The 144,179-nt window shown below is 44.0% G+C and overlaps 1 protein-coding gene across 1 annotated transcript; it reads left to right on the plus strand.

Annotated features, from left to right (window-relative positions):
• Positions 1–1,935: 1,935 nt before the first annotated feature.
• Positions 1,936–7,853, plus strand: pim1 (Pim-1 proto-oncogene, serine/threonine kinase). The gene is made up of 6 exons (XM_078546603.1): positions 1,936–2,170; positions 2,337–2,437; positions 2,604–2,654; positions 2,884–3,250; positions 6,774–6,950; positions 7,311–7,853. Exons 1-6 carry the CDS (start codon positions 2,086–2,088, stop codon positions 7,496–7,498), a joined length of 969 nt encoding a protein of 322 aa, XP_078402729.1. The 5' UTR covers positions 1,936–2,085; the 3' UTR covers positions 7,499–7,853.
• Positions 7,854–144,179: the final 136,326 nt, after the last annotated feature.

Here is a 144,179-nt window from a genome sequence, read left to right on the forward strand (position 1 = left end):
AAGTTGTAGTCATTTCAGCACACCCATCCGCCCACCCTGCGGAGAGAGAGAAAAAAAAACACTGAAAGGAAATTCCTGAGCTGTGATGCGTTGCAAAAAGGCTTTCATGTTTTGAGCAGCGACCTCCATCGACTAACACCGGATCTGTTACAGTTTCTCTTGCTCTAACTTGTACCTGATCGCGGGAAAAAAAAAAGGCAGCTTTTTGTGATTCATTCCCACATGCCGAAAGGCGGCGGCCACCCAATTCGAAAATATGTCAGGAATGCAGCATCTTCTCGCTGGCACCATTCACAGCAGATTTGTATCGCCCTGCGGTTTTCCCAGAAATTATTCATCTCATCGCGAAACTCATTAACTAACTCTCCCCAAGATCTACAATTAAGCCTCCAAATCGCAGGGGAATCTCAAAGGATTAAAAAAACAATTATTAATTTGGCTTCGTATTTCAGGTCATATTTGTATCAATGTTTGCTGTTTAAGATCGGGCGGGAAATAACAGACATCTGAACTATTTTGTGCACGCCCAACAATGATCACTTTAAGAATCTTTTCTTTTATCCTAAATAGCTTTCAGACATAAATGCATGAAAAATACATTGAGGTAACTTTTAGAAAGCATTGTTGCTAACATGCACCTTGCATAGATGGCAGATGCATGTTTTATAACGGGTGGCCACGCTGTGTTTGTAAAAATTGAACTATCGATCGTTTTGTGGTGCAAATTTAAAATATATATATATATTTATGTAAACCGTATCTTTTTGCAGTGCAAGGATGTTGCACACAGTTAACCTTAAAATTCTCCTAATATTCTGATTTATATATTTTATGTGCAATTTAATGCACTTCTAGATTAGTGTTGATTTTTATTGTCGCTAATTGTGTACGCCCCCTCTAGGTGGCAATTAACCGTAACTTGTGTGTGGCACAACGTATTGAAAATAAACCTACAAGTCAATCACGTTTTTAAAAATACAAGTATAGCGTTGAGCCATGAGAAACCCCTAATGACTCTGCCTTCCCTGTAATCATCAGTTGTGAGGTCAAATTAAATATTTGACTCCTTCAACTGTAGCCGTGTTGGACATTCACAATGGGATTAACATCGCAAAATATTTAACAGAAACACTTCTATATATTTAACTATATATACATACCATTATTGGTGATCGTGATATACATATGTAACGTTGGCCTTATCAATCTGAAAAGTTAAAATGGGAAAAGCATTGTTTTATTAAAGGTTTTCATGTATTTCATTATAAGACAATCTATTGTCAAATCGCCCACTCCGCTAGAGCAATGCTTCAGCATTTTTGTTTTTACTTCAGCATTTATGTTGAAGATCTGCATGCTTCAACTCAAAACATGCCTCTGCATTTTTAAACTACTCCGTTCGCTCCCACTACTGAAACGCTAGCAAACTGGGAAAAAAAAACTGCAGAGGCTGCTCCCAAGGAAAAAAAAGAGACATTGTCGATCCCCCTTTAAAAATATTTGTCTACAGACGGCCAGTGGATCAAAGCCATTTGTAAGCAGACATTGCAAAAGGCATTTTTTGGCGCGTAGTCATTCCCGCCACGTCGAGTCTAGTCAGTTTCATTCTTTTATTTTTTTTCGCTCTGTGATTGGCAGATGGACTCTACCCTCCAATTGGACGCGCTGACGTAAATTGAAATGGGTTGTGCCTCAGGGGGTTACTGATTGTGTACGACTCGCCCTTTTTTTTACTATCTGTATATAGTCGTTGCTACTAGCAGAACGCACTCCAAGTAAGGCAGGGAACCAGCGTGATACAAAGACGCAGCTCTGCTCATTTTCTCCTTTATTTTTCTTCCTCATTCAAACTGATTTTCTGCTCAAAGGAACTTGATAATCTGGTGTATTTCCATCACTGGGGACACTGCAAGGAGCAAACGCTTTGGAATAAGGGAAACATTTACGATCGCAGTTGTGTTGTGTTGCAACGTGGTGTGGGTGAAATTACCGGCTTTTTTTTTTCGCTCGCTCCTTTGGTGAAATCCCATCCGGAACCTTGGAAGCGATAGCCGAGTCTTCCAATCGAGGTTTTTACAGAAAGGGATGCTGCTTTCAAAGATCGGATCCTTTACTCATATGTACTCGACATCAAGCGTGGATATGCCGACGAAAATTCAGTTGCAACAAGGTATCTGTTTAGCATTTCTTCCACGTTTGCGGAGTCTCCCCTCCTGCTTCAGCAAGAAGGGGGTTTTGTGTTGTGACGGTGTTGTCGTTAACCATGTGGAGGTCGGAGACAACAAAAGAGTTTGTGATAATGGAGATCGGCTAATCTTTTCTCATTTTTCTTTCAGTGAAAGAACCTTTTGAAAAGATTTATCAAGTTGGACCTGTCCTCGGTAGTGGTGGATTTGGGACTGTTTATTCTGGAGTTCGGCTCGCTGACGGCGTGCAGGTGATTACATATGTGTATATATAGATAGATATTTAAAATCTGCATTTCTCTTTCTGTTTTATCACTCCTAACTTTCTCCGGGTCACTCTGCCCGAGAATATCCTTTAAGATCACCTACTGCTCGCAAGATTTGGTGACTGAATGGACCTTTCTGTTTATATTGTAGGTTGCTATCAAGCATGTTGCTAGAGATCGAGTGTCAGAATGGGCTGAACTGGTAAGTAAAATGCGAAACTCGTGTCTTTTGTATGCGTTTGTAATCATAGTGTCAGGAATTTTTTTTAAAATAAAGAACGTGTTTTCCTTCTGTTTTTGACAGATGGATTTCACTATTTATATTCGGTAGGAAGTATGTAGTATGCGAAGTTGCAGGTTAGGGTCCAGTGTGTGTGTGATCACTCGGTGTCTAATGCAGCTTATTTATTTTTTCTCTGTTGCCCCTATAGTCTAATGGAGCAAGGGTTCCCATGGAGATCGCGCTTCTGAAGAGGGTGGGCACGGGCTGCCGGGGTGTGATCAAAATGCTGGACTGGTTCGACAGACCGGACAGCTTCATCATCGTTATGGAGAGACCCGAGCACGTCAAGGACTTGTTTGATTTTATCACCGAGAAGGGAGCCCTGCCGGAGGACTTGGCTAAAAACTTTTTCCGCCAGATTCTGGAGGCGGTGAGGCACTGTCATAACTGCGGGGTGGTTCACCGAGACATCAAGGACGAGAATATCCTGATCGATATGAGGACCGGCGAGCTGAAACTCATCGATTTCGGATCGGGGGCTCTGTTAAAGGATACAGTCTACACTGACTTTGATGGTGAGCTTTTACTACAATGCGCATAGTCCAGTTAGTTAAGTCTGTTGTGTGGCAGCATTCCCGGGCTAGTGTCAAATTCGGGGAGGGGGGGTGTGGTGGTCAGTAGACTAAGGTTGCACCTATGGCAGGGATGATATATTTTAGCCTTTCTTTTTTTTGATTCCAGTGGTGACTGGATTTAAAATTCATGGACTGACGGGGGGGATTTTTTTTTTTTGGTCACGATAGTACCGAGCCGTTTTGTTATTGTTTTGATGGTCTTGTTTCCTTATTTGGATGGTGATGTGGCTGCGAGGGGGCGCTTTCTGCTTGTCGGAGGCGTTGCGCTGGTAGGAACAGCGCTGAGAACAGCAGGAGGCGGTCAAAAGCCTGGGGGTGGGGGGGGGGGGGGGCTCTTAGGGTAACATCAAATCACGAGGGATGGATGCGTAACAAATGGGGGAAAAAATGCCGAGTTTCAAAAAAAAAACCCACAATGAAACTGCGACCGATGCAATGATGAATCATAAGGACCACAACAAACCACTCGGCTCCCCGGGCAGCTGAACAATCGCATCGTGATATCTGGATGTCTGCGGGCAGTGTTTCTAATAGGGATCTGAAAGGAGCCGGTGCTTGGGGAAAGTGTAGGAGGCCAGGAGGAGAAGGGGCGGGGGTTGTTTGCCCTGTTATTTATTTTCCTGCAGGGCACAAGTTGACAAGAGAGATAGGAAATGATGGGATTTTTTAAAAAAAATTTTTTGTTGGGGAGGGGGCGGAATTGAGCCTCTTATCGCTGAATGATAAGAGGGAGTAGGAGCTGTGGGCTGCTGATGGAGGGATAGCTGAGGGGGAGGTGAGCTGAGGGGAGGGGGAACTGAGGGAGGGCGAGGGGAGGGGGAGTTGATGGAGGGTGAGGGGAGGTGGGAGCTGATGGAGGGGGGAGCTGATGGAAGTTGAGGGGAGGGGGAGCTGATTGAGGGGAGGGGGGAGCTGATGGAGGGTATGGGGAGGGGGGAGCTGATGGAGGGTGAGGGAAGGGGGGAGCTGATGGAGGGTGAGGGGAGGGAGGTGCTGATGGAGGGGAGGGGGAGCTGATGGAGGGTGAGAGGAGGGAGGAGCTGATGGAGGGTGAGAGGAGGGAGGAGCTGATGGAGGGTGAGGGGAGGGAGGAGCTGATCTGGAGGGGGGAGCTGATGGAGGGTGAGGGGAGGGAGGAGCTGATGGAGGGTGAGGGGAGGGGGGAGCTGATGGAGGGGGAGGGGGGAGCTGATGGAGGGTGAGGGGAGGGGGGAGCTGATGGGGGGTGAGGGGAGGGGGAGCTGATGGGGGGTGAGAGAAGGGAAGGAGCTGATGGAGGGTGAGGGGAGCTGATGGAGGGAGGGGGAGCTGATGGAGGGTGTGGGGAGGGGGGAGCTGATGGGGGGTGAGAGAAGGGAAGGTGCTGATGGAGGGTGAGGGGAGGGGGGAGCTGATGGAGGGTGAGGGGAGGGGGGAGCTGATGGAGGGTGAGGGGAGGGGGGAGCTGATGGAGGATGGTGTGGGGCTGGGCGGACAGACAGGACGGGAGTCTCCCTCGGGGCTGGGCGGCCGGATGGGGAGGTGATGTCCGCCTGGGTTGCAGCCACTAGACGGCGCGTCTGCCGCTGCCCCAGCGCCGCCGGCCGACTCTGGCACCGCGCCACGCTTTTGTTTGGGAGATTGGTTTTCTCCTGCGTTAACACTGTTTTCTGCAAACAAACCGCGGCCGCTGTAACGGAGCCGATAGAGCCCAGATAGAGCGGCAACTTCCATATAATATAAAAAAATAAAACCCTGAAGCCCGGCCACCCTTATCTCTCCTTTCGATTGTTGCGCACATTTTCTGTTCTTCGTCATGGAAATGTTTTGAAACCTGATAGTCATGTTACCCGGGGCTATGGTGACGAGAAATAGGTTCGTGTCCCCCCCCCTCCTCCTCTCTCTGGATATCAAGTGGCCGATTGATAAATTATTGAGTTAAGATTTGTGTCGGGGTCGGGGGGGCTTTACCCTCTGAAAAGTGGCGAGGAATCCAGCCCTTGTACAAAACCCTGGGATCACCAACAATCCCTAAATTAAAAAGAAAAGCCAGTGACATGGCAGAAGCGCATATAGTGTTTTTTTTAAATTTTAGTGCGCGGTAAGTGATTGTGTGTGTGTGTCAGAGACCCTTTAAAGCCCAGTTTTCAAATTTGACAACATTTTTTTAAAAAAAATATATCATATTTAATTTAAAAAAATAATTTTAATGGCATCGTGTTTTTTTTTCCTAAATAAAATAAAATCTCGTACCCCGGGTTTGATAGGTGTGAGTCGGTGAGAGGTTCGCCGCCGCTCTAGCCCGGGGGACGGTTATTCCCTGGAGGCTGCGCTGCGACCGTTTGCTGGAGGGGTCGAGAGGGGGGGGGGGGGGGGGGGCGGCGGAGAAAGGGGGGAGGGGTTTGGGGGAGTGGGGGAAGGGGTGGGGGTTTGGGGGGGTGGGGGGGAAGAGGTTTGAGAGGGGGAGGGGTTGGGGGGGCGGTGGGGGATGAGGTTCTGGGGGGAGGGGTGGGGGAAGGGGTTTGAGGGGGTGGGGTTTGGTTCCCATTTGTGGGGGGGGGGTGGGGAGAGGGTTTGGGAGGGGGAGGGGTTTGGGGGGCGGTGGGGGGAGAGGTTTTGGGGGGTGGGAGGAGGGGCGGGGGAAGGGGTTTGAGGGGGGGTGGGGTTTGGTTCCCAGTTTCAAAACATCAACTTGAGGAACAACAACAGAAGCACGAAAATAATTTTAAAAAAACCAAGTGGGGGTTGGGGGGGGGGTGGGGGGGGAAGGAGAAACCGTTAGCGAACATTCTGGGCGTTTGGCGCCACCGCCAGGCGGGAACGCGTGCTTTTTACAACCGAAAGTTTGTAAACAAAAAAATCACATGGCAACCAGTCAATAACTGCCAGTTCACGGCAGGACAGGCCGGAAACTTTAGGTTAACCACATTTCCTGCTAGCTAAGGGCGGAACGAGATAGTGCAGATAATTTGAATTTCAAGGGCAGAGCGCATTCTTTGTTTACAAGAAATATAGCAAACGTTTTTTTTTTCTTTCCCCCCCCCCCTCCCCTCTCTCTCTCTCTCTCTCTCTCTGCCATAGCAGTTTTCTTAAACCAATTGAGGATTATTTAGTTAAAAGCAAAAAAAAAAATACTGCTGGAAATCCAAAACAAAAACAAAAATACCTGGAAAAACTCAGCAGGTCTGACAGTATCTGCGGAGAGGAACACAGTTAACGTTTCGAGTCCCTATGACTCTTCAACAGAACAGAATGTTTAGTCCTGGTGTTCAGTTTAGCTACAGGTTTCCCCCCCCCAACAAATTGCAAAATGCTGATGCATTTCACTGTTCGAAACCTCCAGTAATTTTTATTAAAAATTTTTGTATTTTCTTGTTACTGTTTCCCCTTCAGTGCATTAGGGAACATTGAACGTAGCATTTTAACAGCACCGAAGTATACAGGCAGTGTTTTAATGAATGTGAATCTTTTGTGTGATCTGTAGGTACCAGGGTATACAGCCCTCCAGAATGGATCCGCTATCACAGATATCACGGCAGGTCTGCAACGGTTTGGTCCCTTGGGGTACTGCTGTATGACATGGTGTGTGGGGACATCCCGTTTGAGCAGGACGAGGAGATAATTCGAGGGCAGGTCCTATTCAGGCGGAGAATCTCGTCTGGTAAGCTGCTGTTCCTGCTTTCCGTCTGGGTGTAGGGAAGATAAGATATTTCCAGAGCTTTGTGTAAGCGTTCTCAAATAATTGGATATAATTTGTCAGGCATGCAAAAGAGTCAAATGCATGTTGACCTTTAATGACCCCTGGTCATACAATTAATATTATTTTAAGGGTATGTCATTATCACAGAAATATTTATTTGTTTAAATTACACTGCCACTAAAACCCCCTGTTGGGGTTACACTGTATAGTTACTATTTCTATTATTTCTATGTAAACAGAATTAGCTTTCCACTAAATATATGGAAAGCACAATTAGAAACTCACACCATTTGTAACCCAGTATTTCCTCTTTGCTTTCAGAATGTCAAAATCTCATCAAGTTCTGCCTATCCCTGAGGCCTTCAGATCGACCATCATTTGAAGACATTATTAATCATCCCTGGATGCAGAATTGCATTGTTTCACAAGATGCCATTGGACTAAGATTGCACAGTCTGAGCCAAGAGTCAACCAGCATTAGCTCAAGCAAATTAGAACTTGTGAAATAATATGAACCGATGCTCACAAAACTAAACTGTCTCTGCCTTCCTTTGGAAGAACCAAATAACTTGCCTGGTCTCATTTACCAGATTCCATGGCCTTTTAAATCTACTGATTAGTGGGAGGGGTGATGAAGAACCAGAACCCACTCCTCTGCTAGTTCCAGTTGTCATTAACTTGAATCATGCATTACGACAAGCCTGGCTCTTCCTCTTCGAGTGCCTTTTATGAACGCTGGATCCACTGACTTAAAAGTACTTGAACTTCTGCTGCTTCTGAATAACTTAACTTTCCTTCGCACGATCTTCATAAGTACACACAGGGACTGGTCTAGTCTAGCTACTATTTTGTTTACATCCTTTCAACAAAATAAATGAAGAAAAACCTTGTCACCTGGATGATCACCACTAATCAGAAAATAATTGACCTCAACTCTTCTTCATGCAGTCCACTAGTCCAATACACTCAGTATGAAGCCAAGGCATGTCAGAGCATCGTCATCAATGCACAACCAATGCAATGAATGAACTCTAACCCTTTGTATATGTGCGTGTACATATAGGTATGTGTATTATATGTATATATATATATATATATAAAAATGTAATTTTCTTGAAATACTGATTATTACAGCCTATGTCAGTGCTGTCCTGTTTACCTGTTTATTTATTTGAGTGAAGTTGAGGATTTTTTTTAACAGATTTATTATATAAAAAGGTTTGACTTGTGGGTTAATTTATATTTATTTATTTATGGACAACTACCTTCCAACAAACTTGTTCATTCCACAACAATTAATTATTTGGTCAGATGAAGACCCACAGTAGATCACGTCAGACTTTAGTTCAGTTCACTCTGTTTACAGCCCAAAAGAAAACAGTGATGTCACTGAAAAGAATTCCAGACTTTGTAAATATAACATGGAGCACTGCTGTTAAATGCATGTTGTACCGAATATGTATTTAATGTCTAGACCTCTTTTTTTTGCGGGGGGTGGTTTTTGTGATTTTTTTTTTAATGTGCTCTGTGGACTGGTATGGGTTGAATAAAATACCAGTGCAAAAATGTTTTTTTTTTGTATATACAACATCCTTACACTAGTTTGGTTGCATGTATGCAGCTTGGAGTTTGAACTGTTATTTGATTAGACCTGTAAATTAAACTAGAAAGGAAAAAACTTATTTTTATACAGCATTTCAAATAAAATAAAATTTGCCTTAATTTATTCTGTGTTGTATTTGAGTGTGTATATATATATATATTATATATATGATTCGACATTCACATCTTTGGTACTTTATCAAATGATTACTCTGCATTTTTGTGAAGCTCAACAGTGAGCGTTAACAAGAAATGACAGGGTGTGACGGTATTTTATTAATAGAACCAGATATCAAAAGAAAGAAAATGTTGGAAACACTCAGTAGGTCAGACAGCATCTATGAAGGTGGGGATAGGAATAATATTTAAGGTCGATGATCCTTTCATCAGAACCACTGGAAAAAAAAACCGAAATTGCCCAAAGCGCTTATGAGATCAGACAGCATCCATACAGAGAACAAGGGTTAATGTTTCAGCCCTATCATCAGAAGCCCAACCAGCATTTTCTGTTGTTAGATTTGCAGCATTTTTCCCTACAACAGTTGCGTGCCCTTAAATTGCTGTGTGGGAGATTTTTCAGAGGTGCCGGCTCCTCCAGATTGGCCCTCCAGTATTAAGTGCTTCTCAGGCACTTAAGTGGCCAGTAGCGGGTCTTCTCCAGGGTCAAGGACACTGAATATGGAAACCCACCCACCAAGAGCTGCCGGCCAATCAGAGGCTAGCAGCTCTTTGGCTCAGAGCAGTGCCACCGGGTGGGTTGTTACTGCTGCAGAACAACAAGCCACTGGAGCCCCAGGATCGAGAAGTGAACTGGCCACAGGTAAGTAATGATGGGAGGGGTTGATGGGGGAGGAGGTGTAGGGATGACAGTGGTGTGGAGGTAGGGGGATGGCTTTCATTGCCCTCTCTCCTCAGTGCCTTTGAACAAGGGACCCCTCCGGGAAGACCACAAGCAGCCTGCATTTGTTTGCTTGTCATGCTACCCACGTGGCAAAAGCACTGCCCACAGCTGGGTTAATACTAGCAGCAGTGGGATGAGGCCCTTAAGTGGTCATTAGTTGCCCACTTCAGGGCTTCAATTGGCAGCAGGGGGATGCTGGACGTCCAACCATGGGCCTTCCCGACCCAGACTTAATTTTAGTGGGTAGGCCGCGGGGTGCTTGATTAAATGCCTTTGCCTCCTCCAAACACACCTCAAGAGAGGGCATAAGATTCCACTCTGTGTCAGTTGCAGTTAGGGCCTTAAAGCCAAAAGCCAGGACCATAATGACATGTAGACTTTATTGGACTTGACTTTACTTTGAGGGAGAGGTACTGCTGGGGAGATGGATTCACAAGGGTTATAATCAGATGGATTGAAAATGTGAAACTGATGGAATATAGTCACACAATGGACCCAATTGTTCTGGTTCCTGCTCATGAGAAAATTTTACAGCAGAAGCATTTTAACTGAGGAGGGAGCAATGTCTGAAAGAGGTGGGAATTTGCTGACTGCATGGGTTTCATATTGAATACGTTTTTAAGTGTGAGACACAAACGTGCAAGTTGAAACAGCAACACTAAGGGTTAGGGAACTATTTATTACAAGTGATTATAAATTGATTGGATTCAAAAATGAACTCAGTGGAAATTCCCTCTGCAATTTGCCTGATTTTATGTACTGATTTCATGTTGTGACCATGCTCATCTATTAAAGTAAATGTTTACTCCACGTTAATAATTGTTTACCTTAGAAGTAAATAAAATTCTAAAAGGAGCCCTAGTACACCAATTTTAATGTAAAAGTGAAAAATGTTCCTGAGGAACATGCCCCCAGACCACCTGTGACTTGTGCTAAAATGAAAAAGAAAAGAAAGACTTGCATTTATATAGCACTTTGACCACCCAGACATCTCAAAGCACTTTACAGCCAATTTTTGGCTGTACTTTTGAAGCGTATTCATAGCTTTAATGTAGGAAACATGGCAACTGATTTGCTCACAACAAACTCCCACAAACAGCAATGTAATAATGACCAGATAATCTGTTCTTGTGATGTTGCTTGAGGGATAAATATAGGCCAGGTTACCGGAGATAATTCCCATGTTGTTCTTCTATATAGTGCCATGGGATCTTTTACATCCGCTTGAACAGGTATTTGGGGGCTCGGTTAACGTCTCATCCAAAAGACAGCGCCCCTGACAGTGCATTACTCCCTCAGTACTGCACTGGAGTGTCAGCAGTGATTTTTGTACTCAAGCCCTGGAATGGGACTTGAACCTGGAACCTTGTAACTCAAAGGCGAGAGTGCTACCAAATTGGTAGAGTGGTGCTATAGGGAAGAAATGAATACATCTCCACCCTTCACATCATTAGCTCAACCGGAACCCTCTTCTCCCCCAAAACCCAAACTCCCGTATTTTCCAGCAACCGGCAAGTGACTTAAGAAGAAAAGTCTTGGCTATTGATTTGTTCTCTCTCAAATCTTAGGGCATCAAAGGCAATTGTTGTGCCCCTGGTTGACATCAGTCCACTCAACACACACAAGTGACCAAACTCTCAAGTCTATGGCATGGTACCACAAGAGGTAGCACAGAAGATGTATTATTGAAAACAATACACTTATTAATATTAAGGGCTCAAAATTCATAAAGGACTGTTTACGCACACGGGTCATGATTCACAATCTGCTGGCACCCATTCCTGTTGAGGCAGGCAGCATAAAAACTTTGTGCTACCTCCCTGTCCATGATTTCCATGTGCCCCCCAGCATGACCTATGCCTCTGGTTGGTTACACTCATAACAAGGGGTCTAATAGCATGCAAGGCGAGCATGTGTTGCAGCAAGCCTCTAGCTCTTAAAGACACTCTGTCCCTCTCAAAGGGAAGCTGCATCGAATCAAAGGAGGCTGTTGCTAACTGCTACTGCTGCAAATGGAGAGCTTGCAGTGGAGGACTAGGGCAGAGAGAGGCTCTACAGTTCACACGTGCAGTGCTGGAGGCCTTAGTCATGGGAGTGGACAGTAGGAGAGAGACCATGGGCAGGATGTTCATCCCCATATGGGGGCAAATATAGAGGTGGGTAGGTGCGAAAGTTCAGACCACTGGCCGACATGCCTGGTTGCCAGCATCTTCCCACCATTGGGCCATTTTTTCAGAGGTTGGATTGGTGGCTGAGGGACTACCCACTTGAAAGCACCTAGTAGACAATTAAGGGGAATTAATGTACAATTAAGGCCTATTTTCGGAGGCCAACACTTTTATTTTCAATTCAATCAGGATTGAATCAATTTTTCCAATTAGAAATGAGGCTGGGAGGTCCCTCCCAGCAGCAGATCAGGGGGTCAGCATTCCAGTCAGGCTTTGAGGCTCTCCCAACCTGCTTGGCTACAGCTGTGGCCCTGCCTGCGGAGGGGGCCCTTTCCACAATGGTGGCCCAGCTGCTGAGGCCATTTTTTAATCTTAAAACTTTTAAAAGTTGCAGAGAGGGCACCTCAAGATGGACCTAAGCTGCAGACTGCAACTCCTTCCATCCTTGTGGGCCACCTATTCGCTCTCTAACATCAAGAGCTTTCCCACCATCCTTGGTTGGGCAATGAGCCCACCCTCTGGCCACTAATTACCAATTTGGGGGAAATCACTGCCAGGTGTCTGTTTGCCACACAGTGTGGGGCCGTGACCCCCATTTGACCCTGACTTCAGGGTCCGGCCCAAAATCCTGCCCTGTATTTCCATGGGGGCCAGGAAGCCTCCAGGATTGCCCTCTGAAGAGAGAGGGAGCGGGTGGCCAAGGACGTCTAGCTGGGAGCTTGGCAACAGGGCCAGAGGAAGGTTAATGACATTATGCCAGGGGTGGGGCAGGATCGAGGGTCGAAGTCAGTGAATGCACCTTCACATGACATCTCATACCCACCACACCACCAAGCACACATGCTGCTCGAAACACCTCATTGCTGTCATTCGCCCAGGCACAGTCTTCAGGATCCATGCCTAACATTCAGATACTCTAACTCTCTGTCTCACTGCTTTCAATGCTGCCAGCTTCATACCCATCTCATGTTGCCCCCACCTACCTCCAGCTGTTCAGCAATGGCAGGCACATCACTCAAACACAGTGCTGCATAAATGCGGACATTCTGCCCTCTCTCGCAGGACAAGGTGTCATAAAATAAAAGGGAGTAGCAGAGAACAGGCGGGACCTAGGCACACATTCCTCCATTAAGCCCCACGGAGGAGATGGGGCATCGTGGGTCTGGCTGTGATGGAGCCTATGGCATATGTCATTCCTGAAAGTATCCAGGATGATGGTATGTTATTGCTGTTCGCCCCTTCTCAACTCCCAGCTCATCCTCATCCCCCTGTATTCCATGAAGCACAAGCTGTAGATGCTATGATCATGGACCACTTATTTTACACTACCTCCTCCCACCCACTCAAACCTGCCCTCTCCTTCTGATTTTTGTTTTCAGAAAGCCAAGAACTGCCACCTGACCAGCCAGGAGAGCCCGAGGAGGAAGAAAGAGAACTAAACCAGACCTCTGAGGAATAAACACCTTCACTTGATGTGACACTCACAATCATCAGCCCAATGCATGAAATTTAGAGGCTGGTATGCACATGCTGCACATGCTGAGTCAGCGGGTATAAGTGGGCTGCAGCTTGACCAGATAGGCAAGGTTAGTTAGTCTGCCAGCTTCCTGTAGGGCGAGGTCACACATGAGCTCTGCTGGACTCTGAAGAATTCAAGAGGATGGCAAACAGGACAACATTGATCGACATGCACACCAAGACACTTGGTGCATTGGAAGGCCTGCCAGATAGCCTCCTTCTACTGTTAATGAGCATGAATAAATCCAGTTCCATGTGGCATAGGGCATTGCGCAAAGCACACTCGCCCATGATGCAGCATCTGGTGGCCTCTAGCAACACAGGGAAAGCTGCCCAATGTCTCAGTGGTGCAGTGGAAGCTCAGATGGAGGCTTTGAGGTCAGACTGCTGCCAGCTGTGGACCTGAGTGCTCAAAGGGCATGCATGCTCTTGCAACTGTCCAGCAATCCAGCAGATTATTAGGATTGCTAAAGGGGAGTGGCAGTGGCAAAGTGGAGCATGGTGACAGCATTTGCGCTCCCATCACTCGCACTCCACCAGTATTCTTGCTGTTGCCTCCCAGCCAGGTAGCTCAGTCTGTTACTGCCCATGCCAAGGTGGTGTCATGCTGCAGCCACTAGGGTAGCACTGCATAGGAATACTAGGACAGGAATAGGCACCCACAAGACAGGAATTAAGTTCACTTTTGTTTCTATCACTGGATGTGTGTCGGATTAAGATGTTAATGGGAAAATTTTTGTAGGTGGCTTTTATTGTAGGATGGAGGCCAAGGAGATGATGTGATGGGGCATCTCAAATGGATGCAGAGGTGGGGAATGGTGGTAAAGGGAAGTAGTTTTATGGAAATCCGAATCTGAATAGACGTTCTTGGACAGCCCATGTGGAGCAAAAGATGGATGCATCTCCCTGCATTCTCCTCTTTCTCTTGCTTGTCTTCCTCCTCCTCTTCCTGAGTTGGCCTCTGGATTCCTGTGGCAATGGCTGCATCCTCATGAGGCAATGTTATGGAAGATGTGATCGACCACCTTGAAATTGTATACCCATTCCAGCCTGTAAGGGAGGGCTCCCCCAACCTCCACCAAACCCCAGGCAGTACTAGCACTGAAAACTTTGCTTCAGTACACAGAGGGTCTGCCCATCAATATTCCTTATGGTAGTATGTCTTTCATTAAATTCACGTTGTCCTCATATGGTTAGGTGGTGGAGAGACATGACCCAGATATACAGGGGGCCTATGTCCCCAAGAAACCAACCTCTATTTTTGCATGGAGGCACAAGGATGACAGGAATGGTAGACGGCCTCAAAATGAAGGCTTCATTGCTACTGCCAGTATAGCGGGCATTCACCCTGACATGATGTACTGACGTGGCTGTACGCCAACTGCATGTTGATAGAAACCTAGCTCTTGCAATTCCTGTCTCTTGTTGACATGAGTGTTGGATGTGGGGCTGGCGGTGTGCCCGCTGAGCCAGGTGCTGCAGTCTATTGCGCCCTGGACTGTCAGGAATGCCTCTATCCTGGCAAAGCCACATGCCCTCCCTTCCTGCTTCTTCCTGCAGAGGAGGGAAACAATGTATTCCACTCTCCTGGAAGGAATAACCTCCCTCAGCTCTCAGGTGCATATTGGGATATGTTGTCAATTTCACCTGTTCCCACCTAAAAACATCCAGACACCTAAAAGTTCAATACCACTGACATCTTTATAACCATTGACAGTGCCATCCTTGCTCTGGTGTGAGGTTCCAGGTCAGGTTGAAGGAGGTGGCACAGCTTAGTGACCACCTCCTTTGGGAACCTGAGCCACCTCAAGTATTGTACCTGGCTGATTTGGCGTTAGAGAAGTGCTCTTCAAAAACCTGTGGCAGAGAGGGCCTTCTGTGCCAAGTCCTCCTATTCCTCCCTCTTAACAGAGCTTCCCACCTTTACAGCCTTTGCTTCATTTGCTGGTCACGTTGCAAACCCAGAGGCACTACACCCATAGCCCCCATATCTTACTGAGTTGGGTCACCAGGTCCTGTTGTGTACAGCAGCTCTCCAAAGCTCAAACACAACCTACAGCACTTCCACAAACGTTGCCTGAGGAGAAGCAAGTCAATGGCACTTCACCTGCAAGTTGGTGGCTGGCCCTTTAAATCACACTCGTGGGGGCCTTTTCTGATGTTGAATGCCTGTTCAGCTGTGAGTGATTAGCAGATACATTGAGTGCACATGCACAGACCAAGTTAGGGAAACAAATGTTAAGTCAGCACATATAGCACACCCCTGCTAGTGCCCCTCAATGCATGGGTCATTGCAAAGGCTGTGCCAGAAGGAACGCTATTTTAGGCCTTTGAGGCCTGTACCAGCAATGCTACTGAGGCCAATTTCACAGCCCAAATGCTTTAATCTATGGCAAGGTTAGTTGATAATTATAAACTGCTTTTAATTTGCCCTTTTAATTTAGATTCTGGGAGCACAGCTTGAGCAGGTGAGCAGGCCCCAGGACGCTGAGTTCTTAGGATTTGCATTAGAAAAATTTGGAAGCAGCTATAAACTTCTCGAGCTATGCTCTCCTGGTTTGTGATGTGATCTGAACCCTTTGATTCAATTGCTGCTTTGCATTAACTTCCAAGTATCCATCATTATACCATATGTGATTATGTGATGTCCACTAAAATATTTTCTGCCATTCATGGTAATGCTATCGCATCACATTTTAATTAGTGGAGCTAATTGCCCTTTGAAAGTTCATCAAGAATGTCTAAAACAAATATTCTGCATGCACATCCAGAGTTGCCAAGACATTCATTCCACAGGCCATTCCGTCAAGCAGCCTTTTCTCCCCCATCTCCAAGAATTTTTATAACTAATGAGAAAAACTGTTCAAAGAAAATGAAAAAAAAAACACGTTTTTTAATGCTCCTATCAATTTTCTCTGGCTGGCACTGGTGTCCAGCAGTTGAATATTTAATTTCTAAGAATTTCAATGTAATCGTGGAAAATTGGCAACATTGTACAGCAGCATAATCACCAGTTGAGCTACTTCCAGCATCATTAGTATATAAACAAAAGGATATGGAAGATAAATTCTTTTAAAAAGTAGACATGAGTGTGGTGTGTTCCACTACTTAATGCTATCATCTACTTTTTGGAATTTCACCTAATGGTGCACTATTAAATTCTCTTTTTAACCTATTGTCTCTCCTCCTCTGACACTGCTAACTTTTACTGAGCTACACTTTCATTGCTTTAAAAAGTGCACTTGTGTGCATATTAGACATGGACATTAACATAATTCAGCTATGATACTCTGTCTCCTGCCATGGTTAATTAGCCTGTCAACAGGCACTGTCTAGAGTTGCATATTTGGCAAAGTATTAGACGTGCCAAACAACCTATGGAACAGGACCCCTGATCTGAGTCAGTGCCTTCAGGAAAAAAAATTGTGAAGAAGATATTTTTCAAAGTTATTCCTTGAATGAATTAGAGTTGAGTAATAGCCTTTCACGGACAGGAACTGATGTCAGGTAATGATACCTAAAACTGCCACATAAAATCATTTTAATCATTTTTTGATAACAAATTAAGTATTTATTCATAAGAACAATAGAAATGGTATCTTTGGAATGTGGTGGTGATAAATGTGAATTGTCAGTAAGTGACAACAAAGGATATAATTCTGTTTTAAGGAGGAGGAGCAGTGCCAATAGCCTGACTAAAGACCAATATAAAGGCAGCTAATGAAGAAGATGGAGTATTGTTACCAAACATGTGATAAAGGATTAAAGGATTAAGGTTCTTCATATGCTAATACACTAATGAGATGAACTGCTGGCTACATGTATGCCGAAGATACAATCCCTCAGGTGTGTCTGCATGCTATGTCTGTTTATGTAAAGATTTCACATCTTAATCCAGGTTTACTTTTAAATTTAAGCGAGAAAGGTAAAATGAAGGTGTCCCATTTGTATTGTAGACAATTTAAGAACATATTTAAGTTTGTGTGCAAATACTATTCATATGTGAGCAGATCTTATTAAATGCTTCCTTTTAAAATTTTTTTCTCAATGTTCTGCATGATCCCCTTCTCAAGTCCCAAAAGCAATGATTTCTGATGTGTTATAAAACGATGGGTGCTGTGTACCCTTGCTGAAGGAGCCAGTCTTCATGTATGGTGTGGCCATTTTTGTGTGCAGCTGCATCAGTAGACCCTCGGTACGCAAACACCAAGTGTCGCTACGTGCTGAGGTTCTACCTGCCCCCGGTGTTGCGAAGGATGGGTCTGGCCACGCTGCCGCGAAATGGTCCAAGTAATCCAAGTAGTATCACCTGTCCCTCATGGAAAAATTTATGCAGAGAAACACCTTTGACCACAAGTCCATCAGGCAGTGGTCTGCACGTAACGTCTTAGAGGCCCTGAGGGAAAGGAAGAGGGTGGATCCTGTCGGATGGTTCCCCGAGCAGACTGTCAAAGTGATTTGGCAGAATGCCTCATCGCCAGAACTTTCCAACAAGCACCAAGATGTAGCTTGGCTGGTGGCGAGAAAGGCCCTCCCCATCAGGCCCTTCCTACACGTCAGGAGTCTCACCCCCTCTGCACGTTGCCCTCGAGGTGGCTGAGGTGGGGAAGAGACTGTTGTTCACCTCCTTGTAGAATGTGCCTTTGCAAAGAAGGTTTGGAGAGAGATGCAGTGGTTTTTGTCGAGGTTCATCCCAAACAGTTCTGTGACACAGGACTCTGCTCTACGGGCTGTTCTCAGGGACACACACCGAGACAAATATCAAATGCAGCTGGAGGATCATCAACTCGGTGAAAGATGCTTTTTGTTCTGCCTGAAACTTGTTGGTCTTTCAGTGCAAAGAATTGTCCCCGACCAAGTGTTGCTGGGTGGCACATTCCAAGGTCCAGGTCTACGTACTGAGGGACGCACTAAAGCTTGGGGCAGCTGCTGCAAAGGCGCAATGGGGAAAGGTTGCTTTCTAAGACCTTTCTGCCATAGTGCACCATGGGGCTGGGAATTGTATAGACCTCTCGGGCTGTATGACTCACAATGAATGTATGCAGTCAATACTAAATGTATCATAATTGTATTGAAGCACCTCAGAGTGCAACATGATCTATGTCGATAACGTGGATACCATTGCACTGTCTGCTTGTCTGTAATGACCATGTTGAGATGTCTGTAATGTTCATTGATTGTATTAGACATGGTCTATGTGGAAAAGTTGAATATGATTGCACTTTTTGTGCCGGCCATTTTGAAATGTTTTGTAATGTTCTTTCAGATATTTTATGAATAATGTATATTTTTCCCAAAAAAAAATGATAATAGACAATGAATGTTGTGGGCTATATTGCTGTGGGAAGGGGACCTCTCAGCCAAATTCTACAGGTATGCACTTTTCAGAAGGTGTTATAAGAGAGTGATCAGGGCATGAACATTGGTTGATTTCCTCGTCATTAACCCTGAGATTAATTATAGCATGGCTTGATTTATATGATTACACAATTTTTTGTGCTTATCTCTTGTTAACAAGATGGCATGAAAAATAATTAGTTAGACTAGTGTTAACATTTCAAAAAAATCAGAGTATTTTATTTATGCTATTTTTGCAGGTATTTTTAAAATTTACAGTTCAAACCCCCAGGGTTCAATGGTTAAACGAATTGTGTGCTATGGTATTGAGCCGTGCATGTCAGCCACGGGTTGGATCCTTGCTTACTGAGTTTCCCTGATCACAGCCAGTGTGATAGTAGTGATGCTGATTGTTCACAGTACCCTGAGTTACAGGAGATCTTGTGGCCCTTTAGATAGCAACCTTATCTCTAAGTTAGAAGCTATGGGTTTGAGTCTCACCCCAGGACTTGATGGCCAAGGAAGGTGCATTCATAATGTGGCCAAAAAGGTTGATTATCGACTTGCAAATCTTTCCAACACACCAATGGTAGGTGATAAGAGTGGGAGAGATTCTTGGTTAGCCATGTGATGGACAGAAAGTTGTAGCCTCTATATATCAATGTCCAAAGCTTAAAAGTGCATGTTGGCACAGCAACTCAGGCTCCCAGAGTGATCTACAACACAACACCATCACTCTGAGTTACAGAAAGGAAGATCAGAATATCTATTCCTGATCGCTATCCAGTGACCATTTCTGGAGTGTGTGTATGTGTAGATTGGGCTTGGCTGTGATACTGACCATGACTACAAAAAAAAAGATGCTAATATAAAGTCATGACTAGCCCATCAGCTTTCAGGTTCATGTAAAGGTGACCACTTACATGAGGTGCTCAATGGATGCATATGGCAAACTACTGGAATGAAGAAAATTGCAGGAAGAAATAAGTAAAGTTTGTAATTTGTATTACCCTTTGGCTGCTGCAGGCATGGCTGGTTTCACATTGTTCCATTGCCTTGCCCCTCCCTATTCTGTAACCACCTGTAGCCCAACAGCCCTCTGAGATCTTTGTGCTCCTTCAATTCTGGGCACTTGTGCATCCTTACTCCTCATCACTGCATCAGCGATCGGCATACCTTCAGCCACCTCAACCCTAAGTTCTGGAATTCCCTCCCTAAACCCTAAGCAACTTTGCCCCTCTCTCCTCCTATATGAAGCTTCCTAAAATTTACCTATTTGACTAAGCTTTTTGTCACCTGTCCTATTATCTCCTTATGTGTCAAATTTTGTTTATAATGCTTCTGTGAAATACCCTGTGAAGCTTTACCATGTAAAGGTGCTATAAAAATGTACGCAACTGTTGTTGTTGCTGACTTCTCTGCAATACTAGGCTGGATTTTCCAGCCCTCTAGAGATGGGTTGGGATGTGGGAGGCCTCAGAAAATGAAGTTGGAAGATGAGAGAAGGGGAGCCTGATGTCTTGCTGCCACCACAGGATATTACCTACAGGAAGCTCAGTGGTGTGGCTGCTTGTTGAACAGGGGCAGGTGACCAATTATACCAATTAAGTGCCGCTTCCTGCCCCCACTGGCATTTTATTGATGTGGGGAAGAGGCGTTGACACGTGAGGTTCCACTGCTGGTAATACCCTGTGTTGACAGGAAGACATCGGGTTCCCCTCCCGGTGCCTTTCATTGCCATTTTCTGGTGCCTCCTGTACCCCAGCCCATCTCCAGAGGACTGGTAAATGCTGGCAGCCTTGCAGTGCGTTCCTGGGGGCAGTGAGGGTATCAATTATGGCAGGCCTATGGTGCTGTCACTGGACTGTACATCCCACCGATTGCAGGGGCCTGCCTGCCCAGCACAGTTAGTTAAAACCTTACCGTGCCTTGAAGGGCACCTCAACATAGAGATGGCCTCTTCTTCCTCAGTAGCAGTGTCAAGGTTGACAAGCTGTCGACCTCTTATTGGGCCAGCAGCTCTTGGGAACAGGCCTCTGTCTTTAATTTGATGCCAGTCCCAGCAGCAGCCTCTAAATTGGCTGCTGTGAGTAAAATGCCACCCAGGGTCCCATCGCCCACCCATATGGGGTCAGGTCCTGCTTTCAACCCCGGCAGCAGGACTACTTACCTTTTGGGAAATTTCCAGCCACTTGTACTGAGTTTCATGTCCGATTGCAACACTAGCCTAGAATATTTTTAATGATTTGTATTTGTATTGCAGTTGTTTTTAGGGAAGTACTCAGAGGGAAATAGATACATGAAAACATGTAAGGAAGAGAGAAACACAGAATGGAAAAGAATAGGAGTAGTAGGGGGAGTCAAGTGAATATATTGGCAATAAAAGTGAGACAACCACATATACTCAGAGATGCAGACTGGTAAACAAGCATAAAAAGCGAAACCGGTGCAGAAAGAATGAGAGATTAAGATAACAAAAACAGACAAGCACAGAGATGAAAAAGGAAGGCAGATGGATGAGATTCACTACTTATTACTAGTTTATTAACATTATGCGGAAACGTTAATGGTCCCAGTTTGCAGTCACATTCGGGTTTCTTGGATAAACTAGCAGCCGACCCTGTGATTTTTGCAGAAGAATATAAAAGGTTGCTTTATTACTGCTTGTTTACTGACAAATAATTTGACAGTGATTATGAGAAATTACTTTTCCAATATAGTGCATAGAAAATTATAGGAGAAGGATTGAGGCTTTGGAATAGCGTGAAGTTAGATGAAACTAAATGGACCATGACAACGAGTGGATTTCATGGTAACACATTTATTAAAATGTTCAATAGGAAGGCAAATACAAAAACCTCATGAACACAGATTACTTTCTGGGGAAGTAGGGAGATCCTATTGGGCTGATAATAAATTATGGAGAATATTCCAATGTCTGATAGTCCCATCATATCAGAAGTGCACAGAATTGTGTATCAAAGTAACTTGAGTGCAGTGCTAATGCCAATATATGTCAATAATATATAAATGGAGTTTGTTGACAAACTAACAGGTGAATCTCTGGTTTGCTGATAGAAGACAAGCCCAATCTTGATGCACAAACACAGTCACACATCCCAGGTTGAATGGCAGATAGTTGAGTTGCCCTGCGTGTCTGGCACTTGGCAGCCAGGTCTCACAACCTTGAAGCCCCATATTCTTTCAGACTGACTCTGTAGATCTGATGCCATTGTGGTCTGTCGGTGGCTTTGCCTTCTCAGACCTAGGGGTTAATACAACAAGTTTTCAACTGTTTCACCTGACCACCTCTTAAGCAATATCTGAAATGTGGCTTGCTGTAGAACACAATTTCGAGAATCCTATAACAGTAAAACTGCAGGTGTGGTGTTGGAACACACTGACCTATATCTCAATTTCTCTAACAGCATAATTTAGAATGCATTGTAACAGGCTTTCATTATTGAATTGCTACATATAATGAAATCTGAGGTCATCTTATCAATTGGGATAAACTTGTTCCTAATCTTCGTCTGTAGTGGTTTGCATAAGGACAAGATAGATTCAAAAGAAAATAATACCACCCCACCCTCTCGTCCTACCAGTGGAAAACTAAGATGTACAGGTTGTAGATTAGCAGATAATGCAGTGGGATTGGCCACATTAAGAGGAGTATACTAACAATAGCTCGCAGACAAAATTGCAAATATTTAGACATATACCCAAATGCTTATAAACTTATTTTACCAGAGGCAATAGAGGAGCTAGTGGACTGTAGTGCCATCCCTGTTGTACTGATCAGAAAAACAAACATTTTAATGCTGTCTCAGCAGCGATGAAGAAATCAATTCGACGGATTCTCTGGAAACTATGGCAATGGTGCCTCAGGCTGAGCTGACATACAAACTTCAAATTGCTAGCTGCGCCCTGGAACAGTAAACCAATGCTTCAATTATGTCAGAGTGAAGAGATGTGGGTTCTGAAGTGCAATTTGGCTACACTAGAGTTCTAAGTCTTAGCTGTAATATTGTGAGGAAACACCAAGTGTGGCCTGGGTTTATCTACATTAGAAGGGCAGAGAAAAATCAGAAGTCACTGTCAGTAACTTGATCTCGGGAAAATTCTGAGTTACATGGGAAAAATTGCCTGCAAACAGACTGTCTGAGAAATCATGCAACCTCATGTAACAATATTGCTGAACACAATTTGACATTCTTAATGATAATTCTGCTGCCGCACTACAATTCAGTAACAAAATACCAATTCCCATGTTTGAAATCTCCTTCAATAGGATTCTGTAGGGTGGTAATTGCTCCAAAATGGCTTAGTGCCCCATTTATGCTAAAGCATCAGCCATCATCATCCCCAAAGAAGCCTTTGGGTGGCTGGAGCACCCACCAGTTTCAGGCAGTGGGCCTTTATTATATTCAAATCAGAATCCAATGATAAATGTATATAGGTCTACAAATGCAATTTTGATTGACAACTGGCTGGAGCAGCAAGAGAAATATAATAATTTCTATCACTTAATATGTTTAATAAAAACACAGACTACCACCTTTTTCTCAAACTCTATGTCTAAATGGTAACTTCATAATGGAGCTGAATTTCTACCTACAAACTTAGATGCCAATAAGTCCAATTTGGAAAAGAAGAACAGGATAATTATGATAACTCCCTTCCTTATTTGGAATGGAGATTAAGGAAAAATCTCCCTATGCATTCATACATCTCGTTGCTTCACTGATCATTGTTTTTAACTATAGCTACTTTAGATTTCATCTGCTAAATACACCTTTCGAGCCAATTTTTTCCTAATAATAAAAACTCAATTTTTTGATATCTGCAGGTTTCTTGTTTTTTGTATGCTTGCACAGAATCAGGTAATCTTTTTAGCTCATGACCATTTAGAAAAAAAGACTCTGCAGCACTCAATATGACACTGAGATATATTATAACTTTATCAGGTTATTGTTGTGGAGGTCTGCAGTCTTTAGACCAATTACAGCTGATATATGTCTGCCAGTGGGCTCTTAAATCAGTTCATGGGGGAAGAGCCTCCTCGATGTCAATGCACTGTGCTGGCAAGGGAGAAACATTAGACGTTAACATTACCAATACATAAAAGTCAAACTCAGATGCCTGATTCTTACTTTAAGCCCATGGGCAAAAGTTAATTGGCTCTTGGGAAATATAGTTGATTTCTACAAAGACACGCATTAACGCTTTCTTGAACCACAAGGTATTTTCCTTGCTTTTATGAGCTACATAAAACTTACGTGTATGAGTGGAAAAACTTAAAATGGTTCCATTTATGAGTTTGTGTTCTTGTGTTTGCCTTTCATCTTGCCTGAAATACGTGTTTAATTTGGAGAGAAAACACTTTAAGTGGAAAGCCAAAAACCACAATTTTCTTTTTTACGATTGTTTCCTACCAATACATTTAATAAGGTGCTCCCCCTCATAACCTGTTTGGCAAACTTACGCATTAAACTTCCATGAGCTGCATTTATTCATTTTTCACCTCTTTTGCTTTTGATATCGATTCAATTCAATTAATTGGTAGGCTTTCGCCCACAACTTTCTCCATTAAGACCTGCTATACCTATGTGGCCTCTTACCATGAGTGATGCTCAGACAGACCAGAAATTCAGCCAGTATTACTCTTATTGGCTGCTCTTGTACGAAGGGTGACAAAAGTGGTATCAGATTTTCCTTCCCTTGAGGTGGAAACTGCTTAATTTGAGATTATTAATGTCGCATTATGGATATTTAACGCTTGCACTTTTAAGAGAATGGCAGTGGGGAGAGCATGAGGCTTTGGTTAGCCTAAGACTTTAATTTAAAAATTTTAAAATGAGTTCAGTTACAGTCAGTCACTGTTAGGGTCCCTGCCACCCCCCTACACCCCATTATTTCTAACAATGTAGATTTTAGCATTTTATTTTAATTTTCTTTCCTTTCTTTGGAAGATTGAAAGCTCTTGACACCTTGCCCCAGTGATTACTCTCCGTGTCTGAGTCTAGATGGGTGAATATTGACAGTCTACCTCTCTCTATCTGTTGTCTCCATATTCTTTTATTTGTTCTTAGAATAATGATGATGGTGGAAAGACAGGGGGGTGAATTCCACGACGTATTGTCTGCACCCCTCCTGGTAGAAAAGTTGGTCGGCAGCTCCTGACTTTGAAAAGGGCTGCCCTGCAGCAATACTATGCTGGGGACTGCCTTAACAAGGTGAGAGTGGGACTTTGGTCCCTCAGGGACAGGAAGTCCCACCTTGAGAGATGCTGGCCAATCTGATTGGCCAGTAAATGAGTTGTCCCAGCAGCTCCAGAGCACAGTAGCGGCTATTGCTGGGGTTACAAAGGAGTCCTGAGAAGATTCTAGGCTTGAAGAGAAGTCCAGAGTTTTTGGTCATGGCGGGATCAGGGGCTCTGGGAGGGTGGGGGCGGAGGGGGGTGCGGTCGTGTTCAAGAGGCCAGAAGGGAGGCACAAAGGGAGAGTACCGTCTCGGGGGTGTTACCCCTGATGGGCACAGGGGATCCAGGTGTTCACCCAGCAATGGCCACTGCTAGCAGTGGCGCTGCTGAGGCCGCTAGCTGCTAGCCCTCTGATTGGGGCGGGCTGCCCTTCTTAATGGGATGGCAGCCATGGTGGCAACCACTTAATTGGCTGTCACCAGTAAAATATGGACCCCAGGCCCGTCACCCACTGAAGCAGTTTTACCCACGCCCGACAGCCCCCACCCCCAACTTTCTGCCTGATTTCCGCCTCCAAAAAATCCGGGCTTTGGAGAAGAAGTTCATGGTAATATTGTTTCTATGACAACTTAATTCTTGCGCTTTGCAGTAATGGTCACAAGGGAAGGAGGTGCTGTTGAAATATCCTTGCTGAGCTGCTGCAGTGCATCCTGCAGATCAGACATAGTGCAGCCACAGTGTAACTGTTGTGTGTCCGCGATGGAGAAGCTGGATGTTAAGTTCAGTGTCAGGGCGCTGTTTAGGTGAACTTAGGCTTCAATCTTCTGGTTGCTGTGAGGGAATGGGCCCTGCTTACCCACGCGTAAAATGACGCCCGGTGACGTCGGGCGTGTGTCCCGACGTTACCGTGCGTCATTCCGATCTTCAGTTTGGCGGGTGAGCACCGGAGTCAGCTGTGCACCCGCTGAACTGTCAAAGGCCTGTTAAGGCCATTTAAATAGCAATTGAAATAATTAACAGGGCTGCCCGTCCAACCTTAAGGTTGGCGGCAGGCAGCCTTTGCATTTTTCATGGAAACTCATCCACAGGAAGGATGAGGTTTCATGAAAGGCTTATAAATGTAATAAAAATTTTGATTAAAATTCATTGACATGTCCCAGCTAATGTGACACTGTCACATGAGGGGCTATGCCTGAATAATTTTTTTTTTCTTTATTTCAATTTTTTATAAGCAAAGTAATCTCCCTGAGGCAGCTCAGTGCTCAGGGAGATTTCTGCACTCTTTTGCAAAAGAGCGCAGGCCCCGACTCTCCCTCCTACCCCCACCCGCACAGGGAGCGCTCAGCACTTCCGGGCATGCTTAATTGGCCCACCCATGTAAAATGGCGGCTTGCAGCCGATTGCAGGCAGCGATCGGATGCGCTCCCTCCCGCACCCGCTTCCGCCCAGCCCGCCCAATGGGGAGAAAATCCTCCCTTTAGGCTCTGCCCTGTATGATGTCAAACTTCTTAAGTGCTGTTGCAGCAGCATCCATCCAAGCGAATGGTGAGCTTTCCATCACACTTTTGACTTAAGCCTTTGAGAGCTCAGGAGGCTCCTATCTCATCACAACACATTTCGTTGTATAAGTCACAGGGCAGAGGTTAGGAGCAAGAATTCCAGCTGATTTTTCCCCACTCCCAAGTTGAGGTAAATTGTAAAAGAACTCCTGTCTGAAGTGGCCTAACTTAGCACAGTCCAGGGATTGCACTCAGATCTTCCTCAATATCAAAGCACCTGGAATATGCTCATATTAAGCTATTTCAGGAACCTGGACCCGTTGTATCTTCAAGATGGTTTGAGTCCTATTTCCTACACAATCACTGAGGTCAAGGAGGATCAGATTGTTATACCCTGCAAAAAGACCTCCACAGCAAATTGGACAGAACACAAATCTAAGGTTGGATTTAGACAGGGATTTGGGAATTCCAAATCTGTAGCTTAGATTATTTCACTAATGACTTCACTGTCCTCTTGAGTCCAAGTGTTCTGAAGTCAATTGTGTCACCTCGGTTCCTGATTTGGCTTAGATGACCTAACCTTGGAACTTTTCGTCAGTATGGAATATTAACAAAAAACCATTGAGAGAGTTGAACATTAGTCTTCAATGGCATACACAGTAGGTGCAAACATATATAACTAAAACATATATAATATAACAATTAATTTGCTGTGAGCTGTTCACCAATAATGTTTTTTTTTTCTTTATTCTTTCATGGGATGTGAACTTCGCTGGCAAGGCCAGCATTTGTTGTCCATCCCTAACTGCTCTTGAACTGACTGGCTTGCTTGGCCATTTCAGAGGACAGTTAAGAGTCAACCACATTGCTGTGGGTCTGGAGTCACATGTAGGCCAGACTATAGATAAGGACGGCAGATTTCCTTTCCTAAAGGATATTAGGGAACCAGATGGGTTTTTAACAACAATCAATGATGGTTTCACAGTCACCATTACTGAGACGCTTTATATTCCAGATCCTGGCTGAGACTTATCTTGTCCTAACTTCTGATTAGATGCAGAGGCAAGGGGGGACTGGGCAAATCACTAAGTCTTCATCGGTATCCATTTTATAAGTGCATTCTTTCCCCTTCTTGTATCTTTCTTGGATTTGCCAATAATCAAATCACATTTTACATCTCAGCAAGTCTTTATTCTCTTGCAAACCATTTTTCCTTCTACTACTGACACCTTGTTTCATGGGTATTCCGGAAGTTCATCATATAAGACATTATTCTTGTGTCAAGTCCATCAATGAGAGAACAATCACATATGGCCTGATTCCTGTGTTCGTCTAGTGTCCACACACTTGAACTTTCAGCAGGGGACAGAAAGCAATCAGAAATCTATGCCAATTTAACTCCCTTAATACAGGGGCACTGATCCCTAATTTCGATTATAGGATCCCTTCTGCCTCAACCTCCCCACCCCCACCTGCTCCCCAGCTGAGCTTAGCTAACTCATTGTAAGCCAAGTTTGAACCTAACACCTACCTGGTCTGTATGCTCAATTTCATAAACTTGATGATCTAGTGCTTTTATTTGCTCACACCCGAGGACAAGAGGCCACCATGTTCCACTTATGAATTTGTACTGTATTTTAAACACAAACTAAGCAGTATAGTTCATTTGCAATGTGGAGTTGTTAGCACTTCTCTGTAATTGGTTGATTAATAGATTGGATCCTGTTGTTTATTCATTCACTCAGATTCTTTTATTGCTCTAAATGTAGCTCCAACAGTTATTAACACACATTCTCTATTAGAATGGGAGAATGGTTTTATGAAAGCTATATACATTAGAATTCAACAAATCATTAACCCCATCTTCAGCCCTCAGGGGACAAACATATACAGTGTGAAAGGTAAGTATATAACCTGGTGCCATCTGGAGTTGCATTCTTTAACATAAATTAATCACACAGAGGAAGACCAGAGTTCTACATTTGCATTTTTAATCAGATTATGGATGACTTTTTCCACAAGATTTATAAATTTCTGCTTTGAGAGAGAAACAAATCATTGTTGCCGTGAAAAATCATAATGTAAATAGAACCAAGAACAAAGCTGAACAGATAGAGATTTAAATTAGTTCACCCACTCAACCACCCAAAAAATGAATTATGTTCAAGTATAGTTTTACAGACATCAGATGCCCTTCAGTATCCTGTCCAAGTGATCATTCTTCATGAGCATAGACAGACTATTTGTCCATCAAAATCAAATCTAACCTTATTCTTATCCACATCCTTACATGCACACTTTCCAACAGTTGTCCCTGGAGTCTGATTTGCAGCAAAAATCTTGAATCGTTTCACTACTCTTAAGCCAAAGAGAACAGTGACCAATTGTAGCCTCTCTATTATTGCCCTTAAGATCAGTTAACTTAAAACAGGTGAGGAAATGAAACCTGGCACCTTCTGACCTGAATGGTTTACCTCTGCATTAGGATGTGAGGGCCAGTGGAGGAGCTCCTAAAATTGAGGCTACTTAAATAATTTATGTGCCATAATTCTTCGGTTACCCAGCATGAGTACAGCTATCAAGTTTCCAAGTTTCTGATTTCAGAGCTCACCTATTTGTTGCTTTTACATAACAGCATTGCAAATAACAGTAAATAAGCTGGTAGTTTTGGAGCATATCAAGTGATGGTATTTTCCCATTTAAGAGGCAGAGCACCATTAGCAGTAAACATATGTAGCTGCTGTGAAGATGGAGGCAAGGGACATTTCTTTCTAGGCACACTGATCAGCATGTTTTTTTTTGGCAATGCTATCCTCTCAACTATCACAGCCATAGAGTCACAGAGTTACACAGCACAGAAACAGGGCCTTCGGCCCATCGTATTCAGGCCTGCCATCAAGCACCTATCTGTTCTAATAGTTGGTGATCAGAAAATAAAGTCACACAGCAGGTTTTACATTGCTGCTGGTATAATGTTGCTTTGGATTTTCCTGGAGGCTTCAGGAATTGATAATTGTTCTCCAGGACACTGATTCACTTTTGCTGATCACTTTCATTTATTAGTTGTTAAAATATTTAAAATATGGAAAAAAGACAGTTCGACTGACAGTCAAGAATCATTCAATTGGATAATAAACACTTTCCAATTGTCATAGGAAGGCTTTGCAACCCTGACAATGGACTTGTTGAAAAACCAATTTTGGGAGTGTGGAGTGGGTGTGCAGACCAGTTGAAGGCAGGAAATGATGTGATGAAACCTCTAGGAATAGGTCCAGCCAGAGTTGGCAGCACCATGCTGGTGCCATGGATTCTGTCCAACAATGCAAATGGGTTGAATATCACAGCGAGGGTAACAATTTCTACTTGAAGCTGCCATTTATCATAGCCAATTTTTATTTATTCTTTCATGGGATGTGGGTGTCGCTGGCTAGGCTAATATTTGTTGCCCATCCCTAATTGCCCTTGAGAAGATGATGATGAGCCGCCATCTTGAACCGCTGCAGTCCATGTGGTGTAGGTACACCCACAGTGCAGTTAGGAAGGGAGTTCCAGGATTTTGACCCAGCGACAGTGAAGGAACGGAGATATATTTCCGAGTTAGGATGGTGTGTGCCTGGAGGGGAGCTTGCAGGCGGTGGTGTTCCCATGCATCTGCTGCCCTTGTGCTTCTAGGTTGCAGCTTTGGAAGGTGCTGTCGAAGGCAGTTTGATGAGCTGCTGCTGTGCATCTTGTATAGGGTACACAGGCAATTGTCAGGACAGTAATTTATTTCTAAGCTTTCAAAAATAACTTGGTGATACACTGCCTGTATAATATAAATCGGAATGTATCATACCTGCAACGTTTGGCAATGAGGAGCGTTTTTTGTTTAATGTGCATATGGGCATTGATGGCAGTTGTTTATGCTCCAATGATGTGTTTTCATGTGAGAAGATCCTGGCATATTTGGGAGAAGTTTCCAAATCAAAGTAAGAGCTTTCCTTATTGGCTGGCTGGCTAGCAAAATAAATTGTTTACCTGTGTCTCAGATGCAAGCGTAAGAGAAATGAGACGGTTCGAGAGTCACATGAACTCCTTCCAGTTTGCAGTTCATACAAAACTCCAGACATTTTTGAAATCTTATTATGCAGGTAAAGAGCAGGGACATAAACATGGTTCAGTCAAATCACCAAAATTATCACCTAATGCTTCTTTGAAACATATGATATTATAGGCTTTGAAAAGCCCAAACACCTATTTAAACTGTCATGACTGAGCTGTAATATAAATGAAGAGCGTTGTTGCAGATGTGGAGGAACGCCTTGTGACTTGGTATTCAAGAAGCAGCATTGCCATCCACAGTTATTGCAAATCCTTGCTGCAGGTGGCACTGGCTCCAGGTGAGCGGAGCACTCAGCCCACCTTTACAGGCTGTTCTAACAGGTTTTACCATGGGCTCTATCTGTTCAAAGTTGTTGTTAGTGCCTGATTATGGCTCATGGAGAATGCACATGTCTTGGCTATTCTCTCGTTTTTTTGGACTTTTCGTATCCCAGTCATTCCAACATGTTGTACTCTATTTTTTAAAAATCAGTCAGGATTCCCCTCCGGATCAGTTTCCTGTGACACCTGATGGAAGGTACACATGTCCTAATGACAGGTAAGGACAATATTGGGGTCAGTTGCGATGTCTATCCTGATGGAATAGCTGACCAACATTGACTCCCTAGGCTCACACCTGAAAAAAATATCCACTAGGGTGAAATAGTGGAGGGCTTTTGGTGCCTGTAAAGTGGACACCAACAGGAATCACTGCCTTAAGGAAAGGAGTGGAGCAGATTCGGGTAATCCCATGGTAATGGTCAGAGTAGAAATTGTTGGTGGTCCCTTGTGCTGCTTGGATACGGTCAATGAGCTCTTGCTGCAAGTTATCAGGTGTGAATACAGTGCTCAACAACAGGAAGTGCTTTTGTGAATTTGCAAAATTGCCTTACTCTAGTATAAGTCAGTGGCTTTAGGAGAGTAAAAGAAAAATGCAGGGGTTAAATTATTGTAAGATTGTAAAAAGTATAAGACAGTGTGCATAATGATAATAGCACAATAAACTCTTGCATAACTCTTATCACACAAAATAAGGGAAAGCTGAGCATTTCCATCTTCTTCACAAGTTCCTCATTCTAATTCCGGTTGCTATTCCTGCGGTCGATGCTCCCACTGAGTTTAGTGACCATGACAGAGCCATTTTACATGAAGCCTGGAAGATGCTAATTCCCTGGCCTTATCTGCATGGCTCCCGCCTAAGCTTAGCAGGTAGCATGGGCTGGCCGACATGTGGGAACAAATGGCAAGAGGTCACCACTGGATTTTTACGGCAGTCAGACGATTTGCGGAGGGGAGTTGGAAGAACCTTGCAGGAGAGTTAATGTTCTTGCCACAGAGCTTGCTAGATTTCTCAGTGAGGGCTTTCTTCAAGGTCAGCAGCATACATCCTTGTTTTACTGCTGACAGCAAGATCCAGGCCACAATGAAAGCAGGTTCTATGATATTGTGCCGTTAGCAAAGAAAATGAGGGGCAGAATTTTCCATTTGTCGGGTGGATGGGCCTGACCCAATCGTCGGCGGGGGCGGAGCCAATCGCCGCTGGCAAAGCGGGCCGCTCCGCCATTTTGCGTGGGCGGGCCAATTAAGGCCCGCCCAGCGCATTTCATACTCCCTTGGGGAGCGGGATTTTCAAATTTGCAGTGGGCGTGTACAGACCGCCGGTTCCAATGGGGAATCAACAGTCTGTATAAAGAAAGGCCAGACAGCCTCCTTTAGGCTGATCACCATGGCCAGCGACAGATGCAGGGGGTCTGCACAGCGGTACCCAGAGGAGGGAAGGACAGAGGAGGAGGGCAGGCTGCAGGGGGGCCAATGTGCCCCTTGCTTCTCTGATGACTGCCTTGCTGCCCTTGTTGAGGAGGTGACAGCACGGCGAGAGGTCCTGTTTCCCCAGGAGGGGAGGAGAAGGGTCCCCCACGTTACGAAGCAGACCCGGCAGGAGGTGGTGGAGGTGGTCAGCTCCCTGGATGCTGTGCGGTGATCATGGACCCAGTGCCACAAGCGCTTCAATGATTTGTTGCGCTCTGGAAGGGTGAGGACCATGTTGGCCTTGGCCATTTAACCCAGCAGGCAGCCTTAGTCTTTGAGGCCCCCCCACCACCCCCGTCTTAGTGTCGTTACTGCATTGGGCATTTGGTGCACGCTGGGTGGGCAAACAGATAGTGACCATGCTTACATCAGCCTTAGTGGTTGAGGAGAAGATGGGTTCTACCCACAGCATGTGTTGGTGTTTGTCGCATTTGAGTAGTCTGGGGGCAACCTGCAGGAGAGGCAGCTAGACACATACTCAGAACTCCAACATATGTCTTATTGATGGTCATGAGATGGTGGAAGGGGAACCTCAAGGTGTCGTGGCCAAGTGCCTCCTGCTGGCCTCGGTGCCGCACCTAGTTGCGCCTCCTTGCCATGGGCGCTAAGACCCGTGTGAAATTCAAAGTGATGGATGCCGAATGTGTCCAAGGTGTCCGTTGGGGGAGGGGGTTGGGAGCAGCCGTACTATCTTCTGGTGACTGATCACCAGTAGTGTGGACAGGAGCCGCTGGAGGCCTCAGATGGGCCACTGTGGTTGGGGTGCGGCGTGCACGTGCAGAGTACATGAGTGATCAGCCTCAATAAATGGTGTTCTCTGTTCTGCAGGCAAAAACAGAACACAACAGCCATGAGCGTTTGTGCACTGGTGGTGGCCAGGCCATGCTGCACACCATCACCCACTTCAAAGAACAGGCCATAGAGTTGGGGAGAAGCCAAGCGGCCAGGTCGGCAGGTGCCGGCGAGGCTGGGTGCAGCGGCCAGGTATTTGAGGCCCACAGTCCCATCCACTCTGTCTCCCCACCATCCAAAGCACTGATGATTGCTGCAATCGTTAATGCTGCAACACTCACATTCACAGACTGATACAGTCAGACACGTGGGTCATACACAAAGGTCCTTCGGCCCCTAGAGGATACGCATCTCTAGCACCTTCCAAAGTCGCCTTATCCCATTTCTGACCACTATCCCCATGGCCTAACATGCCATGGCATCGCTGCTGCACATCCAAATACTTATCGCATCTTAGGAGGGTTTGTACCTCCACCACCCTTTCAGCCAGTGCGTCCCACATTACTCTGTCCAAAAGGTCCTCAGCACCTCACCTGTCAACCTCATGGCACTCAACTTAAATAAATGCCACCACTTTAGTCATCCCTCCGCCAAAGAGAAATGTTGCCTTCTGTCCACCCGTTCTATGCCCCTCATAACGGTATCAAGGTCAATAATGTGACCCGTCAATCTCCTGTGCTCCACGGCAAATGTCACAAGTGTTTGCAATGTTTCCTCATAACTCCAACTCACCAGGCCAACATGCATCCTGGTCAGGAACCTCTGCACTCTCTCCACTCCAATGCCATCCCTCCCATGAAGCGCAGGTCACAACTGAACGCAGAAGTATAGCTGTGGCCTCGACAGTGTTTTCTGCACCTGCAACATGACCTCCATTTTCCTATGTTCTGCTCCTCGGCTAATAAAGGCAAGTCTGGCTTTTACCTTGTTAAACGCCTTATGTTCCTGTTCTGCTACCTTAACGGGTCTGCCCAGCAAGGTCCCTATAATCGTCTTTACTTTCCATGGTCCTACAATTTCTCCTGTTTTCCGGTACCTTGTTTGTCTTGCCCAAGTGCTTAACCTCACACTTATCCACATAACATTCCATGTGGCATTCCTTAGGCCATCTGACCCGCCTGTCTGTATGCGCGTGTAATGTTTGGGCCTCCTCTTGACTATTTACCACCCCACCAATGTTCGTCTCCTTAGGTTCTTGAAGGTTGAGCGCATTATGAGCCTGGGGGGGAAAGGGATGAATAGTGTTACTGACTGAACGCTAACTGATGCGCTGTCCTTGTTGTTAATTTCAGCATGGCCGCCAGGAGGACGTCCTGAGTCCCCCTTCCACACGTGAGGGGGGTCAGAGCGTCACATCATTTCAGTGAGCCAGGCACCAGCGACTACCACATCGGTAGAGGATATAATGTCAGCTTGTGTCCCGGGGCACAGTGGAGAGGGCACTTCACAATCGCTGCATCTGTGGAGAGAGAAACAGAGTTAACGTTTCGAGTCCGTATGACCCTTCTTCTGAAGAAGGGTCATACGGACTCGAAACGTTAGGCAGGATTTTGCCTTTGGCATGGGTGCTCGGCGGAGGTGGGCGGGTGTGGTCGGGAAGTCGACCGCTACTGGGAATTGGCTACACATCGTGATTTCATGCGGGTGGGGGGAGCCAATTGAGAGCAATTTGTTCGGGCAAGTGGCAGCCCTGAGCGCTGCCTGTGTGGGCCAGGGGGAGGAGGGAGAGCCTGGCCTAGCGCACAGTTGACACATGCGCGAGAAAGAGCGCTTCAATCTCCCTGAGGCACGGAGCCGCCTGAGGGATACTGAAGCATTGTGTAAAGAAAAAATGATGAAGAGAATAAAAATTTAGAACACATGTCCCATCATGTGATTCTGCCACATGAACTGGGACATGTTTTTAATTCAAAAATAAAGTTTGTATTTAATTTGCTTTAGGAAACCACACATCGCTCGTGGATGAAGTTTCCTAAAAAAGGTAAATGTCACTTAGCCATTTCGCCTGCCCGCCAATCATAAGGTTGGACGGGCAGCATAAACTTGAATTTAGGTAGACTGTTAATGGCCTTAATAGGCCTATTAATTATCAGCGGGCGCGCAGCCAACTCCGGCGTGTGCCCGCTGAACGAAATATCGCGAGACTACACGATGACGTCGGGGCGCACACCAGACGTCATCGTGCATCATTTTACACTCGGGCGTGTCGGGCGCAGGCCTGCACGCCAAGCATAATATTCTGCCCGTTAACTGTGTTTCTCTCTCCACAACTGCTGCTAGACCTGCTGAATTTATCGAGCATTTTCTGTTTGTGTTTCAGATTTCCAGCATCCGCAGTATTTTGCTTTTGACATTTAACTCATTGCTCTTTGTGGGACCTTTCTAGAATCATAGAGGTCTACAGTACAGAAAAAGGCCCTTCGGCCCATCGAGTCTGCGCCGGTCAAATAAGTACCTAACTATTCTAATCCCATTTTTCAGCACTAGGCCCATAGCCTTGTATGCCATGGCATCACAAGTGCACATCCAAATACATCCTAAATGTTATGAGGGTTTCTGCCTCTACCACCCTTTCAGGCAGTGAGTTCCAGATTCCCACCACCCTCTGGGTGAAAAAATTCTTCCTCACATCCCCTCTAAACCTCCTGCCCCTTAACTTAAATCTATGTTCCCTGGTTATTGATCCCTCCACCAAGGGGAAAAGTTCCTTCCTGTCTATCCTATCTATGCCCCTCATAATTTTATACACCTCAATCATGTGCCCCCTCAATCTCCTCTGCTCCAAGGAAAATAACCCCAGTCTATCCAATCTCTCCTCATAACTAAAATTCTCCGGCCCAGGCAACATCCTGGTAAATCTCTTCTGCACTCTCTCTAGTGCAATCACATCCTTCCTATAATGTGGATTCCAGAACTGCCTCCAGAATGCAATACTCTAGCTGTGGCCTAACCAGCATTTTATACAGTTCCAGCATAACCTCCCTGCTCTTATATTCTATGCCTTGGCTAATAAAGGCAAGTATCCCTTCTTAACCACCTTATCTACCTGTCCCACTACCTTAAAGTACTTTCTGTGCACAAATTGGCTACCATGTTTGCCTACAAAAAATTACTATGCTTCAAAAGTAATCCATTGACTGTCAAGTGCACTAGGATGCACTGAGTTTGTATAAGGTGCTGGATAAATGTCAATCTTTTGTTATTCGTGTTCAAGGGATCTTCCTTCTTTAGGGGGACAGTATAACTAAAAGGAATTTAGTTCTGAATAAAACCTTCAGTTTATTTAAAAGACTTTAAGTATAATTGTTAGACCTGACATTTTTATTTCAGTTTTATCATCATATCTCTTGAAGGTGCTAAAACTTGCTGGGTAATGGTTTCTCTACTACATTACCTAAGTTAATTGTGTGAGCATTGGCAGATTATTTAACCGTGAAGCATCACAAAAAGCCTTCAGTCTATCTCACCAAGTATTTTCCAATGGCGCAATAGGTATGCCAAGTTCAAACGTAGTGCACCAAATGTGCCTTCATCCATATTAGCTAACTCAGCATGGTGCAGGAATTGCATTTGGGAGTCTCTTGATTTATATCACTTAGTACTAATTCAGATAGTTAATTTTCCCACTAAGCTATTGGAGAAATGCTCTTCTAGTCAGGAAGGGAAAATGTCTGGGTCACATTCTTATCCCTAGCTACCATCGTTGAAGCTATGTGATTAACTGACAGTATGTAATGCATAAGATGGAATGAATCCTGCCATCTTTTTGACAGAAGCACTCCGTGTCTGTGATTTACTCAGTCCACTTATGAATGTCAGCTGAACCTACAATTCAAAATCATAACACATCTGGGAAATGTGTGATCCACAATTTTGGCTGAGTTCCTTTATATGCTTAAAATAAATATTTTTCAATCTAAATTTTTTGTTTACTTTTGTGTCTCATACCTTATCTCTTCCTTTTTGGAATAACCGTGTATGTTCTAAGTAGCATATCAGCTTAACAGGTTGGGTATCCTTAAAATTTGAGGGGCGCTATAGTGAACCTAACAGGCCAACAAAATTCATCAGCAACCTGTAATTTTCATAATATTGTAATTTTTTTAAACCTCTAGAGAAACTTCTCAGCTGGTGATAGCTAGTTCTAATATTGACTTACGGTTGCTTCTATCTCTATAATTAAATCTTTTAGCTGTGATTTTAACAGTCAGTGAGAGTCGTGTGGGGAGGGACTGAGGTGGACAGAGCCCTTAGCAGCATAAGGCCTGGGAGAAGCCGACCGCTGCCCACGATCGAGGCCGGAAGGTGATTTCACGCTGGTGGGTCAATTAAGGCCCGCCCAGTGTGAAACGCGAGCGGCAGTGCTCAGCACTGCCTATGTGGGTGGGGGGAGAGGAAGGGCGAGTGGGGCGAGTATGACCTCTTCATATGCTGTGAGTGCGTGCTTCATAATCTCCCTGAGACACAGATCTGCCTCAGGGAGATGAAGCGTTTAAAAGAAAAAGAAATTAAAAATGTTATAATGCATGTCCCCACATGAGCCATGGTCATGTTATTAATTAAATTCTTAAAAAATTATTTTATTTTTGTTTGCTTTAGGAAACCTCATCTCGCCCATGGTGGGGTTTCCTAAAAAGTGCAAAGACTGCTTGGCCTTTTTGCCTGCCCAACCATAAGGTTGGACGGGCAGTGAAAAATTCTATTTAATTGATCCTTTAATGGTCTTAACAGGCCTTTTAATTGTCAGCGGGCGCACGCTGGAGAAGTGACATGACAGTTGTAAGAAGAGAGACAATTTTAGTTTTTTCTCTGAGCAATGCAGTGGCAAGATTAACCGGTTTATATAAAATTATAACCATATAACATTTCAACTGGCCGCCCTTGCTTCATCAATCCCTCCCCTTCCTCCTTCCAACCTTAACATCCCTCATATATTCTTCCCCAAGCTTCCATCTTGCTACTTGCCTTTTAAAGCCTTCTCAAAACCCCTCAACTTTCCAGTGGCTAGCACTGAATCAAGGGTTGTGGGTTCAAAGCCCACACCAGTGACCCTATTACAAAGTCCAGGCCAACACTCTGGTGTAATACTGCTGGGGGTATGGGGGAGGCGGGTGGGTGGATGTGTATTGGATGGGATGTTAAAAGAAGACCTTATCTACCCTCTCAAGTGAGCATAAAAGATCCTATGGCACTATTTTGAACAAAAGCATGGGATTTCCCTCGAGTGTCCTGTTTAATATTTATCCATCAGCCAACAGGCCATTATCATGTTGCTTTGTGTGGCCTCCCTGTGTACAAATTGCTGGTGCATTTCCTACATTACAACAGTGTCTGCACTTCAAATGTACTTCACTGGCTGTGAAGCAGTCTGAGAATTCCTGAGGGAATGAAAGGCACCATAGAAATGCAAATTTCCATTTCCTTAATCCTTTCCGAATGCACAGATTATTCACCCGTACAAGGAGCTGCTTGGGGACAATTATTACATTAAAGTTCAACAGCTATTGTTGAACTTTCTTTTAAATTACAGGTTGCAAATGTCCAGTCAAATTATCAGAAACCCTATCATTTAAAAATAACCAATATCCTAGCAGAAACTCGTTTGCTCTTGGTTTGTAACCTGTCCCAGGTGTACCTGCTGACTTGAATTTGAGGTTTTTGCCCCAGATTTGAGCTCCCCCAACTCCATCTAATAAAACCTGTTCTCCAGTCTGCCTGATTAATTAGCTTCCTTGCAATTGGCAAGTTTCTAATTTCATGAAATGGGCGTCCTGTGTCACCTGAATTATGTGTTTTCTGTTAATAAAGTTACACCTAATGTTTAAATGTATAAACTAGAAATACAGAAATTAATTCTGCACCCAGTTAAGGGAATCACTTAAATACAACTAAAATGGTAATTTGTGTTGGCTGCAAGGCAATTGTCACCTAGATATAACCGTTAAGTACACCTAGATAACATTTTGGCCGAGTCACTGGAGAACTTGCACTAAATGAAAAGGCTTTTAAAATGTGGAGTAAGATTTATGCTCAGCTGTGACTTATTGCTGAACAAATGCAGGAGCTCCTGTGAATATGATCCAAATTGTGGAGCAGACGCTAGCAATGTTATTAATTATACTTGGCATGGTGAACTCAGAGTGTCTAGAGGTGCACAGTGCATTATGAAGTACTATTTGAATTCACTAAAAATATAAATATAAAGGTGGGTTCAGATGATCAGGTGAGATTTGTGAAACTCTAGGGATGGAATTGTCCCAGATTTGCACAAAGTGTGGTAGCAGGCGGGAAATAAGTTGTTATCCGCCGGCCGCAATGGCGGGATTTTGTGCTGTATCCTCCCATTCCCGCCTCATTAATTATGCTGCCACAGGAAACACATCGTCTCGCTGGCGGGCAGCCTCCGATTTGCCCACCGCACCGTTACCTCACCGCTTCCCCACGCAGGGTACTATATTTAAACTGTAGCTGCGTGCATACTTCTCAACGCTTGCAGCCCAGGACTGCTCCGGCAAAGACATGGCCCCAAAAGCCAAGAAGCGTTCAGCCCCCGATTCAGTGACGCATCCCCGGGATGCCTTCTGGACACCATGGAGGCCCACCACAATGTCCCTTACCCCTGCTCAGGCCGCAGGAGGCCCATTAGTCTCACCACTCAGGCTTGGGAGGCTATGGTGGAGGTGGCCAATACCAGTGCCGCACACAAGATGTCGGCCATCCAGTGCAAAAAACAGTCGAATGATCTCATCTGTGCCGCCAGGGTAAGGCAACCATCTTATCACTCTAAACACTCACACTCATAAGGCCATCACACATTCACTGGCATCTTACATGCTGCCAGCTCAAGGGACATTGCCACTCACTCTCTCACACACACCCTCACAACTCCATCTGGCCTCATTTCATCTGGAGACTGCCTCCTCAGCCTTCACCATTTTGATGCCGCTTGCACCGATCAACATGTGCCCCCACACACACCCTGGGACACCCTCCTTCCCCAGTACAGCCTTGCCCTGCAGCCTCTTCCCTTGCCTGAGGCCACTTCTCCCCCTTCTCCAAGCAAGCCCAAGCCCTGCAGCTGTTGAAAAGCCACCCCCACCTTATGGCTGGATTGATAAGTAGAGACCTGCCTGTGAGCCCCCATAAAGTGATGTGGTCCTGCCTGTGAAGCCTGACATTGATGGCCAAGAGTGCTGCCCGAAGCAAGGTAGGCAAACAAACCTCAAAGTCCTGAGTGAGTGCAGCTCGCCAGGTGCATGTCACTTATGTATAGTTGTGGAACACGCCGACGTGCCCAGATGCTCCTGTGTGGGGAGGTGATTCCAGCTAGCAGGGTTTATAATGAGATGCTAAAATATTGAAATTAGATTCCTGACTTGTGGTCGCGGGAAATACGGCCGCCATCGATGGGTGGAGCGGACAATCGCAAACTGGTTTCATGATGGCATGAAACCAATATTTTGGCATTCTCGCCGTATTGTCCACTCGCCCCCGCCCGCCACAACGTCTGACGCCGATGGCACTGGGAAATTCCGGCCTAGGTCTTTTTGTTCATTAGGAGAATTGTAGAGAAGCACAGACCTTTTGGAAATGGTATTGCAATTTCATAGCAAAAGCCAACAGCATCGGAACACATATCCTTTCCTTTTTTTTTGTACTTTAACTTTTTCATTTTATTGCTTTCCAGCTCCTCTGAAGACACTGGTTCCTTCTAAGGATGACTCAGTTGAGGTTGGCAACCCCGAGGTGTCTAACCCAAGTGGTTTCTTCATCACATTGTGTAACAGGAGTGTATGTATGGTGACTCAGCATGGGCACGGGGTACTACAATTTTCATGCACAAGATTGCTCTGGAACTGGCTATTGTTCCTATACACCAACTACCCTACCCACTGCCCAGCTTTCTTAAAATTTCCACAAGGCTGCGTACTTGTAAGAGTAGATGAATGCTTTTGGAGCTATTTGCGTAAGAGATTGCAACAGACCCTGTATCCAGTCAGAATCAGGTATCTTCGCTGAAATTTTTTTCCCCCCCTCCCCTTTATCTCACTAGCTTGCTATCCTGAGGTCCATTGTAGTTCCCCTTAGCACCACCACCTCCAGCTGACATCAGCTACCTTAGCATTTGTCAGGAACCAGTTCTGAATTTCCTTTGGCTGAATGGTTTAGTGTTTCAGCATAAAGGAAGAAATTGCAGTCATATCAGGCCTTTCACAACCTATGGATTTTCCAAAGTATTCAATGAAGTCCTTATTTCTTTTCAAATATAGTTAACATTGTAATGTACCCAGGTCATTTACTCACTGAGGTACTGGGAGCACCTTTAAAAGTATTTTAATCCAACAGCAATGAATTTATGAGGCATTGCAATTTTAATGTGACTTCAAGGTATTTTTAAAAGGATAGTTTTATTCATTTTTCTCAGAATCGCTTCAGGAGGAGGATATTATCATTCAAAGCATTGGAAAACAGAAATTAATAAAAGATGAAGTCAATAAAAAAATATATATCCCAAGAGGTGTTTGTATTAACTGGAGAAAACTGTCACCAGATTTCTCACTTATACCGTGCAGATAGCTAAAGGTGATAAGCTATTTAATAATTGCATAGCCTTGTAAAAAATTTAAAGCAGCTATAAAGGACATTCAGGATCAAGAATGAGTTCAGAAATCATCATTTATGTTCTGGAAGGGCTCCTTACTTCAAGGTTTGGTAGCAGTGTTGGCAATTTTAATGAACGTGTTAAACATATGTTTTATGTGTTAGTATCACATTTCCTTATCCCTCTGGCATTTATTTTAACCTGAATATTGTTGACATTAATCTCAAACCTATACGGGGTAAAATTTTAGCTAAGTTGCTGGCAGGAAATCCACAGAGTCAGGTGGAATTCTGCTTTTACAGTCTACCCCAGTGCCTTTAATCGCACGTAATATCAAACCAGTATTCCCCCCGACATCCTCAGTTTCCCGATGGGCAGGTTAGGTTAAAGTTGCCTGCTCTAGTTTTTTTGAGCTGTTGTATTTGAGGGAGGAGGGGAGTGTTATTTAGTACTGTTGCTGAAATACTTTCCTATTTCCTCTAACAATAAACATCATGAGTTCGTACTTTTTTTACTTGCACCTGTTGCCTTGCTAGTACAAAAACAAAAAAAGCTGGAAAAACTCAGCAGGTCTGACAGCATCTGTGGAGAGGAAGACAGAGTTAGCGTTTTGAGTCTTCATCAGAACTAAAGAGAAATAGAAATGAGGTGAAATATAAGCTGTTTAAGGGGGATGGGACAGGTGGAGCTGGATACAGGGAGCCAGTGACAGGTGGAGGCAAAGGAGAGATTGCCAAAGATGTCATAGGTAAAAGGACAAAGGGGTGTAGACGGTGGTGATGTTAGCTAAAGGCTTTTGCCTTGCTAGCATATCATTTATGTTGCTGTCTACAAACAAAAACATCTTTTGTAATGATACCACTGTTTTCCTTTCTGTAACTGACAGTGTTTTGGAATTTATGGCAAAAGGTTCTTGGGAGTATGCAAAATTTGTAAGTGATCTACAGCATTTTGTGAATTCTTGGAGTTCCCCTAGACTGAAAAATTGGAGAACTGTGGTCAAACATCATCAGTGCGTCAACTTCCATCTCTTACAGCAGCCAACCTTGCAACCTCTGGCTGAGAAGGTGTTGGATCCAGTGCCCTTGGTTTGTTGGGGCTAAAAGATCCGGGTTGCATGTTTGTTTTGGGGTGGCCAAGTTGGTACAGAGACAGAGGACATCAGGAGATCAATGTTAGAATAAACACATGCTGTTTATTTATAAACTAAACTGAACAGCTACACTTGTGTGCATACAAATTAAAACTCTGTCTTCACTCTTCAGTGCCTAACTCAAGACTCTCCCACACAGAGGTAGCCCGCACTACTCTACTCTTGGGTATTAAGGTCATGTGATCTTACATTACAATACTTGTCTTATAGGTATATTACATATCAGATTACTACATCCCTCCCCCTTTACTGAAAAATACATTTTGTTTTTTCAATATATCAAGATACAGGGCAATTATTTACAAAGTCAGTCTCTGTGGGGGTTTCCTTATGCATGTAGAACGTATCAGCTATACAGCTCCTGAAGTTTGATTAAGAACCTCCCTTACTGTAGTCATCTGAGCATCTGGTTCTTCAGTAGATACCTGTAAATCTGTTTCTTTGACTCGTTCAGGCACAGTCAGCCCTTCAAACACACTTGTACTGGGCTGAGTTCTTTCAACAGGAGATGTTGATTCAGTCTCGAATACCAGTGGAACCAATTCTGGGCATTTGGTTTCTCCTCTTCTTATATGATCCACATGTTTCCTTACTACTCGATCTTCAACTTTCACGCAGTAGGAAAGAGGTCCCATTACAGTACTTATTTCACCGAACAATCATGCTGGTCCTCCTCTAAAATTTTTCACAAATACCTTCTCTCCTACATTAAATGTTCTGTCCTGACTATGACAGTCAAGTCCAAATTTCTGACTTTTCTGCCTTCTTTCTACCTCCCCCCCACAAGTTTGGCATAATTAGGCTCAGTTTCGACCAGAGATGGCGCTTCATCAACAATTCTGCTGGTGTGACACCTGTTATCAAATGATGGATGGTTCTATAATGGAAAAGAAAACGTACTAATTTATTTGCTATAGAATCTCCAGACAATTTCGTCATACCAGATTTGAATGCCTGAAACGGTCTTTCAGAGAAGAAGGGCGGTGTGGAGACGTTTCCACATGAACAATACCATTGAGGCTTGTAAATCGGTTAAATTCAGCACTTGTGAAGATTGTTCCATTGTCTGATACTAGCACTTTAGGTAGTCCATTTATAGCGAAACTTTGTCGTAGCTTGTCTATTGTCGCTGAAGATGTGGGCGACCTCACTTCCATCCATGCATGTCCATCCATTTTGAATGAGCGTCTACGATAAGTAGAAACATTGTTCCCACATAGTCGATGTGTACTCATACCCATTGTCTTCCTGGCCATTCCCAGGGGTGTAATGGGCTGTTGCAGGTAATTTTTGTACTTGTTGACACTGCATACAACTTCTCACTAAGTTTTCTATTTTTCCGTCCATTCTCGGTCACCAAATATAGCTGTGTGCTATTGCCTTCATTTTGGAAATTCCGGGATGTGCAATGTGAAGTTCAGATAACATTAGCTTTCATCCTTTTGGAGGAACAATCGAGCTCCCCACAATAAAATACCTCCTTGGCTGGTTATCTCATCTCTTCTCTGGAAATACAGTTTCATTTCATCAGATTCTTGTGTTTGTGACCAACCTTGAAGAACTTGATTTCTCACTTTGCACAAGACTAGGTCACGATTTGTCCAATCTTTAATTTGTTTAGCACTTATCGGTGATGAGTCAAGGAAGTTCAATAACAAAATGAATTCCTGAGGAATTGGAACATCCTCATCCTTTACTTGCAAGGGTAAACGACTAAGTGCATCTGCATTTTCAATTTGACTTCCGGGTCTGTGAATAAAAGTATACTCATACGCTGCCAAGATCAATGCCCATCTTTGTACTCTTGCTGAAGCTATAGGGGGTATAGCCTCGTCTTCACCAAATAGTCCTTATAATGGCTTGTGGTCCGTTATGATAGTAAAACGACGACCATGTACGTATTGATGAAATTTCTTAACAACGAAAATGATTGCCAGGCCTTCTTTTTCAATTTGTGAATACTTTTTCACCGCAGTACTGATTGTTCTGGTCTGGACACATATTATATAGGCCGTTCTGATCCATCATCCATTCGATGGGAAAGCACTGCTCCCACTCCATAGGGCGATGCGCCACATGTTAATGCCAACTCTTTTTTTGGGCCAAAATGTACTAGAAGCATAGAAGATTGTAACAAATGTTTCACTTTTGTGAAAGCTTCTTCTTGTGGTGTTTACTATGACCATCTCTGGTTTCTCTTGAGCAAGTAATACAGTGGTGCCCAGTTCTGTCAACAAATTAGGCAAGAAACGTCCATAATAATTGATCACCCCTAAGAATGATTTCAGTTTGGATGTATTCCTTGGTGCTGGGGCTTCTTTGATGGCTTTCACTTCTTCTTCATCTGGATGTAGGCCTTGTGAATCTACCTTGTGATCTAGGTAAGTTATCTCTTTCATCCGGAATGTGCACTTTTCCTTTTTCAGTCTCACTCCAAACTGTGAAAAACTTTTCAGAACTTCTTCCAAATTCATCAAATGTTCCTTTTCAGTGAATCCAGTCACGAGAACATCGTCCAAATAAACTGCAATATTGGGTTATTCCTGCAGTAAACTTTCCATGCTTCTTTGGAATATGGTGCAAGCAGAAGATACACCAAAAGGTAAACAGGTGTATTGGTACAATCCCTTATGTGTATTTATGATGACAAACTTCCGGGATGCCTTCTCTAATTCCAATTTTTGGTAGGCATGACTCATATCCAACTTTGTGTAGGCCTTTCCACCTGCCAGTGTAGTGTATAACTTCTCAATTTTATGTACAATTTTAAGCCTATCCAATTTTGCCACTTTATTAACTGTTAATTTGTAGTCCTCACACATTCGCATCCTTCGGTCAGGTTTGTGAACAGATACAATTGGTGCTGCCCACTCAGAAAATTGTACTGGTTGTATCACTCCCGGCTTTTCTAATCTGTCCAGTTCAACAACTACCTTATCCTGAATTGCATAAGGTACTGGTCTTCTCTTCATGAATCTTGGTGTTGCCTCTGGCCCTACATGAATTTTTGCTTGTAGCCCTTCAATTTTTCCAAGTTCTTCTTTGAAAGCAAAGGCATATTTTTGTAGTAGCTGTGGTGGCCCATTAGATCTCAGTTGGAAGATTTCAGTCCATTCCAATTTAATTTCTTTTAGTCAGTTTCATTCGAGGAGACCAGGTCCTTCACCTGCTACTATCATCAAGGGTGATATCACTGTTTGACCTCGGTAGTGTACTGTGACTTTACATACGCACTTGACTTGTATGCCTTCTCCTGTGTAAATTTTTAATTTGTCATCAGTTTCTTCTAAATTCAGCTTACGTTCTCCATGATTCAAGTATTGAAAAGTATGCTCACTAATCACTGTAGTGGCTGCACCAGTATCCACCTCCATTCTGCTAGGCTTCTCATTCACTCTCATGGTTACATAGATAGGCTCTGCTCTCCCTATCTTTAAATTATATAATGAATAGATATTAGCATCTATTACTTCAGGCTTTTCAATGCTGTTTATCTCAATGGGTTTTTGCTTTAGTCTGAATGTCTGCCTGATTCTATCTTTACGATGTCTCATGGGGTATCCATTTCAATGGCAGAAGAAACATTCGATCTTTTTAAACTGTGATTCATTACAAGGTTGTCTGCTTCCACCTCTATTACTATAATGCCATGTTCATGCTGCTAAGTTATCCCTTTTAATTTGGTGGCGGTTTCCCACTTCGGAGTGAAGCTCTGCACTTTTGCGCTCTTTTTGGTTGAGGCTTCCCGCCCAACGTGAAAGACAGCGTCATTTTGCCCTCCTTGCATGGCTTCTGAGTCTCACACTGCACCTTCCATTGCCAAAGTGATTTCCAATGCATTCTGAAAATCTAACTTTGATTCAACCAGTAATCTCTTCTGAATTGCATATTCATTTATACCGCACATTTATACCGTGCAGTACAAACGATCTCTAAGCATATCATTGATAGATGTACCAAACTCGCAATATTCAGTTAATTGCTTCAGTCTTGCCACAGAACAAGCAACTGTCTCCCCCGCAGCTCTATTTCTTGAGCTAAGTTTAAACCATTGCATCATCACCGACGACTGGGGCTGGTAATGATTCTTTACGTGGTTCACTAAATCATCAAAACTTTTTGAGTCTGGGGCGCTGGGCGGCAGCAGATTCTGAATTAATTCGTATGGCTTATTCCCACACGTGGACAGAAGGATCGCGCGCCTCTTCTCCTCCCCCACAATGTCATTCACCTGGAAGAAGAATGCAAGGTGCTCAAAATAGTGAGACCAGTCGTCCAAGATTGGATCGAAAGGCTCCACTCTTCCAAATTGCAGCATGGTCTGAGGGGATTACTTGGACGATCAGAAGGAAATTTTCTTTTACTTATGACAACTGTGCGAGGCATGGCCTTATTTCAGTTCTTCAGATTTCCTTCATTCTTCTCGCTTTTTACCTAATTTTTCCTGTGGTTTTTTTGAGCTAAGTGCCAAGTAGTGGAAAATATGGACAGCTTTATCACTCTTTAGGAATGAAAATGTTCAAACCTTTTCTGCCCCCTGTCTTTTTCCCTAACTTGGGGACATCCTTTTTGGGACCTCTCACTGTCCCCCCTCCCCCACTCCCTGGTTTTGGACCAGCCATGCAGGGCCAGTCCTTATCCTGAGGAATGTAAAACAACCAAACTGCACATGTGCAGCCATTTTGTAGCCAGAGCATGTGCGGAAGGCCTGAGGCTCATCAGGAATTGGAGTTCCCGACTGTTTCATGCTCAATGAGTAGAGTGTTTCTTGTACTCTGCCTTTATGAGAACTGAATATAACATGGCTGCTTCAATCAGTGCGTCATAGCAGAGGTCACATGACTATGGCAAGCCAGGTAGGACCTTCAGTACCTTATTGCATTTCAATCCAAACATCCCCCTTTTCATGACAAAGAAAATACAAATTTGCAAGCAATATCATGTGTAACAGCGAGTTACCCAAGTTACCCATTATACAATAACTGTTCACATGCATTAACAAACCTCAATGTCCTGAGTGAAGTGTAGCTCGCCAGGTGCATGTCGCTTATGTGGAGTTGTGAAACATGTTGGCATGCAATCACACCTACTTGCCTGGATGATCCAGTATGGTGGTTCCAGCAAGCAGGACTTATAATTAGATGCATATGCATTAAAATTACATTTCCGATGTGTGGCAGTGGGAATTGCGGCCCGTCATTGATGGGCGGAATGGATGATCACAAACTGGTTTCACAATGGCATAAAGCCTATTTTTATCCTTTCTGCCATATTGTCCGCTCAGGCCTGCCGTGGCGCCTGATGCCAACGGGAGCAGAAAATTTTGGCCAATAAGGAACTTATGTATTAATGAGCCAGGCATTGAAGATCATCAGGTGCAATAGTCAATTTGATTTCTCATTTTGGATATCGTCCAAAATCCACATCAGACAGAGTGGTAAGTGGGTGACTGGCCAGCCTGCAGTCCAGTTAGGAAGCCCTATCAATTTTCAGGACCGGGCCTCATTTGACAAAGGATGGTGGGTTGCAACCTGAAACAAGGGGCAGAATTTTCCATGTGCCTGACATGCCAGAACGTTAAATGACGCGTGATGACGTCGGGTGTGTGTCCTGACATCATCACGAATTTGTGAGACATTTCATTCGGCTCCGCTGCACGCCTGCCAATAATTGATAGGTCTATTAAGGCTATTAACCAGGTAATTAACCTGAATTTCATGCTGCCCGTCCAATCTTCTGGTTGGCAGGCAGACGGAAAGCGAAGTGGTCTTTACATTTTTTAGGAAACCTCATCCACGAGCGGGATGAGGTTTCCGAAGGCCTTTATAAATTAAATAAAAACTTTTTTTGAAAAATAAAAACATGCCCCATCTCATGTGACACAGTCACATGAGGGGACACGTTTCATTAAAATTTTATTGTATTTATTATTTTTTTTAAGAAGCGCTTCAATCTCCCTAAGGCACGGAGCTGCCTCAGGGAGATTGAAACGCTCTTTAGCGCGCATGCTGCATGTTCCATGCTGCACGAAATCGCGGGCGGTGGTCGGCTCCATGACCGACCCCGCCCGCTCCCGCCGAGCTCGCCTGACGAATGGAAAATCCTAGCCAAAATGTGTCGGCACAGCCTACCAACTTGGGTCCACTGTATTATCAGCTGATCTGTTTGTCTTCTTGAGATGGGGTGGAAAGCCAGAGCAACAGCAGGCCACCCTCGGTTTGTGGTGCACACCTGCTCCTCATGGTTGCTTAAAAATCTTCTGCATCCCCCTTTTTAAATTGCTCCATCAACAGTTGTGCCTTCAGCTGCCATGGCTCCAAGGTCTGGGATTCCCTCCTTAAACCTACTGCTCACTACCTCTTCCTCCCCCTTTTAGGATGCTCTTTAAATCCTCTCTCTTTGATCAAGCTTTCTGTCATCTGTACTGATATCCCACTTTTTGGCTCTGTGTTAAAAATTTTAGATAATACACTTGGGACATTTTGCTACATTAAAGGTGCTTTTTAAATGCAAGTTGTTATTTTGCTGGCATAGAAGGAGTAAATGGAGAGAAGGGAATGGAATTCCTAAAGCATATACAGAACTTGTTCCTCAAGTAGCTTGTTAGTAGGCCTCTGACGGTGGAGACATTGTTAGATCTTATGAGGAGTAATGAACTAGATCAGGCAGATGAGCTAAATGTGAGTGAGCACATTGGGAATCATGGCCATAATAAAATAAGGGAAAGGGGGAAAATCAAACTAAAAACTAGAACACCACATTGGATTAGGGCAGGTTTTAGAATTATGAAAATGGAGCTAGCTGAGGTATGGAAGGAGATATGGGGACACAGGTCATCAGATCAACAGTGGTATGTTTTTTTAAAAAGGGATAATAAAGATATAGACCCTTTTTAAAAAGGTGGAAATAGTAGGTTTAGCATGTTATGGATAAATAAAGAGCTTATAAATTAATTAAGCTGAAGAAGAGTGCCTTTTGTAGGACTAAAAATATAACATGAAAAAGCTAAGGAATGAAAAAATATGGGGCAAAGGGCAGGATATGGAAAGCTAAGAGGGAATTTGAAGATTTTTTTTTCCATAAACATCAAAAAGGAACAGTAAAGCTTTTTACAAGCAAAGAGAATTGTTAAAAGCAGAATGGGGATCCTCTGAGAGAAGAGGCTTGTCAAAATGGCAGAGGTATTACTTTGTTGTGATCTTCACTAAAGAGAACGCTATCAGAAAGGAGATGAATCCTGGTGAGAGTGAGCTGAGCAATATTGTGATCAATGAAAGGAAAATACATGATATGTTTGTAAGTCTAAAGGAAGACAAAATACCATGGGTCAATGGGATATACCCCAAGATCCTGAGGCAACGTGAAAGGGAATTTCTAAGACCCCAGAAATTGTAATTAGAGCTCTTTTTGTGCTGACAGACAGGACAATGGCCAATGTGGTACCCATTTTAAAACAAAGACAATGCTAATACAAGTAATTACAAGCCAATTAACATCCAAGGTAGAGCAAACGTTAGAGTCTCTAATTAAAGACAAAATTATCCCACAAATATAAAGAGAAAATAGTTGAAAGGAGCTGGCATGGATTTCAAAAGGTGCAATCATGCTTGACTAACCTCAGAGTTCTTAACAGGCGTGGTGTTAAGACAAATCCAATGGGGTCATGTACATGAATTTTAGGAAAGCCTTTGACAAGGCGTACATAGGAATTATTAGAAAATTAAGGAGTATGGAATTGGAGAATGATAGGAAACTGGTTACAAATTAGGAAGCAGACAGTAGAGTACTAGATTAGAGCAATTTTTTGGAATGGCTGGAAAAAAAATAAAGCATTTAATTTTATAAAATACCTTTTCCCATCAACAGGATTCCCCAAAGCCTCTGAAGATCTGTTGACCTCCATTCATTGTAGTAGTGTAGATAATTAAAGCAGTCAATATGTTCTTAGCAATTTCTCCAAACAGCAATGGGATAAATGACCAGTTAATCTGCTTTTTATGTTGCTGGTTAAGGGATGAAGTTTGGCTAAGACTCTGGAAGAACCGCTCTTCAAAACAGTGCCATGGAATCTTTTACATACTTTTGAGAGAGTAGAGGAGCCTCAGTTTAATAGCTCATACAAACATACGAACTGGGAGTAGGAGTGGGCCACTTGACCCTTCAAGCCTGCTTTGCAATTCAACAAGATCATGGCTGATCTGATTATAACCTCCCACCAAACCCTGACAGCCTTTCACCCCTTGTTAATTAAGAATCGATCTAGCTCTGCCTTAAAGATATTCAAAGACTCTGCTTCCACTGTCTTTTGAGGAAGAGAGTTCCAAAGACTCACGACCCTCTGAGAGAAAACATTTCTCCTCATCTCTGTCTTAAATGAGTGACCCCTTATTTTAAACAGTGACCCCTAGTTCTAGATTCTCCCGCAAGAGGAAACATCCTCTCCACATTCACTCTGTCAAGACCCCTCAGGATCTTAAAGGTTTTGATCAAGTCACCTCTTACTCTTCTAAACTCCAGTAGATACAAGCCTAATCTGTCCAAGCTTTCCTCATAAAACAACCTACCCATTCCTGGGATTAGCCTAGTAAACCTTCTCTGAACTGCTTCTAACGCATTTACTTCTTTCCTTAAATAAGAAGACCAATACTGTACACCATACTTCAGATGTAGTCTCACCAATGCCCTGTATAACTGAAGCAAAACCTCCTTACTTTTGTATTCTATTCCCCTCACAATAAACGATAACATTCTATTAGCTTTCTCAATTACTTGTTGTAACTGCGTACTAGCCTTTTGCAATTCATGCACTAGGACACCTGGATCCCTCTGCATCTCAGAGCTCTTCAATCTCTTACCATTTAGATAATATGCTTTTTTATTCTTCCTGACAAAATGGGCAATTTCACATTTGCCCATACTATATTCTATTTGCCAGATCTTTGCCCATTCACTTAATCTTTCTAAGTCACTTTGTAGCCTACTTACGTCCTCCTTACAATTTGCTTTCCTACCTATCTTTGTGTCATCAGCAAATTTAGCAATCTTACCATCTTTCCCTTCATCCAAGTCATTTATATAAATTGTAAATGTTGAAACCCCAGCACTGATCCCTGTGGCATACCACCCGTTACATCCTGCCAGCCAGAAAAAGACCCATTTATGGCTACCCTCTGTTTCCTGTTAGCCAATCTTCTATCCATGCCAATATGTTAGCTCCTATATCATGAGCTTTTATTTTCCACAATAACCTTTGATGTGGCACCTTATCAAATGCCTTATGGAAATCTAAGTACAGTACATCCACCAGTTCCCCTTTATCCATAGCACATGTGACTCCTTCAAAGAACTCCAATAAATTGATTAAACATGATTTCCCCTTGACTCTGCCTGATTGCCTTAAACTTTTCCAAGTGTCCTGCTATAACATAAGATTTCCCTTTGACCCTGCCTGATTGCCTTAAACTTTTCTAAGTGCCCTGCTATAACATCTTTAACAATAGCGTCTAACATTTTCTCTATGGCAGATGTTAAGCTAACTGGCCTGTAGTTTCCTGCTTTCTGTCTCCCTCCCTTTTTGAATAAAGGATTTACATTTGTTATTTTCCAAACTAATGGAACCTTCCTAATCTATGGAATTTTGAAAAATTAAAACCAACGCATCAACTATCTCACTAGCCACTTCTTTCAAGACCCTAGGATGAAGTCCATCAAGACCCCAGGATTTGTCAGCCCGCAGCTCCAACAATTTGCTCAATACCACTTCCCTGATGAATGTAATTTTCCTGAGTTCCTCCCTCCCTTCCATTTCCTGATTTACAACTATCTCTGGGATGTTACTTGTATCCTCTATAGTGAAAACTGATGCAAAATGCCTGTTCAATTCATCTGCCATCTTCTTATTTTCCATTATTAATTCTCCAGATTCACTTTCTATAGGACCAATGCTCACTTTGTTAACTCTTGTCTTATTTAAATATCTATAGAAACTTTTACTATCCATCTTTATATTTCCAGACAGCTTTCTCTCATACTCTAATTGTTCCTTCCTTATTAATCTTTTTGGCATTCTTTGCTGTTCTTTATATTCTGTCCAATCTTCTGACCTGCCACCCATCTTTGTGCAATTTTATGCTTTTTCTTCAAGTTTGATACTGTCTCTAACTTTTTTAGTTAGCTACGGATGGTGGGTTCTCCCCTTTGAAGTTCTCTTTCTCAATGGAATGTATCTACCCTATGTATTCTGAAATATCCCTTTAAAAGTCTGCCACTGCATCTCTATGGACCTATCCCATAACCTTATTTGCCAGCTCACTCCAGCTAGTTCTGCTTTCATGCCCTCATAATTGCCCTTATTTAAGTTTAAAATACTAGTCTTGGACCCACCCTCCTCTCCCTCAAACTGAATGAAAATTCAATTATATAATGGTCAGTGCTTCCTAGGGGTGCCTTCATTATGAGGTTATAAATGAATCCCATCTTGTTGTACATTTCCAGGTCTAGTATAGCCTACTCCCTGATTGGCTCCAGAATGTGATGTTCCAAGAAACTATCCCAAAAACATTCTATGAACTCTTCATCTAGGCTACCTTTGCCCATCTAATTTTTCCAGTATATCTGTAGATTAAAATCCCCCATGTTATCATTGTACCTTTCTGACAAGCTCCCATTATCTCTTCCTTTATGCTCTGTCCTACTGTGTAGTTACAATTAGGGGGCCTGTACACCACTCCCACAAGTGACTTTTGGCCTTTATCTATTTTCATCTCAACCCAAACTGCTTCTACATTCTGGTTTCCTGAACTTAGGTCATCCCTCTCTAATGCACTAATATCATATTTAATTAACAGAGCAAGACCTCCACCTTTTCCTAGCTTCCTGTCCTTCCTAAATGTCACATACCCTTCAACATTCAAGTCCCAACCTATGTCATCCTGCAGCCAAGTCTCTGTAATGACTATCAGATCGTACTTATTTATTTCTATTTGTGCTGTCAGTTCATCTATTTTGTTTTGAATGCTATTTGCATTTAGATACAGAGCCTTTAATTTTGTCCTTTTATTCATTTTGTAAAGCCTGGCCTTATCTGCTGATTTACTCTTAGATTTATACTCTCTGTCCCTTCCTGTCACGTTCTGTTTATCATTTTCCATATTAGTTTTTCTCTCTTGTCATGTCTCTACCCTTTGGTTTACCACATCTTCCCAAATTTGATCCCTTGCCCCCACTATTTAGTTTAAAGCCTTCTCCACTCCCCTAGTTATGTGGCTCACTCTAACATCAGTCTCAGCACGGTTCAAATGTAGACTGTCCCAAAAGTACAACCCCCACTTTCCCCAGTACTGGTGCCAGTGGCTCACAAACTGGAACCCGGATCTCTCACGCCAATCTTTGAGCCACACATTCATCTCTCTAATCTTATTTGCTCTATGCCAATTTGCATGTGGGTTAGGCGATAATCCAGAGAATATTACCTTTCAGTTTCTGTTTCTTAATTAGGTGTCTAGCTCCTCACACTGCCCATGCAAGACCTCCTTATCCCATCTATGTCATTGGTACTGACATGGACCATGACAACTGGAATTCTGCCCCACTTTAAGTTCCTCTTCAGCCCTGAACAAATGTCTGGAACCCTGGCACCAGTCAGGTAACACAGTCTTCTGGGCTCTCGCTCTTTGCTACAGAGAACAGTATCAAACCCCCTCACTATACTGTCCCCTACTACCACTACATTCCTTTTGGCACCCAACTCCCACCCCCCCTACTTGAATGGCTTCCTGTACCAGAGCACCATGGTCAGTCAGCTCATCCACCCTGCAGTTTCCATTCCCGTCCAAACAAGCTGCGAGAACCTCAAGCTGTTGGATAATTGCAGAGGCTGACACTCCTGCACTCCTGGCCTCTTTCGTTTGTTTCATTTACGGAATGTGGGCATCACTGGCTAGGCCAGCATTCATTGCCCGTCCCTAATTGCCCTTGAAAAGGTGGTGGTGACCTGCCTTCTTGAACCGCTACAGTCCGTGTGGTGCGGGTACACCCACAGTGCTGTTACGGAGGGAGTTCCAGGATTTTGACCCAGCAACAGTGAAGGAACGGCAATATATTTCCAAGTCAGGATGGTGAGTGACTTGGAGGGGGACTTCCAGGTGGTGGTGTTCCCATCTATCTGCTGTCCTTGTCCTTCTAGATGGTAGTGGTCGTGGGTTTGGAAGGTGCTGCCTAAGGAGCCTTGGTGAGTTTCTGCAGTGCACCTTGTAGATGGTACACACTGCTGCCACTGTGCATCGCTGGTGGAGGGAGTGAATGTTTGTTAATGGGGTGCCAATCAAGTGGACTGCTTTTTCCTGGATGGTGTCAAGCTTCTTGAGTGTTGTTGGAGCTGTATTCATCCAGGCAAGTAGGGAGTATTCCATCACACTCCTGACTTGTATCTTGTTGACAGGCTTTGTGGAGTTAGGAGGTGAGTTACTCTCCGCAGGATCCCTAGCCTCTGACCTGCTCTTGTAGCCACTGCATCTATATGCCTAGCCCAGTTCAGTTTCTTGTCAATGGTAACCCCCCACAATTTTGATAATGGGGGATTCAGTCGTGGTAATGCCATTGAATGTCAAGAGGCAATGCTTAGATTCTCTCTTGTTGGAGATGGTTATTGTCTGGAACTTGTGTGACGCAAATGTTACTTGCCACTTGTCAGCCCAAACCTGGATATTGTCCAGGTCTTGTTGCATTTGGACATGGACTGCTTCAGTATCTGAGGAGTCACGAATGTTGCTCAAGATTGTGCAATCATCTCGAACATCCTCAACTCTGACCTTATAATGGAAGGAAGGTCATTGGTGAAGCAGCTGAAGGGACACCATCCTGAGGAACTCCTATAGTGATGTCCTGGAACTGAGATGATTCACCTCCAATAACCACAACTATTTTTCTTTGTGCTAGATATGACTCCAACCAGTGGAGAGTTTCCTCCCCTGATTCCCATTGACTCTCAGTTGTCTTTATCCCATTGACTCCAGTTTTGCTAGGGTTCCTTGATGCCATATTCGGTTAAATGCTGCCATAATGTCAAGGGCAATCACCCTCACCTCACCTCAGGAGTTCAGCTCTTTTGTCCATGTTTGAACGAAGGCTGTAATGATATCAGGAGCTGAGTAGCCCTGATGGAACTTAAATTGAGCGTCAGTGAACAGGTTATTGCTAAGGAAGTGCTGCTTGATAGCTCTCTTGATGACCCCTTCCAATACTTTACTGATGATGGAGAGTAGACTGATAAGGCGATAATGATCTGGTTGGATTTGTCCTGCTTTTTGTGTCCAGGACACACCTGGGCAATTTTCCCCATTGCCGGGTAGATGCCAGTGTTTTAGCTGTGCTGGAACAGCTTAGCTAGGGGCGCGGCAAGCTCTGGAACACAAGTTGCTGGAAATTTGTCAGGGCCCATAGCCTTCGCAGTATCCAGTGCCTTCAGCCGTTTCTTGATATCACGTGGAGTGAATCGAATTCGCTGAAGGCTGACATCTGTGATGCTGGGGACCTCCATAGTTTCTGCCTCAATCATTTATCTTGGAAATGAATACCACAGCCTCACAATTCTCAATGTAAAGATATTTATCCTGCTCTCTGTTCTAAATCTCTTACATTTAGTCTTGAATAGATGGCCTTTCATTTTAAGTCCTTCAACTGCTGGAAACAGGTTGCTTCTATCAATATGGTTCCACCCCTCACAACTTTAAACACTTCTATGATATGTTCTCATAATCTGTGCTGTTCTAATGTATACAGCCCAATGTTCGATATCTTTCTTCATATTTTTATTTCCACATACCAGGCAACATTCTATTTAATATGTTGTATCATCTCGAAGCATCACTGGTTGTCCTATGTTTATGAGCCAAATACTGCACAAAGTACTCTAACTGAGGTTTTATTCATGTTTTAGACAGGATAATCCTTACTTTATTTTTGTGTTCTATACTTCTTGTATTAAAACCTAGAATTTAAATGTTTACAGCCATAAAAAGCTAAGGCCTTTAATGTCTTGTGAACCTGTGCCTCCGAATCCTTCTGGTCTTTCACATCATCACATGGAGAGCAATGGTTCAAGAAGGCAGCTCACCAAGGAATTTTCAAGAACAGTCAGAGATGGGCAATAAATGCAGGTCTTGCCCACATCCCATGAACAAACAAATTAACTGCCAAGTCTACTTCCATCCAAAGTATAACTACTACTGTATATTTTTTAACTATATTGAATTGCCTCAAACTTAGTGATATTGATTTCCAACTGACAAGCTCAGACTCCCTTCCCTTATCAATATTCCTTTGCAACTGCCTTTCTTCTTCTAAATAATTAATGATACCTTCCATTTTGGAATTTTCCTTGGTTTAAACATTGATTTTGATATAAACCGAGTTAGAACATTGTTGTGCACAGTGAACAGAAGTGCCCCATAATTGAACTCTGGGGTCACTGCTACCCACTTCCCTGGCTCAATTGGTAGCACTCCTGCTTCAATCAGCAGGTTATGGGATCAACTCAACTCAACTCCACTCCACAGGGTAGAGCACATTATCTAGGCTGACATTTCAGTGCTGCACTGTCAGAGGCGCTTTCTTGCAGATGAGCTCCAGTAAGTGTCTGTGTCTTGAGAGGTTCAGCTCAGGGTCATTGAGCTGTAGGCTGAGCTGCAGACACTGTGTCACATCAGGGAGGGGGAGAGTTACTTGGACACTGTGTACCAGGAGGCAGTCACACCCCTTAAGATAGGGTCTTCTGATTTGGAAGGTGGTCAGGGAAAAGAGACTGTGACTGCGAGTGAGGCAGGTAAGGGGACCCTGTAGCGTTGTGGTATTGTCACTGGACTGGTAATCCAGAGACCCAGGGTAATCCTCTGGGGACCCAGGTTTGAATCCCACCACGGCAGATGGTGGAATTTGAAATCAATAAAAATCTGGAATTAAAAGTCTAATGATGACCATGAAACCATTGTTGATTCTTGTAAAAACCTGCTTCACTATTGTCCTTGAGGAAAGGATATTCAATGGCATTACCATTGCTGAAGTCCGCACTATGAAAATCCTGGGGGTTACCATTGACCAGAAACTGAACTGGACTAGTCATATAAATACTGTGGCCACAAGAGCAAGTCAGAGGCTAGGAATCCTGTGGCAAGTAACTTGCCTCCTGACTTCCCAAAGCCTGTCCACCATCTAGAAGCCACAAGTCAGGAGTGTGATGGAATACTCCCCACTTTCCTGGATGAGTGCAGCCCCAACAACACTCAAGAATCTTGATACCATCCAGGGAAAAAGCAGCTGGCTTGATTGGCACCCCATCCACAAACATTCACTCTCTCCACCACCGACGCACAGTGGCAGCAATGTGTGCCATCTACAAGATGCACAGCAGCAACTCACCAAGCCTCCTTAGACAGCACCTTCCAAACCCATGACCACAACCATCTAGAAGGACAAGGGCAGCGGATAGATGGGAACACCACCACCTGGAAGTTCCCTTCCAAGCCACTAACCATCCTGACTTGGAAATATATCACTGTTCCTTCACTGTAGCTGGGTCAAAATCCTGGAGCCCCCTCTCTGTGGGTGTACCTACACCATGTGGACTACAGCAGTTCAAGAAGGCAGCTCACCACCACCTTCTCAAGGGCAATTAAAGATTGGCAATAAGTGCTGGCCTGGCCGGCGACGCCCACATCCTGTGAATGAAAAAAAAAACATTCAAGATTAAATAGTATATGTGGATGAAGGAGAAGGGGTTAAACAATATAGGGAAAGGGTGAGAGTATATGATTTGAACTATTTGCTCAAGTTATGGACAGTGATGAGAGGAAACTACTGAAACCCCTTTTCTCTTCCCTGGCTGTCTGTAATCAGTGTGTTTTTGAAAATGAAGATGTGTGTGTGCTTCTTAACACCCGGGTGTTCAGCCAATTTGAGTAACCAGCAGTATGCTTTTCATGGGTTTAAATCAAGAAGATTATTTATTCACAAGTTCACCCCAAAAGTCTAATGCAACATCACTCACTCTTCCACTCACAAACACACACACACACACGCACACAAGGAAAATACAATTCAAGAGGATAGTGCACTTTTACCAATTACAAACAAAGGAACAGTTTGTAGATAACATGTTTAGCTCGTCCATAGGGAAAGCATATGTTGCGGGCCCGGTAAAAAAGATGTTTTCACTCCAATAGTCTAGGTAGATTCTAGCCAGAGTCATATATCAAAATGATTGCAGGATTCCCTTGAAGAGATAGGTTGTTCAGCAAGTCATGAAGTTATTTACTTGTAGCTGTCTTACCAGGATCTGCTTTCTTGAACCGCTGCAGTCCACGTGGTGTAGGTACACCCACAGTTCTGTTAGGAAGGGAGTTCTAGGATTTTGACCCAGCGACAGTGGAGGAACGGTGATATATTTCCAAGTCAGGATGGTGAGTGGCTTGGCGGTGAACTTCCAGGTACTGATGTTCCCATGTGTCTGCTGCCCTTATCCTTCTAGATGGTAGTGGTCGTGTGTTTGGAAGGTGCTGTCTAAGGAGCCTTGGTGAGTTCCTGGGCATGACAGCTCATAAGGAAAGTAAATGCTTTTTCTGTGTTATAACTGCTATGTATTTTCCTTATTCATGAGGAGTATTTTGAAGCTAAATGAAGGAAGTGAGATTTGATTATAACTGGCAAGCTGTACCTTCACCAGTGCCTGTATAATAAAGCAGCTTAATGGTTCATATCTTTCCTCACCTCTTAAATTGTGTTAGTCTGCCTACTGAGAGAAGGAGAAGCATACAAGTGAAAGAGATGACATCCAGTTTAGGCTAATATGTGATCAATTATTGGGTAATACAGGCATATTATAAATATACGGAGGGACCCATGCTGTGTAAATTGATGGAATATCTAAGGAAGGCATGAGATTTGTAATAGCTTTACTGCTTTATTCATGTGAAAATAGAGATTGTGGGCATTAAGGTAAATTTGTGTGCTGCTGGCAGGAATCTTCTGCATACGACTGCATAATGGAACTATCAGGCCTGCATCGCCTCACTTCTGATGGTCCCTGCCAGTGAACAAGACTGTCTGCTGGTTGAGTTGGTTTGTAAAATTAACCCTCACATGCAAATAACAAAATAACAAAACTCACTACATAATGAACACATGCAGAGCGATAGACAGAAACATCATGAAATATAATAACACACAGAAACTTCCAATTTGAATATTCCAGGAAAAGATTGCTGACAATGGCAATCTCAGCTGTGTCAACCCTGTAAAGTCCTCCTCACTAACATCTGGGGGTTAGTGCCAAAATAGGGAGAGCTGTCTCATAGACTAGTCAAGCAACAGCCTGACATAGCCATCCTCACAGAATCATACCTTACAGATAATGTCCCAGACACCACCATCACCATCCCTAGGTATGTTCTGTCCCACTGGCAGGACAGGCCCAGCAGAGGTGGCGGCACAGTGGTATACAGTCAGGAGGGAGTTGCCTTGGGAGTCCTCAACATTGACTCCGGATCCCATGAAGTCTCATGGCATCAGGTCAAAAATGGGCAAGGAAACCTCCTGCTGGTTACCATGTACTGCCCTCCCTCAGCTGATGAATCAGTGCTCCTCCATGTTAAACACCACTTGGAGGAAGCACTGATGGTGGCAAGGGCGCAGAATATACTCTGCGTGGGGGACTTCAATGTCCATCACTAAGAGTGGCTCGGTAACACCACTACTGAGTGAGCTGGCCGAGTCCTAAATTAGATAACTGCTAGACTGGGTCTGCGGCAGGTGGTGAGTGAACCAACAAGAGGGAAAAACATGCCGCACCTCATCCTCACCAACCTTCCTGCCTCAGATGCATCTGTCCATGATAGTATCGGTAGGAGTGACCACTGCGCAGTCATTGTGGGGACAAAGTCCTGTCTTCACATTGAGGATACCCTCCATTGTGTTGTGTGGCACTACCACCATGATAAATGGGATAGATTTCAGACAGATCTAGCAACTCAAGACTGGGCACCCATGAGGCACTGTGAGTCATCAGCAGCAGAATTGTACTCGAACACAATCTGTAACCTCATGGCCTGGCATATCCCCCACTCTACCATTACCATCAAGTCAGGGGATTAACCCTGGTTCAATGAAGAGTGCAGGAGGGCACGCCAGGAGCAGCACCAGGCATACCTAAAAATGAGGTGTCAACCTGGTGAAGCTATAACACAGGACCAATTGCGTGCCAAAAAGCATAAGCAGCAATTGATATCAGAGCTAAGCAATCCCACGACCAACGGATCAGATCTAAGCTCTGCAGTCCTGCCACATCCAGTCGTGAATGGTGGTGGACAATTAATCAATTCACTGGAGGAAGAAACTCCACAAATATCTCCATCCTCAATGATGGAGGAGCCCAGCACATCAGTGCAAAACATAAGGCTGAAGCATTTGCTACAATCTTCAGCCAGAAGTGCCGAGTGGATGGTCCATCTCAGCCTCCTCTGGAGGTCCCCAGCATTACACATGCCAGTCTTCAGCCAATTCAACTCATTGCACGTGATATCAAGAAATGGCTGAAGGCACTGGATACTGCAAAAGCTATGGGCCCTGACAATATTCCAGCAATAGTACTGAAGACTTGTGCTCCAGAACTTGCTGCGCCCCTAGCCAAGCTGTTCCAGTGCAGCTACAACACTGGCATCTACTCAGCTATGTGGAAAATTGCTCAGGTATGTCCTGTACACAAAAAGCAGGACAAATCTAACCCGACCAATTATCACCCCATCAGTCTACCCTCCATCATCAGTAAAGTAATGGAAGGGGCCATCAACAGTGCTAACAAGCGGCACTTGCCCAGTTTGGGTTCCACCAGGGCCACTCAGCTCCTGAACTCATTACAGCCTTAGTTCAAACATGGACAAAAGAGCTGAACTCCCGAGGTGAGGTGAGAGTGACTGCCCTTAACATCAAGGCAGCATTTGATAGAGTGTGGTATCAAGGAATCCTAGCAAAACTGGAGTCAATGGGAATCAGGGGGAAAACTCTCTGCTGGCTGGAGTCATACCTAGCACAAAGGAAGATGGTTGTGGTTGCTGGAGGTCAGTCACCTCAGCTCCAGGATATCACTGCAGGAGTTCCTCAGGGTAATGTCCTCGGCCCAACCATCTTCAGCTGCTTCATCAATCACCTTCCTTCCATCATAAGGCAAGAAGCGGGGATGTTCCCTGATGATTGCAAGATGTTCAGCACCATTCGTGATGACTCAGATACTGAAACACTCCCTTGTCCAAATGCAGAAAAACCTGGACAATATCCAGGCTTGGGCTGACAAGTGGCAAGTAACATTTGCGCCAAACAAGTGTTGGGCAATGACCATCTCCAACAAGAAAGAATCTAACAAACGCCCTTTGACATTCAATGGCATTACCATCACTGAATCCCCCACTATCAACATCCTGTGGGTTACCATTGACCAGAAACTAAACTGGACTAGCCATATAAATACTGTGGCTACAAGAGCAGGTCAGAGGCTAGGAATCCTGCAATGAGTAACCCACCTCTTGACTCCCTAAAGCCTGTCCACCATCTACAAGGCACAAGTCAGGAGTGATGGAATACTCTCCACTGGCCTGGATGAATGCAGCTCCCACAACACTCAAGAAGCTTGACACCGTCCAGTTCAAAGCAGCCCCCTTGATTGACACTACATCCACAAACATTCACTCCCTCCACCTCCGACGTAAAGTAGTAGTAGTAGTGTGTACCTGAGACAGCACCTTCCAAACCCATGACCACTACCATCTAGAAGAACAAAGGCAGCAGATAGATGGGAACACCACCACCTGGAAGCTCCCCTCCAAGTCACTCACCAACCTGACTTGGAAATATATCACCATTCCTTGACTGTTGCTGGGTTAAAATCCTGGAACTCCCTTTCTAACAGCACTGTGGGTGTATCTACACCACATGGACTGCAGCGGTTCAAGAAGGCAGCTCACCACCACCTTTTCAAGGGCAACTAGGGATGGGCAATAAATGCTGGCCCAGCCAGTGAAGCCTACATCCTATGAATGAATAAAAAAAAAGGTTTGTATTTGAATATGGCTGCTCTGTCCCTTTTTATCTTACTGAGTCTTCCTGTTTTATTTGAGCCACAAAGTCAGGTTTAGCTGATGAGAAGGATAGACGAGCATAGAGATTTTACTTCAGTTTAACACAAAAACACTATTATAGAGTTGATTTTCCATGCAACTTATCTTGGTGGAAACACTGAACTTTATTTACAAGACAGCAGCAGCAACTACATATGCTCAAACTCCATAACTAAAGAAGAACTCTCTCCTAGAGGTTCCCCATGCTGTTAACCCATTGGTTTACACAGACTGTGTGATCTTACAGCACAGGCTTATTCTTAAAGCCTCAGTCCTACATTTATCAGGACTATAATTACTACATTCCTCCCCCTTTAACTTTTCTGTATATTTTGTACTCACAAGGATATTTATCTTATGATATTACAATTTTTACACAGGTCATGAAATTACAAGTTCAGACTTTCAGGTGGTTTCCTGATCCATGTGGGCCGTCGCAGCTTCACGACTTCAGGTTCTTTTGCAGGAACCGCATTCTCTGGAACTGCATTAACGTCAGGTACCTCATTAGGAACAAGCAGTTCAGTGTCGTCCACTCCAACAAAGAGATTGGGTATGTCTATCCTTGGTTGAGCAACTTCAACAGGAACCAGAGGTTCAGCAATGCTAGCAGGTGGAACATCATTTTGTTGGGGTATCTCCCTTCTTCTTAAATAATCCACGTGCTTACAGGCAACCCGGCCCTCTACTTCCACGTAGTACGACAATGGTACGGTCACAGAACTTACTTTGCCAGGTAACCACTTCAGTCCTTCACCGAAATTCCTTACATATGCCGCTTCTCCAACAGTAAATTGTTGCTCACAGCTATGCAAATCATGATTCACTTTTTGGTTCCCTTGACTTTTCTCTGCCTTCCCCATCAAATTGGGAAGTATCAGGCTTAGTCTTGTTCAAAAATGGCGCCTCATCAATAATTCTGCATCCTCTTCCTTCGTGTCTTCTTTTTTCTACCACAGAATTTAGTCTCGGCTTTTTTTTTTGACTTTACTGCCAGCCAGAATTTTCTCAGGTGAAATTTCAACTTGTCTTAGTTCAGTAGTTGAACTACCCAGGATTTCATTATCTATTCGCATTTTGGAAAGTTCTTTGACTTTTGCTTTCAAAGCCTCTTTAGCTTCGTCCAGCTGATTCTTCTGCTCTTCTGTCTCCTTCTTGTACCTTTTGACTTCCTCTTGGAACCTTGAACATTGCTGCGTCTTCTCTGCCAGCTGGTTCTTCAGTTTGTTCAGTGTGACGTTAAATTCATCCTGCTTCTCTTCGTAATTTTCCAGAGGCACAAACTTTGACCCGAGGGATCCTTGTAGTGTGTGAAGGTCTTTCGACATGTTTACTTTCTCTTTGTGAAACTCACTCACTTCATTTTGAATTCTGTCATTCAGCAGAGTCTCTTTGAGTTTCTCCTGCTGTTCTTCCATGTCGTTGTTTAAGACAGTTTGCATTTCTTCAGGTTGCTGAATGGCTACACGCTCCTTTTCCATCCTGTTGCAATCATTGGGTTCCTCCAGGCTCTTTCTGAAGTACCTTGCCTTGTTCCTTTTCCAACTTAGGAACTCTTCCAGCTTCCTTTTGAAATCTCACTGGCCAATCAAGATTAATTTCCTTCAACCAATTTTGACCTTGCTTGTCCCTACAACACCCCCCACCCACCCCCCCCCCCACCTTAACCCAGCTTATATTTCACCCCTCTCCTAATTTTACTCAGTTTTGTTGAAGGGTCATGAGGACTCAAAACGTCAACTTTATTCTTCTCCGCCGATGCTGCCAGACCTGCTGAGTTTTTCCAGGTAATTCTGTTTTTGTTTTGACCTAGAAGGCTTAGTCCTCTGCCTTCTAATACCATGACTGGTAGTTGTGATATTTTGATATTTGATGCCTATAATAAACAGGTACTCTGATGATACCTTTTACCTGGATTTCTTCACCGATGTACATTTTCAGCTTGGCAGAGGTTTGTTCCAAATTTAATTGTTGATCACCTTTATTTAAATATCTGAAAGTGTGTTCTCCTACTGCAATGTCTACTTCCATTTTTAAGGGTTTACCATTCACTTGTAATGTGGCTGTAATTGGTTCTGTCTTCCCAACTTTCATGTTGAAGAAGGAATAAACGTCAGAATTGGTTGTTTCTGGCTCTTCCACACTATATATTTCATTGGACTTCATTTGTTGCCTGGAAGCCTGTTTTAATCTCACTTTGCAATCTTTCAATATGTGTCCACATTTGTGACAAAATAACACTCCACCTTTTTAAATTGCCAATCGTTAGGAGTATGATTGTTTCCACGATGATAAAAATTAGTTTTCGAATTTGCTGCTAAGCTGTTTCCTCTAAATTTTCGGTTAGCGGGGGCTGTGTCCTGCTTCATGGCAGAGCCCCAGCTTTTCACACCACTTTCAGCTGACCGTTCCCGACCAACTAGGAAAACGGCACCATTTTGCGCCCCTTCAGTCGCTTGTGAATTCTTTACAGCGCTTTCCATCGCAAGCGCTATCTCAAACACTTTTTTAAAATCAGGATCCACTTCAGTCAACAATGTTCGCTGAATAGTGTCCTCTTGCACACCACATACCAAACGATCCATGGGCATGTCATACAGGGTTTCACCAAAATCACAATATTCCGTTAGTTGTTTTAATTTTGCCACGCAGGTGGCACTGGTCTCCCCCATGGCTCTATTCTGTGGATTGAACTTGAACCTCTGCATTGTGACCGAGGTCTTGGGTTGAAAATGTCACTTAATGAGGTTATACTAATTCACTGAAGGTTCCTTCGAATCTGGGGCGCTGGGGGCCGTCAAGCTTTGAATTAAGCTGTAGGTCTTGCTCCCACAAATTAACAAGAGAATCGCTCTCCTCTTTTCCGTGATTTCATTGGCTTGAAAGTAGAACTCAAGACATTCTATATATTGAGACCAGTCGTCTGTGGCTGGCTCAAAGGGATCGATTCTGTCAAACTGCGGCATCTCAGATGAGTACACCTTCCTTTCTTTCTAATTATCTTAGATACTCACAATCGCTAGGCAAGGGGCAGCACTGGATCTGATTTATCCTTGTCATCAGCTTGTTATAGAGTTGATTTTCCAGGCAACTCTTCTTGGTGGAAACATTGAACTTTATTTACAAGACAGCAGCAGCAACTACATATGTGCATCAAGCTCCATAACTAAAGAAGAACTCTCTCCTTGTGGTTCCCCATGCTGCTAACCCATTGGTTTACACAGATCATGTGATCTTACAACACTGAATTATTCTTAAAGCTACAGTCCTATGTTTATCAGAACTATAATTACTACAACCACATTATTTGTTGAAGAGGCAATACTGGACAGCCTGATGAGAGACCAATGCTTTGCGACAAACCAGGAGGCTTTGTCTAAGTCTCAATTACAGCTGTTCCTCCAAGTTGCCAAGCTGACAGTTTTGTCTGGTCATGAAATACCTAGTCAATGAGAGGAAGTTAACACTGAGAGCATTTTTAAACTGGATTGCCCTTCAGTTATCCTTGCTAGTTGGCCACCCAGCAATTTTGGCAAAGGCTGCCACTATACAGATATCCCATTCAGGTCACATGATAGTACATAGTATAAAACAAAAGATGTGAGATACCTCAAAGTTAAACATGAAGGTGCCACTACTGTACTATCCCAGAGGACAAATTCAGAACTTTACTAAAATGCTTCAAGGTCACTGCATCACTCAATGGCAGATTGTAATACAGACGGTTACAGTACACGCCATCACATTCATTTGGAATGACAATGGGAATTTGAATTTTTCTGTGAAGACCATTTGCATTTGAATATTTCCACTCTTCCCTTTAATGTTCAGTTGTTTCTGTTCTATTTAAAGCCCAAACATAGCTTCGTCCCAATAAAATGATCATGACGTGATGGCAGCACTGATTTATATGTTCCCTTGTCACCATGAATCCTTTTCTGTGCAGGTCTGCACAATGCTATCAAACGGTATTCTGTAGTCAACTGGCAGGAGGTATGATTCAAATTGACAAGCAGGTCGATGTCAGTTTTATCATCTACCCAAGGTGGAGGCTCTCACTTCTGCACACCATCTGATCTAATAGCTCAGCTAAGATTTGCCAAAACTTAACCAGTTGCTGCAACATTTTAGTTTGAAATCTGCAAAAACAATAAACTGCTAATCTGACACAGTTTCAAAACTACTACTGGTGAAGTATTCTGCTATGCATTCAGTTCAAGAAATCCTGCAGGGTTAAAGCATACTTGCTCAGGATATGGTTTTATTTACATCAAAACCTGTACATTGTATTACCACTGACTCTAGTGTCTCATGCTAGCAGCCATAATCAATTGGAGCTGCAGGAAAGTGACTGGAATTACAAAGTATGTAACACGTAGCATTTACCATCGTCATTGGCACATGAGATGTACCTGCACAAAGGTCAATTCACAAAGCTAAGGATGTAATTTGAAAAGTTAAGTACAATACCTCCAAGCAATTATCCATTTAAATTTTTAAAGCTTAGTACTTAAGTTATCTCCAGAAGCTAAGTATATGGCTCAGAAGATCAAAATAAATTACTGCTAATTCTAAGTTAAAATAAATTACTTCTAATTCTAAGTTAATGGGAACTTTTGTTGCATTAAGTTTGTAAATACTGTCAATTCCTCCTAATATACAATTTGCAACAGGTGTTGAATTTAAAAGCAAATTCAGCCTCGGTTTGCATCTGTAAACAATGTGACATCCAAAAATATAGATCAGAAATTAATGAGCCATCTAATGTCTTAATAGCTAAGTGCTCAGTTTGATATTGGTGTTTAACCATGCTAGCAAAAAGGTTTAAAGATTGCTGATTGCAGTTGGGTGGAGGTGTTATGTTCACATTAAGAATTCTTGGGACCCTGGGCACAAATAACATCTGAGACCTTTCCACAGTCTCTGCAATTCCTCCCTGATCATTGTAACACAAATATGAACAGCAACAGTGTCAATATTATATCGTAATGAATCTGCCAACTTTAATTCACCTCCTCCTGACAGCATTTTAAATGGTAGAATATAATGATCCAGCATTTATATGCAGTTTTTGTGTTCTAGTGAGTTTTGCCAAGAGCACCATATCTGTACGAGGCCCTTGGCTGGGATCTTATATTTGTCTGGGGCCTCTGGGAGGTGAGCCAACTAGAATGGCCTAAATATAAATTACACCACTTTTACCATACATAGCTGGAATTAGAATCTCAACATTTCTTTTTACAATGGTAAGAGAGGTGAATGTTATACTTTCACATGTTCATATGAAAGCCAATATGTAGGGTGATTTTGCTTTGGTCATCTGATCTATTAGCTTAGTGTCATATTTTGATTTATAATGCTCCTGTGAAGTGTCTTGGGATGTTTTTTATTTATATTGCACCTTAACAGAATAAGTTATTGTTGAGTGTCACTAATACTAGCTTCAATCAAATATATGTGAATTGGCCGAGACATATTTTTATTTTAGGGTCATATAAGTGGTGACTCCAAGTCCGATGGAATCTCCAAAGTGCAATACGATTGTGACATCATAACATCTGTCTTAAATACTAATCTCAAAACACAAATTAAGGTTTATATAGCAAATATTTTCAAACTGGGATTCTTGGGAAGAGGGGGAAGGGGAACATAAATAGAAACAGGATTAGGTCATATAGTCCTTCGAGCCTATTTCATCATTCATTAAGGTCTAAGCTGAACTTTTACATCCATTACACTTTTGACAAATTTTAAGTTTCAATGGGATCATCCCTCATTCTTCTAATCTCCAGAGAATGTAGACTCATTCTGGTCAATGCCTCCTCATAGAACAGTTTTTTCATCTAAGAAATCAATCTAGCAAAGCTTTGTTGCAACCCCGGGCTGAATGTTTCAGCCCTGATGGGGGCAAACACAGGAGTGGATAGGCGCCAAATTTCATGACACTTGTTGGTGTGCTAGTTTCCCAGAACTATCCCAACATTAGAATTGTTTTCTTTTAGGTAGCTGGCATGGTCTTTTGGAAGTTAGGACAAGGAGTCTCCAGGAGTATGCAAATGTTGCAGCACCCTTTGGAATTGTATCGATACTTACTGGGGCTCCACACACAAAATGTGGAAAAAGATTTTGTGCTTGAAGTAATTTACTGACATGCTTCACATTTGTAATTTCAGAATCATCATTTCACTTTCCATGTGCACCCAATAGCCCACTCACAGGTTGGGTCATTTAAGTTGACAATGCCTAGTCCAGTCCAGACATTGTTTGTCGCCAAATGACTATTAGTGCTGACTGATGATATTTCTGACCATTAGTCCTGACTGATGATAATAATCTAGTTTGTGTTTGTTGCACCAAATTTGTGAATGTTATGGGCCAACAAGGTATGGCTTCTAATAAAAGGTTAGTCAGTGATCAAGGTTTGGAAACAGCCTAAAGGTAGAAACATAATTTAACCTAATCAAATAATTATTTCCAAGCACTATTGGTACAGTATACCAAACACTAGCCCTGCGGCTGAACCCTGATAGCTGAATACACCATGAATTATTCCTGAAACAGCTTCTTTCCCCTCAGGAAATCTGTGAGATGTTCAGCCTAGTGTAGAAAAAAAAAATGGATTGCTTTATAAATAGAGATTTATTGACTAATGTGTTCTTTGGAGTATCCCAAGGTCCCACAAATGTGCGGGGCTGTATCTGATGTCCTGTTCTGTTAAATTCCATTCAGATTTACAACACAGTTATGCTTGGCTTGGTGCAATTGAACCAACATTCTAATTTTGAACTGAAAGGAGGATTCCATCTGAAATCCCCAGCATCTGCCCAACACTGCAAGCAATAAATACCCTTCTAGCTTTTACTAATAATTCTTCTTGCTTCTTTTACATTACTCTGTGTTTGCTCACTTATTTCTGAAGTAGCTCAGTAGGATAGTGTGCATATATTACAGTAACTGGAAATAACAGAAGCATTACAGCTGGTGCTGAATTTGGCCCTTTTTATGCTATGGTGGATCCAGCAGTATCTGAAAAACTGCATGCATGTAACATCATAGCTAGAACATTGGGCTGGATTTTACTGCGATGAAAGAAATCCCACCACCAGGGTTGAATGTGGGAGCTGAACCTGCTTCGGCTGGCAGCAGGACCCAGGGAGGTATAAGCCCAGCTCTGGTCAATTAAATGGCCGCCACTAGGGCTGCCATTCAATTAGTGACATTGGCCCGCCTCCAAGAGTTCCCTTCCCAATCAGAGGGCTCGCAGCTCAACAGCACCACTGTTAGTAGTGGCCATTGCTGAGGCCGCAATTGTAGGGAGAGGGTGCCTGAATGGTCAGGGGCACTGGAAGAGGGATATGTGTGTTTAGGTGATGTTAGGGACAGGCAGGCAGGCTCCGATGATCAGGGGGAGGGAGGGTAGGTTGTTAAGCACTGGTGGCAACATTGCTGTGGGGCCAGCCATTGCCATCTGGCTGGAACTCCATGGGCCATGGTGTGCCCAAAAATGGAGGGCACACCGCCAGAGTCCATTGGGAGGCTGTCATCATCTTCAAGATTATGGAACAGCCACTCCTCAACCTCTAGTATGGTAAAATCTTCCAGTTAAAACCAAAAATATATTTTTACAGAAATTGAAAATAAAATTAAGTTGCAAACATTTCACTTAAAATAATTTAACTACTATTAGAATGACTGATACTAAGAGTAAAATATTGGGCGAATTTCAAAGCTATAATAGTCCTGGGGTTGGTGGCAGTTAGCTCAGTTGGCCATAGCCTGACCTGTGATTCACAGTAACCCCAACAGCATATGCTTCAATCCCTGTTTGGCTGAGGTTGACGTAGGGCCTGTCCCCTCATCATGCCCTGTAGTAAAATCAAGAATAAACTGTGGTTCAGCAACCCTTAAATAATCAAGGATGCTACCTGGAGAAGAATAATTGTCCTTCATAGGGATTTGACATCATAATAGCAGCTCTAACAGCTTGCTTGTTTTCTGTAACTTATCCTATTTTAAGATTATTTTTTGTCAAATTAAAAGGAAATTAAACTAACCTATTTCTTCACAGTTATTGAATAAATGCAACAGATCTGATTGAGAGATGAATATAGCTTGACAAGGATATTGCAATCTGTAATCCAGAAGACAGGTAGACAGACAATGAACACAATACACAAGAAGTAGGAGCAGGAGTAGACCATATGGCCCATCGAGCCTGCTCTGTCATTCAATATGATCATGGCTGATCGTGAGCTTCAACTTCATTTTCCCGCCCACTCCCCATATCCCTTAATTTTTGAAAGACCAAAAATCTGTACAACCCAGCCTTAAATGTATGCAACAATAGAGCATCCACAACCCTCTGGAGCGGAGAATTCCAAAGATTCACAATCTTTTGGATGAAGTAATTTATCCTCATTTCACTCCTAAATGATTGGTCCCTTACCTGAGACTGTGCCCCCATGTTTTAGATTCCTCGACCAGCAGAAACAATTTCTCGGCGTCTACCCTGTCAAGCCCCTTCAAAATTTTGTGGGTTTCAAAGAGTTCACCTCTCATTCTTCTAAAGTCCAGAGAATATAAGACCAATTTACTTAGTCTCTCATTATAGGACAACCCCCTCATCCCAGGGACCAATTTAGTGAACCTTCACTGTACCACCTCCAATGCAAGTATACTCTTTCTTAAATGTGGGAGACCAAAACTGATATAGTATTCCAGACATGGTCTCGCCAAAACCCTGTACAATTGTATCAAGGCTTCTTTATTCTTGTACTCCAATGCCCTTGCAATAAAGGCCAGCATACCATTTGCCTACCTAATTGCTTGCTACACCTGCATACTAACTCCCGGTGTTCCTTGTATGATAACCCCCAAGTCTCTTTGAACATCAATACTTCCAAGTTTCACGCCTTTTGAAATATTCTGTTTTCCTATTCTCAAGACCAGAGTGAATAACTTCATACTTCCAGACATTATACTTCATCTGCCATCTTGTTGCCCACTCTCTTAACCCGTCTATATCTCTTTGCAGCCTCTCTGTGTCCTCCCTACAGGTTACCTTCCCACATAGCTTTGTATTATTTCAAACTTTGATACATTACTCTCTGTCTCTTCACCTATGTAATGAGTATAGATTGTAAATGGCTGAGGCTCCCGCTCTGATCCATGTGGCACTCCATTATTCGCTACCTGCCAACTTGAAAAAGCCCCATCGATGCCCACTCTCTGCTTTCTATCCATTAACTAATCCTCTATCCATGCTAAAATATTACCCCCAATTCCATGAGTCCTATCTTGCCTATTAACGTTTTGTGTAAAACCTTACTGGATGCCTTTTGGAAATACAGGTATATAGGTATACTACATCTACTGGTTTCCCCTTTATCTACCTACTAGTCACATCCTCAAAGAACTCTAATAACTTTGTGAAACAGGGTTTCCCTTTAGAAAAACCATGTTGACTTGTTTTAATCATACTGTGCTTTTCTATGTACATTGTTAAAACTTCCTTAATAATAGATTCCAGCATTTTCCAAACGATTGATGTTAGGCTAACTAGCCTGCAGTTCACTGTTTTCTCTTTCCTTCCTTTCCAATGGGAAACCATTCTTGAATCTAAGGAATTTTGGAAAAATCATAACCAGCGCATCCACTATTTCTGTAGCTATCTCTTTTAGAACCCAAGGGTGTAGGCCACCAGGTCCCAGGGATTTGTTGGTTTTTAGTCCCTTAAATTTCTCTAATACTTCTTCTCCGCTGATATTAATTTCCTTAATTTCCTCACTCTCTTTAGTCCCTATTTGTCCCTAGTGTCTATTTCTGGTAAGAAACTTGTGCCTTCTACTGTGAAGACAGACACAAAATGTTTGTTCAATGCCTCTGCTATTTCCTCATTGCCCATGATAATTTCTCCTGTCTCTGTTTCTAAGGGACCAATGTTTACTTTAGCTATTCTCTTCCTTTCCATATACTTACAAAAACTCTTCCTTTCCATATACTTACAAAAACTCTTACAGTCTGTTTTTATATTTCTGGCCAGTTTACTCTCATTCTATTTTTTCCCTTTTTTATCAACTTTTTGGTGGCCTTTTGCTGGTTTCTAAAACACTCCCTATCCTCAGACTGGCTACTGTTTTTTTTACAACATTGTAAGCCTCTTTTTTTAACCTAAGAATATCTTTAACTTGCTGAGTGAGTCATGGATGGGTTTTTTTTGCTGAGTTTTTGTTTTCCAATGGAATGTATTTTTGTTGAACATTTTGAATTGTTTCCTTAAACATTTCCCACTGTTCATTTACCTCCATACCTTTTAGGCTATTTACCCAATTAACCTGAGCCAATTTACCTCTCACACCTATGTAATTGACTTTGTTTAAGTTTAAGATTCCTGGTTGTGATTAGAATATGTCGCTTTCAAACTTTACATGGAATTCAATGGTATTATGATCACTATTCCCAGTGGATCTTTTACTGTATTACATATTAACTCTGCTTCATTACACAATACTAGGTCTAAGCTAGCTTTATCCCTAATTGGTTCTACAATATATTGCTCCAAGAAACTGTTACAAAAACATTCTACAAACTCATCTTCTAGATCACTCTTGCCACTTGGTTGTCCCAGTCTATATGAAGATTAAAGTCCTCCACAATTATTACATTCCTTTGTTACAAGCTCCAATGATTTCTTGTTTAATGCTCTGCACAACAGTTTAACTACTGATAGGGGGCCTATAAACTATTCCCACCACTCTTTTCTGATCTTGCTATAACTGATTTACACCCATACTGATTCGACTTCATGTTGATCTGAGGCCAGATCCTTTCTCACTAATGTCCTTATGTCATCCTTTACTACCACCCTTCTCCTTTGCCATTCTGTCTGTATTTCTGAAATATTGGGCAGAATTTTTCCCTGTTCGGGTGTGCTCAGTGGGGGCAGGCGGGGGCAGTCAGGAAGCTTGTGATGGGGACTGCACCGAGATTTCACACTGGCGGGCCAATTAAGGCCTGCTCAGCATGAACCACGAGCGGCGGCACTCAGAGCTGCCTGTCTGGGGTGAGGGGGAGGAGGGCGAGCACGAACTTCATGCATGCATGCAGCTGCACACTTGTAAATCTCCCTGAGGCATAGAGCTGCCTCAGGGAGATGAACATTTTTCAAAATAAAAAATAAAGATCTTAAAAATGTTATAAAACATGCCCCCTCATGGGACTCTCTCATATGAGCAGGGACATGTTATTAAATAAATTTTAAAATTTTTATTTTGTTTTTATTTGATGTTGGAAACCTCATCCCGCCCGTGGATGAGGTTTCCAAAAAATTGCAAAGGCCGCTTGGCCTTTTCGCCTGCCTGCCAACATTAAGGTTGGACTGGCAGTGAAAAAATTTATTTTAATTACCTCTTTAATGGCCTTAACAGGCCTTTTAATTGTCGGCGGGTGCGCTGCCGACTCTGGCTCATGCCCACCGACCGAAATATCACGTGAGTGCGCGACGACGTTGAGACGCTCGCCTGACATCTTCGTGCGTCATTTTACGCTCGGTCAGGTCGGGTACACTCCTGCCCGCTGAGCTAAAAATTCAGCCCTTTGTGTACCCTGGAATATATATTTCCCGACATTAATCACCTTGTAACCATATCCACATAATGGCAATTAGGTCTAAATCATTTATCTCCATATGTGCCGGTAGTTCATCTATCTTATGGCAGTTGCTTTGTAATATAAAGATAAAGAACCTTTCTTTTTTTTTACTTCTATTCCCCGCAATGACCTTATTTGCCAATGTACAGTTTTTGTTAAAAAATCCTTCCTGTCCCATTCTGCTTGTCTTTACCCACATTGCTATATGGTTCTGATGCCCCAACCTCCCTCTTTTGATTTCTAAATCTCCCTTCACCTGAACTCTCCTCACTCCCCCTGTTAGTTTAAAGCCCTGTCCACAGCCCGTGGTATACAATTGGCCAGAACATTTGTCCCAGCCCGATTCAAGCGGCGCCCATCCCAAAAGAATATTTCATTCTTCCCCGAGTACTGATGCTAGTGCCCCACGAATCAAACCCCTTCTTGACACACGGCTCAGGCAACAATCCAGAAATGATTACCTTTGATGTTCTGCTTTTGAATTTGGACCCTAATTCCTCAAATTCTCTACAACATCATTCCTTGTTCTACCTATGTTGTTGGTTCCACGTGGACCACAACAACTGGATCCTCCCCCTGTCACTTCAAGTTCCCCACCAGCCACGAGGAGATGTCCTTAACCCTGGCGACCAAGCAGGCAAGACAACATTCAGAGCTTCCGGTTGCAGCTATAGAGAATGGTAACAAGCCCCTCACTAAATTTCCTTCTATAACTTCCACATTCCTCTTCGCTCCCCCCACCTGAATGGTATCCTTCATAATGGTGCCATGGCCTGTCCGCTCATCCACCTTGCAGTCCTCCTCCTCATCCACACAGGTAGCAAGCTCCTCGTACCTGTTGGGCAAAGTAAGGTGATGAGGCTCCTCCATCACTACATGCTGATTCCCCATATCTGCCTGACTCGTAGTCACACCCTCTTGTCCCTGACCATTGATGAACTCCAAGGCTCTGCCTAATATAAGGGGTGTGACTGTCCCCTGGAACAAAGTGTCCAGGTAACTCTCCCCCTCCCTGCAATGTCCACAACTCAGACTCCAGCTTAGCAACTCTGGGTCAAAATCCTGGGAATCCCTTCCTTACAGCACTGTGGGTGTTCCTACAACACATGACCTGAAGCAGTTCAAGAAGACAGCTCACCACCACCTACTCAAGGGTAATCAGGGATGGGCAATAAATGCTGGCCTAGCCAGCAATGCCCACATCCTGTGAAAGAACTTAAAAAAAAAACAATGTTGACTAAGCTACGGACACTTAAGTGCAGATATGGTTGTGCAGGATTGCAGTGCATTCCAGATTCCCACATAGTGCAGCCACAGCACACCACCAACTCTGCCATTCTGTCCAACTTTATTTAATTAGTCCATTAGTTAATAACTTACATAAATAAAGTTATAGAAAGTTGCAATCAACCAGCTTGGAGACAAAGGAAGAAAGCTCAACAACTACAGGGAGTTGCAAAGAAAAGGAACACTCCTTTGCCCCTGTGCACCAAATTCCCACCTGAACCAAATTCCCAGCTACACACATTGTCTACGTCTCTCTCTGGCATAGCCTCCTCTCCATGCGTCCCCTTACTCTGTGCTAGGAAATAAATGCATTTTTTGAAAATATGTTGAAAGGATACTAATTGAATATTTATTACAAGAACAAATTGCATTTATATCGCAACTTTAATGACGCGAAATGTCCCAAGGTACTTCAAAGAAGCGCCATCAGAAACAAAAGTGTGCGCAGAACCAAAGGAGATATTCGTACAGGTAACCCAAAGCTTGACTCCAGAAGTAAGTTGTAAGGAACATCTTAAAGGAGATAGGGAAGTGGAGAGACGGAAAGGTTCAGTAAGGTAATTTCAGGCCGTGGAGGAATTTGACTGCGAGGGTGAGAATTTTAAAGTTGAGCCATTGATGGATTGGAATCCAAAGTAGGTTAACAAGTACAGGGGAAATGGCTGAACAAGTTTTGATATGCCTGAGAGTAAGGTCGCAGAGGTTTGGATGACTTCAGTTTTATAAAGGATGAAAGATGGGGGGGGCATTGGAGCAGTTACGTCTGGAGGCATGGATGAGGGTTTCAGCAGTAAACAGGTTGATGCAGCAATGGAGATGGGTGATGAGGCAAGACATTCCCTACGAGCTTCAAAACCCTGCTGTCAGGTGCAAATGGGAGTCAGAAGCCGATACCCAATGTGATTTTCCCCAGAGCAGCCAGGGGGTTGGCTTGCTGATCATTTAAGGATGGCTGCTGGGCTCTCAAAGCTAGAGGGACAATCAAAAGCCTTCCAACTTGAAAGCAACAGCAGTAGGTGGATAAGTGAAAGGGAGAGGTCTCCTCTAAGTGGATGTGTCCTCTCTCCAACTTTTTAAAATTTGAAATAAAAAATGTCCTTTGCAGCCAGGCCACCTTTGTGTTGGAAGGGTGGGGGAGGGGTGGAGGGGCAGTTGGTGGGGGGTGCAGGGACTGCAGCCCATGGAACATACGGGCAAGGTAGAATAGGATGTCTTTGTGATCAGGAGGAAATTGGGTCAGAAGCTAAGCTCTGGGTCTTATATGATGACAAGGTTGCAAATTGTCTTGCTCAATCTAAGTGCCTAGGGAGGGGAATGGAGCCAGAGGTTAGTGAACAAAGTTTGTGACAGGGGCTAAAGACATTAGTTTCAACCTCCTCAGTGTTTAATTGGAGGATATTCTGCCTCATCCAGGGCTGGATGTCAGACAAGCAGTATCGGCGATGGATGGGTCGACTGAGGTAAAACTGGGTTTTGTCTGTGCAATGGTTTTGATTAAGTGAGCTTTTTTTAATAATAGAGGAAAATTCCTCTTAAAGGAAAGGTACATTAATTACTCCACATTAAGTGTTCTATAATCATCACAGTCTGATAGATTTAAATGGACAAGGCAGGCAAAGGCAGAGACAATCAGATTCTGCTATAAATACTAAGTGGATTAAGTAAATAAGTACCTCAAGCTCAGATCCCTGTACATTCTCTTTAAGTAATGGCCTAAATAGTATAGTTGCCACATCAATCTCCTTCTGAATTGTTCATTTTTGTTTGAACAATTATTGTCAAGAAGATGGTATAAATGAGATCGCTTATGTTGCCGGAGGAAGTTGAAATGATCCAACATCTACTGTAACCTAGTGTACAGCTGACAAGCTTAATTTGTGTCAACCCTGGATTCTGAATTGATCCTGGCACGAAATAAGCTCACCCTTTGGGTTCACTTTCATGATGGGTCTGACACTGGAACAGTGCATAATGATGGAAGATTCACTGCTGTAATGTTTTTACCATTAGCAATATTTTCCATTCCTCCATTCCCCTAAAGGTGCATGTCTACCCCTTGTCTGGGTACTTTTCCCCCACAGAAGTCGGCTTTCCCTTCAAAAACTTGCTGATAATTTGGCTATTTGGCCCTATGTAGATCACCACCAACAAAAACAGAAAATGCAGGAAAAACTCAGCAGGCCTGACAGCATCCGTGGAGAGAAAAACAGAGTTGACATTTTGAGTCCGTATGACTCTTCTTCAGAGCTACAGGGAAGTAAAAATGTGATGAAATTTATACCGTTTAAGGGGGATGGAGCAGTTGAAGCTGGATAGAAGGCCAGTGATAGGTGGGGACAAAGGAGGAATTGACAAAGATGTCATGGACAAAAGGAGTGTTAATGGTAAGGGCTAAAAAAGGTGCTGATAGAGGCAAAGGTAAGAAAGCAGGATGTGATAAATAAGCACTCTGAAAAGAACAACATGAACAAGTCATGGATGGCCCTTGTGGAGGTAGGGTGGGGGATGGGCAGTGGTGGGGAAAGAAGGATTGAAAATGGGATAAAAAGGGGGGTAAAAAGGGGATAAAACAATGAGTAAATGAATAAAAATTTAAAAATTAAAATAAAGGTGCCGCTTCATGCTTTCGACTGGACCTGGAAAAATTTAATTCATTTTGCTTCCAATTTCCACCCCTCTATCACCTTCACATGGTCCATCTCTGACACTTGCCTTCCCTTTCTTGACCTCTCTGTCTCCATTACTGGTGATAGACTGTCCACCAATATTCATTATAAGCCCACCGACTTCCACAGATACCTCGACTACAGCTCCTCACACCCTGCTTCCTGTAAGGACTCCATCCCATTCTCTCAGTTCCTTCACCTCCGTCGCATCTGGTCCGATGAATACACTTTCCAAAACGACACTTCTGACATGTCTCTTCTCCCTTAACCAAGGTTTCCTACCCACTGTGGTTGACAGGACCCTCAACCATGTCCGACCCACCTCCCACGCCTCTGCCCTCACACCTTCCTCTCCCTCCCAGAATCATGAATAGAGTCCCCCTTGTCCTCACTTTTTACCCCACCAGCCTCCACATTTAAAGGATCATCCTCTGCCATTTCCGCCAACTCCAGCATGATGCCACCACCAAACACATCTTCCCCTCACCCCCACTGTCAGCATTCCATGAGGACCATTCCCTACAGTACACCCTGGTCCACTCCTCCCTCACCCCCAACACCTCATCCCCTTCCCACGGCACCTTCCCATGCAATTGCAGAAGGTGCAACATCTGCCCCTTTACCTCCTCCCTCCTCACCGTCCAAGGGCCCAAACACTCCCCTCAGGTGAAGCAGCGCTTCACTTGCACCTCCTTCAATTTGATCTACTGTATTCGCTGCTCCCAGTGCGGTCTCTTCTACCAAACGCAGACTGGGTGACTGCTTTGCGGAACACCTTCAGTTTGTCCACAAGCATGGTCCAGGCCTTCCCGTCACTTGCCATTTCAAAACTCCACCCTGCTCTCATGCCTACATGTCCGTCCTTGGCCTGCTGCAATGTTCCAGTGAAGCTCAACACAAACTGAAGGAACAGCACCTCACCTTCCAATTCAGCACTTTACAGCCTTCCGGACTTAACATTGAGTTCAATAAATTCAGACCATAAACTCTCTCCTCTATCTTCACTCCTTTTTTATCCCCCTTTTCAAAATTAATTTTTATCTTTTATCTACTTATTTTTATTTATTTCTATTTTTATTTATTTATTCATTGTTTTATCACTTTTTAAATCCCCCTTTTTATCCCATTTTCAATCCTTTTATCCACCGCCCCCTCCCCCCCACCCCACCCCACCCCCACAAGGGCCATCTTTTACTTGTTCCATGTTGTTCTTTTCAGAGTGCTTACCCTTGCTCTGCTATTATCACATTCTGCTTTCTTACCTTTGCCACATCAGCACCTTTTTTAGCCCATTAACACTCCCTTTCTGTCCATGACATCTTTGTCAATCTCTCCTTTGCCCCCACCTATCACTGGCCCTCTATCCAGCTTTAGCTGCTCCACACCCCCTAAACAGTATAAATTTCATCACATTTCTCCTTCTCTTTAGCTCTGAAGAAGGGTCATACAGATTCGAAATGTCAACTCTGTTTCTCTCCCCACAGATGCTGACAGATCTGCTGAGTTTTTCCAACATTTTCTGTTTTTTTGTTTCAGATTTCCAGCATCCACAGTATTTTGCTTTTTGCTCAGATCATCACCATGCCTGATTGCACCCTCCTAGCCCCAGCTGAAGTTAGCAAGATGAGCACAGAGCAAGAACTGAATGTGATACTTTCCTACTTCATATGGTTCAGTCACTATAAGTAAACTTGCAGGGCCTTATCGCATTTTGAAGTCAGTCTGTATATGGCAATGCCAATCTTGCAAATAGGAAGTTGAAACCACTTTGTAGTTCCTTTGACATCTCAGGGGATGCATGTTATGCACTGAATTCTGGAGATCAACAAAGGTTCAGATTTGATCCTGGCCCTCAGAACCACTATTGCAGTTGAGTAGCTTTGACTTAGGGTGGAGATTATCAATCAATGGTTTTAAATCCTGATTGTTATCCTGTGACTTTTGCTAAAAAGCATTTAGTGTGTGGATTTTTAGTGAAAATAAGCCAATTCAGCTGTGGCACACCACAGTGCCCCACGTGATACTCATTCTTCAAACTCACATACAAAGACAGACCACTGGTGTGATACTGAAGTTGCCAATAGTTGTCAAGCCACTGGAGCCACACCCCAACATACAGTAATCTATTCACAGCAGAGGAAAAGGGGGGAGATTGAGCATGGAAGAATCTTTCAGTTCTGGGTTGCCCCTTGCATGGAACCCCCTTCTACATGTCCCAAAAAGCCATCTTTCTACAGTAATCGTTTTCTCTCTCACCTAAAACCACAGTCATGCCTGGAATCCCTCCAAGTTTCCTACATCATACATGTTGTTCTTTCTTTCATGTGTAGATTGATGACAGCAGACCGACCCATTATTTCCCTTCACCCAATAACTCCTTCTGTTCTGTCAGGGCTGTTCTGTCCTGCCTGTCACTAATTCCCTATTACATGTCTGGCATCAGATTGTGGAAAAGTCACAGCTTATTCTTTCGGCTACCACCATAAACTCCGTTCCTTCAGCATTAACTCCATCCACATCATTGATTTTCACTCACATTTACCCAGGATTTGCACAACCTCAATGTTCTACTTGACTAACAGTGGAAGTTTAAACTCAATGGCCGCAGAATTGTATAAGCCCTGAAAATGGGCATGGGAATCACAATGCTTGGTTAACCAATGCCTATTGCAAAATTTCTCCTGCCTGGTAATTTATCCTCACCAAAGTGCCTGCTGCAGATGCATCTGTCCATGATAGTACCGGTAGGTGTGACCACCGCACAGTCATTGTGGAGATGAAGTCCTGCCTTCACATTGAGGATACCCTCTATCGTGTTGTGTGGCACTCCCACCTTGCTAAATGGGATAGATTTCGAACAGATGTAGCAACTCAAGTCTGGGCATCCTTGAGGTGCTGTGGGCCATCGGCCAATCTGTATCAGCATGGCCCGTCATATTCCCCACTCTACCATTACCATCAAGCCAGGGGATCAACACTGGCTCAATGAAGAGTGCAGAAGGGCATGCCTGGAGCAGCAACAGGCATACCTAAAAATGAGGTGTCAACTCCGTGAAGCTATAACACAGGACTACTTGAGTGCCAAACAGCATAAGCACAAGTGATAGACAACGCGAAGCGATCCCACAACCAATGGATCAGACCTAAGCTCTGTAGTCCTGCCACATTCAGTTGTGAATGCTGGTGGATAATTAAACAACTCACTGGAGGAGGAGACTCCACAAATATCCCCATCCTCAATAATGGAGGAGCCCAGCACATCAGTGCAAAAGATAAGGCTACAGCATTTGCTACAATCTTCAGCCGGAAGTGCCAAGTGGATGATCCATCTCGGCCTCCTCCAGAGGTCCCCAGCATCATAGATGCCAGTCTTCAGCCAATTCGATTTGCTCCACATGATATCAAGAAACGGCTGGAGGCACTGATACTGCAAAGGCTATGGGCCCTGACAACATTCCGGCAATAGTACTGAACACTTGTGCTCCAGAACTTGCCGCACTCCTAGCCAAACTGTTCCAGTACAGCTACAACACTGGCATCTACCTGACTATGTGGAAAATTGCCCAGATATGTCCTGTACACAAAAAACAGGACAAATCCACCCGGCCAATTACAGCCCCATCAGTCTACTCTCCATCATCAGTAAAGTAATGGAAGGGATTATCAACAGTGCTATCAAGCTTCACTTGTTTAGTAATAACCTGCTCACTGACACCCAGTTTGGGTTCCGCCAGGGCCACTCAGCTCCTGACCTCATTACAGTCTTGGTTCAAACATGGGTAAAAGAGCTGAACTCCCGAGGTGAGGTGAGAGTGACTGCCCTTGACATCAAGGCCGCATTTGACCGAGTGTGGCATCAAGGAGCCCTAGCAAAACTGGAGTCAATGGGAATCAGGGGGAAAACTCTCCACTGGTTGGAGTTATACCTAGCACAAAGGAAGGTGGTTGTGGTTTTTGGAGGTCAGTCATGTCAGCTCCAGGACATCACTGCAGGAGTTCCTCAGGGTAGTGTCCTTGGACCAACCATCTTCAGCTGCTTCATCAATGACCTACCTTCCTTCCATCATAAGGTGAGAAGCGGAGATGTTCGCTGATGATCGCACAATGTTCAGCACCATTCGCGGCTCCTCAGATATTGAAGCAGTCCATGTCCAAATGCAGCAAAACCTGGACAATATCCAGGCTTGGGCTGACAAGTGACAAGTAACATTCACGCCACACAAGTCCAGACAATAACCATCTCCAACAAGAGAGAATCCAACCACCATCCCTTGATGTTCAATGGCATTACCATCACTGAATCCCCCACTATCAACATCCTGGGGGTTACCATTGACCAGAAACTGAACTGGACTAGCCATATAAATACTGTGGCTACAAAAGCAGGTCAGAGACTAGGAATTGTGTGATGATTAACACACCTCTTGACTTCCCAAAGCCTGTCCACCATCTACAAGGCACAAATCAGGGGTGTGATGGAATACTCTCCACTTGCCCGGATGACTGCAGCTCCAACAGCACTCAAGAAGCTTGACACCGTCCAGGACAAAGCTGCCCACTTGATTGGCACCCCTTCCACACATATTCACTCCCTCCACCACAGACACACAGCTGCCAAGATGCATTGCAGGAATTCACCAAGGCTCCTGGGACAGCACCTTCCAAACTCATGACCACTACCATCTAGAAGGACAAGGGCAGCAGATAGATGGGAACACCACCACCTGGAAGTTCCCCTCCAAGCCACTCACCATCCTGACTTGGAAATATATCGCTGTTTCATCACTGTCGCTGGGTCAAAATCCTGGAACCCACTTCCCAACAGCACTGGGTGTATCTACACCACGTGGACTGCAGCAAGAAGACAGCTCACCACCACCTTCTCAAGGGCAACGAGGGACGGGCAATAAATGCTGGCCTAGCCAGAGATGACCACTTTCATCCCCTGAACGAATAATAAAAAAAAATTGAAGTGGCCAACTCCATTAACACACTTGCAGACCCGACCGTGATGCAGTGTCTGATGATCAATTTCTCAGCTTTCATTACAGCACAGGCAAAGGGCACCCAGTGTCCAGGTGCTGCAGTGGAAGCTCAGACTGAGGCCATGCAAGCTGAACCAGTTGGTAGACAAGTTCTGACCAGTGCTGATCAGTGTTCAAAAGGGGCTTGCAGGGTATCACAGCCAATGTGGCAATCTGTCCTCAAACAAATTACTAGGATTGCTGATGTTCCATCCCGGCATAGTGGCAGGAGGCCCTGTGGAACCTGCTGTCCTTTTTCAGGATAACAACATTTGTCCCCCCGTCAATCCCATTCCACCATTGACCTCACTGTTGCATGTCAGAAAGCCAGTCCAGACAGCTGCCGCCAACGTCAAGGCGGTGCAGTTCTAGGGCCAGACTGCTTAAGTGTGGCCTTCAAGGCCATCTGGAGTTTTGTCCACTGACAGTCAACCTCCAAAGCCAGGCTGAGCCATTGGGTTAGCACTGCATGGAAGCATAGGACAAGCAACGGCACACAGAAATTAGGCACCAAGCGAATGCACAAAGGTGATTAGTTTTTCTTTGTTTGCAATATGGGATGGTTTGAGTTTTTAAAAATTCAGTTTGAACTGTTAACTTTGTGGTGCCTTTTTTTTTTGCATTGATGCCAAAATTGCTACAATGGTCAATAACAGGGAGATGGTAAGGTATGGGATTGCAAGTGTATGGGGAATTGGGGTTGTGCTTACTGGTATCACTGTCAAATTAGCGAGTCATAGAGAACCCAGCCAGAAAAGGACTGTGCTGGGCTCCTCCTCCTCCTCCTCAGATGGTGGCCATATAGTTGGTAGTAAGAGATATGCCCTCATCATGGCAAGCATGCAGCAGACCGCCATGAATCTTGGCATGCACTCTGCTTAGTATTGTAGGGCTTCTACAGAGCATTCCAACTGTTTAAGCATTTTAAAGGTCTGTTCGATAACATGGAGTGGCAGCATGCCTTGTATTAAAAGTATGGTGGAGGTTGGAGGTGAAGGGATCCTGCCTACTGTTGAGCACATGTTCAGATGTGTATGTTTAAGAGAGGGCATTAGTTGCAGCACTGAGCTCCAAATTGACACTGCTAGCATCAAATCAACTACAAGCTGATTGAAGTCACCATCTACCTGGCCTGCATACTTCTGGTGGTTGCTCCCTGCACATGTACTAACGCCCTTGCCTACATGGCGCCTGCACTGCTAACACCGGAAATGTGTGCAAGCCATGGACGCCATTTTGTAAGCAAAAAGGCACTAGGGAGCTGAATTTTGCAGTCACTATCTTTCGAATTGCCAAAACCAATTACTTCCACCTATACAACACTGGCCACCTCCGTTCGTAACTCACTTGCCCAGAACTCAGCCATTTGCATTCTATTCTAGACAAAGTCCTACTTGTCCATCACCCTCATCCTTACTGATCTACCCCAACTCCCCATTCTCCAATACATCAAATTTAACATTCATCTCCTCATCTATAAAACACTCCTTGGCCTTTCCTCACTCAGCCCCTTCAACCTCCTCCATCTCACCCTTTCACAATTTCCTCTGACTGTATGCTTTTGTGCATTCACCCCCTTCCTTCTATTCCATCAGTGGTGATGGAGACTTCAGCCAACTCAACCCTTTCCCTTCAGCCTTCTAAAAAATTTAGCTCATCAACCAAAGTGACCTCCTTCTTAATTTTCCACCAAAACTCAGGATCTGTTTCTTTGTTCCACTGTAAAGTGCCTTTGGGACTCTCCTCCTCGTTAAAGACACCACATAAACGCAATTTCTTAGTTTCTGCTATTGGTATAAAGATTATTGGTAAAAATATAAAATTGGTATAAAAGTCAGTGCTGAATCAGACATCATGTGGTCAAATACTGAGCCTGGATTCTAACACCAGGTCTTGTATGAAAGAGCCTATAACTTGCTCATAGCTTTGTCCCTTGTGAGCTATAATATTGCATTACCATTTTGAAATATTGTCTATGTATGCCATAGGAAGAGAATTTTAAACTGACTTGCTACACATACCAGAACATCATAAATATTTAGCATCAATATTTTATAATAGTGCAGTAATGAATAGAATTCTTTGCCCATAAATTTGCAGACTGCTTTGTTGATTATAAAATGGCATGCTGTCATGTGCCAAAAAACATAATCCTTTGATGTGGAAGATGGACAGGTCAGGATTTACATTAGCATCGCTCTGCTAAAGGGAATGTTGAATTTCAACATCCTGTTGTTATATGAAGCAGCCTGTTCTCATTTGACCTCTTTAAGAAAAAGTATTGAAATGTATATTTAATGAGTAAGAAAAATTAGTATGAACATTTTACAGAAATGGCAAGACAATGTATTTCAGTGTTAAATCTTGTACAATTCATAGTTATCTATATGAAAATGCTTTGCTTTACAGTATATTTCTGTTCAGATTCACTAAAATTTATTGAACATACGATTACTGTATCCCTGCAAACATGAATATTTTAAAGTGTAAAATGTTGGAACACAAACTATTTATAAACTAAAAACATTTAATTGTAATCTATTTAAACTGCATCCTTGTTCTGCAGTTCCAGGATTGTACAGAGATGCCTATTTCATGTTACTTCATCTCTTGTTGGATACACTATTACAATGCTAAATAATTAATTTAATTCCCAGGCGACTACCTTCTTCACTGCATGTTGATTTAATGAGCGTGGTTGCATATTAAACAACAACCGAGAGTTTCATACTCTATATTCTCTGCGTGTAACTTGTCCAGTTCAAGGGAAAAGGCACGAACTAGAATCATATTAAGATAAATTCAGATTCCCTTAATAATCATAGGCATGTTTCAAAAAATTTTCAAGTAGCTTTTTTTCAGTGTTTCAACAACATTCAAGCATGATACCTTTTTTGGGAATAGTGTAAGTATTGCTTACTCTAACGTGTAACTGTCAAGCATTCCTGAGATAAATTACAACTTGGGGTAAAATTACTTCTGTTCCTCCTCAGAACTACGCTTTATCCCCAGTCTCAAGAAAGTGTTTGCTACTGCACTGCTTCATTTGTCTTTATGGTTCCTCCAAGTGAAATTACTTTTTAAATGTTGGCACATTTATATCGTTAACTTGTATCCATTTAAAAATGGTTAAAGTCTTCCCAAACTTAATTGACTTAGGACCTTTCCAGACAGCAGAGAGAGGAATCTTTCATCCCATCAGGCTGGCTTGGATTCAAATCTAGTTCACAGATGAAAAGGATTGTGTTCTTTCCTAATACACCACCCAATCCTAAGAATAGCATAGATCTTAAAATATCTCAAGGATATCCTATTTGAATAATCCTTTAAGATGTGATAATGTTCTTGTAATATCCCTACAGAAATTTGACAGGGTCCTATAGAGAAACTGCATTCTATTGTATTTTTGTGTCTTTTGGCATCTAATAGGACTCTGTGCAGCAATTTCAAAATCTCCCAGGACTATTTTTGATAGGAGAGATATGTGGTTTTATAACCAATATGACACAGTTGATAAATGACCTTAAATAAAAGCAAAATATTGCAGATGCTGGAAATCTGAAATAAAAACAGTAAATGCCAGTGAAACTCAGCAGGTCTGGCAGCATCTGTGGAGAGAGAAATAGAGTTAACGTTTCGAGCCCGAATGACTCCTCTGCAGAGCTCTGAAGAAGAGTCATACGTTAACTCGGTTTCTCTCTCACAGATGCTGCCAGACCTGCTGAGTTTTTCCAGCATTTTTTGTTTTTATTTATGATAAACCACCTTTATGTGCTCTTGAGAATATATTCTGATTATCCTAACAGAGTATTTTAGATCTTGCTACTCAAGTATAGACCCGCCACTATTACCTGAAAACTCTTTCGTACTACTTCTTATAGGAAAGTTAGGGTTCTCTTAAACAGTAGTAATACTTTGAATGGTCCAAATATCTTGAAAGAATGGTATGCATTAAAATGTAGTATTACTGACAAAGGCCAATAATAGCCTGCACTAAAAGCTTTATGTTGGTCACTCACGGACAGTTTATGCAGCTGGATAAATGATATCTGTTAAGATATTATCTAGAATATAAACTTGCTTACCTCCCATTCACCTTAAGACACATCCAACTTTTCATATTGTCTTCCCATTATATTTTTAAAAGACTGAAACATTTTATTTATCCCTGATACAGTAATGGACAAGGAATCAAAGGTTGAATTTTTTATTTGGCGTCAGGACCAGATGTTGGTCCTGATCCTACACTGTGTTGGTAATAGTCACCCACTGACGATTTTTGCAGGACTAGCCAATTAACAACCAGAGATTGGGCCTGCCATCCAATTCAGGATAGAAGGCTGGTTCCTGAGCCTGGAGGACCAATAGGAGTCCTTCCTGTGATGACACATCAGCAGCCCCATTGGCTGAGGTGGGAGCTGCCGGTTCCTAAATTGACATAGAGAGGGCACCTCAAGGTGGAGGGACTCTCTGAAGCCTTAATAAGCCTCTTAATTTCATCAAGTGGAAGGACAAGGGCAGCAGACACCTGGGAACACCATCACCTGGAAGTACTCCTCCAAGCCACTCATCACCCCGACTTGGAAATAAATCGCCGTTCCTTCACTGTTGCTCGGTCAAAATCCTGGAACTCCCTCCCTAACAGCACTGTGGGTGTATCTACACCACATGGACTGCAGCAGTTCCAGAAAGCAGCTCACCACCACCTTCTGAAGGGCAACTAGGGATGGGTGATAAATGCTGGCCTAGCCAACGATGCCCACACCCCATGAATTAATTTTTAAAAAGTGGCTACCCACTGCTAGCTGTTCCATCCCCAGCGTGGCCTTCTCAAAAGTGGCTCAGGCAGGAGGGTGCCAGCAAACAGCATGCTGGCAGGCACTGGGAAATCCCAGGCAACCACCTCCAGTCCCACAGCATGAGGCCTTGAAAATCCTGCCCCAAGAGTTCAAACCCACTGCGGCAAGTTATGAAATTGAAATAAATAAATCTGGTAACTTGTGGGCCAGAAAAGGGTCATGAAAGCTGCCAGTTTGTCATAGACCTTGTACCACTACCTGGCCTGGCCTTCATATGATTCCATGGTACCGATTCTTAATTTAAAAAAAAAATTATTCCTGCGATGTTCCCATCTGCCTGCTGCCCTTGTCCTTTCAGATGGTAGATGTCATGGGTTTGGAAGGTGCCATCTAAGGAGGCTTGGTGAATTCCTGCAGAGCATATTGTAGATGGCACACACTGCTGCCACTGTTTGTCGGTGGTGGAGGGAGTGAATGTTTATGGAAAGGGGGCCAATCAAGCGGGCTGCTTTGTCCTGAATGGTGTTGAGCTTCTTGAGTATTGTTGAAGCTACACTCCAGGCAAGTGGACAGTATTCCATCACACCCCTGACTTGTGCCTTGTAGATGGTGGACAGGCTTTGGGGAGTCAGGAGGTGAGTTACTCACCGCAGGATTTCAAGCCTCTGACCTGCTCTTGTAACTCTTTTGCTACAAAACAAATAAACTAACTTAACAAAATCAGGGACAAAGTAAAAGGCAGCCCCTTAAAGGGAAACTGCACAAACAAAAGACAAAACTTAAAGGAAACTTATAACCATTAAACCAAAATATGATTAATAGCTAGTCCAGTTCAATTTCTGGTCATGTTTCAGGTGCACTGTGGAGCCCACTGGCTAACTGGAAAATTCCAGTTTCCAGAAGGCCAGGTGCCTTAATAGGCCTTAATGTGCTCTGACTTGGCCTTGCAAGCCACTCAGTTGTCCGATCAATACTTGGAATAGGCAGCAAGTGCAGTTGTCCACACTGTAAAATTAAAAAATAGACAGCAACAAGTTTAGAGGAAATTTGGAAGGACGAATTGTCAATCTGCTGAAAATCTGAGTTTTGCAACAAGTAGTGTATTCAGATAGCAGAAGCAAACAGATTTGGTACTTCTTTGGAGTGGGTAATATATCCTTTACAGGGAATCATGCTTGATCACTGCATCTGTACAGTACTGGTACTGTTAGACAAGGGGATAATAGAAGGAATAAAAATTTGGGGTATATATGTTTTTTCAGTTTTGTTTTAATTATCTTCCTTCTAGAGGATTTATTAGCAGGGTTAGTTGTGCATTCCTGACAGATCTGTAAGTGAGGAAGTTCGTGTTTATAGAAGAACTAAGTTAATTTCCTGGAGTAGGAGGGGAACAGGATTCCTCTCTCATTTTAAGCTCAACACATTTAGCAACTCCTTAGATAGTTGTGACAATTGAATGTTCTTGCCCTCTGCTAATTAATATTTGGAGAGCTCTGCATGCCTGGGGAGATGAACCAGGGTGTACAAACAATTAGGCTCAGCCCTCATTTTGTTCTTATAATCCTTACATTTAACTGGGAAATGATAATGAGAGGGTGCTGTCATAGTAGAATTCCTGAGTGGTAGATGCGGGTGTCTGAATCTGTGCAAAGCCTCACCCACAAACTTCAATTGTACAACTAGCAATCAATTTTGCTCAATAATAGCCAGTTAATCAGATTAGCATCAATCTAATTCAGAAAATTGTTTGAGGTGTGGTAGGAACAAAGTTCAAAGCTGAATATCTCACACGTATGTAAGAGAGTATAATTTTGTGAACACCTATTTCATTAAGAAAATGCTATATTTGTGGATAATGAAGTTTGACAGCTGCAAAAAAACATTACCCATGGACCCACTTCTGTTCTTTACATAGTCAACTGAGGCTGGAACAGAATGTTTACATTAAAGACCATCTTTTGAGGTGATCTAGTCGTGTAACGCTTGGTAAATGAATGCACTGTGATAAAAAATAGTAGGATATGATTTTCCGCATGCAAGTTTGTTTAAGATTAAGGCTGAATTATCTTTGGAAGCTGCCAAGTGACAAACAAATTGTCTTACTGCAAGTGAGATAAGATGTGGAGCCGTCACAGGTCTCCAAGTGTTCATTAAATGGCAGAATTGGAAAGGGATTGTAGGTGCTCAAGAGGCTGATCAATTGTAATTGATAGAATACACATCAGAAACTATTTATAACATTAATATTAACAATAAAAATGTCACTCCATGGACTTGGAAATTATTTGATCTTTGTTGATATTTTCAATACACTGTGGAATGATTCAACTTGACTTCACACAGGTGGCATTACCTCCATGATATAATTTGTAGTCATGTTTTTAACAATGTGGCCACCAGTATCATGTTAATGCAAAATTTTAATGAAATTCCAGTCTTCAGACTCTTAAAAATTATACCAAATATTAAATATTTAAGACTTTCGTTGAGTCATAAAAGTACACCAGAGCATGATCATGGGAGAATGCACCCAGCAATCACCACACAAAGAAAATTAAGGAAAGTAAACCAAATGCTTACACATTTCAACAGTTATCAATACAGACTTTGTACATAGTATCCAGCCTTGATGCCAATCTCGCTTGAGTCAGAGGTCTTGGGTTCAAGCTGCCCTCCAGAGACTTGAACACACAAAATCAAGGCTGACAATTAATAAAGGAGTGTTACATTGTTAGAAATGCTATCTTTTGGATGAATTATTACATTAAGATTCTGATTGAATCTTTTAAGTACACTTGAATAGGCAATGATGATATTCAAGGAAGAACAGGCAAGTTATTCTGCTGACAAAAGGTGAATAACCACAGGTAAACAGCCAAAAAAGTGAAAACTCTGAAGTGTCTGCCCAAAGGTAATCAAGTGGAAAATCTGGGAGACTGAAAACAGAATTATTTTCACTGTTCCCTCCTGGCCAATTACTTTATGTAGTTGCTGTGCCATGGTCCCTCTGCAGCTCAATGTCCAAGCCCTACCGTAGCCAAGTTGTTTCAGTTCAGCTACAACATTGCACCTACCTGACAATGTGGAAAGTTTCTCAGGTGTTTCCTGTCCCAAAAAGGAGGGAAAATCCAATCCAGCAAATAACCCATAATTATCAGTCCACTCTAGCAGAAAGGTTTTGGTTGTTAGAATCTAATCATTGCGGCCCCAAGACATCGCTGCAGGAGTTCCTCAGGGTAGTGTCCTAGCCCAATCATCTTCAGCTGCTTCAATGGCTTTCCTTCCATTATAATGGCAGAATGGGACGTTTGCCAATGATTGCATAGTGGTTAGTACCATTTGTGACTTCTCAGATACCGAGAACTCCAGGTCCAAATGCAGCAAGAACTGGATACCATTCAGACTTGGGCTGACAAGTGGCGAGTAACATTTGCACCACAAACGTGGTGGGCAATGATCATCTCCAGCAAAAATCTAACCATCTCCCCTGACACTCAATGGCATTACCATCACTGAAATCCCCTCCACCAACAACCTACGAGTTACCATTGAGCAGGAGTTGAACTGGACCTGCCAAACAACTGTGTCTGCAAGAGCATGTCAGAGGCTGGGAATTTTGTGGGAGTAACTCACCTCCTCACTCCCACCCCCTCAGACTACACCCCCACCACCCTGACTACCCTCACAGACCATCCCACCATCAACACCCACCCCTTACTGATCACCCGACCTGCCCCACAACTGACCACCTAACACTCCCCCGCCCCACTGATTGAACACCCACCCTCCCCTCCAATCCTGCCCACTTACCTTAAACACTTACCTTCTCCCCGGCTTCTCAAAATGGCTGGACCTTTAAACCCCCCTGCTTTACAGCAGCTAGTGCCGTAAAAATGGTGGGGGTGGGGGTGGGGGTGGGGGCGGTGGGAGGGGGGCTGGAGGGTGGGGTAGTTGTCCTTGTTTCTCCTCACTCACCTGCACTCGACAGAAGGCCTTGGAAACCCCGCTGCACTGCACCTTTCTCAGTCAGCCCAAGTCAGGAAGTCGGGCGAGAAAGGTGTGGCTGCATGTTAGTATAAGTAAATAGGAGCGGAGTGGCAATCTGACCATGACTGCCACTCCACAGAAGCTATGGCCTACACTTTATTTCACCTTTGCATTTAGCAGCACTTCTGACACCAAAGAATGTCAGAAGTATTCATTACAGTTGCCAATCTATTACTTGCAGAATAGATATCTAGGTCAAATTTACTGAGTGTCGTCATCATCATTTGGATCATTCATTTCCCTGCACCTTAATTCCAACAAAATACCTGGTTAGGTTTATCTTTAAAGGGAATGCTGCATGCCCGCCCAATGGTTCAGAGCCCAATGTTTCATCCAGTGAGGCGGTGTGAAGCACATTAGAAAAATCTCTGGTCCAATTCCAAATCTGCTGAGTTAGCAGATTTCAGCTGGGCAGTAGTAACAATGCCTCAACTGGCCCTTGTGCAAGGACCCAGGGTTTCTGCTTCTGATCACTGACCCTTGCTGGAAGTGCATGTGTGTGGATATAGACTCACCTGTGATGCTACAGTTGATATTGTGTCCAGTTGGCCACTAATGCAGTCAACTGACAGTCAGGGAAAAGTACCCCAGCAAGCAGCCAATGAAATAAGAGAAGGGAGGGAACAAAGTAGATTCCCCAGGCATGCTAAGCATTAAATAATTGGCCATCCTGCCCCAGTCTCCCTTCATTTGGGTGATCAGAGCTGTCCTGACTACAAAATGGTGCATCTGGGTAAAGAGCTGAGTGCAGCTATCGCAGTTAAAGTAGAAAGAAAGCGGGTAAAAGGAGGCGGAGGGAACACAATTGTCCTCATTATTGCACAGGATATGGGACAGCAGGCTGAATGGAGCTTTCCCAGTTCTCCTGCATAGTCTCAATGGCTTGACTGAGTGAAGCTGTTCAAGCTGTGCAAAGTTCCTGGGGGCACAGTTCTACATGAATATAAACGTTTGTGTTCGTGTGCAGTTTTGTGAAGCCATACTTTATATCAAAGATAATTCTTTGAATTTATTGGCTCAAAACCGCAAACTGATTTTAAAAAAAGACTAAAACAACATTCCAGTGACTTGGGATCACAGTCAAAATTGGCTGCTCATTTATTACACTGTGCCACCTATACTCTAAAACCATTGAAATGGAGACAGCCTGTCTGTAAAGCTGCACCAGGAACAATTGCCTTGAAATAGATGAATGGTAAACATCTATTCAATTAACAAAGCATCCAGACAGTCTGGATTCTCAATTGGGTGGAAACAAATAATTAGACATAATTACTTGGACAATGAAGCCCTGGCTAAGAGAGGGGCCCAGCCATGATCTAATCAAGATAACTTGAATACACTAGCCATGACCATATTGGGTCACTGCGCAGTTGGAGAGATGGACACGTGACAAGCCATCCCTTTGTGTTTTAAGCACCTGCTTCCACTACTGAGCTGGGCAAACTCCCTCTCCTGTTTTGAACCCTGTCTGCTGAGTTTAACCATCCATAGGCTGCAACTAGCTTTTAAAAAATTCAACCCAGCACTGTTATCTCCCGAAGAACCGATAAATTGTCCACATTTTTAATTCACCTTGACATTGAAAGCAGCAGGACCACCATTTCAGCCTAAAGCCAGCCAAATTACTAATCTTCAGGAGCTATAAACCCCTTTGATTTTATACAACTCTAAATGACTTAATCTATCCTCCCCACTCTAATCTATTTGTGTGTGAACTTAGAAAGTGAGTGAGTGTGTGCAAGTCAGCTTTTATTATTTTACTTAGTCCAGGTTAAGTACAATAAAAACTGTCCTTTTTTAAAGAAAAACCTCAAGAAAATATGCTGATCCTGTCTCTTATGGCCACAGCGCGTAAACAGTTGAATTGTCAAGTAGATCCATTTTAACAAAAGCCTGTTGCAGTCGAATAAGGAGTGGGAAATGAGGGGGGACATTCAACCCTTCCTCGTCTTATCATAACATGCGCATATAATGTTTTGGTGTGGTTTTTGTTTAAAGATAGAAAACCCTGAATTCTAACAGCAGTTGCATCAGGGTTAAATCCTAGAAGATGAAGCAGCAGACAGAACAATTGGATAGGAAGAGGGGTTTTCAGTTTGAGCTCCAAAATGTGCATTAATGCAAAGCATAAATGGGTTGGGTTCTGTGAGAATAATAATGCCTGAGGCTGTAACTGTTACATGTTGCTAGGTGACCAAGTTAGTGCACATCAGAGAATAGCTGAATGCGAGTGAGCCTGTGTACAAATAAACAATTATTTTTGTGGGTACAGCGTTTATGCTCATAATCTACAGGTATAATTTTTAGGTAAAGTTTACCCTAAGAGTCAGTGCAACAATATTTGTATGCTTAAAATGTTCTTTTGCAAAGGTGTTTTTGATTTTTTTTTACCTATAGGATCCACACAGAAAGATATTTAAAGTCAAAGGGGTCAAAATTCGTCAGGACCCAGCTGCATGCACAAAAACAGCAATGCAGTCATTACGTGAGCCAAACAGAGGCCAAAGGCTGGACCATGATTGAGGAGACAGGTTACTTTAGGTGGGTCAACAGTGCCTGTTGCACCTCCACAGGTTACTGATGCCTATGAATGAATTCCAGGCAGCCAAATCTGTAGATACGGACTTGAAACGTTAACTATATTCCTTCCGTAGATGCTGTCAGACCTGCTGAGTTTTTCCAGCTATTTTTGTTCCTGTCAGTAACTATGGTGAGTGCTGGGACGCAGAGGAAGGGCTGATCACAGCTGGCAAGAGTGCCGCGGACCAGGAGAAGCACTCCTACTCCTCCTGTCTCCACGAGTTTTAAAACATCAATTCCCTTTGGTTATATAACAATTCTAGGTCTACACCTATAGTGAAGCTGAGTAGATCAGGCCCAGTGCTTGGTCTGCTAGTCTGACTAACAGTTTCTTACTCAGTCCTAAAACAGGCTTTTGGCCTGTTTTAGGTCGTTGCTATGGATGTCTTAAAAACATGCAACCCAATTTTAGGACAGCTAAGGTCAGATAATTTTCAGGTGCCCTTGTGGTTTAAGACCTTGGTCACCAAAATTGGGTCTCATTGAGGAAAGCAATGAAGTAAAATTTCTCTCCCGATATTTTTAATTTATTAAATTAATTAATTAATTAATTTAATTAATTAATTAAATTTTTATTAAATGTCAAAGCTTGGTTTGAATATTGAAATATATTCATGAAAAATCTTGTAATTTGTGCAATCTATGAGCTAACAAGGAACGTTTAATAAGGCAAGGAAAAGTGAAGAAATGCATTCTGATGAGTATATTCCCCGTTTTGTCATATTCACCTATTTAACTAGTTATTAAGTCTTGAAAGTCAGCCTTTATTCAGCCAATCCTATGTTAACAAATGCATTTTGATGAGCATTGCCCTGTTTGGCCTTATTCACTACTAACCAGCCATTGAATATTTATAATGAACTTTCAACCCAAAACGAAGAAAAGCACATAGTTAATCTTTTCCTGATTTGTCTTATTCACCCATTACCTTGTCAACAAACGTCAACTTAGATGGTGAGCAGGTGGAACAATGGCTGCTGACAATGGTATGAAGGCAATGCTGCTCACAGACAACTAGGATTTCTCCAAGAGGCAAGATTCACAAGATGTCAAGGGCTCCAAAATGACAAGGGCATTAAAATGGAGTGACATTAGGGGAGAGCAAAATGGTGTTGATCAATTGTACTTTACTGTTGAGATTTCAAACTTGAGCTTATCAGTGTGCTAGTGATATGGATCTCAAGCCAAAAGAGCATTCCCCAGCTCTGTTATTATATTGCACAATGTATTGAGCATTTTCTCCAAGGATTTTGAATTCTGAAGGAATAATTATTTTGTCATATTGCACTCCAGAATTAGTGTGATTCTGAATCAATTAAAAATTGATGTGCACTTTAATCACTACACACTCTTTTAGAACTGGGAAGAGTACTGGAAAGAGTGTCCTGCAATCAGCAGCATCACGGTGAAGCAGTCTGGCAAGAGTGTCCTGCAGTCAGTTCTTGTTGAAAATAACAAGAGTGACATCACAAGGCGAGAGAGTGGCGGAGAGATCAGGACCAGTGTGAGTGCGGGGGAAGCTTCAAAAAGTGACATCAGCACAAAGGTGAGAGCTGATTGGTGAGTAGTGGGTGAGTGTTTTTCTCCAGTTTAAAATAGATTAAGCTAAGGAAAGGTAAGAGTTCTAGTTTTTATTTAAAGTACATAAATAGTTTAATTTTTTTTACAGTATTTAACTTAAAGTAAATGTTTGTTTTTTTGCAACTAGAATCATGGCAGGGCAGCTCAGTCCTGTGTTATGTACCACCTGCAACATTAGGGAAGTCCTAGATGCTCCTTGTGCTCTGACCGAGCGTGTGCAGGAAGTGCCACCAGCTGCAGCTACTTGAGCTCCGGGTTTCGGAGGTGGAGTAACAGCTGGAGGCACTGAGGTGCATCTGTGAGGCTGAGAGCTTCGTGGATACCACGTTTTTAGACGTGGTCACCCCACAGCTTACGGAAGTGCAGACAGAGAGGGAATGGGTGACCATCAGTCAGAAGAAAGGTGTCAGGCAGGTAGTCAGGAAATCCCCAGGGTGCATCTTGCACAAGAACCATTTCTCTGTGTTGGAAAATGGTGAGAGTGACGGTTCCTCTGGGGAGTGCAGCCACGCTCATTGCACTGTGAGTGGCTCAGCTGCACAGGGGGGGAGGAAAAAGAGGGGAAGTGCAATAGTGGCAGGAGACTCGATAGTAAGGGGAACAGACAGGCATTTCTGCGGTTGTAGACGTGACTACAGGATGGTATGTTGCCTCCCTAGTGCCAGGGTCAAGGATGTCACTGAAAGGCATTCTAAATGGGGATGGTAAACAGACAGAGATCGTGGTACATATTGGGACCAACGACATAGGGAGAAAGAGGGATGAGGTCCTGTAAGCAAAATTTAGGGAGCTAGGAAGCTAAAAAACAGGACCTCAAAGGTAGTAATCTCTGGATTACTTCTGGTGCCATGCGCTAGTGAGTATAGAAATAGGAAGTTAGTCCAGATGAATGCATGGCTGGACAGATGGTGCAGGAGGGAGGGCTTTAGGTTTCTGGGGCATTGGGACCATTTCTGGGGGCGGTGGGACCTGTACAAGGTGGAAGGGTTGTACCTGAGCCGGAATGGGACCAACATCCTCGCAGGGAGGTTTGCTATTGCTGTTGGGGAGGGTTTAAACTAACTTGGCAGGAGGATGGTATCCTGAGAGGAAGTTCAGTAGGGGAGATGCACAGCCAAAATTCGAAGAGAGAGCAAATGAGTTTGGAAGACATTGAAATTATTGGCCAGTTAAGGCACAAGGGAGTTTGGCAATGTTGGGTGGTATTTATTTTAATGTAAGGAGTCTGGCGAATAAAGCAGATGAGTTGAGGACACAAATTAACACCTGGAAGTATGATGTCATTGCTGTCACAGAGACATGGTTGAGAGAGGGGCAGGATTGGCAGCTCAATATTCCAGGATATAGGGTCTTCAGGCGAGACAGGGAAGGAGGTAAAAGAGGAGGGGGTATCGCAATATTGATCAAGGAATCAATTACAGCAGTAAGGAGGGATGACATATTAGAAGGCTCCTTAAATGAAGCCAAATGGATAGAACTGAAAAACAAAAAACGAGCAATCGCATTGCTGGGAGTGTACTACAGGCCCCCAAACAGTCAGAGAGAAATAGAAGAGCAGATGTGTAGGCAAATTTCAGAGAGTGTAAAAATAATAGAGTAGTAATAGTGGGGGATTTCAACTTCCCCAACATTAACTGGGTTAGTCATAGTGTGATAGGTTTAGAGGGAGCGGAATTCTTAAAATGCACCCAGGAGAGCTTTTTAAGCCAGTGCGTAGAAAGTCCTACAAGAGAGAGGGCGGTCCTGGACTTAATTTTAGCAAATGAAGCCGGGCAAGTGGTAAAGGTATCAGTGGGGGGACATTTTGCAGATAGTGATCATAACTCAGTTAGATTCAAGGTTGTTATGGAAAAGGACAAGGATGGGCCAGAAATCAGAGTTCTAAATTGGGGGAAGGCTGATTTTAATAAGATCAGATGTGATTTGGCCAGAGTGGACTGGGAGCAGCAACTTTTAGGTAAATCTGCATCAGAGCAGTGGGACTCATTCAAGGAGGAAATAGGGAGAGTACTGGGCCAACATATTCCAGTAAAGACAAAGGGTGGCACCAACAAATCCAGGGAACCCTGGATGTCGAGGGATATACAGGATTGGATAAAGAGAAAAGGGGAGGCTTATGGCAGATACCGAGAGCTCAAAACGGCGGAAGACCTAGAGGAGTATAGAATGTGTAGGAGGGAACTTAAAAATAAATTAGGAGAGCAGAAAAGGGGCATGAAAAAACATTGGCAGGTAAAATTGAGGAAAATCCAAAGCTATTTTACAAGTACATTAAGAGTAAGAGGAATAACTAGGGAAAGAATAGGGCCCATTAAGGATCATAGTGGTAATTTGTGTGTGGAACCGGAAGACGTAGGTAGGGTTCTAAATGAATACTTGTGTCGGTGTTCACAAGTGAGAGGGACGACGTGGGTATGGAAATCAGGCTGAAGGACTGTGATATAATTAAAGAAATTAGCATAGAAAGGGAGGAGGTTCTAAGTGGTCTGGCAGGTTTAAAAGTAGATAAATCTCCAGGCCCAGGTGAAATGTATCCCAGGCTGTTGAGTGAGGCAAGGGAAGAGATAGCAGGGGCACTGGCAATAATTTTCAATACATCTCTGGCCACAGGAGAGGTGCCAGAGGACTGGAGAACAGCCAATGTGGTACCGTTATTCAAGAAGGGAGAAAGGGATAAGCCAGGGAACTACAGGCCAGTCAGTCTAACCTCAGTGGTGGGGAAACTATTGGAAGCAATTCTGAGGGACAGTATTAATTTACTCTTGGAGAGGCAGGGATTAATCAAGGACAGTCAGCATGGTTTTGTTAAGGGGAGGTCATGTCTGACCAATTTCATTGAATTTTTTGAAGAGGTGACCAGGTGTGTGGATGAGGGCAATGCATTTGTCATAGTCTACTTGGACTTCAGCAAGGCTTTTGATAAGGACCCTCATGGGAGACTGAAGGTAAGAGCCCATGGGATCCAAGGCAATTTGGCAAATTGGATCCAGAATTTGCTGAGTGGCAGGAAGCAGAGGGTGATGGTCGAGGGGTGTTTTTGTGACCAATATGCCTGTGTCCAGTGGGGTTCCACAGGGATCGGTGTTGGGTCCTTTGCTGTTTGTGGTATATATATATAAACGATTTAGACATGAATGTAGGAGGATTGATCAGTAAGTTCGTGGATGACATAAAAATTGTTGGGATGGTAAATAATGAGGAGGAAAGCCTTAGATTACAGGAGGATATAGATGGGCTGGTCAGATGGGCTGATCAGTGGCAAATGGAATTTAATCTGGATAAGTGTGAGGTGATGCACTTGGGCAGGACAAACAAGGCACAGGAATACACAATGAATGTAGGACTCATGGGAAGTGCTAAGGATCAGAGGGACCTTGGTGTGCATTTCCATCAGTCCCATAAGGTTGCGGGACAGGTAGATAAAAGGTGGTTAAGAAGGCATATGGGATACTTGCCTTTATTAGCCAAGGCATAGAATATAAGAGCAGGGAGGTTATGCTGGAATTGTATAAAACGCTGGTTAGGCCACAGCTGGAGTATTGCGTGCAGTTCTGGAATGCGCATTATAGGAAGGATGTGATTGCACTAGAGAGAGTGCAGAGGAGATTTACTATGATGTTGCCTGGCCTGGAGAGTTTTAGTTATGAGGAGAGGTTGGATAGACTGGGGGTATTTTCCCTGGAATGCATAAAATTATGAGGGGCATAGATAGGGTAGACAGGAAGGAACTTTCCCCCTTGGTGGAGGGATCAATAACCAGGGGGCATAGATTTAAAGTAAGGGGCAGGAGGTTTAAAAGGGATGTGAGGAAGAATTTTTTCACCCAGAGGGTGGTGGGAATCTGGAACTCACTGCCTGAAAGGGTGGTAGAGGCAGAAACCCTTTTAAAATTTAAGAAGTATTTGGATGTGCACTTGCAATGACATGGAATACAAGGCTATGGGCCTAGTGCTGGAAAATGGGATTAGAATAGTCAGGTACTTGTTTGACCAGTGCAGAATTGATGGGCCGAAGGGCCTTTTTCAGAGCTGTAGACCTCTAGGACTCCATGACTCTAACTGTAACAAATATTTGCCATGTCATTGTAATATGTATGCAAAGCATTTTTCATCTGAACCATGCAATCAGGAAGCAGTGGGGGCAAGTTTGAATAACTATCGGAATCGGGCATAGGGATCATGGTGTGCGATTATCCGGCGCCCGATCTGGCAGAAGCAGACTGCCTGGGGCTGCCTGTTCCTTTCCATGATGGTGGCATGCAGCCCAGTACTGAAAGTGCTACTGAGTGGTTGCACACCTCAGCAGGGGGCCCAAGTTTGTGTGAATCTAACACAATTTAAAGCTGACCTGCATTATTTAAAGGCAAACTGCACCTCTTGAAGGTGAAGTGTATTCTGGTGGCAGCAGAGGTTGAAACTGCTTGGACAAGATTGCAACACCTTCAGGAAGGAGAAGGAATGGTGCAACAGGCCGGAAAACATGTCCCCAAGTTTTTGAATACTGCACTGGAGTCACTGGTGCAGGAGGTAGATCGGTGGAGGGATGTTTTCTTTCCTAAGGGACCCATTCCTTCAGACAACTGCTGTGAAGGCAGGAGGCGGCAGTGGCAGTCAATGCCATTAGTCTGCCACCAAGGACTCCGATGCAATTTTGCAAGAAGTTCAATGACGAGTGGTTAAGGTCAGTGAATGAATCTTCAAATGCCATATCTTCTAACTGCACAATTAGCCTCACACACTGCTCCATCTACCACACGCCCCTTCATTCATCTACTAACAATCTATATCAACCATTACTCAAATCTCACATTCATATGTGTCAGCTCACTCTCATACAGCTAGCAACACTGCAAACTGCACCCTCATCTCAAAGCTTGCATGTGGTATTTGACTATATCAGGTTCATCACCCAAACACATTGCACCATACCCTTATTTCCTTCTCATAATTCGCAGCAGCAGCAGCTAACTGGTAGTGAGAAGGCATATGGTTGCATGTGTATAATAGGTAGCAAAGGCAGAGTTCTCGCCACAGTTGAGCTAAAGGATGCAATAATATACATTGATCTAATAATGTCACATCAGACTACAAAAGTGAGCATTATGTTGTATATAATTGTATAAACATATCATTATGTAATTAAGGTGCATACAAAAATAATGCAACAGAAGGCATGCAAATTTTTTAAATCACTGTGTAAGGTTTTCATATTTAAATGTTAGTATGAATAATCACTTCCATATATGCAGGACTGTAATAAACTAAGTTAGCAACACATGCCATATATCTATCCTGCAGCACATTAATTTGGATTATCCACCATTCACAAAAATTTGGCTGCTCAATGACTTTCATTCTGCAAAATGCTTTGTTTATCCCATAATCTGAGCTTTACCAAGAGATCAGTGTGGCAGTTACAATTTTACCTCCTCTGCCATTTCTGCCAACACCAGCACGATGCCACCACCAAACATATCTTCCCCTCAAAGCCCCAACCCCGTCAGCATTCCTTAAGGATCGTTCCCTCTGTGACACCCTGGTCCATTCCTCCATCACTCCCAACACCTCACCCCCTTCCCACGGCACCTTCGCATGCAATCGCAGGAGGTGCAACACCTGCCCCTTTACCTCCTCCCTTCTCACTGTTCATGGGCCCAAACACCTTCCAGGTGAATCAGCGCTTCACTTGCAACTCTTTCAATTTGGCCTACTGTATTCGCTGCTCCAATGCCGTCTCCTCTATATTGGGAAGGCTAAAGGCAGTCTGGGTGACCGCTTTGCAGAACACTTTCGGTCTGTCTGCAAGCATGACCCAGACCTCCCTGTCACTTGCCACTTCAACTCACCATCCTGCTCTCATGCCCACATGTCCGTCCTTGGCCTGCTGCAATGTTCCAGTGAAGTCCAACGCAAACTGGAGGAACAGCACCTCATCTTCCGATTAGGCACTTTACAGCCTTCCGGACTGAATATTGAGTTCAACAACTTCAGATCATGAACTCTCTCCTCCATCCTGAACCCTTTTTTAATTCAATTATTTATTTATTCATTCATTTTTATTTATGAATTCATTTAATTTTATTTTATTCTTTTATTTACTTGTTCATTTTTTATCCTTTTTCTCCAACTCCCCCTCCCCCCTCCCTGGGCCATCAGTCACTTGTTTCTATGTTTTGATTTCACAGAGCGTTGATTCTCATTCTTCTATTAACACCTCCTGCTATCTTACCTTTATGCCACTATTAGCACCTTCTTTACTCTTTAACACTACCAATAACACTCTCTTTGTCTTGTGTCCATGACATCCTCCAATCTCTCCTTAGCTGTCACCTATCCCTGACCTTCTATCTTGTTCCACTTGCACCGCCCCCCCTTAAACAGTATAAAATTCATCATATATCTATTCTTTAGCTCTGAAGAAAAGTCATATGGTCTCGAAACGTTAACTCTATTTTTTCCTCCACAGATGCTGCCAGACCTGCTGAGTTTTTTCAGCATTTTCTGTTTTTATTACCTGATTGGCAAATTCTCAACGCAGAATCACAGAATCACAGTGCAGAAGAGGCCCTTCGGCCTATCGAGCCTGCACCAACGCGTGATAAACACCTGACCTACCTACCTAATCCCATTTACCAGCACTTGGCCTACGAGGATGAGGGTGAGGAGGTCCTCAAAAGTGACAATGACAGGGTTGAGTCCCTCGCATTGGCCAGACGAGGCAGGAGTGCTCAGAAGGCCCTCAAAGCTGCTAGATTTGTGGAGGATGATGACAACATGCATTGAGGGGACACCATAGATCCTCATATTGCATCTATGAACATTTGACTCCAGTCTGGCTTATAGCAGTGCACATACCCTCTGTGATAATGCTCCTGTCATGGAGATGCAGTGGAGGCCCTAATAGTCGCTCGATTGCAGGAGGATGATGACAACATGCAGTGAGGACATTCCATAGATCTTCACATAGCCTCTGAGTATGTTTACTCCTGTCTGGCTGAGGGTAGCTCACTTGTGCTCTGTGATCAGGATCATATCATAGAGACGCAGCCATGAAACTTTAAAAGCATCTGATCCTTTGTCTACCTTCAGCACCTGATCCCTTCAAGTACACAGCGTCACTGGTCACAGGTGCTGAAGAGATAGGGCTCAGCCCCACCTTAAAGGTGCTGAGAGCACACAGGGAGCATGACAGAACACCGTGACATCTGCCAAAGACATTTTGGCAGCAATGACAAGCACCATCGATGTGCAGGCATCACTAATGTGTCCAGGGAGTGTGAGGGCGGACCATCACTTTGGTCTGAAGGCTCCACAAAGCACAGGGAAGAGACCCTGGACTGAGACACCTGCCTTTATCTTGTACAGAAAGATTTCACATCTGACTGACATGAACACTGCTCTTCAGAACAAGGAGCCATAGGCAGGTGGACATTCTTGGGAACTTATCGACAATAGTGAACAGTATATACAAGTGATTATTAAACATGCCCAGGCTGTGCAACACCACGTTCTTAACTTTCATAATCCTGCCGCTACGTCTTGGCGCTCCCCGGCCATCCATAGCGGATGTGGAGACAGCCTGCTGACTGCTACGCCCTGTCTGTGATTACCTTGGCGGGTGTCCTCTGGAGGGCCAAGATCTGGAAGGGCCAAGATCTGGAGGGCCTGGCCTACTTTCGGGGTCCTGCTGTGTGGCAGTGGCACCCTCCTTGGCCTGTGGAGCTGGAGCTGCTGAGGTCACAGGAAGAGGGGATTCGGATGGGACAGACAGTCCCGGAGTCACCTGGATGGATGACCCCGGGGCAGGCGTCATCTGCTGCACCCTTTACAATCTGGTGCTGCAATGGGGAGAGGAGCTGGCTGAGGAGGAGATGGAGGAGCTGGAGGTCTCCTCCGATGAGGAGGACACCTATGGGGATGAGGGTGAAGAGGTCCTTGAAGGCGACAATGAAGGGTTGAGTCCCTCGCGTTGGCCAGACGAGGCAGGAGTGCTCGGAAGGCCCTCAAAGCTGCTAGATTTGTGGAGGATGATGACAACATGCATTGAAGAGACACCATAGATCCTCACATTGCTGATCTTCCACCCTATAGGTACTCAATTGCCCTTGGTTGACTCCTTGAGGAGAACGGTAGCTGGAGTGAGATTGAGCTGCCCCATACCCCTCTCACATGCACACTGTTGGAGGTCAACTATGGCGTCAGTGATGGAGTTGAGCCAGCGCAGCAGGAGCGACGTCCTGGACCAAGGTCTCCATGGCGGTCGCCATCCTACCAGTGTTGACCTTGGTGCGTTGGCATACTGGCGCAATCACCTCAGCCTGAAGGTGGATGGACACCTCCCTCGTGCCTTGCAATCTGAGTAATGCAGCTGACATTCCTTCCTGATGTTCCTGAACTCGTCTTTGCAGCTCCAGTAACCGTGACATGACCGAGTCCAGAGGCTCATCATCTGACTCGGACACAGCAAATTTCTGGCCTCCAGCAGTCCTCCCAGTGCCGGGGACCTGGGAAGTCCCTGCCACCGCCTGTTGTGGATTAGACAGTACATTGTTCTCACCAGATTGTGATCCCGAGGCTACTGTAAAGCTGGGTCCCACCAAGGTGTTTGTCTCTGCGCTGGTGGAGGGTGTGGGTGAGCGCTGTGATGGGACTTCAGGGAGGGTGCCTTCAGATTCCTCTTCAGAGGTTTCTTCGGGGCTTGATTGGAGTCCCTGGGTCATGGACTCCATCAGCTATTTCCCAGATGTGCCTGCGGAAGTGTGGGAAGATAATTGGTGCATGGTAGGGGCCTGTGAAAGAGGACACGTCACTCATGGCATGGTTGTCTGATGGAGGTTGCACTGCTGGATCCTCTCTTGGATGAGCACTGCCGACCTCATCGTCAGCACAGGACCGGGCCAGATCCTCGCTGGCCAGCTGGATGGCTCTGTTTTCAAAGCCCTTGAGGACATTGATTTCAGATATCCCTCCACTGGTCTGCAATCTCTCCCTCCTGTTGTGTGCCAGCTTGCCCTGCATGAATAGAGTTGGAGAAAGTGTAAGCAGGATGCCTGCCAGGCCATATGATAAGTATGCCTGGCATTTGTGGGTGGTGAGTAGTCCCATGGACGGGATGAGGACAATGAAGGTAAGTGTGAGAGAGTGAATGGTGATGTCCCTTGAATCAGCAGTGAGTGCAGGCCCTGTGAATGTGTGATTGGGTTTGTGAGTGTGTGAGTTGAGAGTGATGAGAAGAGTGACTTACCCTGGCGGAACGGAGGAGATCATTCATCCTCTTGCGGCACTGGGTGGCTGTCCTCTTTTGCAGGGCATTGGCACTGACCACCACTGCCATCACCTCCCAAGCAAGATTAGTAATGTTGCTGCCCATCCTGTGGCCAGAGAGGGGGTAGGCGACATCACGGTGAGCCTCCACTGTGTCCAAAAGGCGCTCGAGGGAAGCATCATTGAGCCTGGGGGCTGCTGTCTGTTTGCCTTTCAGACTGGACTTTAAATATGGCACCCGACGTGCTGAAGCAGCGAGGCGATGGCATGGCAGACGAATGGGAGCCCGCCCGCCATGGAAACAGCGTGCTTCTTGGGAATACATAATTAATGTGGTGGGTTTGGGACGATACGGTGTGAAAAGCCTCCATCGCGGCCAGCGGGTAAAGCATCGTTTTACCCACCCACTACCGCACTTAGTGCAAACCTGGGACGATCCCGCCCTATGATTCTCACAGCTAAGTCAGGAAAAGCCTGTTAATTATTTTCTTCCTACATTCTTCCCTTTCTTCCTTTTGGAACTATATTTAAGAGAAACCACAAAACAGAATATATGAGGCAGTTCCTGCTAACACTGCTCGATTGGCAGCCAAGACAGATGTAAGGAGCTGAATCCAGCTCAGCATGCACCAGCAATACTATTCAACTGTCATTATGGAAGTGTTTTTCTCCCTCCTACAATTGAGGCCAGCACCTGGTATGAACCAGATGTAAGCACACGCATACTTTGCGTGTCAGGGGACCTCCAGCCCTGCAATCAGTGGCTGTGTCGGACCTGCCAAGGAATGCTTACACAGCCTATTTTGGAATTATTAAGGAGCTGCCTCTGATTAAAAATATGCTAATCTTAACCAAATTCCAAAAAAGGATTAAGCAAACACCTTTTTACTGCCAATCATGTGTCAAAACTATCAACAAATCAGGACTAATCTACTTGAGATGTTTTCTAGCATTTTTAAAAGTTATTTCAGGCATATCTGTTGATAATCTCAATGCCAGCACTTAATCTGAAATTAGAGTGCAAGTTCAAGTAATGTTAAGACCAAGATCCACAATTATGTTGTGTTCTACTGTAGGTTGTTATTTTATTTTGATAATTTGATCTTTCTCTTTTCTTTTTAAAAAGAAAATAAGAACCTGCATTTATGCAGCACCTTTCGTGATCACTGGATTCCCCAAAGCATTTTAGAATTAATGGTTTGCTTTTCAAGCATAATTACTTTTGTAATGTAGGAAATGCTTTTTGGGGAGCCCAAGACAAAGCCTTGTAGTAAAGTGGCCCTGAGCTAACAAAAACAAAAATTGCTGGAAAAACTCAGCAGATCTGACAGCATCTGTGGAGAGAAATACAAAGTTAACGTTTTGAGTCTGTATGACTCTTCTTCAGAACTAAAGGGAAGTAAAAATGTGGTGAAATGTATACAGATTAAGGTGGGGTGGGGGGGTGGGGGTGGGACAGGTGAAGCTGGATAGAAGGCCAGTGATAGGTGGAGGCAAAGGAGAGATTGCAAAAGATGTCATAAACAAAAGGTTGAAGGGGTGTTGATGGTGGTGATACTGGCTAAAGGAGGTGCTAATGGTGACATTAAGAATAGAAAGCAGGATGAGCAAGTGACAGATGGCCCTAGTGGGGGTGGGATGGGGGGAGGGGATGGTGTGGGATAAAAGATCGAAATAGGCTAAAAAGTAGGGATAAAACAATGAATGGAAATAAATTTTAAAATAATAATAGAAATAGGTGGGAAAAAATATATATATAAAAATTTAAAAATAAATATTTGAAGAAAGGGGATCAAAAAGGGGTGAGGGTGGAGGAGAGAGTTCATGATCTGAAATTGTTGAACTCAATATTCAGTCCGGAAGGCTGTAAAGTGCCTAGTCGGAAGATGAGGTGCTGTTCCTCCAGTTTGCGTTGAGCTTCACTGGAACATTGCAGCAGGCCAAGGATGGACATGTGGGCATGAGAGCAGGATGGGGTGTTGAAATGGCAAGCGACAGGAAGGTCTGGGTCATGCTTGCGGACAGACCGAAAGTGTTCCGCAAAGCGGTCACCCAGTCTGCGTTTGGTCTCTCCAATGTAGAGGAGACCGCATTGGGAGCAGCGAATGCAGTAGAACAAATTGAGGGAAGTGCAAGTGAAATGCTGCTTCACTTGAAAGGAGTGTTTGGGCCCTTGGACGGTGAGGAGGGGGGAAGTAAAGGGGCAGGTGTTGCACCTTCTGTGATTGCATGGGAAGGTGCCATGAGAGGGGGTTGAGGCATTGGGGGTAATGGAGGAGTGGACCAGGGTGTCCCGGAGGGAACAATCCCTGCGGAATGCCGCCGGGGGGGTGAAGGGAAGATGTGTTTGGTGGTGGCATCATGCTGGAGTTGGCGGAAATGGCGGAGGACGATCCTTTGAATGCGGAGGCTGGTGGGGTGAATAGTGAGGACAAGGGGGACCCTATCATGGTTCTGGGAGGGAGAGGAAGGTGTGAGGGCAGAGGTGCGGGACATGAGTCCGGTTTTTTTGGCCCTTAGCTAAGTTGTGCATTTGTTTTCTCTACGTGGCGGCCATATTTGCTCGCATCATATGAATATGTGATCCGTATAAGTGACAGATAAGTTGTAACATCACTATTCCAAAGTTAAATCACTCTACCTCAGGATCTCAAAATTACTAAATTGCTCTCATTTTGGGTGTGAACGGTCCTGAAACTAGTTGTCCAGGTGATTATTATCCCAGATTGGAATTTGTTATTTACAATGTTGCTCTATTCCCTCCAATTGCCGGTGGCGTCACTTTCTCTTTTAACCGAGGGTAGGTTAAGGTACAGATGTCCCCCAAATGTGGCCATTATCATTCTGTGACCACACCACAAGGAAAGCCAGGTGCGGTCAGGCAGGACCCCGCCATAAACATCACAAGATTTCTTTTTGTGTAGTACTCCATCTAGTGATCCAGATGATAAATCCATGGAATGGAGATGTGTAAATCCTTGAGCGGAATTTGATCTGTGGCGTACCATTCCCATCAGCGCAACCAGAAGTGGGCACCGCATCCTCTTTCACGTCGGGAGTTGGTGCCCACGTGATTCATATGAATATTTTAAAGGGCCGGCCGCGGGCACATGAAACATGCACGATTATATGGCGGGAGCAGGTCCGGCAGGCACCAAAAGAGCCACCTGAACAAGCAGGGAGGCTCTGCATCAAGGCAGCAACTTTGTTGTCCACCTCCTTTTTGTCAGAGGTTTGAGCTATTTGTTCTGTGCACCCTTTCACTCCCTCAGCCCCCTCAAACCTGTTCTCCCTTGGGATCCTGACAGGGTAGATGCAGAGAGGTTGTTTCCCCTTGTGGGAGAGTCTGGGACCAAAGGGCATAATCTCAGAGTAAGGAGCTGCCCATTTAAGACAGAGATGAGGAGGAATTTCTTCTCTCAGAGGGTAGTGAATCTTTGGAACTCTTTACCACAGAGGGCTGTGGAGGTTGGGTTGTTAAGTATATTCAAGGCTGAAATGACGGACAGTTTTTAATCAGTAAGGGAATGAAGGGCTATGGGGAAAAGGCAAGAAGGTGGAATTGAGGATTATCAGATCAGCCATGATCTCACTGAATGGCGGTGCAGACTCGATGGGCTGAATGGCCTACTTCTGCTCCTACGTCTTATGGTCTTATGGGTCGGTTAGCATTTGTCAAGTCACTAAAGGTCCACTTTCTCCTACGGACAGGCAGACCCATGACCTGAAGGAAAGGGTGAAGACTGGTGGGAGATTTACCTATCTCAAGATCCTCACCCGTGCTGTGGAAGAAGCCCTCCAGATTGCAGGAGAACAGGGTGGCCTAGCCATAGCTGACAGCACTGCTGGAGTGGCAAGGCATCAGAGTAAGAATGTATCAAACCTGGTGCTGCCAGATGGACGCTCGGCACCATGCAAGGAATTGTGCTGTGCTCACAGACTCTGTGGAACCTTAATATGTTTCTTTTTGTTCTCCTTTACAGGAATCCAGACACCAGGCCTCAGCCACTTGTGACCCAGAGGATGTACCATCAACTACATCTCCCACATCTTCCAGCAGCGCAGGTACATTCCCTCAGTTCACAGAGGAGTCGTATTTAGAATTAGGGCCACATTCTTATGGCACAGCACAGACACATCCCTACAGCTGAGGAAGACTGTGACAGCCAAGGCCCCAGACGCTGGGAGGACTGCTGGTGAACAGACACCCACTGACCCCCATGCCGATAATGGGCCTCTGGTAGCAGTCACACCAAGCCTGCTGGAAATGCAGCAGGGGTTAGGGGGACATATAGCGGAGGTGCCAGGAGTTATGCACAGCTTTACACGGACTATGGAGAAGTCCATGCATGCCATGAGTTCTGATGAAGAGTTATTTGGACTCGAAACGTTAACTGTATTCCTCTCCGCAGATGCTGTCAGACCTGCTGAGTTTTTCCAGGTATTTTTGTTTTTGTTCCATGATTTCTGCCAAGTCTCAGGCATATGAGCGCATTGCTTCGTCCAAGGAGAGGTTGGTGACTGCCATAGACTCCATCCAGCAGTGGCTAGGCGAGAGGGGGTCGAGGCAACGGGACCATTGCGCACCCAGTTGTAGGGGCAGCATGTGCCAACTACCCCAGGGTCTTCTTCTCAGGCCACTCCCAGGATGAGCAGCCTCTCCTCATCCCCTCTACTATTCACCTCATTGCCTCCAGTAGGCATGGCTGAGGAAGTTACCCCTGCACCCATGCAGGGCACCTACAGTAACCTGGAGCCCTCAAGGCCCTGGACCTCCAGAGGACGCCCACCAAAGTCATCACATGCAACAGGGCATCACACTCAGCAGCCTGCCTCCACCTCAGCTGCTGATGTCAGGGTCACACCATGATGTAATGGTAGGAAAAGGAAGCTTAAAAAATTGAGAATGCAAAGGTGTTTTTACAAAATTTACTTTGACCCTTGTAGATATTGCACAGTATATTGTTTTCACTTTACTTGTATGTGCATCATTGTCTTTTTTGGGACTTGCTTAGTCGGAGACCTAACTATACTGGAATGCCTCATGGCTGGCACTCATTGAAGGCTGCAGGAGAATGTTTGACATTTCCTCTATTGTGTGGGAGATTATGTTGTTGTATGTTTGTGATCAGTCTTTATGTTCACCAGTCTGTGAGACATAGAGAAGGTGTGGGCTTTGCAGACGCTCCCTTATTTGTAATGTCAAGGAGATTGTCTAAGATTATGTTCCAAAGGGACAATTGAACTGCTTTATGTGAAGTCAAGGAACTGTAACAATGGAGCAGGTTCTGAGATCTCGGTCATGACAGGCTGCTTGGCAAATCAGATGTCCTTGATAACAGTCTCCAGTAGTGACAGCGTGTAGTGGAAGTCCACTCCTCTTCCTATTCTTGATGGTAGAGGACCCAGGTTCAGAGGTATCTCCAGGGACGGGGTGGCAGGGGAAGGTGTGTTATGGAGGCTGGCAGGGGTTGGTAGACATCCTGAGCAGGTAAACCTGTTTTGGCAATAGGACACTGGTCATCTAGGTCCTCAATCCTGAGCAATGTGAGATTATCCATGGCATGTCCCTCTAAGGCCCTGGTATCTAGTAGAGGCTCATACAAATTCATGTCCTTTTCTTCAGGCTCATCCCATTCATCCTTAACCGAGGAGGAGTTTTGCTGCTCTCTGTTGTCCTGATGCAAGGATTCACCACATTGCATTGCCACATTGTGCAGTGCACAATATTCCATGACTATCCATGAAACCATTTGTCGTACATACTGCAGAGCCCCTCTGGACCTGTTAAGGCAACAGGAGCACAAACAGTGGCCTGTTTGGTGATGGATTTGGTGGAGGTGTGGGCTGTGTTGTAATGCTCTTCTGCTGTGCCTTGGGGATGCCTCACTGGTATCATGAGCCAGGTCCAGAGGGGATAGCCCTTGTCACTCAGAATCCAGCCGTTAATCTGGGCAGGGGTCTCAAAGTTCGTGAAACTGTGAATTCTGCAATTGGGAGTTCCCTGGGAAATAAGCACAGACCTGTATCATTCTTTGTCTGTGGTCACAGACCAGCTGGATGTTGCCTGCAGCTGGCTGCTGTTGATCGGCTAGAGCCCTCCTTTGTCACATCCTCTCCTCCTGCTCCAGAGATTGTAGGAATATTGGGTGTATGAGATGCATAGATATTCCACCAAGTAAACTGTGTGAAAAAGGCAGACAGTGATATAAGAGCCTGTGTGTCCATGGGTTTGACCCATATAGCTGCTGAACAGTGAGATGTTCTACTCCTCCCATTGTCCCCTCTCAAAACACCATGCTGGCCTCCTCCCACTTGGATCTGCACTCCTGGCAGCTACAAGTAGGTTTTTAAGACATGGCCAGTAACATTGTGCAAGTGACCCTCATATTGCAACCAGTGACCGTCCACCCTCCCCCGTTCACCTTTCACTTTGTCCCCCTCACCCTTGACCCTTCCAACATCACTGTGCACCTTTCCACTGTAGCCTTTGAACCTCCCCCAATCACCCTGGACCCTGTAATTTTGGAAGTAGACATGACACTTCTACCCCTCTCCAAGCCTACCTTCATCCCCATAGGAATTCCTCCTCGGATTTTACACCTGCCACACATCATCCATCTCGTGACTTGCCCTACGAAACCTTTGAATAGCCCTACCTCAGACTGGACCTGCCCCCCTAACAAATCAAACTCCCCCTGTGACTGAGAACATTTCCTCTGCCAGCCAGCATCCTGCGTTTGACTCACAGGGCCCAACTTTGGACAGTGCTGACCCCACCCTTGGGGCCCCTCATTTTGTTTATCTTCATTCACTGACTGTCCCCACCCAACACCTGACCACAGCCAAGACACACACTTCCACGGCCTAACACCACCAGCTGTCCCCCTCCCGAAGCCCTCCATACCCCTGCCTGAACCCAAACACCCACCACCCCCTCATCCCTGACCCGCCCTTGCCGGTCCTGACCCTCCATCCAAGCTGCCATTCTCTTGCTCCCCTCCTTTGTGTCGCTGAGTTTAGCAAAGACAACCACTCACCTCATAGACTACTACACAAAGCGACTAGTGCACGCCACCTTAAATGAATATAAACCAGGTGTCACGAGCTTCCTATGCACCACTAACTTAATCTTGAGGGTAGGACTTAATTTTGCAAAGTTTTAAGATAGTTAGTATTCACGGGATGCAAACGTGCTACAAGTAGCAACCAGCTACAGGACGATGTGAGGCCCGAGCCGCCACTGCCACTGACTTGAACCACCATTGAAATTTCGGCTCCCATGTAATTAATTTGCCCTGCCCGTCTCGTTTCCCACTCCTGGAGTCTTCATTAAATTCTGTCCCTTGTGACTGAAAATGGTCTCTGCGGGTTGCAGTCACACGTTTGATCAATTGATCAGCCTGAAGCCTTTTCTCTTGAAGGTAGTGATGGTTCATTCCATCCTACAATAATTTCTGTTTGCTGTGACACATGACAGCCCTTCAGGTACATCCGTTCTGTTTAACTTATGCCAAGTTTGAAGGGCTAATTGTGGAGGTGTGCAATGCAGGCGCCAGCATAAGCGATACCTCAAAACAATGGTATTCTCTGCTCTTTAAATAGGATCTTCAAAAGCAAGTCCTGCATCAGTTTGGCCTGACCTGCTCTATATTTAATCAAGTGCAAAATTTCTCTGGTCAACTGGAGAATTTGAAATCAGTGATGGATTTACGACTGAATAAAGAGCTGACTGTAAAAGCAGCTCACGCGGATGCCTGATGACTGGGTCACGAAGCTGCACTTAAATCCGAATTGAATCAGGACATGGTCCTTGTGTATTTTCCCCATCTTTATCATTGTGGCATGATGAGCAAGATAAACAACCTGAAATAATTGAAGCTAAATAAATACGTGAGTGAATTGCATCGAACTGCCATCTGACACGCTCCCAAGGGTTTCCATAACCTCAGTTAAACCATTGGCTCAAGTGCTGGTCAATACATTACTCTTGTCACTCTCATTAATACTAGCCTGCAGCTGTCTCACAATCTCACTGTGCAGGTTGACATGAGGTAACACAAATGCCTCCCGAGTCCTTTTCTTTCCACTGTCGCCTGTCAGCTGCAGTCACTGTGTGAAACCTCTGACTTGGGATTTGAATCTTTACAGCCCTGCAGTAGATTTCCTGCACCCAGTGGTTAAATATAACAAAGTTCGCATGTTTTGACTTATTTATAGCTTAGCCCTTAAAGACCATGAAAGCCTTGACAGTAGTGTTTCAGTCTGCTGCCACAATATATGACAGGGTGAGCGTACAGCATTAATTCAGACATTGACACTGCCATCCAAACCTTTTGAAGCATTTACTTGATATATTAGCCATGATTTATGCAGCAAATATTTGTAAGTGAAAAAAAATGTCCTTTAGTGTTTATTGATTTGAGTGGCATTTGCTTTGCTATTATGAAACCATTTACTGAAAATTGGGTTCCCTAAACACCCAATATTGAAACTAAATGATGAGCTATATAGAATCAAAGCACAATTCTTAACTCATAATAATCTCAGCATTTTTTTAAATGCTGCATTTGTTTTATTTTAGCATACATGGCATTTTAGTATGCTTTCTCATATCCCAAAACTGAAGCCTTTATTTATTAAACACCTGCTCACAATTTTCATTTCTTTCTCTTCTCTATTTTCTTTCAGCACACTTAAATTGAAATGTTTGGGAGGTAACTTGCTTCTATCTTAAAAAAAACAATTCTGGCTAGAAGGGTGTGACATTGATTTCCAATTTACCCCTCTTAGTTTGGGTGTGGGTAATCAATCAGATGGAATTTACTTCATACCACACTAAAACATGGGCCAGAATTTTCGGCTCGGCGAGTTGGGGGGCGAGGCCCGCTCGCCAAGGTGTAAAATGATGTGGGGTGACATCGGGCATGTGTCCCGACGTCACCGCGCGTCATTTAGATTTTCAGTATGGCTGCGCGCCCGCCGAACTGTCAAAGTCCTATTAAGGCCATTTAAAAACTAATTAAACTAATAAACTGAGCTGCCCGTCCAACCTTAAGGTTGGCGGGCAGGCGAAGAGCCCAGGCGGCCTTTGCATTTTTCATGGAACCTCATCCACGGGTGGGATGAGATTTCATGAAAGGTTTATAAATTGAATAAAAGTTTTTATAAAAATTCATTGGCATGTCCCAGCTCATGTGACACTGTCACATGAGCTGGGACATGTCTTAAAATTTTTTCTTTTCTTTATTTAGATTTTTAAAACTTAAACTAATAGAGGTGCCTCAGGGAGATTTCTGCGCTCTTTCACGCACATGCGAGAAAGAATGCAGGCCCCGACTCACGGAACCTCCACCCCCCCGCCTGCACAGGGAGTGCTCAGCGCTTCCAGGTGCACGTCACGCTGGGCGGGCCTTAATTGGCCCACCCACGTAAAATGGCGTCGCGAACCCGTTTGCGCCCGCCCCCGCCCGCCCCTGCATTACCCCCCCAATGAGGGGAAAATAACATTGCTTGTATTTAAATTACACCAAGTGATGGCAAAATGTTTTAAAACATATTAAACATGGAATTTTTCTTTGGTGCGCAGTGACCATTACATAGGCCGTGTCCAGAAACAGGCTCGATGTCAATGACATGTTAATTTGTTTTTTATTTTGTTTGGTGGTCTTGGCTGAATGAAAGGAGCTGGCCATGGCATCAAAGGAGCAATTTAAACTACAGGGCAACTGACCAATGGAATATTAATTGGCCCGGACACTAATCCAACTGGCAGAAAAGTAGGCCTGTGGGGTGGGATTGGGGCCGGGAATGGTATTGGGAGGTGATGGGGTTTGGGGTGGTGGGGGGGCAGCCTGAGCTGGCTGCAGCCCACATTATTCTTGTGGATCCTAGAAGAGCACCCTTGCTCCTCTCGGCCCCACCAAAATAATTTTCGGCTTAAGTTTTTGAGGCCTCTTCCTCTCACCCCAGTCGCCCTCAAAAAGTCACTTATACATCATGGGATCCCATTTTTCATCAATGAAAGAGGCTCTCACCTGATTCAGGTGGGCATTGGGTCATTCAGCAGAAGGACCAAGATAAAACAGTGGCAGAGGCGGAATGGGGAGCTTGATTTTAACTCCATTACCAGCCCGTTTTTACCAATCCAAGCGAGTTAAAATTCCCCCTCAGGGGAAATGCTTGTTCTTCTACAGATCATGCCATGGAATATTTAGTGTCTACCAGGCCTGTCAAAATTAGCAAATGTGTGGCATGTTTTGGATAATTTTGGCTTTGCACAATTGTATATAACGGGAAATAGTGAATCAGCAGCCCATTTTACATCCCACCCAATTTTTTACTGACACTGAAGTCAATAGAAATAAAATTTGAGAGAAATGTTAAAGAAAGCTGCTGATTCACTGATACCCATTCTACACCAGTACTCAAAGTCACAATAATTGCCAGGATATCAATTTAACATTTGATCTGAACGATGGCAATCCCACCATCCGAACACTCGCTGAGTACTGTACTGGAATGTCAGCCTAAATTATACATTCAAACTCTGGAATGGAATTCAAAGTCACAACCTGCTGACCCAGAATGAAGGCTGCTATCAAATGAGACTAAGGACAGTCAGTGATGTGGTTTGAGAAAAATAATATAGTTTGTAGGAATTTTATGTAACCTATGAAATCTCTGTTGAAAGTATTCAGCTGCAGAACAGAACCATTTGACAAAAAGCCTATTATTATCTCCAACAGGCCATGTGGAGGCTATAGTCCTAGAAATAATTTTGAATGCTCAAAATGAATAACACTAATTGAAATGTGTTATTTGCAAGAGCCTGGAATGCCAATAGTTGGGCTCATGGCATTGCTAACATGAATTTGTGTAAGGACCATGGCTATATATGACTCTATGGTACAGTATCAACTAAACTAACTAAATATTTGACAGTGGCCTATGCTTCGTGGTGCCCAGTTCAATATCCCTGATGAATAGGGATAGTTGTATCACCTGGAGGGTGCATTAATAATCTGCTTCTGCTACTGCTACTTGGCTTTAGGGATGGACCATGGTCAATATTGGGTGTATTGGTAATATTTTTAATTCAGCAGGTTCTCCCTATCAACAACTGTAACTTTGGCAGAAGATCTGCGGAAACCCTGAAGAAACTGTGTCAATGGTGTGGAAGTGAATGGCAGTAATGTTTTTGTTCAGATTATGTCAAGCACATGGAGGTCTTGTGGCACAGTGGGCAGCGCCCCTCCCTCTGAGCCAGAAGCTCTGGGCTCAAGACCCCCTTGATGGCCAAGGAAGTCGCATTCATAATGCGGTTGTGTATCAACCTGTAAATGCTTCCAACATACGCCAATGGCAGGTGGTAAGAGCAGGAGAGATTCCTGGTCAGCCATCTGATGGAAAGAAAATTGGAGCCTCTACCATCACTATTCATAGCACCAGGTTACAATATGCATGCAATAGTGCATGTTGCCACAGCAACTCAGACTCCTTGGGCAGCCGGTTGGCTCAATTGGATGAGATTGGTGCCAACAGCATCGGGTTTGATCCCTGTTCTGGCTGGGGTGGATTCAGGACCTTTCTCCTTGCCCTACATATAGTGGAGGTTGCAGCACTGTGGGTCTGCCCTGCCTTTGGGCAGAGAACTGAAGAGGAATGTCAAGGACAATGATTTTTTTTCATGACTATCTTCACAGTACATGTGTGTGAAATATTATTATTATTAACACATAATCAAATTAGTGAAAATGAAAATTTAGTGCTCCCGGTAGGCAAAGATGAGACTGTGCTGAGATAACTTATTTCAGACAGCAAAGGGTTAAGAGAGTTACAATTGTTGGGGGGAAAGAAATTACTGAATGTTCTTGCACTTGTTCGACCATAAGAACATAAGACGTAGGAGCAGACGTGGGCTATTCAGCCCATCGAGTCTGCTCCGCTATTCAATTAATCATGGTTGATCTGATAATCCTCAACCCCACTTTCCTGCCTTTTCCCCAATACCCTTGATTCACTTACTGATTAAAAATCTATCTATCTCAGTTAAGTTAAAAATCAGTTAAAAATCTGTCTATTTCTGTTTGCTATCAGTTAACTCCAGCTCAAATGTGTACACATATAGACATTGGGTAAGAACTGGATTCAGTTGTGATGCCACCCGTACTCAAATAGCATGCTACCAATTGCTGTCTGATTCTGGATGAAGCACTACAGAACTGTACTACAGCAAGGGTTAGAGTTTTCAGGAGAGCTGGCAGGGGTGGGGAGAATTATGAAAACAAAAATATCTATTAACATACTAAAACTTTTATCTCCACCCACATTTTCAGTTTACAAACTTTACTCCTGTAGTAAGTTATAAACTCTCAAATCCCACATTAAAAATGGTGCCTATTGATACCGCTGTGCTGGCCAGTGAGCTGCACTGTGTCAGCCAATGACTTGCGTTGAGACTCTAAGCGAACAGTCTATTTTATAGTTAACAAAATCTATTTACTCACCAAATGGAGTCTGTTAAACAGCGGCCTACAGTGAACAGTTTGCAAAGTCTAGAAGAGTCTCTATGAACTACAGCGAGCAGAAACCATGCAACATCTCCTGATGGAAGAACGGGCATTTCTTCAGCAAAATGCAGTGTCAATATAGTTACATACAAGTTCTGCATGCAAAATCAATCCAGATGACTTACAGCAATGTGGGCTCCAGGCTTGATTGATGGGGTAATTACCTAATCATCTCCATTCTGCTCAAGAATAGTGGTGTCACTATTTCCAGTCACACTACTAATGGAAGCTGACAACATAAACTTGTTATGCTGTAATTGCACCCTCCAAATGAGGGTTCCCAGGTCTCCTGCTCACAAAGAAACTCATACGCTTCACCATTTAAATTTTGCTGCTTCCCAAATCACCAAAATCTTTGATTTTAACTGCTAATTATCATAGAAACTCAAGGTATAAGGACAGAACATCTTTAAAATGGGGACTGAATATCGTTTGGGTGCCCAGGTCCACTTATCTCCAATACTTTAACCATTCTTCATCTGAAGACCACACTGGGTCCTGACTCCCACACACATTCAAATGGTGTATACAGAAGGCAAGCTAAGGCAGCGGTACTAACAGATGAAGCAGAACATCTCACCAGTGCTGGGGAACTCCCTGTATTGTTTCACTTCTATGAAAGATGGTGTTTTCAAAAAACTGCCTCAACCAATCATCACAAGTGAAATATCTTCCAATTATCTCCAGGTCTACCTGCAACAATGGAGAAAGGTGAATATTGAAGCAGGCACACCAATGCTGTCACTAATGAAGGAGTTAATGCTTTGTATTGATCATCCTTTTATTATTTCCATAGCAACCTAGGGGAAATTAGTACCAGGTGAAGTGATCCTGCCTGCTGGGAGAAGACAGCTCTAGAAGCGCTGAGAAATCTTGGTCTGCATAGCCACTCGAGCATATTTCCCTGTTAAAATGACAATTAAGATTATGAATGAGTGCTGTTGTGATATTTTTAGCCATTGTTTTGCTACTCAACTGCAACTTATTGAAGCCTGCAGGGCAAGACTTTATTCCAAAACAAAAGCAAAATACTGCAGATGATGGATATCTGAAATAAAAGCAGAAAATCCTAGGAATGCGTAGCCAGTCTGGCAGCATCTGTGGAGAGAGAAACAGAATTAACGGGCAAAGATTTATCTGGGTAGGGGAATGGAGGCAGTGAGGCCAGTAAAATACCGGGGAGCTGTGACAGGATGGCTCCCCAATGCAGTCCTGCTGCCAGGGAATTTTCCCAACGGCGAGCTGCTAGGAGGATTGGCTGTCCACTTCAAGGAGGCAGGTAGCAGATTTGCATAATTAAAGGCCTTATTAAAGGCCATTTTACAGTGCAGGGGGCAGAAGCATTTTGCTGATTTGGAGGAAGGCTGCCCCAACTATGGGAGGCCATCAGCTTCAGGGAGGCCATCTCCCGGGGATGGGTTGGGAGGCATCAGAGCCTGTGGCTCCCTGCTCCACAGAAGGGGGCACAGGATGTAAAGGCAGCCTTCAGATAGGTTTGCTCTGTGTTTGCGGGGTCTTCCCCCTCGGCATCCTGAATTTGAATTTATAATCCCCTTTACTAAGGCACCGCCACCTTGAGGTGCCTCCGAGTCTCCCAACCTACCTCAGCAGCACCCACCTCTCCTGATGGCACTGCTGATGCTTCAGAGCTGCCGCAACTCTGATTAGGCCAGCAGCATCAGCAGCCCACCCGTCATCCTTAATTGGACAGCAGCCCCACAGATGGCAAATTAGGAGATTGCCAGCGGTAAAATTACCGAGCCGATTCCACTGCCAGCAAGTATGGGCTCAGGATTCACTTTAAGGCTCGACATTGGGGTTCTAATGTCAACAGGAAAATTCAGCTCAATGTTTCATGTCTGTGACCTGTTACGATCCTTGGCCAGACCCTTGGACGTGGGGGGAGGTCTAGTTAAGGATTAGTAACGTTTTGTTTAAAGTCGTTAAAGGTTGAGATTAAAGACACCTGCTTTTGGAATTAAACCATAAGATTCCACGGGATTTGAACAAACGCAAACTTTACAATACAAAGTTAGAAAAGTAAAACAATCCACAATATATACATATATCTTATACTCTAACATTCAGGATTAACATGAGGTACATATGAATTAACAGAAAAACTCGGGTCGGACATACCACACTACAGAGTAAGTGACAGATGCAACCAAGACAGAGTCCATAGATTTCTCAAGAATCCACCCAGATGTTAGTATTCACTGTGAGTTACACAATCTCTTTAAAACTCTGTCTCCCATTTGAGGAATTTCCAAGACCTAGCTCCCGAATTACTTCCAAAAATCACTCTGATTCACACTGCCTTACCAACTGATCTCTTCCAGGGTTTGCTCCTCAGGATTTCTCCCCAGCCCTAACTGCCTGGAGCCTGCTCACCACAACACCTCTTCTGCCTGGAGACTTTTCCCCCCTGCTTCTGAACACAGTCAGTAACATAGGATTTCTTGAGCCCCAACTATTGGCTGCACTGAGCTATCAATGGCTCCCAAAGCTTCCTATAAGCTGAACTCTTTCAGCAGCACGGAACAAGCAAATGGCTACTGTGGCTTCGTCTGAGCCCCAACTGTACAGAGTTACCAAATGGCTCCCAGGGCTAACAGCAGCACATTAGCTGCATGGAGCTAGTCACCTTCTTCATCTGCTCCTAACTAAATGATTGACTAAAATTGACTGACCCTTGAACTGCTGTTAACTGACCCTTGAACCGATCTGGGGAAGCAATCAAAACACCCCCCAGCAGGTCCCACCCTTGTTCCTTGGCAGGAACCGCTGTAACAGTATTGGAACATACTGTACTCCACCGGGACACACCGGGACACACAGGGACACAGATCAATGGATTTCCTAGCAGACCCATCATCAGATTTTTAATCCCTTTTGTATTGTTGTTAAGTGGGGCGTATATACATTGCAGCTGGCAGTGTTGCAAAGCGCCATGCAGGTTGTTTTCCTCACTTTGTTATTTGTAGTAAAATCATAAACACATTCTTTCCACTGTCCTGTGAATCTTTTTTCTTTACCTAACTTCGCTGTCATAAGCCAAAGAAGCTCACACATCTGCTTCCCCCTCAAGGGCTCAGTAGATAAATACATCACCGGTAACAGTATGAGTTATTCAAACCAGCAAGGCTCCAGTTTCATCCGCTGTTCTGTACTAGCTGATCTTATTTGGGCAGTATTGGGAACACTTCATTCAGCTAAAGGGCAGAATTTTCCCCCCGTTGGGGGGGATGTTTATGAGCGGGCGCGTGGAGGCGCGCCTCCGATCGGCACCCCCGATTCGGGGCGCGCCGCCATTTTACGTGGACGGGCCAGTTAAGGCCCACCCAGCGTGACGTCCGCAAGGAAGCGCTGTGCACCCCCTGTGCAGGTGGTTGGGGGGGGGGCGGCGGAATCCCTAAACCGAGAGTGCGCTCTTTCACGTATGCTCACGAAAGAGCTCACTCATCTTCCTGAGACTAAGTGCTGCCTCAGGGAGATTGACGCCAAATTTAAAAATGTTAGCAAAAAAAAAATTCCCCTGACATGTCCCCTCATGTGACACCGTCACATGAGTTGGGACATGTCCATCACTTTCATTGACACTTTTATTAAAAATTTTAAAACCTACATGAAACCTCGTCCCGCATGTGGATGAGGTTTCATGCTTTTTCCAATGCCTGCCAAGGCTCCTGGCCTGCCCGCCAACCTTAAGGTTGGACGGGCAGGTCCATTAAGTACTTTAATTACTTTGTCAATGGCCTCAATTGGCCATTGACAGGTCGGTGGGCGCACAGCTGATTTGGCAGAGCCCCCGCCGACCTGAAAATTGAAATGGGGCGCGGTGACGTCGGGAGTTCCGCCTGATGTCATCCCGCGACATTTTACGCATTGGCGAGCGGGCCCTGCCCCCTGCTCGCCGACCAGGAAATCCTGGCCTAAGTTATGGAGAAGTTCCTGTTCCTGTTCACTATCCAAAATTCTTGCTGGAAAGTATTCGGGTCAAGAAAGGATTGGGTTGTGATACCCCCAGAATTGAGAAGCCTGTTGACACTCAGAAGTTCATGCATTTTCAGTTTCAGATCATCGCAAGCTAAGAAATGTAGTGAAAAATTATAATAAAAGGGAATGATGTCTAGCTGGCTGGAACACTTGTGAATCATTGGGCAGAACCTTGTGCCCTCCCCCATGGCAAATTTAGTGGGAATGGGACATTTAATCAGGAGGGAGGGTGGCATGTGGGACCCAGTATTTAATGCTCAATTAAGGGCCTCATCCCGCCACTGCTGGTACTAGCCCAATGGCAGGCGGGGGGCCCGCCATGTGGGGAGCACGATAAACAAGCCCTGGCATATTTGCATGCGGGCTCCCAGAAGGACTTCCTCATTCAAAGGCACTCAGTGTCTGACTGAGGAAGCCAGCATTTGGAAGAAGGGGGCCACCCCCCCTGCCCTTGCTGCCGAACCCCCCTCCGCCTTGACCTCCACCTTTCCACCATTACTCACCTGTGGCCTGAGATCCTAGTACTAGAGTAGGGTAGGTGTCATACCAGCAGCAGTCACCACCTCCCTGCTGGCACTACAGGCCTCTGATTGCCCGGCAATTCTCGGCAGTTGGGAACTTCAACCCCAGGCTCCTTGATCCCGGGGTAAGGCCCACCGGTGGCCTGTCAAGTGCCTGAGTGGAACAAAATGTAACAGGCCTTCCTGAAAAGAGGCAACACAGGGTTCCCGCTGGCTCTCCAGCAAACGGCCGAGACCTCTATTGCCCGCATAAGGTTCCAGTCATTATCTTTCGCCTCTGGTACCTGAGTTGCAAACAAGCTCACAAAATAGCGATGAATGTTGCTGCTCACAGACAACCGTTAAGGGCAATAATTGAGCAGACATTCGCACTGTCAGCCTGCCTCTGATCATGAATCCACTACACAAACCTCCCTCAGGCTGCCCTTAGGACATGTTCTAACTAACCAAGAAAGATTTAAAGGTATCAACAGGCATGGAATGTTACAATTTCCATTTTTTCCTTGCAAACCTATCCAGTGAAAATGAGTCTTACAGTTCATTTACTGCTATGATTCCTCCACAAATATTGGCACAGATCCTCCAACTGACTGTGGCTCCTATTTTTGGACAGGAATAAATTGTCAGATGTAATAAGGCAGATACAATGTGATTTGTTAATGTGTCCTCCCCCCACAACTATCACCTCCTTCAGATGACCCAAACGATGTAGCCGATAAAGTTTAGCATGTGTTATTACACTTACCCCCACTAAGAGAGTCTTTGATCCTCTTACAAAATAAATAAATATTACATGCACCATTGACTCTGTCATTTTGTTTGCCTAAAGTCTTCTTCCACACAGGCACAGTTTGCAACCCTTTGAGAGCCACAGTTATCTTTCTACATTATAAAATCAGAACATGAATTTTGCACAAAAAATCATGAATCAAAACCTTCTACAGTTCTGTGCATTTCTATAATGTTACCGTACAAATATGCATGTAATATGTTACATTAAGAAAATAATCTTCTCGACAAATCTTGAACTGTTTCAGTGCAGCTAATGTTTTGGGTTGAATCCACAGATAGAGGTTGTCAATGTGTCCACTGCTTTCAAAATTGGAAAAATACCCAGTCTCTGCAATATGGAGCTACATTCAGACTACACATTGAAGTTACAAGATGGACACAGGCCATTTGGTCCATCCAGTTCATGTCAGTACTCTACAACATTTTTTCCATTACACTTACAAGCGCAAGCAGAATAATCTGGCATACATTGCTGAGGAATGAAACTGAACAAGTCTTTCTGTCTACAACCTGGATCATCTCACTTCATGAGCAGTGGGAGAGCCAAAGCAGTAAGCAAAGTCGTGTTTCTCCCCACTCTGTTGGTTCAGTTAGGGAGTCTCAAGTTGCTGGCTGGCTGACGGAGGTGCATGTGTCTTTATTGCCTACAGTCTAGTGGCCGAAGGTGCTGCATTCCCTGTTCCACAGCTATGATTCCATCGCACTCCCTAGGTATAAACTGAGGCAGAACCAGATTCTCTGCAACCTTCGCCTTCTGTTTGGCCCTGAGCTGAGATTCAAGCCACAATTCATCTCCATCACCAAGACCACCTACCTCCCCTTCTGTAACATTGCTCATCTCTGCCAATGCCTCAGCTCAGGTTGCTCAAACTCTCATCCATGCTTTTGTAACCGCTAGGCTCGACCATTCTAATGCTCTCCTGGCAGGCCTCCCACCTTGTGCCATGGGCAAACTTAAAATTCATTCAAAACTCTGCTGCCCTTACCCTAAATCACACCAGATTCCATTCAACCATCACTACTGAGCTCATTGACTTACATTGACTCCTGGTCCAGCAATGCATCAATTTTAAAATTCTCAATCTTGTTTTCAAATTCCTCCGGGCCCTGCCCCTTCATATCTCTGTAATCTCCTCCAGACCTATAACCCTCTGTGATCCTTCATTTCTGGTCTCATACACATCCCCAATTTTATTTGTTCCACTACAGCCAAGCCTTCAGCTGCTTAGTTTGGAATTCCCTCCCAAAACCTCTCATCTCTCCACCACTCTCACTTTAATATGTTCCTTAAAACCGACCTCAGTGCCTAAGTTTTTGGCCACCGATCCTAATATCTTCTTAAGTGGTTCATTGTCAAATTTCTAAATTAATAACCATTCCTGGTAAGCACCTTGGGGCATCTTACTACATTAGTAAATAAAGGCAAGTTGCTATTGTTGTTTGTAGCATTGCCATTTTGTTTCACATTTTCAAATATCAAAGTGGATGTGCTCAGGGGGCAAAAAAAAGGCAACATCTGAAATGTTTATCTGTAATCTTTCTCCATGCTTAACATGTGGTAGCATTCCAAAATATTTTAAAGCACAGCAGACCAACAAATCAATAAATTGTAGGGGTGATTTTCAAAGAGCTTCCCCCATGTAAAAATTTCCCAATTTGTGTCATCAGTGTTCCTGGTGGCAATTGAAGCTCAGACAATTACCCAGACTAATACATTGATTTTAAAAATTACAAGATTGTCATCTAGTCAGGCTGGGCTGGATTTGGGATTTTGTCTTAGTCCCAGAACCAAGCCCAAACATGTCCTTGCCCTATTATACACATGCGCACTTTCCAGCTGAGGTGGTTGAACGGTGCTCAGAAGGAACAATCATTGTTTCTTCTCCTTGACTCAAGTGCAATGCGTCCACCCGTGTTTGACTGAGGCCAACTAACTCAAATGCCAAGGATTAAACCTGGACCCTTTGGACCTTACTGCCTAGTACCAATTACCTATAGTGCTCTTCCACAGGCTAATCAGGGCAACTACTGCAGTAAATTTCAGCGATGTAAGTGATGGATAGCTTTGCAATGGCTCACATCAACAGCAACTGGTTGACTCACTGTCAGCAGAGCCATTCACGGTTTTGCAGTACTAAGAGCTGAACTAGCATTTTGGTTCTTACATTGGTCAGCTATTTATTATTGCCCTAGTTTGTTTGGTGACCAATATGGCAGCAATTGCAAGAACCACCACAAATATTGAACCTTTGCTGGCTTGACTTGACTGGCTCATTGACAAAGTACTGCCTACAGACCAATTGTATAGCCCAGCTTGAAACTGTTGCATTCTCAGAAACCAACAGCCTTGTTCACATTGCTATATATAATATAAGATTCAACTATCACAATTTAATTCTTTGCAGCAGATAATTACAGAGATCAGACTTACCTGTTTCCCAGTGGATGAAAATGCCAGTTATTTTAACACAATCCCTCTGGGCCTGCACTATGGTCTACTGGAAGACGGATAAATCAGAGTTTCTTAGCAACTAATTTTATACAGCTTCAAAAAAAAAATGCCCATGACAAAAATTTTTAATTATTATTTGCTAGCGTATTGTTATGTGAAATGATTTTCTCATTTCTTCTCCCTAACTCCCCAAACAGTTCTCAGAGAACTTGGAGTTAAAGGCCTCTTGTGGTGAAGAACATAGTGGTCATTTGATTGATGACTCTATAACCATTTATCAATCTTCTTATTAAAAGCTCCTACATCCAAAAGCTTCTCGGGTATCAGAGTCTCTAGGCGTGGGCTGCCATATATCTTTTGGACACTGACCACCTTAGATAGTGACCTGAATTTCAAATTCATTTGAAAGAAATAGGAAGGCCATTTTTGAGTGCTGTGTTTTTTGTTTTAATATTAGGATCTCTCCTATTGAAGCCATTCCCTAGTTCCTCAGGTTTGTATACCAACTGTGTGCAAAGGAGCAGTTTGCTCCAAGGCCTATTCTGTAGCTACTCTGAGTATGCAATTTGAAGTGCGTAGGTGTAACTTCTCACTTCTGACTCTACCCTCCTTCCCTGTCCTGAAGTGCCTGGCTTCTGCTCACTGCTTCCCTGCAGTGTTGTGGTCGATGTGAGGGATTTAGCAGTGTGGAGTATTGTAGGCATAACCTTGGCCCAGATTTTTGTTCCAGGGCCAGGTGCATAGAGACAGGAGAAATCCTGGCTCGTGTGAACCTGACGTTTCAAAATGGCTGCCCGTAGTTCCGGGGTGGGGGCCGCGGTGTTGCGGGCTGGACTGGAAGTTGGAAACAAGTGCAGAGGCTGTCAGGTATGGAGGCGAGCTGGGCGGAGGCTAGCCTCTGTGCTCCAGCACTTAGGTTAGGTTAGTTTTAAAAAGGCTAAAACAAAAACAGCTCACCAACCCTCACCACTCACAATCCCACACATTCATCATCCCCATCCATGTCAACCTATGCCACCTCATGCCTCTACCCATCTCCATGATCCCTCGTACCCCCTATGCCAACCCATGCCCCTCTACACACCCATTGGACCCTCATGCCCCCTTTGCCAACCCATGCCCCTCTACCCACCCCATTGCCCTCATATCACCTATGCCAACAAATGCCCCTCTACCCACCCCCGATGGAACCTCATAACCCCATGCCCCTACATGCTATTGGCCATTTATAGCTCCATGCCAACTTAGTGCCAACTCATGCCAATGCATGTCCCCCACCCACCACCCTTTGCCCTTACCCCCTCCATATCCTTTGACAGCTTTGACAGTTTTGACAGTTGCTTGACAGCTTCATAGTTCTTTGACAGTTCTTTGACAGCTTCAACAGTTCCAATGAGTTTGTGCACTTTTTAAACACTTCATGTTTACTTTTAACAATCCCAAAGGGTGCCTTACCTCTCCAGAGGGGTACCCTGGCTATCCAAATGAGTCCACCAAGTTCAGAACTCCTCTTACCTGGTCTAATCTGTGCACTTCGGGTTTCACGGTCCTGGCCTGCCAAAATCCCACTTCAGTGGAGGCAGCTGGTGATTTAAATGGCCAGCTGCCTCTCTAGACTACGCATGTGCAAAAGCTGGCCTGACTCCAGTCACCCCACCCCTCCCCCACAACCACCCCCCCACCTCCACCCCCCACACCCTCCTACTCCCCCCACCCCGCGAGAATAGGAAATGCCGTGTTTGGGGGTAGGGCTTAGAATTTCCAGCCATTTCTAGCATTTTTGCCACGACAGAGGGTCTTTGCGTTTATATCCCACACTGCATTAATATGCTAAAACATTGTGTAACTATGCTATGAATCATTGAGGATTGTTATTGAAATGAGTGTGGACAATCACAATTCGGCTCACAGGAGAATAGAGAATGCAATATAAAACAAGTCCCATTTGGTGCTAATGTTACACTCAAAGGAAAACTAAGAAAACAGCACTTCTGCAGCAGTGTGACAGGAGGAGAAATTTTATCCTACAATATTGTGACAGGGCTGCAGTGATTTATAATACAGCCCATTTGTTCTTTCCATTTAAAACAATGTGAATGTGACCCAGACAGGATGGCATCATGGTCATTATGGCTTTAACATTTACAGTAACACATCCATTGTTTTCAGAGTGTGGAACAAGTATGGAGGAATCCTGTGTTCCAAAAACCATTTACAATACACACGAAATCGGTTTGATTGCAACTTTAATATTGGGACTGCGGCTAAGGCAAAAGTTTTAATGCTCATTTTTTTTAAAGTATGCAGCTGTATAGAAGTATTTTTTGGCTGCTGATTCTACCCCACTCACCCCCCTGCCCCTTCCCCTGCTTTCCTGTTTCCTTTCCTGAAGATGCCATTCCTTGCTGAGGTGAATTTTCAAGAGCATCAGAACAGTTCTCACGCTCATCACTCAGGTCACAGTTATACTAGCAATCCTGCACGGATGGCCATGGTTTATGTGCAAGCATAGATAATTAGCTAGACATGTGACCCATGTGGGTAGAGTAGCTGGGGAGGCTGGGTGTAGTAATGCTGTCCTTATCTGACATTTGTACACATACATTTTCCAATAAGGGTCACTGAATAATAATCGAGATCAGGAACTGTTGTTCTTTCTCCCTCTTGCACCCATCTCCCCCTGCCTCTGTTAGATCACTAACTTTCTCCAGTTCTGGCAAAGGGGCATCGACCTGAAACAGTAACCTTCCCTCTACAGTGCTGCTAGACCTGCTCAGTATTTCTGGCATTTTCTGTTCTCTTTTCAGAATTTCAGCATCTGCAGTAGTTTGCTTTCATATTAGTGTTTAATTCGCTGCCATTTCTGTTCCAGAAATGACCACTTCAAAGAAATTCTGCTCTTCACTCCTACAAGATTTTGTTGGTCTCTTTCATCTTTCTTATCATCTTTGCTTCCTATGTTCATGTTTAATCAGGTTTTACCAAAACCTGCTTTCACAGCTGTATCTTTTTCCTCAGCAACTGTCTCTGACTCCAATTTATTCCACGTGAGATTCCAACCTTCATGTTTCGGATCCACCCATGATTACAGATTTCTGCAAGATATTCAGTGTTCCTCAAACTTCTGTTTTCCCCACATCCACCCCCAACACCATGTGCCATCAAATGCATGGTCTTGGCCTTACCGTTCAGTAACATTGACTCACTTTACCTCAAAGTTTCTTTGTCTGTAATTCCATTTTGTCCTTCACCACATTGGTTATGATAACAAAAAGCTTTGTTCATGCTTTAAGGTGTCGAGGAGCACAAACTTGAACAGCTCTTCAACAGATGCCAACGCCCTTCTGGATCTATCTTCCACTTCACTTGCCTCTGACCCCATACCTTCTTCCAATATCACCCCTTGCAATGTTTTCACTATCCACTATTCACAATCAACATCCTGAGGGTTACCATTGACCAGAAACTGAACTGGACCAGCCATATAAGTACAGTGGCTACAAGAACAGATCAAAGGCTGGGAATTTCGCAGCAAGTAACTTTCCTCCTGACTCCCCAAAGCCTGTCCACCATCTACAAGGCACTAGTCAGGAGTGTGATGGAATACTCTCCACTTGCCTGGATGAGTGCAGCTCCAACAACATCAAGAAGCTCAACTCCATCCAGGACAAAGCACCTGATTGGCACCCCATCCACCACATTCAACATTCACTTCCTCCACCACCAACGCACAGTGGCAGCAGTGTCTATCATTTACAAAATGCATTGCAGCAACTCACCAAGGCTCCTTTGACAGCACCTTCCAAACCCATGACCTCTACCACCAAGAAGGACAAGGGCAGCAGATGCATGGGAACATCACCACCTGCAAGTTCCCCTCCAAGCCACACACCATCCTGACTTGGAAATATATCGCCGTTTCTTCACAGTTGCTGGAACTCCCCCCCAACACCACTGTGGGTGTACCTACAACACAGGGACTGCAGCAGTTCAAGAAGACAGCTCACTACCACCATCTCAAGGGCAATTTGGGATGGGAAACAAATGCTGGTCTAGCCAGTGATGCCCACATCCTGTGAAAAAAAAAACTCTGATCTTCCCTTCTGTGACCCTGAATGATTAGTAAGGGCTTCAGGTTCGCCCCATTATAGCCCCCAACTCGAGGTGTCAGCTGTGGTTCAGTCCATAGCACCCTCGCCTTTGAATCAGAGGGTTGTGGCTTCATGTCCCACTCCCGGAAAACCAAGAACTGTGATTGTACTCAAAGAGTTGCAATCTGTGACTGTTGATAACTCGAAAGAGTATAGCCCCAACTCAATTAATTTTGAGCTCAGCATGATACTGTGTTCTTCTTTTGCCAGCTTCACCTCTAACCCTTACTTCTTTGGCCAGGTGTCTTACCCCCACATAGTGCAGAACCTTTCCCCCACATTCAGAATTCTCATTCCACCTGGACTCCACCCTCCTTACCTCTTACCCTCTCTAGACCTTGTCATTGGGAGCTGCTGGAGTGATATCTGTGTCAGTATCGATTTCTCTGCTTCCTTCACTCAATCTATCCAACCCTTTTCTGAACTTGCAGCTCTCCAATCTCAGCTCAAACCCAAATATTGCCACTAAGCCTATTTCAGGGGCAGCACTGTTGTTGATTGGCAAACCAACCTTCACCTCGCACGGCTGAATACCAAGTCTCTGACATCTTCTCCCACCATTCTCTAGACCATGAACCCACCACTGAATTGGATTTGTCCTAATTTTTGTGGACAGGACATTCCTGTGGCTATACTGAGATAAAAAGAAAATGCTGCAGATGCTGGAAAACTAAAATAAAAACAGAAAATGCTGGTAAAACTCATGATCCGGAACTTCCTGTCCCTAGCCATTTCAACACCCCATCCTGCTCTCATGCCCACATGTCCGTCCTTGGCCTGCTGCAATGTTCCACTGAAGCCCAACGCAAACTGGAAGACAGAACCTCATCTTCCAATTAGGCAGCTTACAGCCTCCTAGAGTTAATATTGAGTTCAACAACTTCAGACCATGTACTCTTTCCTCCATCTTAACCCCTTTTTAAATCCAGTTTTTATCTATTTGTTCTTAAATTTTATTCTTTTATTTATTTGTTCTGACAGCATCTGTGCAGAGAGAAACAGAGTTAATGTTTCAAATCCAGATGACTCTTCTTCAGAGCTAAAGAGAAGCAGAAATGTGATGTGATGGACTTTATACTGTTTAAGAGGAGATGGAGCAGGTGGAGCAAGATAGAAGGTCAGGGATAGGTGACAATTGAGGAGATTGTCAAAGATGTCAAGGACACAAGACAAAGGGAGTGTTAATAGTAATGGTAAAGAGTAAGGAAGGTGGCATAAAGTTAAGATAACAGAATGTGTTAACAGCAGAACAAGGGTCAGTGCTCTGTGAAAGCAAAACATAAAGACAAGTGACAGATGGCCCTGTAAGGGAGGAGGGGTTGGGGAAAAGGATAAAAAAAAGTGAACAAATAAATAAAAAAAATAAAATTTAAGAACAAATAAATAAATAAAAATTGGATTTAAAAAGGGGTCAAGATGGAGGAGAGAATTCATGGTCTGAAGTTGATGAACTCAATATACTTCCAGGAGGCTGTAAGGTGCCTAATCGGAAGATGAGGGTCTGTTCCTTCAGTTTGTGTTGGGCTTCACAGGAACATTGCAGCAGGCCAAGGACAGACATGCGGGCATGAGAGCAGGATGGCGCGTTGAAATGGCAAGCGACAGGAAGGTCTGGGTCATGCTTGTGTCACCTTCGTCTCCATGCTCACTCCTTTAGGCAGGAGTCCTCCTCCTGTTTAACGGATCCTTTTTCACCCGCCTCCAGTTTTCTCCCTCTACTTGGACTCCTCCCTCTGGCCTCTTACCTGCTCTTGGTGTTTTCATTGAGAACTGTCCGCGTGGCATTGGCCATCTTAATTTCTCTGCTCCTCTCACCCACTCCAATGTCACTCCTTCTGAACTTGCTGCACTCCATTCCCTCAAGTCCAGCCCTGCCAACAAGGGTGGTACTGTTTTCTGTCATATTGAACTCTACCTCTCAGAGGCTGAGCGCCAACTCTCAGGCACTTCTTGCTGCATCCCCCTGGACCATGACCCCACCACTGAACATCAAGCCATTGTTTCCAGGACTGTCACTGACCTCATCTCCTCTGGAGATCTTCCCTCCACATCTTCCAACCTCAGTCTCCTAACCCCGGACAGCCAGCTTCTACCTCCTTCCCAAAATCCACAAACAGGGCTGTTCCGGCAGGCCCATCATGTCAGCCTGTTTCTGCCCCAAAGAACTAATTTCTTCCTATCTTGACTCGATTTTCTCTCCCCTTGTCCAGTCTCTTCCCACCTACATTCATGATTCCTCTGATGCCCTACATCCTATCAACAATTTCCAGTTTCCTGGTCCTAACCGCCTCCTCTTCACCATGGGCATCAATCCCTCTACACCTCCATCCCCACCAGGATGGTCTGAGGGCTCTCCACTTCTTCCTTGAACAGAGGCCCAAACAATCCCCATCCACCACCACTCTCCTCCGTCTGGCTAAACTTGATCTCTCACTGAACAATTTCTCCTTAAACTTGTCTCACTTCCTCCATATAAAAGGTGTGGCTATAGGTACCCACATGGGCCCCAGTTATGCCTGTCTCTTTATGGGTATGTGGAACATGCCTTGTTCCAGTGCTACTCAGGACCCCTCCCACAACTCTTTGGTGCTGCTTCATGCTCTCGCCTGAACCTAGAAAAATGTATTGATTTTGCTTCCAATTTCCACCTCTCTATCACCTTCACATGGCCCATTTCCGACACTTCCTTGACCTCTCTGTCTTCATTTCTGGTGATAGACTGTCCACCAATATTCATTGCAAGCCCACCAACTCCTACAGCTACCTTGACTACAACTCGTCACATCCCATTCTCTCAGTTTCTTCACCTCCGTCGCATCTGTTCTGATGATGCCACCTTTCAAAACAACACTTCTGACATGTCTTCCTTCTTCCTTAACTGAGGGTTCCCCCCACCACTGTGGTTGACAGGGCCCTCAACCATGTCCAACCCATCTCCCATGCCCCTGTTCTCACCCCTTCGCCTCCCTCCCAGACCCATGATAGGGTCCCCCTTGTCCTCATTTTTCACCCCATCAGCCTCCGCATTCAAAGGATCATTCTCCGCCATTTCCCCCAACTCCAGCATGATGTCACCACCAAATACATCTTCCCCTCACCCCCTCAACCCCTGTCAGCATCTCGTACGGTCCGTTCCCTCCGCGACACCCTGGTCCACTCCTCCATCACCTCCAACTCCTCAACCCTTCCCACAGCACCTTCCCATGCAATGGCAGAAGATGCAACACCCTACTCTCCCTCCTCACCGTCCAAGGCCCCAAACACTCCATTCAGGTGAAGCAGCGCTTCACTTGCACCTCCTTCAAGTTGAGCTACTGCATTCGCTGCTCCCATTGCGGCCTCCTCTACATTTGGGAGACTAAATGCGGATTGGGTGACCGTTTTGCGGAACACCTTTGCTCAGTCCGCAAGCATGACCCAGACCTTCCTGTTGCTCGCCATTTCAACTCACCATCCTGCTCTCATGCCCACATGTCTGTCCTTGGTCTGCTGCAATGTTCCGATGAAACCCGACACAAACTGAAGGAACAGCACCTCACCTTCCAATTAGGCACCTTACAGCCTTCCGGATTTAACATTGAGTTCAACAACTTCAGACCATGAACCCTCTCCTTCTTGACCCCTTTTTTAATCCACTTTGTTTTTAAGATTTTATTCTTTTATTTATTTGTTCATTTAAAAAAATCCTTTTCCACCAACCAACCCCCTTGCCCCCACAGGGCCACCTGTCACTTGTTTCTATATTGTGCTTTCACAAAGCATTGACCCTTGTTCTGCTATTAACACCTTCTGTTATGCCACCGTCAGCACCTTCTTTACTCTTTACCACTACCATTAACACTCCCTTTGTCTTGTGTCCATGACATCATTGTCATCTCTCCTTAGCTGTTACCTATCGCTGATCTTCTATTCTGCTCCCCCTGCTCCACCCCCTCTTAAACAGTATAAAATCCATCACAACGCATTTCTACTTCTCTTTAGCTCTGAAAAAGAGTCACCTGGACTCGAAACATTAACTCTATTTCTCTCTCCGCAGATGCTGCCAGACCTGCTGAGTTTTATCAGCATTTTCTGTTTTTATTTGTAGCTATACTGGTACAGCTTGGCTAGAGGCACACCTTAATTCTGGAGCACAGCTCTTCCGTACTGCAGCTGACGTGTTTTTAGGGACCCATTGCCTTTGCTGTATCCAGTGTGCTCAGTAACTACCTGGTAACAAGTGGAGTGAATCAAGTTGGTTGAAGACTTTTTTCTGTGATGGTAGGGATCCCAGGAAGAGGCCAAAATAGATCGTCCACTCAGCACTTGGCTGAAGATGATTGCAAATGCATCAGCCTTGTCTTTTGCCTTCAAGTGCTGGGCCTCACCATCATTGAGGATGGGGAAGCCACCTCCTCCCAGTTGTTATTTAATTGACTACCACCAACAGCATGTGGTAGGACTGCGGGGCTTTGACCTGATCCATTAGTCATGGGATTGCTTAGCTTTGTCCATACCAAACTGCTTCCTCTGTTTACCATGCACGAATCATCTGTTGTAACTTCACCAGATTGGTCCCTCATTTTCAGCCTGGTGCTACTTCTGGCATGCTCTGCTACACTCCTCATTGAACCAGGGTTGGTCCCTTGGCTTGATGTTAGAGTGAGGTTAATACCAGGCAATGAGGTTACAGATAGTAGTTGAGTGCAGTTCACCTACTGCGAACATTCCATAGCAACTCACGGATGCCCAGTTTTGAGCTGCTAGATTTGCTCTGAATCTATAACATTTGGCATGCTGGTAGTACCACACAACATGTCGATGGAGAGTGTCCTCAGTGTAAAAATGGGACTTCATTTCCACGAGGTGTATTTGGAGGAGGGCAACTTGGTCACCATCGATATCAAAGAGAAAGCCTTGACAGGGTCAGAGTCTTCAGAAATGGTTGTGTAAAGCCAGCAACAGATTACCAATGCCTTCCTGGAGATGGGGATTTTGGCATGTGTCACTTACCATATCAAGTGAGAGTTGGGTCAAGATCAGGACACCTAGTCAGTGCTGACCACCTGAAACAGCATAATTGACAGAAGTGGGGAGCTGAGAATAGTTATTTCATACTTACATGACATGCAGTCAAAAGCTTCTATCTTTTATGTTTTATGTGACAAAATTCATGGTATTTTCTCTCTGGAAGCCCTAGTGAGGAAGTCAACATGAACCTTCTAACCACAGGAGGAAGATTATTTGTCAGGATTGTGAATGGTTAAAGATTACGGTCTGTGGTCAGTCACATTGCTTGTCGTGCTTTTTTATGGCTATATCTGGATGTGAGAAAGGGAAGACTGCACTCACTAATCATTTTGCTCCATAACATTTTTACTTCATCCCATTTACACATGAACATGTCTTGGGCTCAGGGGTTTGGGACACAAAGACAAATAGAAAGGACATTGTGCAATAGCAGTGTGTTAACGTAACCACAGAAACTTACCGTGTAGAAGGAGGCTATTCTGACATTGTGCTGTGCCGGCTTTTTCAAGGAGCTAGTTAATTAGTCCCACTGCCTGTTTTTTCCCCCACTTACCAACCATTTTCTCCCCTTCAAGTATTCAGCTTGAGAAATCAGTGAGGACAGCATTGAAAAAATTGTCCAGAGGTGACAATAGCATGAGCTAAGGTTTTGACTGTGGTAAAAGTGAGGTAGAGGTGCAGACGTGCAATGTTGGTAAAGGCAGTCTTCAAGTTGGACAGGATATGCAAATTTGAACTCAGCTTTGAGTTGAACAGTAAATCAAGTTTGCAAACTGTCTGGTTCAGCCTAAACAAGCATCCGGGAAAGAAATGGAGTCAGTAGCAACGTTTTGGTCTTTTGGTGTACAGTGAATTTGATGGTTTCAATCTTTCCTAGGCTTGATTGTGGGTGGGTCCAATAGTGCACCCTTTTGGTTTTCCTCACACCCTACAGAATTTTAACTCCACAGTGTGCAACGTTTAGCTGTGACAGGTTCTCTGCCCAGAAATCAGCCTCATTGAGATTTGGCTTCCAGTCAGGTGAAGAGCATTCCAGAGGAGGCTGCAGGATCAGGGGTACCATCCTGAATGGGCTTTGATTCCGGGGGATTCCGATTCCCAATGTAGGGGATCCATTCTCCACCCCCAAAGGTGGGGATGTTCCGATCCATGACCCTGGGGGCAGGGCCTGAGCCCAGGGAAGTTGTTTCATATGGAGGGGGTGAGGAGATTCTGATGGTGGGTGAGCTTGGCAGGCTGGAAGGAAGCACACTTGCTCCCCCTGGCCCACAAGAAGTGCTGTGAATGCACTTCCCTTCTCCCTGAAGCTGTCCTCACCTCACTGCAGCCCCCGGCTTTCATCAGGCCTGAACCCAGCTGGCCACAGTTAATCTTGCAAAGCAGGTTAGATCCAAGGCTGCCAGCCTCATTAGCATAGTTAAAATACCAACCCACCTCTTATGAGATTGTTGGTTTGTCCCACCTCAGTAAAATCCTGGAGGCGATGCATTTGAGCCAGCTTTCTGACGTGCTCAAAATTTTTTGCCCGTTTAACCCCTCCATCCACATCCAACCCCACCATTCCATCATAATAAAAGTACCCCCATATTTCTTTGAGGTAGTTCAGACATTTTTGGGACATGGGATTACTGTGCAAATGCATATATAATAATTCAGATTTAGGAGGTATACTTCATGGATGGAATATTCACACAGGCTTTGTTGAAGTATAACAGTGATACCAGCATTTGCATGGTAACCCAAAGCAGCCTCAACTACATGAAACACAGAAGTGGAGCTATGATTCAGAAGATGACTGAATGCATGAAAGCTGTGCAGTGTGGGACTACTCTACAAAACTCGCTCCCATTGGTTTGAGTGTGTGCAAAGTTTGGTGACCCATTCATAGGCCTGATTTATTTTTTTGTATCATGATAAAAATACCCTCTCTGGCTTTTAATGCACACCAAAATTTTAGAAAAACATGTCTCTGAGTCATATTCTGACCCACTTTTCATCATGCAACAATTTTTAGTGCACTGATAATCACTGGGGAAAATCCTTACCAATGCATCATCTCAGTATCACCAGCTAAAAATATTCTGTTTCAACTAATGATCTTTCACCCAAAACCATGTCCACATTTTGTGCAAGTAATTTTTAAAAAAATTAATTATAATATAAAACAGTCCTGATACCTAATTCTCCTCGTTCTTCTTTAAATTAAAATTGCTACCCTTCTATTGCAGGGCAGAATTCCACCTCATCCTTTCATATTTTTGGTAGCATTGAAAGAGGCGATTCCAGTCCAGAGTAGCAGATGAAAGCCCAGATGGTCAGCGTAAAAACAAAATAGGAATGCGTTAAAGTGAATATATATCATTTGCTCTTAAATTTCCTATTTTAATTGCTGGCCAGGCACACGGTTTCATACCACCTCTACAACTGTGCTCACCATGAGTGAGGCAGCAACACTTTACTGGTGGATGGTGATAGTGAGACTAAGGTCACCACAAAAATGCGGTCAGCCCCTGACAGGCCCCGTTTGTGTGGACAGTTCCCGTAATGGGTGGCAGAAAGCTGCCTGATTTCCCTGAAACACCACCACAAACCCCTGGATTCACTTCACACGTTGTACTGACAAATTCTGAATGGAAAATTTTCAGTTCCTGTTTTATCACCCAGTTAGTAAAAAAAAGTTTAACTTTTAGAATGACATAAAATAAGTTTTTCACTTCCCTTCAAATAAATAATATTATTTAGAAAAGAACTTCTGGGTGTATTTGAAAATATATCACCTCTGTCAAGGCTTAGGCTCACAAAATGTTTTTGGGGATTTTATTTTTCAGTGTAATATAATCTATCTTTTCATATTAAGTTAAAAAAATGAAAAAAAACACGAACTTAGAAATTACTGCTGATGATATGAACAGACATTGACTTAACACATATATATGACAGTTCACGATCTATAGCTATTTAAAGTAACAGGTTAGTATCTGCATTAATAGCAAGAACAACTTCAGTTTATACAAGAATTAAAAATATAGCATCTTTAACATTGTAGCAGAGAGGGGAATGCAAAATTTACACCATCTTTTCATTTGTTTTGGAAGTACTGGAAGAGGGGATTCCCATTCTGATAGGCAGATGAAATCCCAGAATAAAAACAAACAAGAACTACATTAATGTTAAACGTACTTCCTCCTGATCTCAACCGCTCCCTCCCCAACATTTTAATCATTGGCTAGGGAATGCAATATGAATATGGTTTGGCCAATAATGTTGTAAAAGTAATTTCTCGGGAAACAGGGAATATGAAGAATAAAAGTAACCGACAAATAAGAACACAAACACCTGAAAGTTCTCTCTCAAATCACACGCCATCCTGAACTGGAAATATGTTGTTGTTCCTGCACTGTCACTGAGTCAAAATCCTGGAACTCCCTTCCGAGCAGCACAGGGACTTCAGCAGTTCAAGAAGGCAGCTCACCACCACCTTCTCAAAAGCAATTACAAATGAGGAAAATAGTCTGGCTTTGCCAGCGATGCTCAAATCCCAAGAACAAATTTTAAATTTTAAATCCCCCACATATCTGTAAGCATTGACAGCTGGAAAAAGGAAGCACTGACAAGAATTTACCGTAAGCTTTATGTTGGGTAATGAAACACTAGGGTCCTTTGAAAATATTGCTGCAATTTATGACATCTATAGATTTGATTTTGCCAAAAATGTAGGTTAAACGTTCAACAGTGATCCCTTGGAGGAGTACCTTTCTATTGTAGTGTCACATTGAGCATTTCAGGAATTAAAGCTTTTTATGTGTGTGTGTGTGTAAATACTCCTAATGCAATATGAAGTATTAAGAAATCACATGAATGCTTTGCATCACACATATTACTGCATTGTTGTGAAGATTCGCACTGTGGCAGTTTGTATTTGTGATGTTGCACTGCAATTGAGTTTGAATTCAAGCACCAAAATCTAGGTCACCCAATAACAACAACATTATAAAAGAACAACACCTAGAAAAATATTCCACGAAGCACTCTGAAAAGAAGGCTGCAACATGTTCCAGATTTTCAATCTGTATATTAAATATATGGAGGAGGAGAGATACCATAGGATGAAAAAGTGATTAATAAAATAAACTATTTGGTCAAATCATCAGTATGATAATACCTTGGATCAGGCAATAAAGCATTGATTATATTAATTATTGAAGGTAAAAGTACAGGCCTGGGATTGCTTCTCACTATTTGTGCAAACATAGGTTGACTGCCACATAAGATATTAAAGAAATTTGCTTTTTTTGGCTTATGACCAGTAAGTTAACTGGCAGAGAGCTTGGTGAGGTGCATTGGTTACCATTAGAACTGACTTCCTCTGATAGTCTTCACTTTACTGGTTATTCATTTGTTTTAAATTTCTGGAGATGAATTTAGAAAGTCTTTTTTGTATTTTAAATTAACTAGTTGAACAGAATTTTCTAAAGGTCTCATTTTCTGAAAGTCATGCACAAAGCTGCATTAAACACACAGGTCATGTCAACCATAGTCTATTTTTGATTCCATCCCATTTCAAGTTACTTGCATAATTCAATAGGCTTCGATGTCCTTGGGATAGGGGAAACAAAAATCCGCTGGGATTCGATCTCTTGATCAATATCCAGTAAACTATACTGGAAACTCTATAGGTATGAGTGAGCACAAATCTGGTTTGTCACTGCCCAACTGTACAAAATTGGACTTCATTGAAGCACCAGAACACTGCCAACCTATTGAAACTATAACACGGAAATACCAGTACACTAAGGAAAGAAAAATTGGAAAAAAAACATAGCTTTAAAAACAGGGAGACAATTATTTTTGAATTTAGTAAAATAGTAAATTTCCAACCATAACCTTCCCTCAACTAGAACTTGGAGCACATGAAATATTGTGCCTAAGTATTGAGCCAGGGCCTGAACTAAACAAATCAGGTCTGAGTTATTTTGGGTGCTTCTTTTCAGAAAGATGTGGCCTGTGTTGTTACTTTTTTGCCCTTGGAGTTAACTTAAGAAATTGCTTTACGTTTTGAGAATTAGACATGTTCTTAAAAAGATTGTTTTTCTTAGAATTACATTTCCAAGATTTTTTTACACTTAAAGAACAGGAAAGCATTTTTATCAAGATATTTAGAATAGTGAAAAAAAAGGAGGGAAGTGTTTGAAATGTGTAGGAGATAAATTCTTATGAAAACTCTGCAGAAATACACAGCGGTCTGATGTTGTTGAGGAACCTTAAGTAACTCTCATTATCTGCCTAGCACATAAGGAAGTCTTATCATTGCAGTTCACATTTCTAGGTATTAGACCAACTTCTGCTTGGTTATTGTTCCTGCTTATGGCAAGTTCACTTTTAACAATCCCAAAACTCACAGTAGTTATCACAAAGTGAGCAAAAGGACTTTGTGGATTTTGATGGGTCTTGCCAACTATTCCCGTAAACACTGCTGTAGAGTTTTTGCATTTGAAAAGTTAAGAGGGGCACACAATTCTGAAGTTACTCATTTTCCTTGATAAGCTTTTGAAATGTTGCTGATTTTTCTTCACCAATCTCCACAAAATTTTTCAGAGTTTTATGATGTTTCAGATTGCACTGAAACTGTACCACCTGAGCAGGCAAGACATCTAAGGTTTTGTAAACAGTTCTTAATGGTTGACTCATGAATATTGATTAGGCTGCCTATAAAGTATATTTCTTCCTCACTTTTCTCCTTTCCTGTCCTAAAAAGTTGATTTAGAGGTAAAAGCAAAATACTGCGGATGCTGAAAATCCGAAACAAAAACAAAAATACCTGGAAAAACTCAGCAGGTCCAACAGCATCTGCGGAGAGGAGCATAGTTGACATTTCGAGTCCATATGACTCTTCATCAGAACTAAGGAAATAGAGAAATGAGGTGAAATATATTAGAGGTACCTTGCATGATTGCTGGCTGTGCTCTGGTGCATCACCAAGTTGTCATTCTTCAGATGTAAATCTTGAAGGAGAAGCCAAGCTTTTCCACTTTTGTGCTTGACAGAGCCAAATGTTTCTACTCGCCTTGCAGAAAATTGGCAGAAAATCACAGACTCGAAAGCAGTGACCAAGTGGACAACACTGGCCAGGGGATTGCCAGACGACCCAACCACAGGGGCATTGACCCTAGTTCTGACCATCCAGCAGGACTCACAGGATGGCAGTCAGATGCCAGAAACCTGACACATTTACCCCTTCCCTAGCTGAAGGACATATTGTAGTGCACCTACCATAACCCCAGGTTGGATCAGCTAACTCAGCTCAGACCAGAAGTGTAACTTATTTTTCAACTTTGGCTCTTACGTTGATATTTATGCCGACTCTGTTGGAGAAATGAGGACTTTTTCATGATACATTTTCCACTCTATGGTGTTTTCCATTTCCAGCCTAGTTTGCTCATCAGCAAGCAACTGCATTAGTGATCAACTGCTGAGGTACCTCCAACTCCAAGTTTGTTTTTATATCCATAAACAAAGATGGTAAATAAACAGCAAAACAAAAATGAAGCATTTACTCTTCTCAAAAAAATTATTTTTTGTGATCATTCCTTGATGAGAGGAAGAGCAGCTAAATTGATCTCAAGCCTCTGTTCATTATACTCTTAAACTGTCCACTAGGCAGTGTGTGTGTGTGGTCCCAGTCTTTGGTTTTCCCTGTGTCCCCATGTGGAAGCATCTGTCCTCCACTCAACCCTTCTTCGAACCACATGGCTTAGTGGGGATTCTTGTGAAAACTGCCACCCCCTGCCACTCTGTGACTAACTGTGTGACCATGTTCCAACTTGGCTCAGTTACCAATGCTTGCTTGTGAGTCAGTGGATTCAGATTTACTTCAGGATTTGAAATCCAGTGCAGTGCTACACAGTTGGAAGAGCGATTCTTTGGACGTGATGAAGTATGAAACCAAGGCTTTAGTTTCGAAAAGCATCGCAAAGTGACAGAGATGTAATCAAAATAATTTCATTCAAAGTGATTCATTGTACATGCAGTGATTTTAAATATTTTTGAAATGTGGATAAAAGGGAATATTTTCATATCAATGTGCTATACAAATCTACTATCTATACTTAATGGGGCCAAATTGGATAGCGCCTGAAAATAGGCACGTTGATCACAATTAACTCACAGCCATTGGTTGCAACGCTGGCAGCAGGCCAACTTTATGCTGCCTGCTCATTTGAATAATTGTTACATGCAGCCAATGCTACCCTCAGCGCTGATTGGCTGCACACATTAGCAGCCGACCCAAAATCAATACTTGCCAGCACTATATAAAGCTAACCTGCAGTGATTAAAGCTAACCTACATCCCTGAAAGGGGAGGTGCACTGTGGCTTCAGCAGGTGCTGGCAGTCATGCAGGAAGTGAATCTGACATGGGAAACAGTGAAGAACAGCACAAAATAGAATACAGTGGCTCCAAGATTTCTGACGCTGCCCTGAGGCATTGGTGGGGAGGATGGAAAGCAGGACAGATGTCCTTTATCCATTAGGGGCCAGGAGGCCGTCCAAACACATGCTCTAAAGGCAGTGGGGGTGGGTAGTCATGGAGGTCATTGTCAAGAGTCTAGCTCTGAGGACCTAGATGCAGTGCAGCATGAAGTTCAATGGCCTCACATCAGTGATCAAAATCAGTGAATGCATCTTCAAATGGAATATCCTAATAACTGCAGTATTAGCCTCAAACACTTCCAAGTTACTATGTCCCCATCATTTCACGTACCAACAATCCCCTTCAATTCTTCTTGAACTGCTGCAGTCCATCTGGTGTAGGTAGGCCCACAGGTAGGCCCTGTTAGGGAGGAGTTCCAGATACTTGACACAGCAACAATGAAGGAATGGCAATATAGTTCCAAGTCAGGATGGCGCGTGGCTTGGAGGGGAACTTGTAGGCGGTGTTTCTTTGCGCCTGCTGCTTTTGCCCTTCTAGGTGGTAGAGCTCATGAACTTGGAAGGCGGTGTCGATAGATCCGTGGCAAGCTGGTGCTGTGCATCTTGGAGATGGCTCACGCTGCTCCCTATATATGCCGGTGGTGGTTGGAGTGAATGTTTAAGCTGGGGTGCCGACCAAGAAGGCTGCTTTGTCCTGGATGATGTTGAACTTCTTTAATGTTTTTGGAGCTGCAATCAGCCAGACAAATAGAAAGTATTCCATCACCCCTGACTGTGCCTTGTATATGGTGGACAGACTTTGGGGAGTCTACTTGCTACAGAATTTCAAGCCTCTGACCTGCTCTTATAGCCACAACATTTATATGACTGGTTTGGTTAAGTTTTCAGTCAATGGTGATCATCCCCTCCCCACCCCAGTATGTTGATAATGGTGGATTCAGTGATGATGATGCCATTGAATGTCAAGGGGAGATGATTAGATTCTGTCTTGTTGGAGATTGTCATTGCCCATCACTTGTGTGGCTTGAATATTCCTTGCTACTTATCAGCCCAAGCCTGGTTGTTGTCCAAATCTTGTTGCACATGGACATGGACTGCTTCAGTGTCTGAGGAGTTGTAAATGGTACTGGATAGTGTGCAATCATCAACACCCCCGCTCCTGACCTTAAGATGAAGGCAAGGTCAATTGATGAAGAGCCGAAGATGGTTGGTCTTAGAACACTACCCTGGAGAATTCCTGCAGCAGCGTCCTGGGGCTGTTATTGGCTATTATTGAAATGGGATTTGCTGATCCTGTAAGCCAGCCAGACTGTTGCCACCCATGTCGAGGCAATGTAGTCTACAGCAGAGGCCTTCTAGCCCCAGAGCTGCTCGAGGTCCTACTGCAAGAACATATGCAGACTCCACAACTGAATGTTAGCAGCCATCAATCAGCCATGTTAGGGCACTGGGTAAGTACTGAGTAGGAGCTCAAGCATAGACAGATACAGGGAAGTCAGGCACTGGGAATAAACAAAGGTGATTATTTTTTCATTTGTTTGCA

This window comes from Cetorhinus maximus, chromosome 8 (assembly GCF_964194155.1).
Source record: "Cetorhinus maximus chromosome 8, sCetMax3.hap1.1, whole genome shotgun sequence".
In the NCBI taxonomy this organism is placed as follows: Eukaryota; Metazoa; Chordata; class Chondrichthyes; order Lamniformes; family Cetorhinidae; genus Cetorhinus; species Cetorhinus maximus.

Coding starts and splice junctions, on each gene's coding strand:
- pim1 (XM_078546603.1), top strand. CDS start 2,086: ATGCTGCTTTCAAAGATCGGATCCTTTACTCATATGTACTCGACATCA. Junction 2,438..2,603: donor GGCTCGCTGACGGCGTGCAG/GTGATTACATAT, acceptor TTTATATTGTAG/GTTGCTATCAAGCATGTTGC. Junction 3,251..6,773: donor AGTCTACACTGACTTTGATG/GTGAGCTTTTAC, acceptor TGTGATCTGTAG/GTACCAGGGTATACAGCCCT.